Genomic DNA, 119,577 nt, shown 5'->3' on the forward strand with positions numbered 1-119,577 from the left:
ATTTCGCAATTTGGAGGAGAGGTCACCACGGTTGACTTGCTCTGCGCCCAAATGTCTTCATTTTAAGTGCGAATGCACTTCTTAAGCGAGCCTGAATCGTCCGCCGCCGTAGTCCGCATAGCAACAGCTGCGGGTGCGCGCGCTCCTCGTCTTCCCTAGCAACGGGGGGAGATGGGCGCGCGCTGCCTGGCCGCTGACATGGCACATACCCACGTGGGGGATTGGCCAGGAATCGGGCGTGAGAAGGGCTAATGCACCCGCTTAAAGGAGTACTGACACAAAATTTCAAAGCTGAGATCCGCTCTAGCAATCAAGTACAACGACAACACAAATAGGTGTCTGTGAATAAATGCATCTTTCTTTCTTTGTAGTTGTGTGTGTGTGTGTGATCTCTCTTTCGCGAACATTACCGAACCGCGCAAATTCAACTCGTGCATTCGCACTTTCACATTCTTCCCCTCGGGGAAATGCGGGGAATTTTTTTTTTTTGTTTTAGACGAGGAGAGGTACGCTCATATTCGCTATCATGCAATGATAATAAAACAAACGTTTAGCACTTTTCTCAAAATAAAGTTAGTACGAAATTTACAAGAGTGCCTGCTTGGTCTGTCCAAACGTGCTCCTATGAGGGAAACCGAACTGAAGCCTATAACTAAATAACAAATAGAAGCTGTGGGCAATATGTGTTTCATGGCGTTATGACAACACAACTCCAAACATAAGGGTAATGATAAACATCCACCGTTATGGTTTCAAGACGATACCCGCCGCCGTGGCTCTGTGGCTAAGGCGTTGTGCTGCTGTACCTACCTAATAACGTGGGTTCGATTCCCGACGGCTGCGGCCACATTTCCGACGACCCGTCAGCGGTCGGGTCAGCCGAGTAGTTTTGTCGGAGATTCCAGTCAGCGAGCCCTGCTTCCCGCTCAGTGAAACCGATTTGAAGAAAATCTGCGCGCCACAGAAAACGTCACCAAATTAGCAAAGAAGGTGAATAAAGAGAAACTCCGCTTTCTAGCTATTTTTTTTCTACTAAATAATACGTTCGCGTAACTGCACCCAGAGCAGCATGGCCTTGGGAATCTAGACTTTAATGTGCCCAAGTAATAGCTTAATGTTTACGAATGGCCTAAGGAATCAAGACTTTAATGTGCCCAAGTAATAGCTTAATGTTTACGAATTACTTTAGTGCCCCTTTAAGACGCAACAGAAGTTTATCTTAACATAGGTGTATTGAACACGTGACGTGATGCAGGCGTTTTATTGTATTGTGCTTTTTTCATAGAAGCTAATGTCTTTGATAGTGGAGTGCAAACAAGAATTCCTAATTGATTTCACAACAAGTGCTATTGGGAAGGCGTGAAGCTGACAAAGTTGCAGTGGTTTCAGTGGTTGCATTCCGCGCAATTCTCCTTAATATATACATCCCAATGGGCCCAGTAGCCAAGGGATGTGTATATAATTCACGCCCCACGAAGATGAAGTGGAGGGTTTAGTTTGCTAACATATTAGCCGTGTTAGTGACGGAGGTTGAAAAAGAAATGCCATATTTGCACAAACCTATAGATTCTTCGCGTTTAATCGACAACGTTCTCGATTCAATTCGATGGTTCTGAAACACTGAGCGTGGAGAGACAAATGCTTGCTGAGAAAATTCCGCGCCATTCGTTTATTGCGGGGAACAAGTTCGCTCCTATTAACGTTATGTCTACAGGAACCTTCCTTCGTCCTTCCCTGAAAGAAAATATGCAGTGTTTTTGTTGGTTAGATCCGACAGCACGCTGTGGCCCTATACCAAAAATTAAAGGTAATAATAACAAAGTCTTCGGCTAGCTTTTGAGGCAACGCACATGTTCTTGCAAATAGTGCACACTGCGCTTGTACGCCACCAGTGCGACACCAAAGTAATCGCGCGGATGACTAGACAATTTAATGCCGACAAACAGTGTAGGTGTCAACTGGGACTCCCCAGACAAAACATCTCCAGCCCAAGTGCGGTAGCGTAAGCCGTTGTTCGTCATCGGATGACCAGAACGGGCAGGAACCAAGCCGGACCCATGGAAGAGGCGGAGCTCGGTACGAAACAGGCGTTTATTTACTTGGCAGGTATATGAGATAGGTGAGACTATGCAGCCACGGTTACCCCGACTCCTGGGTTTGGATGCAGTCCAAGGCGTCCGCACCACACGCGGACGAGTTCGAGGCACCATGGCCGTGCATGTGCACACATCGAGTAAATGGAGCTTTCAATAGCTCCTCGGCACCACCTTAGTATAACCGGTTATACCCTATTGCAACAGTACAAAAAAGGGCCAACCGGCAAAGAGAATTTTGTCCACCCGAAGGTCGAGAGAAATTAACGGGAAAAGCTTTCTTGCGACCCACCGCCAGGGGGACGAGCCCGGGGGGACCCCCCTTGTCCCCCCTAGGAAAAAGCCGGATAGGGTGGGTTGCTGGGAACGGGAACTTGGACATCGGGAAGGGTTATGGGAAAAAGGGTGGGAATGGGGGGAGCAATTTTGCTCCAATTCTTTTGTCTGACTCTCTTCCAAGACTGATTGCTCAGCGAGGGCATCAGACAGTGCCAATTGCCAAATATGCGGTCCCTGCCACGGGTTACCGCTCACCCATAGGGTCCGATAACTGGGCCCCAACTGTCGGAGACAGGAAGTACCCTATTTAGTGGCGACGGTCGGGCCTCCCCCCCGACCCCCAGCTCTGCGGCCGATGCGTACTAACGTCCTCGATCAACTGTCCCGCACCAGGTACTCACGAATCACCAGTGAAGCTTTCCACTATACACGGGTACTTGCGCGCAAGTTATCCCACCATACACCGGTACCCCCAATCTAGAGTTAGATGAACTTTTTTCAATAGCCGAAATGGAAGCCGCAGTGCGTAACCTCACAAGAAACACCACCCCAGGAAAAGACAAAATTCCGAACAAACTACTTCGCAACCCCGACCCAATAGCACTCGAAAGCCTACTACAGTACATCAACAATCAATGGACATCTAGCTCCCTACCACCACAATGAAAACACGCAGAAATAACCCTCATACCTAAGCCGGGAAAACCTCTGAATACAAAAAATTTACGACCCATCTCATTAACCTCATGTGTTGGAAAACTCCTAGAACACATGGTCCACAACCGACTTTCACCCCACATAGAGGACAACGGTTACTTCCCGAATACGATGTATGGATTCCGCTCACATCTCTCAGCCCAAGATGTTCTACTTCAACTGAAAGAAGATATCATTGACAAACTTACCAATCACCACAAATTCTCGATCCTGGCTCTAGACATCAAAGGAGCATTTGACAACATCACTCATCAAGCAATCCTACAAGGTATCGCCTCTACTAACTGCGGCCAACGTCTCTACGACTACGTTGCCTCATTCTTAACCAATCGCACTGCAACAGTGGGAATCGGGCACCTCCGTTCCGACGTTTTCCAAACTATGGCTAAAGGAACCCCCCAAGGCTCAGTGATATCTCCATTACTGTTCAACATCGGCATGAAAGATCTACCTCCTCTGTTGACAACTATCCCCAACCTGCGACACGCCCTATACGCCGACGATCTGACATTCTGGACTCCTACGGGCTCCATAGGTGACCAACAAGACGCCCTCCAAAGTGCCATCCAAGTAGTACAACAATACCTGCAAGCCCGGGGTTTGGAATGTGCCCCCGAAAAATCCGCCTTACTTACACTGTGTAAACGAACACCTAAACAGCGCGCCAACTCTATACCGGATCCTGAACTCAGCATCAATAATCAACCCGTTCTTAACGTCCCCCACCTCCGATTTCTGGGACTCACTATTCCTAAAGACGGGTCGGGTGCCCAAACAATTTTGCCACTCCAACGTACTCTCTCACAATTAATGCATCTGATCCATCGAGTTTCTCACCGAAGATTTGGCCTCCAAGAATCAGATACTCTGCGCATAATCCAAGCCATCCTTATCAGCCGGATTGCATACAGTGCTCCTTACCTAGCCCTGAAACCCTCCGAACAAAACAAACTGAACACCGCGATACGGCAAGCCTACAAAACCGCACTAGGATTGCCCCCTAAAACGGCAACAAGCAAGTTATAACTACAACTGGGCGTCCACAATACGCGGGAAGAAATCCAAGAAGCGCACCGAATTTCTCAATTCACACGCCTCCAACTCACCACCACGGGAAGAGCGACCCTCCGCCGGCTAGGGTATTCGACCCCACAACAACAAGACGAGAAAACACGCATCCCCGGACCAATTCGACAACACATCAGAGTGGCTCCAATCCTACGTAACATGCATCCGACCTATAACAAGGCACGACGAGCAGCAAGAGCACGAGCAATCCATGTGCAGTATGACCACCTCCCCTTCAGTCGCTATGCAGACGCCTCTCCATACCCCCACAAATCTGCGCACGCTGCCAGTGTGACCGACGCCAACGGAAAAGAGTTAACCGCAGTCACGACCATTACAAAATCTATAGAAACAGCCGAAGAAGTTGCTATCGCCCTAGCTGCCACCACTTGCGAAAACTACACAGTAATACTGACAGACTCCCAAGCTGCATGCCGCAATTTCTTGATCGGACGAATATCCCTATATACCAGCATTGGCTATACTAAAACAAATTAAGCGACTTCCTGAACTACAGATTGTCTGGTCACCTGGCCACGAAACCCTCAAAGGAAATGAGTCGGCACACGCCGCCGCCCGCGCGCATACACACCGGGCCGTTTCCCGAGAGGGTGACAAACTTCAAGATGGCGACATCCTCAAGCCCACGCCCCTGAGAAAATACGCCGATATACTCGCCCACTACCGGCGCGGGCGCCAACAATACCCAGCACCCCACCCACACCTATCTAGAACCGAAGGTACAATACTCCGGCGACTACAAACAAACTCTTACCCCCACAATTCCCTACTCCATGCAATGTACCCCACCCTCTACCCCGCATCCTGCAAATACTGCCCCCATCCTGGCATCCTATACCATCTGGTATGGGGGTGTCAACAAACCCCGTCCCTTACTCCCAATCCCCAACCAACTTACGAGCAGTGGGTGGCACAACTGACCAGCTCCGACCTCTCCTCCCAGCGTAGCCTGGTAGAGAGGGCCCGGGTGGCCAGTGCAGGCCAGGGTATCCCGGACTAGAGCAAACCCCCCAACAGGCGGGTGCCCAGACAGCAGCACCTAAGGCTCGCATAAGTAAAGTTTATTCTTCCTCCTCATGGTCTCCGGACACCGGAAGTTTGTATGCGAACGTTAACTGAAATCCACGTTCGCCAGGCTCCCACGGGAGGGGTTGTGAGAACCCTGTACTTATGTCCTCCTCTGTGCCTACTCTTTCGCTCAATGGAACAAGAGTCTTTTGGCATTGCCGCGGGGTCAGCGGCTCAGCAGAGGAGATCGGTCCGGGCCTACTAGCCGTTACTAAGCAGGGAGAGTTTCCCCGGTCGGTGTACTCACCTCACCTTTCCTCGTTTTCCCCGTGCGGGACACCAAGTAGCTCGTGAAACTGCGCCCCATCGGCATTTTCGGGTGACGAGGTCGCCGTGACCTCAGCTAGAGAAGATCAGTCTATAGGCCTTTCGCAGCAAGGTTACAGGGGGGCGCGACCCCCCCCCCCCCCCGACCTCATACGGACTGTACAACATCTAGCCCCCGGTGACGTTCGGTTACAGGGGTTGGTCACTCCCCCCAGCTTTCTGCGATCAGGTCGCTGGCCCCGCCAAAGCTTGCGGTTACAAGGGTCGCCAGTCCCCCGGCCCGTAATGGTTTCCCGAATTTAATCGGTATTCCCAATACAAACGACTGTACGCTTGCGGCACTTGCTACTTTCGCAACTTGACTCGCCGGCCTCCTCCCACGCTGGATTACAGGGGTGCGTTACTTCCCCCGGCCAAAGAAAGTCATAGTTGGTAGATCTCGACCCGCTTTCCTGCTTCAATCGCATCGCCAAGTGCCGGGTTGACACCCGACCGCCCGACCTCCGCGTAGGACCTGATTCCAGTTGACCAGGAACCTCCGCAGTGGCGGCCGTTTTGCACGCTCCCTGGGCAGGGATTGTGCGGCCTCCCCGATTCCTCGAGGAGGTCCCGTGGAATTACCGTACTGCCACGCCCTGGCCCCTATGACATTAGGTTACAAGGGTTTGTCACAACCCCCGGCCTGCAGACCAGTTCGCAAGTTCAACAGAACGAGCCCCAAGCTATGGTTACAGGGGTGTGCACGCCCCCGGCTCGGTAGTGGTCTACCCATTGCTTCAGCAATGGTACGCCAACACTACGTGCGAAGTGTACCGCGGCGCGTGAGCGTAGTGATTACGTCGCAACATTGACCCGCTGGCTTCCTCTCACGCTGGATTACAGGGGTGCGTTACCACCCCCAGCCTTTGGCCTCCTCCCACACTGGATTACAGGGGCTCGCTACTTCCCCTAGCCAAGAGAGTCATAGTTGCTCCACAAATACCATCTTTCGGGATACAAGGGATCCTCTGAGGAACTCCCAGTGGCTCTGCACTCTGGCCCCCAAGACTGAAGGTTACAAGGGCTCATCAAGTTCCCTCGGTCAGCAGACCAGTTCGCATTAAAGGCCCCTTCCATGCTCCGGTTACAGAGGTTCGCTACACCCCCGGCCTCATTGTGTGTACCCATGCTTCAGCATGGCACGATAAAACGAACTGTACCGCATGTACCCCTATGACTTGGGTTACAAGGGCTCGTCACCTCCCTCGGCGAGCAGATCGGTTCGTGTTTATAGGCCCTTCCTAGCTGCGGTTACAGGGGCTCGCCACTCCCCCGGCCTCATAGTAGCGCTCACATTGCCTTAGCAACCGTGCGCCACTATAACACAAACTGTACCGCTTGGTGCAGTTGCACTTCGCAACATTGACCCCCCGGCCTCCACCACACTGGATTACAGGAGCGCGTTACCGCCCCCGGCCAAAGAGAGTCATAGTTGATCCACAGAAATTTGCGACCGCAAATTTTGATCGAATTACCCTTCCAAGCACCAACCTCAGTAGCCACCCAAGCTGTCCGGGCCTGCGTCCGCATCACGCATCGGTGTTCTTGGAAGGCACTTGCCCTCAGAGTGCCTGGGAGTTGCTCAGGCTCCCATGGGCGTTGAATACCCAATACAGTAGGCCTGGCACACCACTGACTCCTGCCATTGCGACGGACCAAAGCAGGACAGCCGAAACCGACCGACACAGCCCAGTCCGCCGGCAGGGGGGGCCACGTGCAGGCCGGCAGTAAGATTTCCCCCCCACATGTGCACACAGCAAGCACTCTAAAAGATTCCGCGAGTCTGCTTCCCCATAATGCACAGAGAAGGCCAATCACTGCGATTAAATCGGCAAAGTTGACCAATGACGGCACCCAGCATAATATAAGACTTGAAAAATAAGACCTGCGCTGTGAAATCGCTCAATACAATCACGGTGACTTGCATTGCGCGATGTCACAGCGCAGGTCACATTTTTAAGTCAAATTATACGTCGGATCTCTTCATTTGCCACATTCGTAAATGCGGACGCTCCTATTGGTACTTTCGGTGCATTGTGGCAAAACACACCTACGGAGATTTGCTTTTGTGTGTGTGCGTGTGTGTGAAGCGTGCGCCGGCGCTGCTCCTGTCGCGCTCCCAACGCAATGCCCCCCCCCCCCCCCCCCCGTGACGACAGGCAAAGAAGAGAAAGGGGCAAGCTCAGTCCGACGGGAGAGCCCTCCAAAGCTCACCCGGAACGGGTTGGCCGTAATTGGTTCACATCCCCGTTCTTCCGTAGCATCGCCATGCCGACGAAGCGGTCGGATGGGATGCACGACAGTCCGCGACTGCAGGCGTGAATTTTCGGCACGCACTCCGATGAGCGTGCGGTGCGTAATATTATGCTGCTCCGCCTACTGTAACCGCTCCACTGTTGCCTCCCTGCTTCGCCACGCTTCAGCCTATTTGGATACGTGCATCAGAAAGCTGAGGAAGAAAAGAAGACATTCACTGCCCTTCATATGTTTGCTAAATTTACGTGACAGTGAGAACATAATTTATGTGACAGTGAGAACATTTAGCAACAACAACTGCGCTGATCCGCGCCGTTCATGCCTATGGCAACAAGTGCCGCCCAGGTGTCTGCACCGCCTCTGTTCGCGTCTGCGCATTCTCCGTCTTCTGCGGCTGCTTCTGAGGGGCGCGGAAAATTGGGGTCCCCGCGAAGCTACACGCTCAGCAATGCGTCATTTCACCTACCTAGACAAACTACCTGCAAAAAAATGGCTCAAGGCTGTCTCTCTCTCTCTCTCTCTGTTTCTCTTATAGCAGAAAAAAGTCACTGTAGGTGCAGATGTATAAAACCAGTGGAAGGGACACTGCCCGCAGATGACACACACGGGCGGCTACTGTCCGTGTCTGTCTCACCTGTATGCCGCGTCCATTCCACTGGTTTGATGTGTCTCCTATATCATGACCAACTGGCCCAGCAATCCACGTTAGCCAACGCTGTTGGTACAAGTGCTGATAGCCCCTTCCTCTTCCGCAGGAGCGAGCGGCGGAGCGCGTACACCGACGCGCCGATTCACAGAATTCCTGACCAACACCTCCTTGTGGCAGTGCAAGAAGCTTTTGCAGTGACATCGTTGTGGCACTCGTGGTCTCATTAGCTTCCGCCGCGCGCTGGTCGCATGACTGCCCGAAATGCTTGCCTCACCGGTCGCACGTCGTGATATCTTATCCGAACGCCCTCACGACGGGTGCCACGTGGGACGCCGAATCGCGCGGATTCACGCCCGTGTGTTTCGCGCGGTATTGGCGTTGAGATGTTTGAGTGGCGTCCTCTGGCTCTGACGTCGGCTTAGGGACTCGCGCCGCTGTCGTCTGCTACTCTCCGCTTGTGAGGGGCAGCAGTGCCTGCGCTAGAAATCACCCGCTTTGATGGTTTAATGTATTAAAAAATCGTATTTTTAGTAATTCAGTTATTTGTGCCAGCTTCTGACACATATGAATAATTTCAAGCTCTATACACAAGTTTGCAACACACAAAAAGAGAGAGAACAAAAAGCATCGGTCAGAAGATCGTGTGTAACTCTTTTTTTCTAGCTTATTCACGAGGTACCGCGCTCAGAGTTTCTCGATAAGTATTCAAAATGCGTACGCTTCTTTCATTATTTCTGAGATGCTCTTACGAATACTAAGAGTCGAATGCTACTTGCCGAGCAGCGGGCCCGTACACGCGCAGCGCACAGCAGGAAATAAAGCGACAGTCTTCTATTTCATTCGTTGTTGTGGACTGATGCGATGAATGTTGTTTTTTTTTTTTTTTTTGTTCCCAACACATTATTTTTCTGCCCTGTCACAAACATCTTATTAGTAGGTTTGGGGATGTTTGGGAGGCTCACAAAGATATAATGTGGATATTTTCTTCAGGCTGTATGGCATACGTTGCCTTCTTCACAAATTGGCTTTCGTCATGGCTGCGTGCAAGACGGTGCCTGTCGGCAGCGTGCGTTGTTTATTCACATGCAAATACAAAAAGGTTTGTGCTACGCCACCGCGATCGCGCCCCAAACAACGTTGTCCAGCTAAGGTGGCTGTTGTGCTCCGTATTTCTATCGTAACCATCGTTACCGTAACGAACTGACTCTTAACCGAAACAATTATGACATCATTACGGTGTTGAAGCCTTGATATATTCGCTAACAAACGCAATAAACAGTATGCTTGCATATACTACAAGAAACGCAACCGATGAATATTTCAAGCAGCTCTCTATTGTTTTCCAACCGCGCGATCCGGGCGTAAAGAACACATCCTGGTCTACTCGGGATGGCGTTAAATGAATTAAAGAACATTACTCTTACTCTCTTGTCTTAGAGTGAGGACCCGGCCCACTAATCACCTCGACTTTTTTTCTCCTCTATTTTTTTCTCCTCCTGCTCCTCCTCCTGTTCCTACTCCTCCTGTTCAATGCAGTTTTCCTATAACGCATATCTGACTACTGGGGTGATATGGCTGTGAGAAATGAAACCGAAATATCACCCAGGTCTGAACAAACATAGAGTTACCGTATCTTTACCGTAGACGGGACTCGTTTTGCTCAATAAGCCTCCATACTGGCTAGAAGCCGGGTATAAAACGATCACGCACCTATGTACACAGTACGTTATTTAAAACTCAACCTAAATTTTTTTGCGCGCCATATACAGTGCATGTCGGCATACTGTCATGCCATGACAACGTAAATTGATGTGATATAATACTTTCTAGCATTCGGAAAGGTTGCCAAAACTTTTTTACCTTACAAATGATTACCGGGAATCGAAATGCCTTCTGCCAAATCCGACAGCCCCGAAGACCTGGAATTTGTTTTGGTCTTCTATTTTCGCTGTTGTCAATTACTATCAGTTGGCTGTTCACTTTGTTCGAAAGTTTGCTGAATACAGAAGCTGACGCCCAGCTCCGACTATTCACGCTTTGCACCGGACGGGCTTCGCAAGGAATGGGGTGACGCTGGCAATGTTTCTTCCGTAGCGGTATCCAAAACTATACTTCAATTTACGCCTTGAGCTAGTGTATGCGATTTTAAGTCTTATTATGATAAAAATTAAGCACTCGCGAAATCTGGTGCGGAGAAGCATCCGACATGAACCGAGCGCAAAGAAACAGCACGGAGAGCGAGCCCGACTGAAGCAGACGATAAATGCGAGAATCCCTAAGCTGAAGTCACGGAGGCGGGGACCTTAACGGAGGCGCGCTTCGCAGCGCCGCCCGTGGCAGCGCTCACCGCCAATAGGGAGCAGAGAAGGCACTCTGCCACGACTTCATACGTCAGCATCGAAAGTGAAGGATGCAGCGGCCACATTTCCCTGGGGTCAACGGCCCAGCGTAAAGACGACTTTCCATGGGGCGATCTCAACAGTCCGAATTCAAGCTCATTTTCGCTCGAGCTTTAGGAACCACGAATACTTTGGAAGTGCTTGGCTTATCTAAAAGAAAAACGACAGATTATCAGCGCATGCACTTTGACTCATGGTGGTGGAATCATGGTCATTGCGACTGTGAATAAAGCTGAAGCACAAATATTTTAAGTATAGCACAAACACCAAAAGCGATAAAGGATCGCCCTAAAAATGTGTTGAAACAGTCTTAGAAGGGTAGCCGTTAGCAATGAGGCGAGTGGAACAATGGCTGTAAGGCATTTTAACCCCATTAAAAAGAACTGAACCAACATAGGCATGTTGAAGCAAAGAAAACAAACCAATGGCACACATGATGGACCGCCTTCTCTGATGCATCGCAAGCAGCGAATGCGTGGCAAAACAGTGCTGTGACAGTGCGGGCATGATGCAAATATGTTTGCATTTGGCGTGCTTTCAACTCACGTGTATTAAGGGTGACAAATAAAGTAGACAGCGCACTCTGAAATATTTATTACACAAAGCTTTCGCAAAACTGTTATAATCCACATTTCCCCAGGCAAACGGCCAAGAGCTGAGTACCAAACATAGTTTATCCTAATGAGTGGTCTTGGGAATGAAAATAGTGCGCCTCCGGGTGAAAGGCTGGTGGACAGCTCTAGAGCCACTAGATCAGCGTAGCTTATTTAGTGGCTCTAGAGAGCTCCGAACTCACAACACCACACATAAACATTTTAAGGATCAGGCACAGCATAGACGTAGATTTTACGTAAAGCTGTGCAGAGATGCCATCGAGGTTAGGGGTTTTCGGTTTGACTGCGAGCTCAACCTCTTCAAAGGTAATGATTACGGAGGAATCATCCTCATCCGAGACACGTCAAACGGTCAGCAAGACGTCAAATGATCAGCATTGACCCGCAGGCACATTCAGCAACGACGCCTTGTAATTTCGATTACTTGGCTTTTTGTACTTGCGAATTCGGCGACAATTATGATGATTTGTATTTAGCTCCTTCGTCAATTCCCTACATCGGCGAAGACGGTGAAGACAACGGCGACCATTGTTTTCGCGTCAGCGTAGGATTGTTTGTCAAATCGGGGGACCCTACCTTTCTCTGCAAAATTAGGGATTAAGTTAGCATCTTCTAAGGCTATCATACACATCGTATTCTATACTAAAAACTTCACGTCGCGCGTCGAATCACATGTACGGAACCTAAGATGCATCGGACATTCTGTTGAATCGAACCCTAGGTACAGCGTCATAAAATCTGATAGTATATGCAACAAATGTACGTGTGTACGTAGTTCGGCATCTTCTGATGCTGTGGTTCAGGCTGTGGCAGCCCCGTAGATTTGGCAGCTGAAGAGTGCCGCGATGTCCATGTCCAGCTCGGTGGTTTGGATGCTGGCGAAGCCAGCTCCTTTCAGCAGGCTGCCGCTGTCCCTGTTCATGTGGCAGCCGAGGCTGAGCCACTTTGTCAACGGAGTGAAGAAGTCCTGGAAGGACCTGGCTACGGTGCCCTTGCGGTGTCCCACGTGCTCGCTGAACAGCAGGAGGCCTCCCTGCACGTCGACACATTGCGGGGACTCTGAGGCAATCTCATGAGGCCTTCTTAGCGCTCTGTGGAACGATAATTAGTCATACGCACTGTAAGCACATCACGCATTGCAAGCCCTTTTAGCAGACACCCCAAGAAGCCTCGTTCGCACCACCTTTGATTATAACTTCGAGCGTGACCTTGAACTATCTCCCTCGCTTGGGAAGAGCACATTATGCAACAAAAGGAGAGACGGGACTAAAAGTATATGAATACAGATAACGCGATGGGGGAGCGGTGATACAAAAAATTGGCCGCGTATCTGCTCCTTTCGTTGCAAATGTCGTCAAAAGACGGAAGTCTGTATACATTTGCCAAGGAAATGCCCCCCTTTGATTCCCGCTCACCTCTCATGCTGTTCCTGTACCGTCGCGCTTATTCCAAGGTAAACACACTAAAGGTTTGCGCAAGGCGGTTTGAATTTACCGCGTTCCACTGCTACAGGCCGGGTTCCTCGATGCCAGCGCTGCAGTACGGCGGAGACGCGCGTGAATGGAGGCGGCCGACTAGAAGGTTTATAGAGCCGCGTGGCCGTGCTCCACGTGCGTTCCAAGCAGAACGTGGAACCTAGCTAGTGGAACCTTTCGTTGCTGTTGCCGGGTGATTTTTAATGTGCCGCCAGGAGGCGGCGGTTTCCTGCAGTAGATGTAGAATATCATTTGCTATCGAAAAACCGAGCACTCATGAAATTTTAATAAAGGAACACTGTAAATATCCCTTGTGTACTAATTTCCTATCTTATATTTGCGTAATGCCTTGTTCTTGTTCAACAAAGTTGACAAGTATGAACATATAAACCGGGCTTAGACGTTTACACATGGCTGTGAGTATATAAGACTATTGCGCAATATCAATTTTACTTTGGCTGCGTGGCTGAATCGAGCCACAGACAGACAGACAGACATACAGACAGACCAAAATTTGTGGGTTTAAGTAGCCCAAGAAAGACTATCGTCTTTAAAAATCGGTGGCAATAAATGGATGCTGAAGCGCAGGATGGCAGCGGTTCGCGTGCCCCGGCGTGCCTTATTCGCCGATCTTTGAACGGAAGTGACGCCGGAGAGAGCGAAGCGCAGCAGAAAAGAATGGAAAATCGTAGTGGGCACACGGAGGGAGCGTCTGCACAAAACAAAATTGGCCGCGTATCTGCTCCTTTCGTTGCAAATGTCGTCAAAAGACGATAGTCTTTATCGGCTATTGCGAAGTAAATGCCTCCCTTCGCTTTTCCGCTCACCTCTCATGTTGTTCCTCTTGCGTCACGCTCCTCCCAAGGTAAAGACGCCAAAGGTTTGCTTAAATCATTTTAAATTTCCCGCGTTATACTGCTCCAAACCGGGTGTCTCGATGCGAACGCTGCTGTACGGCGGAGACGTGCGTTAATAGAGGCGCCCTACTTCAACGTTTATAGAACCGCGTTTCCCTACTCCACGTGCGTTGCAAGCAGAACGTGGAACCTATCTAGTGGAACCTTGCGTAACTGTTGCCGGTTGATTTCTTAAAATGGCGCAAGAAGCTATAGTGGCGCGGGCGACAATAGGCGACGGCGAAGTGAATTCTTTTTCTGCAGTTGATGAAGTATTTAATTTCGCAAAAGCAAGCATGTTTGATTTTTTTATAAAGGAACACTGCAAATATCACTTCTGTATTGATTTGCTGTCTCATATTTGCGTAATGTCTTGATCTTCTTCAACAATGTTGACAAGTATGAACCTTACACCGGACATAGACGGGTAGATTTAGCTGTGACTATATAAGACTAACGGGCAGGCATTGTTTTGCTTTGGCCGGGTGGCTGAATCGAGTCAGAGACAGACAGACGGACAGACATACAGACATACAGACAGACCAAAATTTCTGGGTTTAAGGAGCCCAAGAAAGACTATCGTCTTTAAAATTCCCCCGCATTTCCCCGAAGGGGAGTATGAGGAAGTGCGAAGCACGGGGTGATGCTATGAGGGGGAGTTTGTTGAAGTTTGGTGTCATTTTGCCCGTTAGTTACATTAACACCCCCTCGTGATCACGTTCGGCTTAACACGCCTCGTTTGTCCCTCTGCGGAAATCTTGGTGAATTAACGTGTATGTTCGAGAGATGTTCGAGAGGGAATGTAATCACGCACACACACACACACACACACGCAAAGTAAAGTGAAACGACAGTATTTATTTCAGCACTTGTTTGTGTTGTCGTTGTATGCGACGGTCATTACGACCGGAAAGCGCCGACCGGAGTGAAGGGAGAGGAGGCGCAGTCACGTGAGAGAATGCAGAACTAGCGGGTTTGTAGTATCACGTGTACACCACGCAGTTATCGAGCCGCTATAACGCCGCTGAGTCGCCAACGCACGCCGCTGACGACGTAGTTTGGATGCGTTAAAGATATAAGGCGCGTTACTAACACATATATCAGCGTCGCGACCGTGGCGGTTACCAAAAAAAAAAAAAAAAAAGTCGCGACCGTGGCTTAGTCGGTAGAGCGTCGCGCTGCGGCCGCAAAGTCCTCGGATCAAAACCTGGCGCCGGATGCTGTTTTTTTTATATATATAGTGTAGTGGCCTGGCTGGCGCGCCAAGAGAGGGTGTTGCGAGCTGGAGAGTAGTAAAGGGGCTTTAGGAGAGTAGGCGAGGGGGGAGAGGAGGCGCTATGCGAGCGCCCTCACGCGTCGGAAATCCGGCGCCGTTGCTAGGCACGGTAGCTAGCTCGGTTGCTAGGCTGCGGACGGAGGACGGCGGTGGAAGCAGGAGTAGGCCCGACTAAGAAGTGCTTCGCACTTAAAAGTTTCGTCAGCGCGTCTGCTGAGTATTCTTTCCTCCATGGAGCCAGGCATGCAATGCACTCCAGTATAAAATAATCAGTAATACGTGTTACAAGTAACAGTGTTACCGGAAACGCAGAACGTTTTTAGCTAATTTATTAACGTACTTGTTACATTTTAAAACTACTCACTCGTAACGGATACATACCTTAATATTTTCGGATGTCGCGTTACGCGTTATATTTGGGGAACCAAAGAAAAAACGCCCTAAGGTGTACCGCACCAACGCCGCCCCATCCCAACACAGCCACACGCCTGGCTTCTGTACGAAATAGCGCAAAACAAACGTGTCAGTGGACATAGCAATTTCATCAGCTCCGGGTCGGTCCACACGAGCTAACAGGAGGTGGGCGAAGAGGCGTCCATTGTCTTGGCAATGACGGCTTCCGCAAAAAAAAAAAAAAAAAAAAACGTGGTGAGCGTCTCAAAGTCTGCTATTATAAATTAAGCAAGGGGGCGCATCTGCCCAGAGGCGTCTGCAGTTCTCAGGACTGGACTTCACAACGGGCCTCTTCAATTTTCCACTTCTGGCTCCCCGCGGGCTGCCCGCGGGTAGTCCGAGGATTCCCCGAAGCCATAGGGATACACGGAAAAATCGAATGTTGGACTGCTTCTCGGGGAGTCCGCGGTGAGCCCGAGACTGTAAATCGAAGAGGCCCAATATTAGCCAGTCTGGCAAGATATATCTAATATGGGCACCTGCACAGTCTGGCCCGGCCGGGAACCAATGCGCGCACGGCGCCACACGAGGATTTTCAACCGAGCTGGTGACGAGCGCTCAGTCGTTTCATTGTTCGGGCAGGGATCGGCTCGTGTGCAACAGGGGCATCCATTATCACTGCTGGCTAGAGCCGGCCCGCTTCCCCCCTGCTCATCCTACTCTCAGTTAGAGGCCATCCATGGCTTGGCGACTTCAGCAAACGAACTTGTACCCGAACCCGATTGCGTACAGTAATCGATACCGCTGGAAGTATTCTGACAAGTGTCACCGCTGTAAGAACAGGGCAGACCTAGCACACAGGCTCTGAGCCTGTTTATAGGCGACAACATAAGGTCAAAACATTACTAGTGTAGAGACGTGTCAGACTGTTGCTCAGCTCGGACCCAGCAGATAAAGTCTGGGCCATTGAGCTGGCCGAAGACGCTACTAGAGCCCAAGAGCTCTTGACCGAATCGTGTGGCCGGTTCGGGTCTCTCTCTCTCTCTCTCTCTGGACTACACTAGAAAATACTTGGTCGACAACTCTGTTGTTGGCCCTGTCTGTCTTGCAATTTAGTGTAACACCAAAGGCCTGCTTCAGGCGCCGTAGCTTCTCGCCATCCGCATTCGTTGCGTATCAACGAAGTTCGGGGCCTGCAGGACGCCGTTTCCTTTCGAGGAGTTCGTGGTGCAGGTTTAAATCTTCGCACCACAGACAATCTGCCGCGAGGAGAGCACGTGCCCGCTCGGGGTGTTCGAATGAGCGTCACGTCTGTTCCGCTGAAATCGTTCAATGTCAACGAAACATCACCCAGGCTACTAAAACTTACTACCGGAAGTTTTTCCTAACGTCACCAGCTAGGAAGACGAGGATACCATCCGCATCCCCGTGAGTCCAAAATTCGAGTTTACAAGCATCTCAAGACGACAGACGCGCTAAGCATAACACTTCACCGGCGAAGAAACCACGCCGCCGGCTCCCTTGCTGGCGAGCATGGTGTTAGCGCGCACCCCCACCGACGATCCAAATGCAAGTTTGGCATCTCCCTCAAAACCACCCTAAGACATGATGACAAACCCACCTGAAGACCACCACAACCGAGGAAGAAATATCCAGCCCATGCGACATCCTCCTTCCCCGTCGAAACCTGCTCGTGAATCGCCGCCGACACCAGCGCTCCGCCATCGCCCGACGACGCGTCAACCAAGGCAACCACCTCTCCCGGCGGACGACTTAAAAATAGGCATCCGCCCAAGAAAAGGCCGCCAACTTTCCGGCGTGCAGACCTGATTTCTCTCACTGCTTCAATCGCTCCTGAGATCGGGCTCCCCACTACACCAGCACCTTTCCAGCTCCGCGTTGGTGCAGAGCAGAACGTCATAGTCGTCAGCACGCCTTCTCCAGCAGCTGCACGATCGCTCGAAAGCCTTCAGAAGATTGTGGTCTTCGGCAGCCGACACGAGGTCTCAGCTTACCCAATCACTCCAGACAACTCCTGCCATGGCATCACACACAATATCGCACCAGAGCATCCAGAAGAGTACGACAAGTCACTTATAACCGCTCCCGGCCACGAGGTTCTCACAGCTCGTCGCCTCGGAGAGTCCAAAGCATTCGTCATTACATTTCGAGGCAAGCGAGTGGCGTACTATGTTTACGTCAATCAAGCCCTACTACATTGCTAGCCTTATCGCCGCACGGTCGCCTTTTGCACTCTCTGTCATCAAACGGGCCACTGAGCGGACGTTCGCCCCTCGCCTTCCGCCACGCCCAAGTGCAAGGTATGCGGTACCTCCCTCAACGAGCCTCAGCACATCTGCACACCGCATTGTGGGCTTTGTAAAGGCCCACACACAACCGCATCTAAATACTAACCCAAGCGGTACCTGCCCACCCTGTACAAGGCCAAGAAAACTGCGAACAAGTGCACATCGGATGAGTCCTGCGGGTCGCACTCCCCGTCTCCTGGCTCACGACGCAACCGGGGACCTCATCGTTCGAGCTCAAGACCGAGCCTAGATCAGGCTCGCGGTCAATAACACGGCGGAACGCGCGCCCAGCCAGGAACGCAATCGAGATCAGACCCCAGGGACGCAACGCAAGCCACCCAGAGACCAACGCTCGACCAGCTGCTCAGTCAACAGGGGCTCCGCGCACCAAGAACCACGCCAGGAATGCTCCCCCAAGGTGAGCTGGGCAGGAGTAGCGGCCTCCAGAGCTGATGATAAGTATAGGGCACTCATAACTCAATTACAAGCTGAGAACGCGGCTCTCAGACAGGAACTTGTAGAACTGCGTGCGTCCTTAACAAAAACAGCAGCAGCAGCCCACCCCCCTGCACCCTCTCCGCAACAACTTTCTCCCGCTATCAAGCACCCCCGAACTTCCCTCACTCCAGGCAGTAGTACAACCCCCTCTTCCCAAAAACCTCCCCCCCATTTCTGGCCAGGCGATGCCAGCAAACCCCACGCCATTTATCACTCGAGACGAGATGGTGGGAATACGTTCTTTGCTACAGCAGCTCACCGCCTCGCAACAAACGATTACCGACCAACTCAATCAGACCATGCAAACCCTCAAAGATATGAATGCCAATTTCGAAGAACGACTTACGAAAATTGAAGCATCTCCTAGTCAGTGCACTCACGTCACTACCGCCCTTCCCCCTCCACCCAAAGATGCCATGGAAGAAGATGGGTCCTCCTAAAAAATATAGTCGGTGCCGCGGCGAAACAATAGTTTGGCAATGGAACGGCCGCGGTTTTCGCGAAAAACGCGAAGAACTGATCCAGTATATAACACATCAAGAAACACCTCCGCACGTTGTCGCATTACAAGAAAACAACACCCACACTTTGCTACCCGGCTATATCACCTTCCATGCGGATGGCAAGTGGGTGCTACACACGCTGGTATCCAGGTTAATCACCGCTATACAGCACTCCCTTCCATTAGCAGGAGCCCCAGGCGTACTACTAGAACTACTCCCCGCCAAGCCATCAAAGGTTTCTTTACCTGTCGTCCACCTTAATATATACTGCAGACCCAAATGTTTCCCACAGGACCTAAATGACACACTGGAACTGGCGCGAAAGAAACAGGGAGGCACCAAATCATTGTCAGTAGACTTCAATGCCGCGTATCCCCTTTGGGGTTACACTTACGCTAATCCAAGGGGCAACTACCTTCGCAAGTACGTAGACGAGAAGGCGTGGCTGATGCTCAACGAGCTCAATATACCCACTCGCACGGGCACAAGCGCCTCTCGCGCTACTACGCCATACCTCTCCCTTAGCAACCAGCAGGTGATGTGCTTATGGCGAAACAAGCAAGACGCACTGGGCAGAGATCGTCTTCTTATTGAATAAATCATTTCAGGCCCTGAGCTAGTCCGCACAGTGGGACGTGCCGCCCTGACAGACCGGCCCGGTTTTCTAAAAATGAGATCATCGCGCCTTACACAGGACACCGCAGATCCGACTGAGGAAGATCAATATCCTGCATGGATACCCCAACTTATTCATATTCAGGCTGCCTGTACTACTGTACTACCTGTACTGCCTGTACTACCAACTAGCCCACTTTCTGCCTTGTCTGTAATTGGTCTCTACATTTTGTTTTCCCGCCTGCGAACCAATTCCTAACGTATCTTAGTCGTACGACCACTTAATTTGGTCGGGTCCGGGTTACCCCGGACGTGTTGTAGAACAAGTTAATCAAGCCGTGCAAAGTAAGCGCGCAATGGACGTGAAGCTGCGCAAAAACAGGCCCAAGACCGTCGACAAAGCCGATGGAAGGGTCCCGCCGACGCGCCCGCCGGGGTGAACACGGTGAACGCTGGGTAATAGCGCCCTATCGCCGCGCCATTCTACATTGTGCTCCGTGAGTAAAAATCGCCCTCCTCCTCCCCCCAGCAGCGTTGGGAATTTCTTGTCCCGCACGCCACGAAATAACCGTTGGCTGGTAGAGGTAGAAAGCTTTGCTTTAAAAACTCTGCGTCCGCACTGCGCAGCTCACTGAAAAGGCGGCCAAATACGCACGCGAACTGTGCCGTGAGAGTTCGCTCTCCCGTTGTGACGGTATGGGCAACCACGTGGGCACGTCAAAAACTTGGAAAATTCTTGGTTACCTCCTGGACCCCTCCTCTTCGAAGGCAACGTCATCAAACTAACTACGCGCCCTCCTGCACAATCACTCAACCGACAGACTTTTGGCGAACCTCGAGGCAAAGTCCTTCCCGCCAGGTCCGCAACAGTTCCACACAGACTACAATGGATCGCCGAACCCCGCACTGGATCAAAACACGCTCATCTCGGAGGTACGAGCGGCACTGTTCCCCATACGGAGAACCACTGCGCCAGGTCCTGGTGAAATTTGCAGCAAGCTACTAGCCAACCTCGATGACGACTCCCTCGTGTCCCTCACCGCGTGTCTCAATAGAGTGTGGCGAGAGGGCAAGATCCCTGCAGAATGGAAGCTCGCTTACGTTCACCTCATTCCCAAGCCAAACAAGACCCCTTCCATTGACAACCCACGACCTACATCGCTAACGTCCTGCGTCGGTAAACTCATGGAGCATATCGTCCTCGCTCACCTAGACGATCGATACCTCATACCAACCTCTATGTTTGGATTCAGGCCCCACCTCTTCACCCAGGGCATTCTCCTTCAGATTAAAGAACAAGTCATGACCCCTGCCACCCGACACTCCCCAACGGCAATGCTGGCATTGCACTTCAAGGGGGCCTTTGACCATGTGTCCCACTCAGTGATTTTGGCCCTCCTGCGAGAGCTGCATTGCGGGGAACGCACGTACGCTTACGTGCGATACTTCCTCACTAACAGGCAAGCGGGACTCCACGTGGCGAAGCAAAGTCCCATCGCATTTACCTGGCGAGCAGAGGCACTCCGCAAGGAGCAGTTCTCTCCCCAATGCTATTTAATATTGCCCTAATCAAACTGCCACAACGCCTTGCAGCCCGTCCAAACATCAAACATGGGCTTTATGCCCACGATGTGACAGTTTTGACGGGCACAGGCTCGTGGGGGGACATGGAATCTCGCCTTCAAGAAGCGGCCTATGTGGTCACTGAGTACGCGAAATACTGTGAACTGTCGTGTGCCCCGCAAAAGTCTCACCTCCTCGTGGTCCAACCAGGAAGACCCAAGCGGGACCCACCTCCACCGGTCGAAATACACCTCGAGGACCACACTATCCGGCCCACTCCACAAATCAAGATGCTTGGGATGGTCTTCCCGCAAGATAAATGGAACTCCACCCTCATAACTCGGATAAAGCATACCACGGAGCAGGTGTCCCATATGTTGCGCCGAATCATCACCAAGAGGCGCGGCTCAGGGGAGAATGTGGCGCTACATCTCATGCACGCCTTCATTACTTCCCTCATCACGTACGCAGTCCCATATGCTATGCTCAACAAGCACGAAGAAGAAAGCGTCAATACAATAATCCAAAGATCATTTCAAGCGCGCACTCTGCCTTCCCAGAAACACATCCACCTTGCCACTCCTTCAACTCGGTATCCACAATACGTCGTCTGAACTAGTTGAAGGACACCTCTTACAACAATACCGACGGCTTTCTCTCACCAAGGCGGGCCGCCAGGTCCACTCAAGACTGGGAATAAATACACCGTGCTACAACTTCTCACTTCTAGAGCCCCTCCCCCGACCTACTCAATAACTCATTAAAGTACAACCCTTGCCGCGTAACGTGCACCCTGAACGCTGCAGTGGACGGCGTAAGGCTGGCGCGGAGGCCATCTCACGACAGTACAGTCAAGATGTTGTCACAGTCTACACAGACGCGGCATCATTCCCCTCCTATCCAGCGTTCGCCTTGGCAATTAGCCCCGCCCAAGAAGGACAGGCTATCACTGCCTCTGTCAAAACACTTTCGCCAGCTTAAGCTGAAGAGGCGGCATCGCACTTGCCATCTCCTCTGCCCAGGCTACTACTGTAGTGACGGACAGCTAACAGGCCTTCCAGCACTTCCAGGGCCGAACGGTTCACGCTGCGGCCCGCGCAATGCTACTCCGCCACCCCCCGCAGCGACAGATCCAGATCATATGGACTCCAGCCCATCTGGGAGTGAAAGGGAAGGAGACGGCGCACGACCCCGCGCAAAAAATGACACGCCGCACGAGGAGCGAAGAAACCGCCGCCTGGAGAGATTTGCTCCCCTTCTGACATACACGGAAATTACCCAACATGTACGTCTGGCCCGGCGCACCCTTCCCCCACCCAACCGACATCTATCTATCGAGCAGGCACACAACTACCGTGCCTTGCAAAGAAACACCTTTGCTCGCCCAAAAAGAGTCTGCACTACTCCGAACAAATTACGTCCCCTAGCTGCCCCTTTTGTGGAGCAGACTGCACTCTTTTTCACATGGTTGGTGGATGCCCCTCCCACCTTCTCCCCAAACGGAATCCGTTCAACTCTCCTGAGCTCTGGAGGCGCGCCCTGTCCAGCTCATGCCTGTCCGACCAGCTTCGGCTGGTGGAGCGGGCTGTACCGGCTGCCAAAGCATATGGGGTCCTGGGCTGAGGACTTCACCTCCTGAAGAGTCGACGCAAATTTTGCCAACAATAGAGATGTTTATCCTCCTCCTCCTGGCGCGAGCACATAGTTTGTATGCGTTCTCTGCCCCCTTGTAAAATGTTATGAAGCGCCCACCGCCGTTACTCTGTCCACACGCGGTGCAGGTTAATTCCCCTCCTTTTGTTAAGAGGCCAGCCAGACTTCGATATAAGTGGTTAAAGCATGCCCTATAGACACTACTTCGAGAACTTTTCCGGAGTGCACATATCAGTCAAAGCTCTGAAAATTCTGCGCATTCCCCTAAAAACGGCCGTGGAGGTCATCTGGAAACCTGCCACACCGGCTTAGGGGGTAACGAGGTGGCCCACGCAGCAGCTCGAGATCTTACTCCCGAGAAGGCCCTTCGGTCACCCCTAGCTACAGCGAGCAATCTACTCAAAAAAGCCTTATTACTAGAGAACGGGACTTTAGGGGCGAAAAATCAAGGTTTAGGCACCTATAATAGGCACTGAAAAGTGTCGTTTTAACATTTATGGGCACCAAATACTGTCGTTTAGGCACATATAGGCGAAATTCGTATTTACTTTAGGACGATATTTTGCAGCGAATTTTTAACGTGCACTAAATACAGCAGGGAAGTCTTGTGCTGTGGGAAAGTAATATTATTTCTTTCGTGAAAATTAGCCACAAAAGAGGTGTTATTTTAACAGATTTACGTGAAATGCAGGGATTCCACATCAAACGAAAGCTTAAATGCCACTACAAGCCAGACCCACCTCAATGATTTGCGGCTTGAATTTGTATCTCATTTCGGCCGATAATTGCGTGTGAAGAAAACAACACTTAACGTCCACTGAAGTTGGAGGAGCGTACTTGTACTTCAGGACGCTCCATGTCCTGAATCCATTCGCGGCACGCCCCAGGGATCTGTATTGCCTCCCATCCTGTTTAATATCGCATCCATTGGCCTTCCCGCTGCCCTAAAGCAAATACCTAACCTGACATGCCCTTTATGCGGATGATATCACCCTGTGGACAGGCACCTATTCTCTCGGGGGCATTCAAGAAACTCTGCAACGTGCTGCGGACACAGTGAGTGCGTATGACTAAGCCAATGGCTTCCGCTGTTCTCCTCAAAAGTTAGAATTGATCATAGTTCATTAACACAGCCTCAACTTCGACCCTGACAAAATCTCTATTACCGTCGACGGACACACTATCCAACCGGCTCTAGCCCTGAAGATCCAGGGTCTTAATTACTATTCATGCCAACACAAGAAATTAGCAAGCACTTTACAACCTCAATAAAGCGACTGATCCGGTAATACATATGATTCGTCACAGCACCAACCGGCAACAAGGCATAAAAGAAAAAGATACTCTTCGGCACGTTCAGGCCTTTGTCATCTCCCGCCTCACTTACGTCGCACAATATATTGCCCCAACTCGAACCGACACCGATAAACTCAATCGCCTCATCCAGTAAGCAACCAAACAAGGTTTTGGTCTCCCGATTAGTACGTCTACGGCCAAACTACTCAACATGGGGCTCCACAATACCATAGAGGAGCTCATCCATATAGGCCCCCCTTTCCAGTCTACACCTTCGTCTTGCCCACACAAAAGCAGGCCGTGCGGTTCTCCAAATTTTCAATGGTCGTTACCTCACCAGACTCACACCTTGTCACCACCCCAGACGCTTGGCGCCAGTCCATCTTCGTGCGCCCCCTTCCCTGAAATATGCACCCAGACCTCCGCCCTGGTCAGACAGAAGCCGGAAGCAAAGCCCAAGAAAATCTTTACAGCAGCCGCTCCAACGTAATCTACACAGATGCGGCCAGTTACCCTCATCACCAGCGCCTCAATCCGGACAACCTCCTCCCTGGACGCTAAAGAATTAGCTATTTCGCTCACCCTTACCCAAACCACCTCCAATCTTATACTGACCGATTCACAAGCCGCCTGATGCAGGTTCCTGTCGGGACGGGTGGCCCCGCCACACGGCGACTTTTGAAACAATATCTGCCTGCCCATCCATTGGGCATTGTGTGGACTCCTGCCCACTTTGCATTGACGGAAACAATTTTGCTCATCGACAGGATCGAGACCTCTCTCACGGAGCCACTGAGACCGGTGGTGTTTCCGTACCTCTTCTTACCTGCCAAAAAATCACCCAATACTATCGAACCACGAGACAGACCTTCCCCAGGGGCCTAATTCTCTAAAAAACGGGCGTCGCTTTGAAACGACTGGGTAGCGCCATTGAAATGTATGTGTTCTGGGGTTGGGGCCGCCGCTTTGAGGTGGGCAGCATGAAGCAGGAGCGTCAAGAAAAGCACTGTGGCAAGGACGTGAAGCAACAAGTGAAATGACGGAGGGCAGTGGGTGTCGCTTCGCGTGCTTGCCACAGTGCTTTTCTTGCAGCTCCTGCTTCATGCTGCCCACCTCAAAGCGGCGGCCCCAACCCCAGAACACATACATTTCAATGGCGCTACCCCGTCGTTTCAAAGCGACGGCCCGCCGTTTTGGAGAATTGGCCCCCTGTTCTCACTTCTTTGAACAAAATCCAAGTAATCACACTCAGACAAATTCAAGGAGGCACTTTTTCCCACCCAGTCCGTGTGTATTTACTCTTTACTACACAATACTCTGACACGTTCAAATTCTGCCAGGAACCTGGAACTCTCACACACATATTATTCAACTGCACAAAAAACTCGGAACTTCCAACCATGAACCCGTCCCCTTCCCTTGAGCAATGGGAGGTACTGCTGTCCAGCTGTCGACTTGAGGACCAGCTCCTGCTTGGGAGCAGGTATACAGCAGCCTGGACAATATATCAGCTCCTGGAATGAGGAACCACTCTAACTGTGAGTATAGGCCATCACAGTTGGGAAAACTGGACCACGCGCTGGCGCACGAAGACGTGAAGGAGGAAGAAAAAAGCTGCAGGTGTAACACGGTTCCGGCGGCAGCGCTGACGAGCGGACGAGGACCGGGGAGGACCCGCAGTTCCTGTGGGCCAGTTTAAGTACGAGTGGTTCGCGGCGTGGGAGTCGGGGCCCGCCAGCTTGTCCGGGACCCGCAGACGTACGGGGCGAGATCGTGCGAGCCTCGGCCAGCCAACGCTTGACCGCGACGGGGACTGGCGGTGACCCGCCATCGACTTCGCAGAACATCGACCGTCGTGGAGGCTGTGAGAACGTTTTTTTTCCCTCGAACTTTAGTTAGGGATATTGGACTCGTTTTTTTCCTTCCGGTTGTGCTTTACTGTGGTGCAGCTTTTCCATTGTCTCGTTTTCTGGTGGCGCTGTTAATATACTTTCTTCCCTCTTGCCCTCTCGAGTCCCATTTGTACGCGTCGTACACCTACAAGGCCAAACGAGTCCATCACAATCTGACGTCCGCGACAGGACTTTGCTCTTAAATCCACCTTCAAGAGTTAACAAAACTTGTTGCTGATCTAGTTGGTACATCCTTTAGGAATGAAGAGGGCAACGCAGCTTAGCTCGGTCATCCCAACCTACGACGACGAAGAAGATCTGTGGGTGCGCACTGCCTGCGCGGGCTCTGGCTTGGCCGCCATGTAAACAAGGTGTAAATACATCGTTCGACTGTCTCATCGTTCATGTCCTCTCTCCTGCCGCCGCGTAACATGTTTGGTCGAGGTGCGGGTGTATGTCTTACGTTGTTTTCTTCATCCACGTCTAGTTTGCGCCACGTTTTTTTTCTTCTTTCTTAAACCTTAAAGACCCTCGCCTTGTTACCGTGTGTGTGACGGACTAAAATGGATCTCGAGAAGTTGGTGAGCCTAGTGGAGAAATTTGGCCTTTCCGGTACTGAGTTGAAAGAGTTTGTTGACAGAGAGCGCGCCAGAATCAGGGAAGAACGCGCAGCGGAAAGGGAAGAGAATCGCGAAGCGGCGGCCCGCTTAGAAATGGAGCGGTCGGTTCTTGAACTCCAGTTACAAGTGCGACAGCAGCAACCCAATGCTATCGCAGAGTCAGGCTCGTCTGCAGCTACTAGCGTTGCCCATGGTTACAACAGCCCCCACAAGCTGATCCCGACATTCAATGAAGAGCGCGATGAACTTGACGATTACATCCAGCGTTTCGAACGCGTGGCAACGAACAAGAATTGGCTGCAGGACAAGTGGGCATTTTCATTGAACCTGTGCCTCACTGGTGAAGCTTTGAGTGTCGTCGGATGCATGGCTGCAGATGATGCGATGAATTATGCGAAGCTGAAGCAGACCCTGCTCCAGCGATTTCGCTACACTGAAGAGGGGTACCGCACCAAGTTTCGTGGAGCCAAACCAGAGAACTCTGAGACAGGTCGCTAGTTCACTGGTCGCTTCTTAGGGTATTTTGATAACTGGCAGGAACTGTCTAAGACCAGCAGAACCTACGAAGCTCTCCGTGACAAAATCGTCTCAGAGCAGTTTTTGCGCAAGTGTCACGACAAGCTGGCTATTTTCTTGAAGGAAAGGGGCTGTCGAACGCTAGACCAGTTAGCCGAGAATGCTGACAACTATCTCGAGGCCCAAGGTCTTACAAACCTAGGGAAACGCCGAGAGGAGAGAGTCTGCCAAGACGTCAGAGCCTCCAAGAGTGCTTGACCTCCAGGATGTCGAAGGAACGCCGCACTGCTTCCTTTGTAACAAGCGAGAGCAGAGGCCAGCCGACTGTTGGTGGAAGCCGACCAGGGAAGCCGACCAGGGCTTCCACTAGCCAAAAGACTGTTTCCTATTTTAAGTGCCGCAAAACCGACCACAAAGCGGAAACATGTCCTAACGTAGACTCTGCGAACAAAGCGTCATGTTCGCTGAGCCGTCCAACGGAGTGTCGCCATGGTCATGAGGACAAGATGTCAACCCTTCATGAACAAAAGAACTTGGCCCTCAGCCACAAAACTTCCCAGGCTTCCAAGGACCGAATGCCTACCGCTAACGGTTGTCTGGAAGGAAGGGGAGTAACCGTGTTACGCGACTCCGGCTGTAACACTGTAATCGTGAACCGATCTTTGGTTCCCGATTCGAAGCTTACAGGAGGAATGAGCACTGTGCACCTTCTTGACCGCACTGCTCTGTGCCTACCTGGAGCCGAAGTGTATGTTGACAGCCCATTCTTCACAGGCCACGTGACAGCGACCTGCATGGACAACCCTCTTTACGAGGTGATTTTGGGAAATGTCGCTGGCGTTCGTGATGCTGCAGCGCCGGACGTCAACTGGAGGGGTCAGGAACACCCTTGCATGTCTCCGAAAGGACATCCCCTTCCAAGCGGAAATCGAAGTCCAACAATGTTAACCGCCGTTCACGTAGGCGAAGCCAATTTGCGTCACCACCGTACGTCAAGGAGGCGGAGGAATGTGCAAGTGCGGCGAAACGCGCGGACCAGCTACCTGTAGCTGCGATCAGCCCACTCAAGATAAGCCCAACGGAGCTCGCTTCGATGCAGAAAGAACACCGCACGCTTCAGTCCTGCTTCGAATCAGTTGGCAGGAAAAAACCGTGAAGACAGCGGAAACTGTCTATGTCCTTGTGCACGGAATTCGTTTCCACCGATGTCGGCTCCCATCGAAGAAGGAGATGGAAGAATTAGTCGTTCCTAAAGGGTCATGGTTTGCGCCTGTTGGTGATGCATAATAGGAACTCAAAACGCAAATTAGACACAAAGAAAGGGGACAACAGGACGAGCGCTCGTCCTATTGTCTCCTTTATTTGTCTGTGTCTGATTTGTGCTTTCAGTTCCCATTAGTCGTTCCAAGTAGTCTCCGGAACTTCGTTCTAAAAATGGCCCACAAAGGGATTCTCTCCGGCCACCAAGACATCAAAAGGACCACGGATAGGGTGCTGGAGGAGTTTTATTGGCCAGGCGTGCGATCCGATACCACGCGCTTTGTAAGATCCTGTGATGTCTGCCAGAGAACCGTACCGTACTGGTGGGGCGCGTACCTCTTGGAAGTATGCCAGTCATCGAGACCCCGTTCCAGCGAGTAGCGATCGATATTATCGGTTCTCTCTCCCCAACCTCCCAGAAGGGGAAACGGTACGTCCTCACGATGGTAGACTTCGCAATACGTTATCCACACGCAGTTTCTCTACCGAGTATAGAGACGGAGAAGGTGGCCGAAGGATTGATGGAAATGTTTTCCTGCGTTGGTTTCCCACAAGAAATCGTTAGCGACCATGGAAAGTCATTTACATCAGGCCTGATGAAGGAGCTGAGCAGGCTTCTCTCCTTTACACAGTTGCCAACGACTCCATATCATCCCATGGCCAACGGGCTGGTAGAGCGGTTCAACGGCACGTTGAAGCAAATAGTTGGCCGCATGTGCCAGGGGAGCCCTAAAAACTGGGACAGCTACCTGGCGCCACTACTATTCGCTTACCGAGAAGTTCCCCAAGCTAGCCTAGGCTTCTCGCCTTTTTACCTTATCTATGGCCGATACGTGAGGGGCCCTATGGACGTCCTGAAAGAGTTATGGACAGGAGAAGGAATCGATCAGGACACGAAGACATCGTATGGTTACGTAGTCGATCTGAGACGGCGCTTGGAAGACTCTTGTCGCATTGCACACGAACAGCTTAGCAAAGCTAAGGTAGTGCAGAAACGCTACTACGACAGAAGGGCGAAAAGGCGCCAACTCAGCCCTGAGACCAAGTATTTCTCCTTCTCCCGTCCGACACGAGCAAGCGCATCCTAACGTGAAGGGGTCCTTCACTGTGCTGGAAAGAAGAAATGATGTCGACTACGCCATCGACTTGGGACCGCGAACCAGCTTGTTCCACATAAACATGTTGAAAAAGTTACAACAAAAGTTACAAAAATTACAACTCGAGTTTGAGGACGTGGACGAACCGCCGTGTCTGCCTGCACACCAGCTAGAAACGTTTCATGACGTTGCGGTTTCCCCGGACTTAAGCAAAGAACAAGAGGAACAAGTTACTGGCCTCCTAGAGACGCACAAAACGATTTTCTCATATGTCCCAGGCAGGGCCGATCTAGACCAGCGCAAGTTGCGTCTCACGTCGGAGACACCGATCCAGGTGCGCCAGTACCCAATCCCTTTCGCCATTCAGGAGCCGGTGAACAAAAAAATTCACCCGCATTTCCCCGAAGGGGAGCATGGGGAAGTGCGAATGCACGGGTGATGCGAAGGAACTCTTCTTGGCCAATCGCCCTAAGTGGGTATGTGGTGGGGTCGCTTTCGCACTTAAAAACTCTTCTTGGCCAATCGCCCTAAGTGGGTATGTGGTGCGGACGGACGGACGGCGGTGGACGCGTGATTCAGGGTCGCTTAAGATAATACTGATTGTGGAATTAAAAGCTATTTAATTCCACACTAGCCTGGTCAAAGTTTCAATGACTTGTGGGCTTGGCGCCTAGTGATCCCGATGTATGCTATAGGATTCAACCAGGGCTTCAATCCCATCTCGGTGAGGTATATTTGTGTACAGAGAAGTTACAGCTATAGTTACAAGGAAGGCGCCATCAGGGATTTTTATGTTGTTAATTTCCCGTAGGAAGTGGTTAGGGCACTCTTAATCTGGTTCCATATAAGTTCCAGTTAAAAAGGGTGATCCATATATTTTATGTGGATCCGAACGAAAGAATAACTGGAACGAGGCATATAGGTGGATCTTATCTGGAACCGTCAGCTTGTTTTCTTTATGTTCGCGGTTTTTATCTGGAACCGAAGAAATGGGGTCATGCGGTGTCGGCGGTTCCGGTTACTATTCCACTTATGTCCCAGTAAACGGTTGGGGAGAGTGCGTTTGTATATTTTTTGCTCGTGTCTTGTTCCACATAACTCGTGCACGGCAATGAAGTATGCACTCTTTCATGCATCAACTGGAACAATGAACCGCGTATATATTAAATGCGCTTTGACCCAAGATGCACGTGCGCGTTTATTAAACACGCGCACACCGCACATAAAATTTAATGAACTTCGCCGACATCTATGAAACTGCCTTGCAGCAGTTAACTTTCATAATACGGCTAAGCTGTAGTTTTAGTGATGTCCTTTGACAGAAAACGAAATCCCACTTTTTTGTCAGCAACGTACAAAGCATTAAAAATGTCGAGAGGAGGATATCTTAGGCAAAAGAAGAAAGTGCAGGAACCCATTTCCAGGTGTTCTGTGGCACCCAAACCGCTTTCGTGAACATCGTATTTTTCTAATTTGAGGCTTCAAGTACAAAATCACCAGTGACTTCAATTTGAGAAGGACTAAACGTCTTCCCTTTCCCCATATGCCGTTCGGGCAAAGCCATAGCTGCTATAGCGCTGAAGAATTCGTGGTGCTTTTGTGAACATCTTCATTACGAAATACTTGTTGAGGCCATTAAATTTTATGCATTCAGTTTACAAAGATTCGCGGAAACGGCAGTTTTTGTTCAACACTCAGTCATCATCTCGCTGTGGTGTAGTACGCGCTCAATGGTACTTAGTCCACGTTACTTATGTTGTGATGGGGTATATACATAATGGTAACCGACTGCGTCACATTTTACACCACACACATCATGCTACGAATGCAGTTATATGCTTAGAAGTTAGTTTTTGTATTTTGTCTCGTCCCGGCTAGTAATTTTCACAAGCAAAAACGAAAGCCTCTTTGCAGGAGGAGAATGACACAAAACCCGGAGAACTAAATCTACCCCGCGGCATCTGCCTTACATTCTATATATTTATACTGAAATGGCATTCTTATTTCAAATTATGCATTGCAGTATCGCGAAACTTCGCAGTGTTACCCTAATGCTGTTATTGGACGTAGTAATTCAAGTTCACCGAATGACCTGCCTTCTCCTGCTGGTCTCCTGCACTATTGGTGTCCATGAAGAAAAACTGCTGGAAAACGGGCAGATGTATTATTGCTCGCTAATTAGCGAGTAATCACACTGGATTAACTATGCGGAAGTAGTTTTCTATAACGTGGGTATCAAAGAGCGTCGCAGTATATATTATTGGTATTGGAAAGACTTGTTGTCAAGAGAACGCAGTCAATAAAGAAGCGTCGTTTTGTTTTCACTGCAAAGAACGAAATAAAGCTGTCATCAAACTTTATGCACACATACCGCACGCGCTCACGGCCCGCGGAGAGAAACAACTTTAGCCCAGCTAACGTGTTAAATTGGCGAATATCTGAGCTCCTTGTTCCAGCCTCAGAGCCGCGTAGACGTCCGCTTAGAGGCCTACTCCCATTTTCCAAAGCAAATATAAGCGATCAAGGGTGCCGAGCTTGTGATCTCTTCCGCGGACTGGTCACTGGCCACGGCGTGCATCGCCAAGGCACGGAGGAAGAAAAAAATTCTCCCGCATTTCCCCGAGGGGGAGAATGTGAAAGTGCGAATGCACGGTTGTCGGCCCGCTTGCGGCGCTTGCGCTCGGCCCCCGCAGCCCACCGCCTCGCCGCCTTCTCTTCCATCTCTTCCATCGGGTTTGTAGTATCACGTGTACACCACGCAGTTATCAAGCCGCTATAACGCCGCTGAGTCGCCAACGCACGCCGCTGACGACGTAGTTTGAATGCGTTAAAGATATAAGGCGCGTCACTAACACTGATATCAGCGTCGTGTCCGTGGCTTGGTCGGTAGAGCGTCGCGCTGCGGCCGCAAAGTCCTCGGATCGAAACCTGGCGCCGGATGCTGTTTCTTTTTTAAATATAGAGGAGCACTGCGGACGCCGCCGCCGCCGCCGCCGACGCCGCCGCCGCCGCCGGCGGTGGATGGTTTGGGGTCGCTTATAAAGTGCATTAAAAGTTGGCCGAAACGATTACGAAACGACCGCCACTTCAGTGCGGCATGCCGTGCGCATGCGTTGACAGCATGGAGGAAAGAATACAAGACAGCGCATGAGGCAGCGCCGCTTACGTTGATGCATGGTATAGTGGGACGGCAGCGGGTACAACGACGATGAGGGAAAAATGGCGCTGCGTGAACACTTTTAACGACAGCAGCGCCCCTACGTCTCAACGTTTCCGCAAGCTAGTGTTTGTTCATCCGCATGCAGCGCCACCAGTGGCCTTCTATAGCGGTTTTCTCGATTGCTCGCGTCATGCGCCTGATGTACTAAATGAACTGTCGGTCAGACTGGCGGGAACGGTTACCAGTTTGGTTGTGGCGTGAATGTCCTTGGGGTGTATTTACTGTTCGACGAAGTGAAGTTTTGCCGGGAGGCGCAAAAAAGGTCAGTGCTGCTTATTTATGTTCTGGTAACGGTTGTTGTTCTTTGACTTGTTCATCACTGCGTCCGATAAACGTGCCGCTCCGATGCCTGTTCGATGCTTGACATTTCTGACTGCGTACGTTAGCTAGTGTTATTTAGAAAGTGGCTGGTGCGCGCATTTCTCGAGTCTGCATGTCCCCTTATGGTGTTGTGTTGCTTAGTTGTATATTGACGGTTGCTGTACCTGTCAGCGGTACTGAATCTTCTCGGGTTAGTCGCACGCTATTGTCTTACGCGCACACACTGCACAACATGTTTGTCGGAGCGTCTGTATTTAGACTTATCGGTATTTTCAAACTTCCGTGTTAATTGCGTTGTGTTGGTCTTCTGAGAGCCATAAATTTACTGTGCTAATCACGCTATTCCGCCTAATGTTGATGTGCGTTCAAGGCGTTGGCGGCAGCACTGCTTACGTTTATCTGTACTGTGTGTGTAGTTGTTGTTTCTTCCAATGCCTTCGATGAATTCAGATGGTCTCTTTACACTAGTCAACGTTAGTTGGCTCCCTGACGTGTAGTGAAATGCAAGGGAAAGTGATTGTCTGAACAGTAGCGTAGTAACAAAACGTTCCTTTTGTGGAGGGGAAGGCAGGTGGAAACACGCAGAAAGTGTGGTGCCGTTTCTATGCTGTTAATGTCAGTGGTAACCGGAGACCTCATAATAATTACCCATAAAACTCACGTGTGGATTATTAGAAGTTTCAACGTCACAAAGTAAGTTTAAAAATAATCAATTCCTGCCATTTGATGCTATCAATGTCAGTGACAGCTCGAGAGTTGGAATAATTTTCAAAACGCTCGGGTGCAAAGTTGTTGCATCATGATGTGCACCAAACATTAATCCATTTCTGTTCTCCTTTGAACGTAGAAATTATACCGCATAAGCAGATTGCTACATTCTGTATTCATACTCTATGACCTGTTCAGAAACAGTCTATGGCTGACTGTGGAGACATTTGGCCCTGCACTAATACGTTTTGATAGATGTTTTTGTTCCTCTGCAAAAAAAAATGAAAACAAATTATTTCCTTTCTTTACATGCTCCTGCGAAGTCATGACTGTGGCATTCACGGGCTGAAGACATCTTTGGCATGCTGAAGGGTCGTCGGGGAGAGTGTGGCGGATTATGAATGACCTGTGGAGCTCATAAGCCACAAAAGAGTACTTTTTGAGTCGTGCATATTGTGCAGATATTCACCAGTTCGCATAGACCAAGGACAGGTGAGCTTAAAGTGTGTTCAAATATTTTCATGTCTCAAATTGTTCAGCAAGGAAAGATTATCAGGGCTTCTGCTGTAAAAAAGAATTCTACTTTAGTGGAACGAATCAGACATTGTTCAATATTTTCTCGTGCTCCCTGGGTAAAGCAAGGCATAAATTTATTCTCTGATATTTTTGTACTGTTTATTTTCTAGGCAATAGGGCGAAGGTAGACCTAAAGCAGTGGTACAAGGAATGCATATGGCCATTTTAATTGTATTTGGACCCCTTCTTGGAAGTGTATCATCAGAAGGCAACACATTGAAGCTCTTGCACGGGATGAATTCATTGCATTCTACAAGTAAGTACGCACTGCCATTTTTGGGTCTTTCATGGCGCGTTTTTAGGTAGTTTCTTTATAACTAATGGTTTGAAACTTTTTTCAGTGACCGCTTGGCCTGTGGCTCAAGGTGACAGTAGGAGCTTTTCGGAACACGATAGCGAAACGTTCCTGGAAGTGCACTTTGAGATGGCCCTGGCAGAAACACCCGGGTCTTAATTTTGGTTGGGTAAGCTGGCATTTTGTTTTTGCGAGACTCAATTTCTGGGTCTGTTCGTCCTAATAAAATCTCACTGTTAAGAAGTTATCGTGAACGCCATTATTGGCCTTTGTGTTCACATTCCGCCTATTACGGATGCTCCAACAGTGGCCAAAAATAACCACTATTTTGTATTTTAGTTTTGTAAATATTTAGCTTTTACACCTTGAGAGTTGTTGCTGTGATTTGCCAGCACCACGGACACGCCCAACGTGGTTGCTGCTACAACAATACGGTGGCAACTGACGATTTAAATTTCCCGCTTTTAATACGCCCGTAGCACCAATAATGCTTCCAAATACAGGCGTAGCTTGAGTAATGCTTGCATTGGATTTTGACAGGTGGTTAAATAAGGGGTAATTTTTTTAAGGGAATTGTTTAGAGCACAGAAAGTGACGTCTGCAAGAAAATGTGCTATAGTTGCGATTTATAAGAAAATTGTGCAACAGCCTAGTTCAGCATTAGTCAGCTCAACTTCTGCCTCTTACCACTACGAACCATGGAGGTAATACGTATCGAGAGGGAAATATTTTAGGTGGAACTAATTCCACAAAACGTTTCTGCCACAGTGCGATATTTATGATTTCCTATGACTGGCCATTTATTTCTTTGTGGTAGAAACATCGTTTAGCTGTAAGTTATAATAAGCCAGCCTCACTACAGCATTCTAGGGAGCACATTATACAGTACAGAGAACATTTTTTGCAGAGAGAAGGTGTGTAAAATATAATGTCGAAAGGTGATTATAGTAATTATTATTTGATTAATAAACGAAACCTCTCAAGGATAAAAAAACCTTATATTCAAGATACCGAGGTAGCAAAGTTGGATACTTTCCAGAATCAGAGCAATTTCAATGATTGTCTGTGGTGATATTGTTTAGCGCACTTTCACGTTTAGCAGCACTCCCAGAAAAAACCCAAGAAATCACTGATTTTATATCAATTACGGTGTTATGAAAGGGACTAAGCAACTCACTCATTTAAAGCAACCATGTAACAAAATTTTCTTGTTTCCTTGGAGGTACATGAGGTAAGCAGTAAGTCTTCTCGAGGCCCGGTTATTCTGAGAGAAGGGACTGGCGGCATCAATATTGCCCGCAAGAAACACATCACGGATTCGCCGCCTGCATTGTCACTTCAGGATGTGGTCATCCTCTTCGCCGCATATGTCATCTTTTTCATCGTGTCATCATGTTCATATGGTTGTGTGCCTTTGGAGAGTTCTTGGGACTTTTGCAGGGAGTTCTTGGAAAGCATGAGAAGTATGACAGTGGCCTGGTGTCATTTAAGTTGGAGTCTCTGTTGAAATACTTGAAGTGTTCAGCTCTACTTGGGATTTTAAATTATTGGTAGAGGTTAAATCATCTCTTGAAAGGCATGAAGGAGGTCAGATGAAAGGCATGAAGGGGGTGAAATCAGATGAAGAGGTTTAAGTTACTGGCACATGCAAGTTTCATGTCAACTGAACACTGAAGTCGTGCCTTATTTTTCATCATTGGCACAATGCGCAGGCTGCCTTTGAATCTATAGTGGGTGTTAATTTAGTTCATGGTACCGCATTGTAACGTCCTTATTATTCACGTGTAGCTCATGAGATTTTTTTTCGTGGCAGTGCTGCTGCTGATGCAAAAGTGACAGTGCTTATTTACGCAGATGGTTTCCGCCTTCATTGATAAATTTTAGTACCAGATGTGAGCTGACACCCATGACCTAGAAGAATTTAAAATGTGCGTATTTGGCTTGAACAAGTTTTCTTCTTTGAACAAAGCTGCATTTCTTGCTTGGCAGAAGCAGGGCTTTGGTCACAATTACAGTGATAGTAAGACGGGAGGGTTGTTATAGCACGCAACTGTGAATTTCACCTAAGGTAAAATGTTGAGGCTGGAAAAAATGCTTTCAAGTCTGTTTTGTAAAACTGGTCACCTGTATGATTCTACGCTGGCTTGTTTGCTTCTTAAGGATGTCTGACTTGTTCCCGCTTGAATTGATGACGTATATAATTAGTCCGCTTGTTAAATTTTAATATGTGTAACATGCTCCCAGCTACCTGGTGTGCAAAATTATATAAGATTCACGCTGGCTTTTGTGAGATTTCTTGGGATGAATTATTTTAAACTACAAATTGTTTGGGCAAGTAACGTGCCTTAAGTCAAAGGCCTTTTCAGGACGCTCATAAAGTCTATTTTGCCTACAAATAGCTTGATGTTACACTTACGTCTGGTGTCAGGAAACTACTATCTTTAACAATCATGTTTTAATGGTGGCATACTGCCACATGTGACCTCTCGTGTCAAAATGTTTTATCGTTAATCTTGGCTCGAGCCTTGTTTTCCTAAACTCTTGCACTGCACTGTTGTAGGTTTGTGATAATACAATCATGTATAGCTTGTTTTTAGGCCTTTCCCTACAATTTAATAGCAAACTGCATTTTCCCAAACAGTTATGCGTAAACATAGTATGGCAAGCGCAATGAGTCATTCCGCCTTTGAATTACCTTGGTTTATCTGATAAGACAGCATATTTGATGCTCACTCTTGTATAATGTCTGTGTCAGTGCCGCAGTAGACGCACACGTCTATTTATTTGTGAAGCAGTTGCCCCTAATACCGTCTTTATTAACCATGTTTTTGAGTAAAGGTGAATGCCACTTGGAGCCTAGTGTTATCGTTATGGTATTTATTTCTTGTACGTTGGTCATTTTCTGTGCAATTTAAAACAGACAGCTATTCAAATCTGAAATGTATCATACTAACACCCAATAAAGTTGTATAGTATGTTGAAAACCAGTGTATGAGTCATAATAGTTGGTTTCGTACGTATTTTAATGCACGTATATTGTTTCTTTTACATGCAGCTGAAACCCAGAACAGGATTCTGCGGGTGAAGCCAAAGACTGTGTGCCGCTCTAGGTGCCTCAGACCAACTTTTATATAGAACTGTGCTCGGACAGGCAACTGTTGGGAACTGTCAGGGACCACACTGCTGCGGTGGTTTCTGCTTTCAAATTGTTGGTATCACTGCGGGTCATATATCAAGGCTGTGTTAAAATGGTGCTTGCGGTTTCCTGCTTATACCAATGCATCCGCCAGCCTGGCATATGACCTCGGTGTATACCGACAGGAAAGCAGAAATATTGGAAAGGTGGAGTCCCATAGACATCTTCCCAATGTCTATAGGAACACCGTTTTATATAAACAGCTGGCCTGAAGGTACCTGGAACGGCGCACCGGATAAATTCCATAATCATTTTACATATATCAATGTTCCAGTAACTTAAACTTTCCTTTTATTTGGAACAGTGATCCGCATACTTTTATGTGGAACACTGATCCACATATTTTGTTGCAAAAATATGTGGTGCACTGTTCCACTTAATTTTCAGGATATGTGAAACACGGTTCCAAATATATAACTGGAACTTTTTTGCAAAAAAGTTCCAGTTACTAGTGGATCTTACGTGGAACCAGATTAAGAGTGTGTCACGAAGATATGCCGAATGGGCAGCGAAGAAACTCTTCTTGGCCAATCGCCCTAAGTGGGTATGTGGTGGGGTCGCTTTCGCACTTAAAAACTCTTCTTGGCCAATCGCCCTAAGTGGGTATGTGGTGCGGATGGGCGGACGGCGGTGGACGCGTGATTCAGGGTCGCTTAAGAAGTGCATTCGCACTTAAAAATTTCCCCGCATTTCCCCGAGGGGAAGAATGTGAAAGTGCGAATGCAGGAGTTGAATTTGCGCGGTCTGGTAATGTTCGCGAAAGAGAGATCACACACACCCACACTACAAAGAAAGAAAGATGCATTTATTCACAGACACCTATTTGTGTTGTCGTTGTACTTGATTGCTAGAGCGGATCTCAGCTTTGAAATTTCGTGTCAGTACTCCTTTAAGCGGGTGCATTAGCCCTTCTCACGCCCGATTCCTGGCCAATCCCCCACGTGGGTATGTGCCATGTCAGCGGCCAGGCAGCGCGCGCCCATCTCCCCCCGTTGCCAAGAAAGACTAGGAGATTCCTGGCCAATCCCCCACGTGGGTATGTGCCATGTCAGTGGCCAGGCTGCGCACGCCCATCTCCCCCCGTTGCCAAGGAAGACGAGGAGAGCGCGCACCCGCAGCTGTTGCTATGTGGACGGACGGCGGTCAACGGAATTCAGGGTCGCTTATAAAGTGCATTCGCACTTAAGAGATGCAGCAGATGCTACAGCTAGGTGTCATCGAGCCTTCGGAGTTCCCTTATCAGTCCCCATCTTGGCGGTGAAAAAAAGGATGGTACAATTAAGCTTCGTGTCGACTTCCGTCAACTGAATTCGATCCTCGCCTACGACAATGAACCCATCCCAAGAGTTGACATGATGTTCGCAAAACTAGGCAAATGCAGATACTTTTCCCAATTTTATTTTACGAAAGGTTATTGGCAGGTGCCTATGGACGAGGAGTCAAAACCAATGACAGCGTTCTCTTGCGCGCCTGGCCTGTACCAATTTCGGTTCATGCCGTTTGGCATTAAGACGGCACCTGCAGTATTCACGCGGCTAATGCGAAAACTAGTCGACGGCCTCCCAAACGTCTATCATTACTTCGATGACATTCTCATCGCGACAGAAACATGGCCGGAGCATCTAGACATTCTTCAGGCATTCTTCCGATCGGTCGGACAAGCCGGCCTGACCGTTCGACCAAAAAAAAGCGAGATCGGGTACTCCTCGGTCAAGTTCCTTGGTCACATGGTTGGTCATGGTCTCCTTCGGCCCCAGGTAGAGACGCTTGAAAAAACTCAGGCTGCGCAACGCCCCAAGACGAAGAAACAGATGCGCTCTTTCTTAGGCCTGACTGGGTACTACACAGATTTTGTACTTCGATATGCCGAAGCGTTGAGAGCACCGAATCAAGTCACCTGGGGTGACGCCGAGCAAGCGGCATTCAACACTGTAAAGCAGATGCTTTCGAAGGAGCCAATTCTCAAAGCTCCTGATTTTTCAGAACCATTCATACTTCGGACAGATGCCTCCTCAACCAGCATTGGCGCCGTACTCCTGCAGAAGCATGAAGGAATTGCGCACCCTGTTGCGTATGCGAGCCGATGTCTCCTACCTCGTTCGGCTGCGTACTTTATGATAGAAAGAGAAGGACTTGCCCTCTAATGGGCCGTGAAGAAGTGTCAAGTCTATTTATTTGGGAAACCCTTCATACTGCAAAGTGACCACCAGCCCCTAGCTTATATAAACTCGGCAAAGCACATCAACACTCGTGTGTTACAATGGAGCCTGGCTCTAATAGAATACGATTTTGTGGTGGAATACATCAAGGGTAGGAAGAACAATGGAGCTGATTACATGAGTCGACTGTCCGCACCCTGACTGTATCCATTTACCTTTCCTTGTTTTTTCCCCCACCGCTGCAATGAATTTTTCACTTGTGGCTAGAGTGATGTGTGGTTGTTGCTTGAACTTTATCTCCGCCTTCACTTTATCAACGGGTGCGTGTTTTTTGTACCCGTTAGTTTGAACTATCCTCGCGCGTGCGTGTGTGCGCGCTGTGAAAGACGCTTAACGCTCCGCATCATGGCCCACGGACGACATCCGAACCATCTAAGCAGGTTGTTTGAGCGCAACAACCTCTTGAAGTGGGGGGTGATTGTGAGGATTGGCCGTCACAGTTGGGAAAAGTGGACCACGCGCTGGCGCACGAAGACGTGAAGGAGGAAGAAAAAGGCTGGAGGTGGAACACGGTTCCGGCGGCAGCGCTGACGAGCGGACGAGGACCGGCCTCGGGCGGACCCGCAGTTCCTGTGGGCCAGTTCGAGTACGAGTGGTTCGAGGCGTGGGAGTCGGGGCCCGCCAACGAATGCGGGACCCGCAGACGTCCGGGGCGAGATCGTGCGAGCCTCGGCCAGCCAACGTTCGACCGCGACGGGGACTGGCGGTGACCCGCCATCGACTTCGCAGAACATCGACCGTCGTGGCGGCTTTGAGAACGTTTTTTTCCCTCGAACTTCAGTTAGGGATATTGGACTCGTTTTTTTCCTTCCGGTTGTGCTTTACTGTGGTGCCGCTTTTCAACTGTCTCGTTTTCTGGTGGCGCTGTTAATATACTTTCTTCCCTCTTGCCCTCTCGAGTCCCATTTGTACGCGTCGTACACCTACAAGGCCAAACGAGTCCATCAAACTCACATTATTGTCTAATAAAGTTCTCTCTCTCTCTCTCTCTCTCTCTCTCTCTCTCTCTCTCTAGTAATGCGTGGGGCTCAGGACCTTCGGCAGTTCTTTTAGGGATCCCAGGAAGTTTATGTCAGAAATAGCAGACTGTCAGACATGAAGGGCTGTACCAGCAACCGGTCCTTTGGGAATGGTGGCGGATCTGTACTGGACCTTCTAAATGAGCTCAGCAACAGAGTGGCGCCCAAGCTCTCAGGTGCTGAAATACTTTGTGCTAAGAGTGTGAAATGGGCACACGTATGTGCCAACTCACATTGAAGTGTAGCGTGGTGTAAATAATTTCGGCTGCGACGCTTTTGTAGTCTGCAACGCTGAAAAAAGCGCCGGCGAGTGCATTTGCAGTAGTTTTCCGCCCTTAGCCGAGTTTTTTTAAGAGGTAACAAAGGGCTCTGGTAGAAGCAGTTGCGGATAAACTGAGTCCTTTACCTTGATATCCGATCAACTGAGGATCCCCAACTGATAGATACGTATCTTCTGGCGGTTGAAACTGGTTTAGACGTTGGGAAATGACGTTAAACAGTTCAAAACAACCTCAAATGACCATAACCATTAAAAAGAATACGCTACAGCTTATCTACAAATAAATTAACCTAACCAAACAGGATACCCAGTGCAAATATCTAGGCCTTGTTATATCTATCTTGGTATGCCCACATCTCGAACATAGTCTGGGTGGCATCACGGTGGTTATGGTTCATAAAAAAGCGATTAAAACACTGCACTAGCAAGACAAACCTTGTATCCTACACACACCTGGTACGCCCGTTATTGGAATATGCTGACATCATCCGGGGCCAGAACACAAAACAATACACAGCCTGTATTCAGGGTGCTCAAAACAAAGCGCTCACGTTTATCTGTCCCACATACGGGAGGAGCGTTTCCATCACTGAAATCCACGCTCCCAACGCTTGAATCACGCCGCAAAGTTCACCGCCTCTAAACTCTTTTTAACATAGTCAATGGTCACACTAGACTAAACTATCATGACTATATAACACAGCGCGTGAGACGCGAAGGAAGTATGATAAGAGAATTCCGGTTGCCCGTAGCAAAAGAAACGCTCACCGTTTGTCTTTTTTCCCAAGGACTATAAGGGATTGGAACGTTCGTTCTAATGACGTGCCAAATGCGTCACCCTCGGATTCTTCTTTGTCGACGCTCGGATCTCATCTTTCAACTCAATCTGCATTTTTCACCTGAATCCCGCCAACTTCTGCGCACTGATTACGAACATCTGAGCGCTTTGAACCATACGTTCATATGAATTTAGATGTGTTGGCTGTTTCCTTGCTGCTTGCTCTGCTTTTGTATTTCCCCTTGTTCATGCATTTTTTTTGTGTTGTCGTCAATGAGGGCAGCTATGGCCTATGCATGGCTTTACTATCTTTTTTTCTTGTGAGTTAAAACTCATGTTCCGCCAGCCGTATGTTTTTTTTTCAGTGTTTACTTTCTCTTTTACATGCCCAATCATACTGTTACGAACTTGTCCTTCACACGTTACGGAATTCAGTGATATTTATTTCCTTTGTCATCACGGTTCCTTGAAAACCCCGTACATTTGTGTTATATGTCTAATTTATCTCTTGCTGCTCCTCTATGCCGAACAGTGCGGACGTGTTCCACGAGCGCTCTGTCCTTTTTCGCTAATTGCACCGGTTAATCAACCTGAATTCTAATGAGAGTGCATCGACCGTGTGTGTAAATTTACGTGAACCATCGGGATACCCAATTCCGACGTAGGCGATCCTTTTTTTGACAATTAGAGCCGATTTTGTGGCCAACGAGGAGCACCCGTCGCTAAGCGTAACGAAGACCCGGCCTCGGCCGTGGTAGGCGATAGGCCTAAGACCGCTCCACGGAGTCTCGCTCGCCAAATTATAGCTATTAACGACCCTGTCGCTAATCGGAAGAGCGGACACTGACCTAACATGTCGACCGTTATGAGAATCAAAGTCGACGGCGAAGAAATATCGCCAGAGCAAGTATCTAAAGCGCTGGGGTGGAAAATCGCTGGAGAGAAACTCAGGCGAAAAGGCGAATGAAAGCTAAGCCTAACGCCAGGCAAGCAGGCAGGCCAAGATGGCGCCGAACCCACCAACGGCGACAGCCGAAGTCGCGGAGCCCTCGGGGGCACCACCGGCAAAAGCCCACGTCACCGGAAGACGGGGAGCGTAAACAAGGGGAAGTTGCTGCGGGCCGCCCGCATGCCAGACCTTCCAACTTACGTATTTATCCCGCAATTCCCCCTTGAAATTGAGTTTTAGGGGCGAAGCCCCTTAGGGGCTCGTGGTGTCGGCGTCTCCTATCGGCGTCGTCTCATGTAGTCACGGTTCTAATACCCCTGTCACACGGCAGATCTAATGACATTTAGAGCAAATGTCATTCGCTCTAAATGTCATTAATTCGGCGCTACACGAGAATACCGAATGACATTTGAGGCGAATGACATTTAGCGGTTAACTGAGGTCCCGGACCTCAGTTAGTGGCCAAATGAGTAGCCTCGACAGCAGTAGCGCAGTCGCTAGAGAGGAAAATTCAGTAATAAACCAAGGAATACTGCTGCTAAAGACTGTCAGTAAACTTATATTTTCTTCTTTTTGTTCTTGTTCAAATAAAGAAAGACAAACAAGTACTAACAAAAAAGAAAATCTCTTCCCCAGTGCGCGTGCTGCCCTAATACGGACTTGTCTTCGCTTGTGATGTCTATTGATGCCACCTAAATCGGTGGTTTTCTTTTTTATATTAAAAAAAAATAATTGTTTTTTACGTTTTCTAAAAAACATTACGTGTGAAAACATTCTAGATGCACTTTAAATGTAATTTTGCGGTTTTGCGAGCTCGCTAATCGTCACCGCTATCACAATCCAATGACATTGCCAATGACATTTGTTTCGCCGTGTAGACCCGCACGGCCGAGCCGAATGTCATTAAAAGCTAATGACATTCAGTTTGAATGACATTAGATTTGCCGTGTGACAGGGGTATAAGACACCGGGACACTCGTTTTCCAGCGTCTTGCGCTAGAACGTAACGCGTACTAAAAGAAAGGCATTTCGACGTTGACGCAGTTTGTGCCTCCGAAACTGCGGCGTCTAGTTTTCCGGGTCACCATTGGAAGAACGACGGCGCATCGGGGAGAGTGAGCGGCGTCGTGGGGAAAGAGAACGACGGCTGACGAAGTCGCGGCAGTCGCGGTTATCAGACGGAGCAGTCGTCGGAAGCCGGCTCGGAGCGTGCTCCAGTGGCGGTGTTTGCGCGTAGGCTAAGAGCCACGATGCGTTGCGCGCGCCCGTCATGCCACGACGGCAGTAGCGGGCCACATGTCCGGCAACCCCACACGAATAGCATATAGGCCGATTATCCACCGTGCGCCAAGGATTCGCGAATGTAGACGCTGGATGCGGAGCGACCCGCATGGACCGGACGCGTTGAGCCCCGGCATGACTCACAGGGCTTGCAGCAGGAGCAAAGAAGGGTCCCGTCATGGTCCCAGTAAAAATCAAAACATCCCCCTCGCGAGGGGCACTATCAAATGCAGAGCATTTCCGCGGGGGGCGTGCCTGCAAGTCTTATGGATTACGTATTGGTTGTTTTTGTTGTAATTGTTGTCTTTCAGCGTAGACATTGTCGATGAAGTCGATGGTGAAACGTGAAACGTGCCGTGAACCCCCTGCCGCGGCTATTACGCAACGTGGAGAGGCTACGACGCAACGTGGCGCGGCTATGACGCAACACAATCCAACACAATCCACTTTAATCCAACCCAATCCAAATCCAATCCAAGCCAAGCCAAGCCAAGCCAATCCAATCCAATCCAATCGAATCCAATCCAATGCCCTTCGCGAGAGAGTGTTATAGCGCCGAAATCGCGCAACCACATGAACGCGAACCGAACGCGGCGAGAGAGGGTGTTGCGAGCGGAGAGATAGCGAGGAGGACGCGGGGGAGAGGGCGCACCTGTGGCCGACGGTTGAATGAGTCAAGGATATAAGGCGCGTGCGTAACCTTCCATTCTGTGTCGGCTCCGTGGAGCAGTCGGTAAAGTGCCGTGTACCTTGCGTTCCGCCCTGCAGAGTCGTGGGATCGAAACCTGGCGCCGGAAGGTATTATTTCTTTATATAGTGTAGGGTGCGGACTACGTAGTGATGCGGACTACGGACGCCAACGCGGGTGACATCGTGAGTTACTAAAATGCTCTGCATTTAAAAGAAGACATCAAGATTGTGACGAGACCCCGGGGCGGCCTCCAAGTAGGGCAAGTGTTCCGAGTGGAGATCAGCCGAGCCATCGCCTGGGCGGCGCAAGACGACAGGGCCGAGGCCAAGAACGGCTGCGTTTGCTCAAATCTTCAGCAGAACATCGTTGTTGTAAGCACACCGAAGAGGGTGAATGCCGACAAGTACGCCCAGGTGAAGCGAGTCGTCATCAACGGGACGGTCCACGAGGGGAGCGCGTATGAATCGGCGCCCCACGGTACAGTCAAGGGAGTCGTACGGGGCATCCCGCTAACGGACACCGCCCAAGGAATACAAGAGCTGGTGCTCCACGAGCACAACCCGACTGCCCTTCAGGCGAGTCGGATTGGCAAGACCAAGTCCATCGTCATCGCCTTCACGGAGCTCAAAGTCCCGAACTACGCTACGGGAACCTGCTGATCGGGTGCTCGTTACACCGCAAGCAGATAGACGTCTGCTACCAGTGCGGACGCATCGGTCATCGCATGGACGTGTGCCCCAGTCCCCAAAACCGCATCTGTCGGGGGTGCGGCATCGCCAACCCGGACGGAGAGCACACCTGCATCCCAAAGTGCTCCCTGTGCGGCGGCAAGCACCTCACCGCCGACCGAGCCTGCAAAGCACGATTCAAGAAACCGTACGTGGTACGACGCCGGCGCTGGGAGCGCCGCCGGCGGAAGACGAAAAGAACCCAAGAAACAGAGGTCCTACAGGGCGACCCCATCGTAGCAGCTCTTCGCGGAGCCGCTCGAGAACACCAGCCCGCAAGGGCAAACACCAGAGCCGCCAACGGTCCCGGTCCCGGGACACCCCGAAAGGGGCTGGCCGGACGCCATCAGCCGGCCCCCGGGGCCGCCGCTGGGAGACGGGGGCGAGAGGCGGAAGCCGGAACAGGAGCGGGTGACGGCAGGAGTGCCGTTCGAGATCCAGGTCCAGGTCGAAAGCCCGGGCCAAGCCGACGGAGGAACGCCGAGAAAAAGGTGGGCTGGACCGACAGGTCTCCCATCGCTCTCACTAACGAGAAGGAGTTTCCTCCTCTCAAGGCCCCTCCCTCCCCTCCTCCCGCAACCATCAATCAAAACGCCGAGACTCAAAAAGAGTGCGGCGAATGCGGATAACTCAAAAAAAGCTTATAGAAAAGCAAAACACTCAGATCCAACTGCAGAACATGCAAATCAGGGCACTGATGGAGAAATTGGATGCGCTAGCTAGCGGTAGGGCCGCGGCTCCAGCAGTCAAACCAAATGAAGCGTCCGGGGACGCTAACGCAAAGCACAAAGTGCCACGAAGGGACCCACCCTCGCCTAGTATCGCGCGAGGAGTGGTGAGCCCATCCACGTTGGCACAGCCGAACCAAGAGGAGATGGACGCCGAAACCTCGAGGCGCGAGGAGACGGCGACGCTGCAGCCCAGTCAGAAACAGCAACCGCCGCGAGGTGGCAACATGGCAGCGATCCTAGCGGCCATCAATCAAATCACAATACAGTACGACGTCACGCGAGCCGAACTGCAAGCTATGAAAACCCAGGTGAAGGGCATGTCAATCAAGCAAGAGCGGAAAGCCGCCAGGATGGCGGCAATGACCGCAAAGACCCTATTTGCGACCTTCAAAAAGGGGCGCACCAGTAAAATCAAGGAGACGGCTGCGAGCAGACGCGGCCGTGTAACGACTTCGGACGAAGATGAGCCCAAATTGCAAGACGAGATCCTGCGGGGGGAGGCAACGTTACTTTACCAATGGAACTGCAGGGGAATCCGCAACAAGGCTGCCGAACTTCAAATACACATTGACGGCCTCGACCAGAAGCCGGACGTGATTGCGTTACAAGAGACGCACGGTAGACCCACACTACCGGGATACGTGTCCTACACGGACCCGATGGAAAGGGGCAGGGCGATTCTGGTGCGCAACAACGTGGCAGCAACCCAGCATCTCACGGCGCAAGAGGGCTGCGAGCAAACCCTGGTTGAGATCCACACGAGAACCATCGGAAGCAGAGGAAACTTGTTCGTGATGACCACGTACTGCCGACCGTCACGCAGGAAGTACGACTTTGACAAGATGGTGAGCTGGCGAGATGGTGAGATGGCGGGAAAGAGGTCGCTCCTGATCCTCGGCGACCTCAACGACCCGCACACTTCATGGGGCTACAAATACCTCGAGAGGGCGATGGAAGACCAGGAGATGGCACTACTCAACGAGCCGGGCGTTTCGACTAGAAGGGGTAACAGCGCGAGCCGCGACCCCGTACCGGATCTGTCATGGTTGGCGGGATCCTTAGACGCCACCTGGCGCAATGAGGAGGTCGACCTCGGATCGGATCACAACAGCCTGAGCGTAACAATCAAGGGACACAGAATCCTGGCGGCCCTCGGCAAGGCCAGAATCACCGACTCGGACCGCATGCGCAAGTGGACGGAAAAAGCGGACGAGACTTCCGGAGAAGAAACCGAGGACATCAGCCAAAGGACGTACACGGAGTGTGCGAAAGAGCAAAAAACTGCGCTCGATAAGTTCACGCAGGAAGTGACCACAACGGCGCAGACGCCGTTCGTCGATGACAAGCTCACAAACATATAGGCGGCGCGACACTCCCTCACGCGGAGGTGGAAACGCCAGAGACGCAACAAGAAGCTGCTGAAACGCATAGCGCTGCTCAACAAGCAAATATCCGAAAATACGCCGCCCAGCTGTGCCGCAAAATTCGATGAGCACCTGCGACGGGCTGCAGGGCAAGCTGTCGGCGCAAAGGACCTGGTGCCTGATCAGACACCTGATCGACCCGCTGAGCAGCAAGTCTGCAACCAATCGCCACCTCACCAATAGGGTGTTGAGCTTCTACGGAGGAGACGGCCAGAGACTCATCGCGGACCTCAAAGCAAAGAGTCTGAAGACGGAAAAGGGACAGTTCCCGATACCTGAGGAGTACGGGGGACCGGAAAATCTGGAGATGGACGAACCCTTCCTTATCACGGAGCTGCTAACGGCAATTGACGAAAGCAACAAGAACAGCGCGCCCGGCACGGACGCCATAACATACAGATTACAGAACAACATGAGCTATGCGGCGGCTCACGAGCTCCTAAGGCACATCAACAGAACCTGGGGACGCTCGGAGCTGCCCGCAGAGTGGAAAGAAGCCGAGGTGAGGTTCATACCCAAACCGGGCAAGCCTCTGACGATCGAGAACATGCGACCGATCTGGCTAACGTCCTGGGTGCGCAAGGTCATGGAGCGCATGGTCCTCAGAAGACTCGAAGGATTCCTGGACGAGACGGGCCAGATGCCGGCGATCACGTACGGGTTTCGTCAGCGCCTGAGCACGCCGACGTCCTTGTCCAGCTGCACGAACTGGTGATCAAGAAGGCATCTAGACACGCACCGCGCGGAATACTGGCACTAGACCTTAAGGGGGCCTTCGACAACGTGTACCACTGCAGCGTGCTTGAGAACCTGTGCAAGACAGGCTGCGGCAGCAGAACGTACGGTTACGTCAAAGACTTCCTAACAAACAACGGCGACCACCCGGATAGGAGAGAAACGGTCGGAGCCAATAGAGCTCGGAGATAGAGGCACCCCTCAGGGATCGGTGTTGTCGCCTCTGCTCTTCAATCTGGCCCTCCTGCCCCTGCCCGAGTTACTAAACAAAATCGAAGGCGTCGACCACGCGTTCTACGCCGACGACATAATGGTGTGGACGAACCACGCGGGGTCCGATGCCTGGGTGGAGGAAGCCTTGCAGAGAGCGGAAACGACCATCCACGAGTACGCAAAAACATGCGACCTGAGCTGCGCCCCGCAAAAGTCGGAGCTACTCATGGTGCAACCCGGCAGACCGAAGAAAGCCGCCGCCGAACGTGGTACTCGGTGACAACTTAAGAACGGCACCGGAAGTTGCCGCTGTGCCTTATCACCGTAGCCGGATGTTTCCCAGCGCGGCGCAAGTAGGGCGTTACTGAGAATATTTTGAACATGGCGTGAGCCGTTCCCGTGATTTTTTGGACTTAATATGCTTATAAACGACTCCAGTTACGACAAACAAACTGCGTGAGACAAGGCAGACGATATCACGCATTCATAGCAAACCCCTTTCAAAACGCGCGCTCACTGAGGTCACGGGTCTGGCGCTTTGGCAGAGTGATACACTACATGAGGTGGTGCCGTTCTTGAGTTGTAACCGTATAGTCACCATGGAAGGCACAGAAATCAAGCCCAGGTAGCAGATCCGGATCCTAGGACTCCTGCTGAGAGACGACGGCAACGCGTACGCAGTTGTGAACAAGATCAAAACAACGTCCGAGCCAATCCTGAGCATGATCCACAGGGTCAGCAACAAGAACCGAGGCATCAAAGAAGACAACACCCAGCGCCTGGTCCAGGCGTTCATCGTGTCCCGCATCACGTACTCCGCCCCGTACCTCCAGCTAACGAAGGCGGGCCGAGAAACGCTGAACACGACGATCAGGAAATCATTCAAGCTCGCCATGGGCTTGCCCGTCCACTCGTCCACGCAAAAGTTGCTGGGCATGGGCAAGCACAATACGGCGGAAGAACTGGTGGAAGCCCACCTTTCCAACCAAAGAATATGGCTGAGCCTAACCGAGCACGGCCGGGCCGTACTGCGCAAGGTGGGATGGAAGATCCAACCGCAACCTACGACGGAAACGCTACCCCAGGAATGGAGGGATGCAATAAAGACCAAACCGCTCTCCAGGAACCTGCAGCCAGGGAGAAACGACGAGAGACGCTCCGCGAAGGCCAGAACACTAGCCCGGCAGCTGGAAGAGGACCCGAAGATGCTATACGCGGACGCCTCGCTCCCCGAACATGGAACCAGAGCGACAGCGGTCGTCACCACCATCGACACACTGGTCAACAGCGCGTCGATCAGAACGACGAACCCGTCCGAAGCCGAAGAACTGGCCGTGGACCTCGCCCTCGCACAGCCAGGAGCGAAGACCGTGGTCATGGACTCCAAGATGGCTGACGCAAGCTACCGCAAGGGAGGGGTCTCTACTGCCGCACTAGCGCTTCTGTCCAGACGCAGGCCCCCGGGACGAGCCATAGAGCTCATGTGGGTGCCGGCTCACTCGCAGGTGGAAGGCAACAAACTCACCGACCACTACACCCGAGAACTGACTAACCGGGCCGAGGACGAGCCGGGAATACCGCGCCCCGTCACGAGCTACAGAGACATTACCGAGCTATGCAGGGAAGGGATGGTGTAGGTTCCCCAGACCTCACCGGCACCTCAACAGGAACCAACAGACAATCGTACGCAGAGTACAGGCGGGGTCGCTGGCTCATCCCGTCCTCTTTCACAGAATGTACCCGGAGGAACACGATATCAAGTGCCCGTTCTGCAAGAGCGAGGAAGGCACCCTGGCACACGTCATAGCCGAGTGCACTCACCTCAAGAACCCCCCACCCCAACTTCCCCAACCCCAACCCCGGAGAGCGATGGGAGACCTTGTTGTCCAGCCCCGACCTGACGACCCAGCTCGCGCTGGCAGTCAGGGGCCAGGAGCTGCTGGATGCATATGAGACCCGCGAAGAAGGTTCCACCCCGTCTGGTGCCTGCGTGCAGTAACCATTTAATGGGCTCGATAAAAGTTGATTCTCGCTCTGTTCACTCCTGCCTTCGCAGCCAAAAGGCTACTGGCATTATTCGCCAAAAAATAAGAGGCACAATCGGTAACTGCTACTTGAAGACATAACTGGAGGCGGAAAAAAGATCTTAACTGCAGGTATTTATTCATTGACAGAGCATAATGACCTACTCTCCTCTTCACATCAACGACGAATCCCATAGATAGTACAGGGAAGTGCAATAATTCCGTGCAAAGTACTGAGCCGCTCAGAACTTCTGCAAAAGTAGATGACCAGGGAAGCTGTGAGAATAACACCACTGTGCACTACATACCGATTATCAGTATTAGACAGCACGCAACATTCTTTACAAGTAATTCCCTTATTGTTAGGTTACCAAATGCCCTTGAAGGTTACTCGGCAAGGCAAATGACGGCTGTCGCGACTATGACTATAGTATTTCGAAAGTGCCGATATGCTCATTCCTATAAGCTTCGTTTCTTGTTCCTTCTTCGTCCTACATGTGCTGCTTCCTGCCGTGCAGTGGTGCTCCCGTGATCGGCGGATGACTGTGCACGTGGTTGTGGCGTCAGCTTAAAACTTTGGTGTGTCAGATTTGCACGTGGTTTTCCCCTAGGAGGCGTCTTTGACCTTGAGTGGCATGTACGCGGCAGCTTCTCGTTCATTTTCTTCATTTTTTTGTTTTTTATTGCGTTAGCAATGGATAGCGCGCATCGGTAAAATATTTCGCCGGTGATTCGCGGACAGAGCGCGTCCGAAGGACATAGAACAAAACAGCTCGTGTGGACAAGGGTGACGTCGGTGAGGTTGGCTGCGGTGTCGCTGCGTAAGGGCCTCTGGCGGCTCGGCCGATGTGTCGAGGTCGATGTGGCGCTGGCTGGTGCACGGTTATCGTTTCTCGGCTTGTTTGGCACGGTTCGCGGATTTTTCTTGGAAACACCCCATTGCGGGCTTCTGGTGAGATTACAATCCTTGGAGACCATGAACTCGAAAATCCCCCCAAAAAATCCTTGTATACAACACAAAAAAGGGCTTCTTAGGCGCTAAAACGCCCATATAGGCCCATATAGTCAAAATAGGCAGAATAAACTATTGCTTAAAATGCTACTCATCCGTTAATTCATTCTTATATGTTAAAAAGGCTTGATAAGGACTCAAGAGAAAAATAGGGGGTTGCCTCAGGTTCCGGTCTCTACTTATAACGTGCACGGATATCACCTCTCACTACCGCCTCCTCCGTCAGAAATACCCTCCAGCCCCCCCCCCCCCCCCCCTTTCTACAACAAAACAACGCTTGCGGGGGCTCCTTCAAACTAGTACCCTAAGGTGTTGAACATGTGCGCACCTTCATCGCATCAACCCTGCTCAGTACCCATCGCCCCTATGACCGCTCTGCGGAGATTTGATTGATTGATAAGGGGTGTTTAACGCACCAACGCTTCACAGGCAATGAGGTGCGCCGTAGTGGAGGGCTCCGAATTAAGCAAGAAGAACGAGACATCTCAGCTGTCATCCGGAATGCTGCCAGATCTGCCAGAGTCTATCATCTACCCAAGAACATGGACCCGACTCACAACAAGGATAGAAGAATGGCCAGGGCAAAAGCCGTGTTAGAGCAGCATCTGAGCGTGACCGGCACCAGATTCGTAGATGCTGCAGAGTACAGCGACCGCCGATGCTTTGCAGCGGTAGTTATCGATGCAAAGACGGAAGAAATGGTGAACGCTGCTAGTATCGTTACACGAGAAGCGCAGTGTGCAGAAGAGTTGGCCATCGCCCTAGCCATCGTGGACCCAGAAACAACGACCGTGCTAAGTGACTCCAAAAGTGCAGTGAGTAACTTCGCCAAAGGCCGGATGTGCTGCGGAGCAGTGCGGTTGCTCGAATCGGTGAACACCGACGGGCGTAAGGCAGCAGTCAAGTGGTTCCCCGCTCACGCAGGGAACGATGTGTCAGAAGCGGTTTCCAACCACAACGAGACGGCGACTTCAGTGGTGCGAGGATTACCAGGCCGCGCGGCTGTAATAGATTCGTATGTAGAGTGGTGGACGGAGACAAAGAATAGGTATGATACCTGTCAATGTATCACTAAATATTACAGGAATAACAGGAGGGTGCTGGCACCACTTCACCCCGAGTTGACTAGAGAACAAGCATCCACGTTCAGACAACTACAGACGAATTCATTAATGATACCGGTCATTATGAACCATATCCAACCAGAACTCTACACGGACGGAACGTGTGTGTTGTGCAATAACTCCAGGGCAGCAACCGCCCACTTGTTATGGAATTGTGAAGTGCGACCAGGCGAAGCTTCAACCAGGACTGACCTTCCGCCGTGGTTACAAGACGCCATACGCAGTTACGACAAGGACATTCAACTCTCAGCCATCCAGCAAGTCCATAACGGCTCTCGAACGGGAGCACCGGAGAGAAAGCTGCGGGCCAACGCCCTCCCTTCGGGGGCAAGGGTGTCCAGTGAGTAGCAGCGAGTAGCGAAAGTGTTGCTTAGTAGAATGCCACCAGGATCGACTACGTCCGGGCGTAGTGGGGACACTACGTCTGTTGCCGGCGATCAATAAAGTCTCATTCAATTCAATGACCACCTGGGGATCTTTAACGTGCACCGAAATCTTGAACACACGGGCGTTTTTGCTTTTCGCCTCCATCAGAAAAGCGTCCACTGCGGCCGGGAATCGAACCCGCGTCCTTGGGCTCAGCAGCACAACGCCTTAGCCACTGAGCCACCGCGGCGGGTTCTGCGGAGATTTCTACCATCTGCCACACCATGTGGGCGTGCGCCCAAAGCCCATGTCCCATAATCCCCTTATTGATCAATGGGAGGCGGCGTTGGGCGGCCCTGATCCTCAGACCCAAAAAGCTCTGGTGGAACGTGCTGCCGAAGTCACCCAGTGGTCAGCACCCGCCCCTAAACTGAATAGTCCAAATGATGTTTATTCCTCCTCCTCCCGTACATACATGGATATATTTATCCGAGGGATTGGCCAACAATGCATATGTCAATTTGTTGCTGGACAAACTTGGAGGGCCACGGGTGTCACGTAAGGAAACTGCTCCAAGCCCGTACCCAGGTGGAAGACATTGGCAGTAGTTGGTAGCAGCACCCCACGCGCTAAGCTTGCCGATAGGTTTGCTTGCGCCTCCTGCTCGGTTGGAAGGTGTTTTGTATTTCATGCACTCGACGTCTTTGTCTAGAAATGATCAAATGCCTTTTTTTTTCTCAATACAGGAAACTCCGTCGGCTTTGCACACTTTGGTGTGATGCTGGGGTGGATGCACATTCTTACCTTCGTCAGCACACGCTTGATTTCACTCAGCAGCTTGCGACCGTCGATCGCGGAGCAGAGCACGTAGGTGAGGATGACCGCGTCGAAGTGGCCGTCAGGAAGCTCGGCCATGTCCTCGCCGTAACCGCAGATCGAGCGGACCAGTTCCACCTGAGAAGTGCCGATTTGCATACGAGCCTCGTAAACCACGTCCACTATAAACAACGCACGTACGGGAAACTTTAAATGCCGTGACTGTTTTATCTTATTTACGGCATCTTCAAGGCCGGGTTGGTTTGCTTGCAAACTTATGGATCTCAAAATAGCGGAAAGGGAACGAAACAGACGGCGCTCGTGCTGTGTGCTTTCTCGTCCGTGTCCTCGGCGCTGCTCCAAGGATGATGAAATTTTAATCTTGTCTGGAGGTCTTTGTCTGCGAAGAAACTTGCCAAAGGAAGGTGAATACTTGGGCCGAAACGCAGCAGGCTTTATACAGCAGGTGCCCACAACTAACAAACAGTCAGTTGTTGGTATGCACTTCGACCCATGTATTCGTATTTCTTGGTCCAGTTTTGGTTTATACCCAGTGCTTCAAACAAGATTTGTTGCCAACTTTTCTTAAAATTTCGAAAAACATTTGCCTAAGTGCAAAAATGAGTTAACTTATTAAATAACCAATTTAGACTACGATAAACGGTTTCAGGTTTCAATTGAATTATTTGAATTGAATTATAGTTAAAATATTCTACTTCAAATAACTACCGCTTAGAAAAAAATACAAACGGGAAGATGGAAATGTTCTTGCAAACAGCGAAGCCACATATTCGATCGGACCATTTTAGGTAGTGTTAGAAACTGCTTCGGGCATAAAAGGAAGGCCACGTGGTCAGTTATAAGTAGTGACAAAAGGGGAAGACAAAAACGGCCGCTAAAAGCACCCAGCTTTTAGAAATCACCCCCACAAGATCCGTTTACTCTGAACGTGGTTCCGTACGTCAATCATTTCCGGGAAGCTTTTCTACCTCACTAAAAACAAACTAAAGGACAACAGTGTTAAAAGATTAATCGAAGATCCATTGGTGTATCTTCAGCAATGCGTTAGCATCGCAGTCCTTAAGGATCATGTTTGCACCAGAGGGAAGTTTTATTATGTTTTCTTTTGCCATTGGGACGTAATGAGGATCGGCCCGATACGCACGACCCGCCTTCATGTCCGAAGCTGAAACTCGTTGGTCGCACGGAGTTCGCGAACCAAATCCTAATAGGTTCCACGCACGGCTTGGAACGCACGCGGAGTAGGGAAACGCGATTCTTTAAACGTTGCAGTAAGGCGCCCCGATTCATGCACGCCTTGTTGGGAATGAGCATCCCACCATTGCCTCCAAGATTGGGAATGACCTTCCCAGCGCTGCTCCCAGGTTGTGACTCGCATTCAGCTCGACACCGATGTTGGGAATCAGCCATCCCGACGCTGTCTCCGCCTGTTGGGACTGGCCCCACTCACCGCAGCCACCACTGTTGCGACTGGCCATCCGAGCGCAGCCACCGGTGTAGCGGCGTTGCCTTGCCCCGTCCGCTATCGACGCGGCGCAGAGCAGAGCGATGAAGTTCTCCAGCCGACCAAAAGTTGAACGAACATTTATATACCGTATGTACGAGGGTAAGCAAACGTGACATGGCTCGCAAAAGGCGACAGCCCCTCTCCACTCGGTGCCTCCGAAGAGACTGGTACCGAAGAATGCCGCCGGAGAATGCCGACGATACGTTATCCGGGCGGGTTTTTGTTATCCGGGCGGAAGGTCGTTGGAGCCCCTAGAAGTTTGAATCGCTAAAATCAGGACTCTCGCTGGCTGAAGTTTGAAATCCGACGAATGGTAGCGAAGTGGGGAGTCGGCCGAGCCGCCTCGATGGGGAAGGGGAGGGCGACGCACACGCCGTCTCCGCGACCTCGCTTCCAGGCGAGTAGCGACAGGCCTGTGGCGGGTCATTCACACGAGGCAGGATTCGGCCGCGCCGCCGCGACTGAAAACGAGAGGCGACGCTGCGGCGGGACAAGTCTGGGCAAGTTTTTGGACGAGGCGTGAGTCAGCCCCGCTGTCGGCGCGTCGCCCCGTGCAACGAATTTGGGCCGGCCACTCTGGCACAACAGCACCCCCGCCGCCAGACAATGCGCCATAAAGACGAGCTGCCTCCACGTGGCTCGGATGCTGGGCGCGCTCGTTCGCTAGGCTCATCCAGGTTCACCACCAGTGCTCCAGGAAAAGGGCGGCTCCACCCCGCTCCTTTCTCGAACAGGTACCACCTTCCCGGTCCGGATCACAGGTACTTCGCCGTGCTGCCCAGGTGTCTCGACCAACTTCGCGCGGCACTTCCGGTCTGGTTTCTCAACACCGGCAGCTCCTCGTTCTGCAGCTTGCAAAGAACCGACCGACAACAGGCAACACCCAGCGCAAGTAAGCACCCTCTGTCCTCCGTCAGAACACCAGACTCCAAAAAAACGTGATCATGTCTCCTAGCTAGGTGTCTATCCCCAATTTGGGCCCTCTACACCAAGAGACCCATGCGGGATGCAAAACTCTTAGAAGAAGAACTCACACTATGTGTGAAAGATAACACACGATCAGAAATGATGATACCTAAAGTTGATTACACGAAATCACGCGGTGCGGAAATAATCAACTGAGGCAGCAAATTAGGGCAATAATTTTTCTCCCATATTCCTGCTACGCTAAAAGGGCAAGTTTTAATGCGGTTGTTTTTCTTTGCCTGAACTTGGACCCCAATATCGGTTTTTCTTATTACAGGGCGGAAAGTACCACGAGCCTCGAAGCATTGTACCTCCGGCAAGGTCGTCCCGTTCCGGCCAAAATCATTCCGGCGGGCGGAACGCTTGGCGGATGGCGGAAGGGGTTTATACGGTCTCTCCAGCACACCGAGCACTCCGGCGCCATCTTGTTGGCTGGCGGGTCCAATGACGTGCGTGCAATGCTTTTACTTTTTTTTATTAATGCGTGCTCGATTTGAAGACGTTGTGTGCTTTTGGCTTTGAGAGGCCGCGATATGGACTTACACGGACTTCAGCAGTGTGAGACCAGTCTGGAAAAAATTGGGCTATCGAGGTTTATGGTGAAACCCTGTGCATGGATCGTTTCACCTAGACGTGGCTGCAGGTACCACACTTGCTTCAGACGATGAGCCTCAAGCGTAGGCTTACATTTCACTAGAAGCGGACGACTATGCTCAAATGAACTCTCAATGTCCCAATGAGAAAACGTCGACTTGAGTTCTTGATATGTGTTTAAACCTTGACAACGCCCAGACGGTGCGAGCAGAGGGAGGCGGATGAAGCGACGCTTTCGAGTCGCTTTGTTACAAGAGCAACAAATACTCGTCTGAACCAATTTTGCGCTTGTTTCAAATGCTTAAAGTAGCAATGAAGACAAATTACATCGTTGGCTCATTAAAAAAAACTAACTAACTAACTAACTAACTGACTGACTGACTGACTGACTGACTGACTGACTGACTGACTGACTGACTGACTGACTGCTACGGCTTACTTGCACGAATGCTTTCCTCTGTGGACAGCCAATGCACTCGCCATTTGTACAAGTGCGGCACGCACACACACAGCTGGCTGGCGCCGCATCTTTTCAAAGTGCTACGAGTTGTGCCGCACCTCCGCCAGATGGCGCCACGGGTCCCGCGACCGAGAGAAGACGCAGTGAAACATCGCCCTCGCGAGGGGCATGATCAAATGCAGAGCATTTCCGGGGGCGCACGACGTTAAGTAGTTTGCCTTACGTTAATGTTGTTGCACTTGTGGCAACTGCTGACGAGAGAGCGCTCGTCAGCAGTAATTTGAATGAGCCAACGATATAAGGCGCGTTCGTAGTGTCCCATTCTGTGTCGGCCTTGTGGCGCAGTGGGTAGAGCACCATGTACATTGCGTTCCGCCCGCAGGGTCGAGGGATCGAAACCGGGCGCCGGATAGTATTTTTTTTTATAGTAGGGACAACGACGGTGCGGACTACGGACGTCAACGCGGGTGACATCGTGAGTTACTGAAATGCTCTGCATTTAAAAGCTGCTCTCGAAGAGGCGAAACGCAAGACACTGGAACACCCGGCACCCAATACCGGGTGTCCCGGCATTGGGTGCTGCAAGACACCCGACACCCAATACCATCAGGTATTGGAGGGCATATAAACCCCGGGCCTACCACCAACGCTTCCTCCTCTTACCAGCAGTGGGTGGCCTGCTTGAAAAGTCCGGATCCTGGGACCCAGCGCATACTGGCGAACAGGGTCTGGACTTCCAGCTAAGGCGAGAGCATCCCGGACTAGGGACGCCCCCCCATCGGGCGGGTGCCCTGAAATGAACATTTATTCCTCCTCCTCCGTGAGCCCTCCCCTACGGCGCGCCTCATAGCCCACGTTGAACCCGTATAATTTGTATTTTCATCGAGTTATTCTTAAGCAAAGACTTCTTGGTGTCACCGATGGCGATGTCGTAACCAAAACGCACTGCAGGAAAGTCAACTTTATACAATGGGAGGATGCGTGAAGAAAAGAAGAAGAAGAAGAAATAAACAAATCCTTCCCGTTGTCAAAATAGAACCTGAGTCCCTCGTGTTATGAAGCTGACGTCTATCGGACTGCTTCATTATCAAATTCTGGTCGCTCAGCGTTTCCTTTGGGTTTTTTGCGCGGGCGTCGGCTTTGGACTTTGGCAGTTTAGACTTTGGACGAGAACGATGGTGTAACGACTACTATGGGGGGGAGCGCTCAGCTTTCTCGTGAGGATTCGTTTGCTGTCGTCTGAGTTTGGACTTTGACTCACAGGCTGCTTGCACTCTGATCTTTGACAGTTTGACATTGACTGCAGCGGCTCTGACTTAAGCACTTCGCCATTTGATTTGCGCACGCAAGAAACCATCGTCGTCGTTTGACGGAGGATAAATCCTGCCAGTACGCACTGGGTTCCCACCAAATGGAAGTTACGGGTAGGCATACACGCTCTAAATGGTTAACAACACGCCGTCGCAAACATGTTTTTCGTCATCGCTCGCAACACAACACAGAGTTCAGCACGCACCGACGGCACAGGCAGCATTCTAAGGCCGCTAGGGCCGTGAGGAGCGCTGAAGAAGGTAGATTTACTATAACTGACAATGGTATTCATGCACCGCACTCTCATCCAGGTTAATTCCCGCGATTTATGGCTCCTGCTAGCCCTTGCCCAGTGAACTTAGTTTTCTACGCGTCGTTCTGCACGTCACTTACCGCTAATACCTCACTGCCCGCTGCGTAACGACCCTCTTGCGTAGCAAGGCAACAACGCGCTCAGTGTTTGTAGTCACCGGGTGGCAGAGGACTTTAAAACATTGCCCCAATTCATGGTATCAGCGTGCTTGGACGCCTCAGCCATTGTAGCCACTACGACCAGGTTTTGCAAAGACAGACAAAAAGGGAGAGAAGGAAAGTTGCCGGGAAAACTACGCACGTTCGGGTTTTCCTTGAGGCTCGCCTGAAAGGCGTCATCGAAGTGCGCATTGGGCTCCACTTTCCAATACTGGACTGCACGGCGTACGAATGGAAGGTTGGGTCCATACGCGGCGCCGACCTCCAGGACACGTAGCGAGCGCCGCTCCCTGAGTGAGGCGTCGTGCGAGACGAGGTCGTCAAGCTGCAGCAACAGGGTGCGTCGCACTTCGTCGAAGTCTCTCTTCCAGAGGTGTTGGCACAGCGAGTAGAAGAAGACGAAGTGTGCCTCCCGGAGTGTTCGGCTAACCAGCATCAAAGGCAGGATCAGAAGGCCGGACAGGCCACCCGTCACCAGGATGCTGTAGCCCAGCAAGGATCGCACCCACGTGGACATCGCCCCACCTGTCGCAACACGGGAATGTCAGTTTCGCGGCATTAAGCGCAGCCAGTGACACTATAAGATAACACATTTTCATCCTCGGAAAGCGAGAAGGCCTCTTCGAGGGAAAAGGGAGGGGAAAAACATTTTTATTCCCCTTTACTACATAACTACTGCTTAAATAACACTAGGCCAAGGATCGGCTGCTTCCATTACATTTGATTACGAAGTGGCATTGTATCCTGCAATATTAATTCCATGACATAGGTAAAAAAGACTGCAAGAGCAGTGAATGTCGGCGCATTTTTAACAAAATTAGGCTGCAAACACACTTATTTAGCGATCTTTTATAATGCCTGAGAAAAGCATCTCAACCGTGAAACCAGGCCACGCATTTAAATTTTGCTAGCATTCGAAAAAAGTATTGTTTAACTTTGTCGTTTTTAAAGACATACGATGGGGGAAAATAATTCACCAAAGAAGTTCATGCTGTTTGTTTCGCATGCTTGAAATTATATTTTTCGCGTGATCAACCTTCTTTCAGAATTGATCCCTCTGATCACACATCTTCACACGCGTATTTCTGTCCACTGCAGAGCGAACGCCTTTCCATGGACTTCCTACCCCTACGGTCCTGCTCTGTTTGACTCCATTCTTTGCGCACCGTTTTATTATTTTATGCCTCCATCGAAATATCAGTCTTCTAGGTCCTACTTCTACTCTCGTCTCTCGATCGCCGTTCTGTTGCCCTGATGGACCACCGGTTGTCAGTTGTACACATTACATTTCCAGCCCAGCTCCATTTCTTTCCCCAAATTTCACTTAGGAACGTCTTCCACCTGAGTTTGGTCGCTAACCCAAGACGCACGTGTACAACCCTAAGTGTTACTCCAATCATTCTTCTTCTAAGGCTCACTGGGTTCACCTATCTTTCGTCGGGTTCAGTAAGTTTTCATGTTTGTGCCCCGTAAGTCATCCCCAGAACATACGCATTGGTTGTATACCTCTCTTTTTAGTGATAGAGGTAGCGTATACTGTTCATTACGCATGAATGCCTGCGGCATGCATCCTAAGCTATACTAATCCTACGCCTTATTTGTTTCTTGTGGTTTCGAACAGTACTGACAACTTGTCGAAGATTGCCGTTTGTTCATCAACCTAATCTATCTACGCTGAAGAGGAGGCTCTCTGCATGCCGGTTTAATATTACTTTCTATTTCTTCACATTTCTTAAGCAGGCTATTACTGAACTTTCTGTGTACGTTTCCCGAAGCTCAAGACTCAATGAACAAGAAAACGTCGTCCGCAAACGTCGAGTGACTCAAATATTCTAAATTTAAGCTCTTATCCCTGACACATTCCAGTCAAGCTAGCTTTCTGACCTCTGAAGAGGATGGAAATAATTTCCAAGGGATGGTGCCTCCTTATCTGACGCCCTTGCTGATCGGGAACTCCTCTTGTTAAAGACGATAGCCTTTCTTGGGCTACTTAAACGCAGATCATCATCATCGTCCTCGGCTTGGAAAGACGGCGCAACACCGAGCTGCAGAATCTACGCTCTTCTTACCAGGCCATCGACGCTGTGACCTGAACAGTCCAATTCACGCTATTCGGCAAGTCTCGTGGATCATTTTCGACCCCCGATTGTCGTATTTGACCGCTTTTACAGTGTAAACCGGCCTTCTAAAGACAGCAGTCATGCCCGACGCCTGCCAAGCCTAACAACGGAGTTCCAATTTGCTGCCATGGCAACGGCGCGATCGCCGCCGCCACCGCCACGTGCCGCCGATGCATCTCCAGCCGAAGCACGCGCTCTCTTCGCTGAAGAACCCGCTCATGTCATTGAAGACATCGACGCGAGTGACTGGGCGATCGTTACGAGGAAAGGCAAGCCAAAGATTTCCACAGCACCAATCGCAACACTGAAGACCGTCGTCATCAGAACGTCATCAGAACGCCAAAGTCCCGGCAGCTCGCTCCAAAGCAAACATCGACTGCTTGGCTGTTGTCATCTGGTCGCACCAACCAGAAGCGTGTGCAGCTCCAACAAACTCCCAACCGTGATGACTTCCCCCCACTACCCCCAGCCCAACAGAAGGCTGCAAGACCTCCTCGACCCAATCCCTGGCATCTGGAAGTTCAGGAGAAGTCAGCCCCACCACGTCCACTTCTCAAGCCGGCTACGCTTCTACCAGCGGGTGAGCCGAGCCCGTCCCTTCCCCCTCCCCCGTCCATCCCTATCTCTTACACATCTCCAAATCCCACACCAGTCATCACATCTGACAATTATTTGCAGCACATAAAATACCGGAATGACCCGATACTTTGGTATCTCGCCGAAGAAATTTCTGCCATTCGCCAAGCATTCGAGCTCATGTACACTCTCCTTAGTAATAGTATACAGGATGACGAACGCATGGAATTCCTCACCTATTCACTCAAACGTCCCCGTCCACGTACATCCACCGAAGAAGCTGCTGCATCCTCTTCCAACCCTCCCGAGAAGCGGGCTAACGTAGCTTAACGATGGCAGACAACAATAACACCCACATTGTACAGTGTAACTGTAGAAACCTTAACACCAATCGAACCCTCTTAATCCAATGGCTCTTGACTTTGCCTTCGCAGCCTCACGTCATTCTCATACAGGAATCGTGTGCTCTTAAAGGTATTCCTGGCTACCGTACCCTACATGCGGCCTACGGCAGCGATAGTGCCCCATTAGTTAGCCCATACAATCGCCGGGATCTTCGATTTGAGGTCATAGATGTCCCCTCCCGTCTTGAGCGGTATCTCACTGCGTTTACTATGTACCCTGAACACTCTCGCCCGTTGTCTATCCTAAATTTTTATAATCCCCCTAAGGAGTACACACTTTTCAAACCACTTATTCACTTTAGTTCAAGGTTGTATCGCGACTGCGACTTCATTACAGGTGGGGACTTTAATGCCCTACACGTTATTTGGGGTTACCCACGCACCTTACGACCTGGCCGCATACTCAACGACACCTTAAACGAAGCTCAAATAACAGTTTATAACAACTCCGATTCCATTACTAGCGAGTGTCACAAACATCAACAGTCGACCATGCCAGACCTCACGGCAGGCCGGTGAGCACGAGATATCACCTGGAACGTTACAGATGTAAGACTACTAAGCGATCACTACATTATTCAAATCACTATCCCTACCTGTATGCGATCGCCTAAACGTAAAATTTTACTCACAAACTGGAAAATCTTCCGCGATATTCGCGACAGCTGTCAATGAATGGGAATCTCAAGAACTGGACTAAGGCAATCAAACAGGCCCATAAACAAGCCACGCACGATTGTTTCACTTCAGCCCCATCAGACAACCCAGACCCTTATCTTGTCCGGATCTGGAAGAGAAGAACACGACTCTTGCGCGCCCGTCGCACCTGACCAAATAATAGTCGGCTAGCCGAGTGCATCTCTGAATAAACGGAACATGCTAAAGAGCATTGTGCTACACTGGCCAGGAATCAATGGAATGAAATTTGTAACGCCATCAACGGCAGCCTAAATCAGAAAAAACCTCGCAAAGAAAGAGCGAAATTGCAAACATCCCCCTCGCGAGGGGCACGATCAAATGCAGAGCATTTCTGCGGGGGGGGGGGGGGCGCCTGCAAGTCGTATGGATTACGTATTGGTTGTTGTTGTTGTAATTGTTGTCTTCCAGCGTAGACATTGTCGATGAAGTCGATGGTGAAACGTGCCGTGAACCCCCTGCCGCGGCTATGACGCAACGTGGAGCGGCTATGACGCAACTTGGCGCGGCTATGACGGAACACAATCCAACACAATCCACTTTAATCTAATCCAATCCAAATCCAAGCCAATCCAATCGAATCCAATCCAATGCCCCTCGCGAGAGAGTGTTATAGCGCCGAAATCGCCACCACGCGGACGCGTGATGCTGACGTCACGATCACGCCACAGATGTTAGCGACCGCAGCGCGCTTAAACGACATATGTGGTTTAAGCGCGAACCGACCGCGGCGAGAGAGCGCGATGCGAGCGCCCCACCTGTTCTTGCGCGCGAACCTAACGCGGCGAGAGAGGGTGTTGCGCACGTCCCTACCTGTTGTGCGCCCGAACCGAACGCGGCGAGAGAGGGCGTTGCGAGCGGAGAGAAGGCGAGGAGGACGCGGGGGAGAGGGCGCACCTCTGGCCGACGGTTGAATGAGTCAAGGATATAAGGCACGTTCGTAACCTTCCGTTCTGTGTCGGCTTTGTGGCTCAGTTGGTAGAGTACCGTGCACCTTGCGTTCCGCCCGCAGAGTCGTAGGATCGAAACCTGGCGCCGGCAAGTATTTATATAGTGTAGGGGCACGGCCGCTCGTTTCCATCGAGCGGCCGTGGTAGGGGGAGCGATGCGGACGCGGACTACGGACGCCAACGCGGGTGACATCGTGAGTTACTGAAATGCTCTGCATTTAAAAGAACCTGGCACCTACTTAGAAAGCTCCTTGGGCCTCCTCCGGCTCCTGTTCCCACTCTCGAGTAGCATCATTCCCTGCTGGGATCGGACGCCTTGGCAAACCAGCTCCGCGACCTTTATATTCCTCCACCCCTACCTAGCCTTTATCCTCCCTACTTGGGCGCCTCCAATGCAGAACTCGATGAGCCGTTCACGCTTTGGGATCTCGAGTGGGCGTTAGAACAAATAAAGCGGAAGTCGGCCCCAGGTGAGGATCAGATTACGTATACACTTATACTAAACCTATCCGACAAGGACAAGGAACACCTTCTGGACATTAAAAACTCCCACTGTGAAGAAGGCACTCTCCCGTCATCTTGGAAGCAGTCCCTTATAACGCTACTATTTAATTAAACCAGGCAAAAAATCTTGTGCCCTTGAAAATCTCCGGCCAATCTCTCTAACCACTTGCCTGGGAAAGACCATGGAAAGGATGGTTCTCAATCGACTTGAGGCCTAGTTTGAGTCCACGGATTTCTTTCCCTCTCAACAAATTGGTATCCGCAAGGGTGTGTCTACCCAAGACCTCTTTTTCCTCCTAGCTCACGATTTTGACCCTCCTCCTCCTTCCCAGATACAGGCCATAGTCACCCTGAATGTCCGCATAGCCTCGATAACCTTGCCCGTGATAGTCTTCTAAATATACTTGCCTCTACCGGCTGTGGGCTACGGTTACATCGCTGCATTTCGGCGCGACCGCACGGCCAAGTTCCGCCTTCCTGATTCGGTCTCCGATCCTTTTCCTATCACTCGTGGTACTACACAGGGTGCTATTCTATCATCCACCCCGTTTAACGTCGGAATGGCGCCCCTGTCTCGTATTCTAGCATTGATCCCGAACCTCAAACATACATTCTACGCGGACGACCTTACTCTTTGGTGCTCATCTGGGTCCCCTGGGTCAGTGCAGGACACCTTGCAGCAAAGTATTGATGCAGTCACTAGGTATCTCGACACAGTAGGCCTGTCTCCCGCACCTAAAAAGTCCTAATTGCTGCTCATTGCGAAAAATCGCTATTAGCGCCGACACAACCACCTCATCAGTCTCACAATGGTAGGTCACCCCATCCCTCGCGTAATATCCTGCCGAATTCTCGGACTTCACATCCATGAGTCATCTAATCAGGCTAATGTGGCTACAACAGTTAAATTTTGCCACCAGCTTACGCATCTAGTGCGCAGCATTGTCAACAAGCACGTGGGGCTACATGAGGGTCAAGTTAGGCAGCTCGTACATGCATTAGCTCTAAGTAAGATTCTTTATAAAATTACATATCTCTCTCTGACTTGTCACTAAAGACATCAGATTGAGGTTGCGCTTCATATACTGTATACGACCGCCCTCAACGTACCCGTTAATACGTCCACTCAGCGCCTATACTTTACGGGGCTGTTCTTGCCCCTGGGAGATCTTATACAACAACATAAAGACCGGCAAATGGCGCGTCTTTCTAGCAAAACAAGGACACTGGATCCTTCACCAAGCTGCCCTCAAACCTATTGACCTCCCTATCATCACCCCTCCCGCACCACTCCCAGATAACCTCAGGATAGCTCCCATCCCAAAAAACGTTGCAGCTGATACCAATCCAGGGAGACGATGTGCTCGCGTTGTCAATCATGTCCATCCGATTGATTCTACGATCGTCTACACGGATGCATCACGGACGCATGTCGGAGCAGCCGCCTATTCCATCGCAAGTGACAATGAAGTAGTCACACACACCCTTGGTCCTTTCGCTAATCCCCCACTTATAGCGACTCTAGAGACCCTCCCAATAATCACCAGTATTCAGGACCTCTCCTTAGCACCCCCTAACCCCTCAGGGTATACCATATACACTGATTCGACGCAAGCTATTCGCGTCATTCACATGGGTAGGATTCCTGAAGAATTAAAGTATGATCTACGCAAAGCCTTAACAAAGCTACGTTCACCCGCCGCGGTGGCTCAGTGGCTAAGGCGTTGCGCTGCTGAGCACAAGGTCGCGGGTTCGATTCCCGGCCGCGGCGGCCGCTTTTCTGATGGAGGCGAAAAGCAAAAACGCCCGTGTGTGCGAGATTTCGGCGCACGTTAAAGATCCCCAGGTGGTCAAAATTAATCCGGAGCCCTCCACTACGGCGCGCCTCATCGCCTGCGTTGCGTCGGCGCGTTAACCCCTACAATCAATCAAAACAAAGCTACGTTCCCACACTGTCCCACTGAGGTGGATTCCTGGTCACGCTGGAATCCCAGGCAATGAGGTAGGGCATAGCCTCGCCCCCGAACTTCTGCACCGGGCGCCTGGGATTCCCTGGCCTTATCCACCGACGTGGGACACTACTCTCCACTACAAACAAGAAATAAAGCTTCACTACAAGAACATCAGAGAACCTCTTCGTACACTTCCTGTTCCAGACAAAAATCTCTAACCACCCCGCAACTACGCATTCTTCGACGCATACAGTTAAATACCCTCCTTACACCTGCTCGTTCCTTTCTTTGCCGTCTCCGACACTCACCAGCATGTCCCAATTGTCCCGAACCTTACGCTAATCTAGAACACTACATTTTATCCTGCCCCATTGCAATTCAATCCCCACATTTTCCCCACCCTCCTCCTTCAACGTGGCGGACTTGGCTAGCCTCGGACCAGATCACGGACCAGTTGGCGTTGGTGAACCTGGCCCGGGACATTCTCGACACTTAATGTTGCGTTTGAATAAAGTTTTTTCCTCCTCCTCCTCCTTAAGCACAGAAATTTTGTTCTGTCTGTTTGTCTGTATGTATGTCTGTCTGTCTGCCTGCCTGCCTGCCTGCCTGCCTGCCTGTGACTCGATGCAGCCACCCAGTCAAAGTGAAACAAAATCTGCGAATACTCTTATATACTCACAGCCAAATCAAAACGTCTACGTCCGGTGTCAATTTTCATACTTGTCAACATTGTTTAACAAGGAGGAGACATTACGCAAACATAAGGCGGAGCATCAATACATTAGCGGTATTTGCAGTGTTCCTTTAATAAAACATTCATGGATGCTTGGTTTTTCGATAGCAAATAATATTCTACATCTACTGCAGAAAACCGTTGCCTGGTGTGGCCCGCGCTCCTGGCGGCATTTGAAAAATCACACGGCAACAGCAATGGAAGGTTCCACAAGATAGGTTTCACGTTCTGCTTGGAACGCACGTGGAGTAGGGCAATGCGGTTCTATAAACGTTGAAGTATGGGCCTCTTTTCACGCTCGTATACGCGGTACTGCAGCGCTGGCATCGAGGAACCCGGCCTGTAGCAGTAGAACGCGGTAAATTTAAATGGACTTTAGCTTTTTTACCTTGGGAGATCGCGACGGGAGAGGAACAGCATGAGAGGTGAGCGGGAAAACAAATGGAGGCATTTACTTGGCAAATGTCGACAAAAGACGATAGTCTTTGTCCACATTTGCAACGAAAGGAGTAGATACGCGGCCAATTTTTCTTATGAAGGATTGTCGTGCCCATACATCCAATCCTCCACTCCCTGGTGATTCGATTCTTCCATCTTTGCGGAGTTATCCACTGAACCAAATTCCTTTTCGTAATCTATAAATACCAGCGACGAAGGCTTATTGTATTCCGCGTATTTCTTGATTACCTGGTGGATAGCGTGAATACAGTCCATTGTTGAGCAACCTTTCCTAAGCCAGCTTCTTCTTTCGGTTCTTCAAATCTAAGGTGTCGTTTATGCGGTAATAAATCATAGCTGGTCTAATAGGTGCGAAAGTACGGATCCGTTTTTGGAGTTACGCTGAGATACCTTGATTTTCTTATGATGCTTCTTCTTGCTCCGCTGAGACACCTTTGTTTGCTTTTTATTTTATTTTATTTTATTTTATTTTATTTTATTTTATTTTATTTTATTTATTATCCTCACCGACTCCTAAACTGTTATTGACGAGTTCAATAATGCTTTCTCTGACCATTCTACTGTCCACCAGATTCAAGCTATGGTCAACATACCCGCTCAGAACGGCACTAAGACTCGCCTGGCGTGGATACCGGGACACATGATGAAGGGTCGTGGCAACCAGACCGCACACTCCGCGGCTGGGCAGAGCCTCCTTGTAACCCTTCCGCTAGATGTCCAATCCCTTGCTGCTGTCTCGCCCACCTCCTTTCGCCTGCAACTAGACCACGCTCGCCACGCGCGCCGATGCCGCCTAGCAACAAGCACCCCGCTTGGCTACCTCACCGGCGTCCCTTCTCAACCAAGCCCAGCCGAAGTTTTCATTATTCAGACTCTTGCCAACGATGCTCTCACTCCTCATATATCGAAATGTATTCACCCTGGGAATTAAGTCACCACCCCCACAATTGTCCGCACTGTTCAGCGACCTCTATCGCGGACCTTAACCATTTAATCTGGCACTGCGCTGCATTCTCAGACCTTCGATATATTCTCGAAAGTTCACTCTCCACTGGTTCTTCATCAGATAATCCCCCATACCATCACCCCCAATTCCTCGCCGCATCAGGCGCTTTTTCCTGAGAGCGGTCTGGCTCGAGTAGTGTGAGCCGGGGCCTACAACCCACTCGGTACCTCAAACTGGACAAGTAGATCCTCAATTGGAAGCTTGCTTCACGACCCTTGAAGATTCATAAGGGTTATTCCTCCGTCCCTGCTATTCCCATTTTCCCCCTCTGGCCAACCGGCCTTCCCTTCCCAATAAAGGACTTGACTACTACTACTTTTTATTTGCATTCGCCCAACGCGCGGACACGAGGACCGACGCTGGCCACGCCACGCCAGCCACGCGGCGTTATCCTTTTGCACACTACGCGCTTCCGCTGCGTGGCGCGTGCGTGCTCCGAAGCCCTAGCCGGCTTCAGTGTTTTCACCCGCCCCGAGAAACAGACCAGCCGGTCTGAACAAGCTTCTATGATTACGCAAGCACGTAAAATTTTCTCGACAGGTCATTAGGGCCGCACAGGCCAAAAATAATAGAAAGCTGTACGTTTAGACTTGGAAGAACACTGGTTTCCAGCAAGCTGTTTTACTTGTCATCCTGCACATGTCCTTAGTTACGCAATAATCATATCTCTCTTAGTGCCGGCCTTCAATAAAAGGCGTACTTTGATGCCCACTTTCGCTGCGACCTTCCATGTTCAGGTTGTAGCAATGCTATTTACAACCAATTCTCTGCACTTATAGGATGTTTACCTTACTTTCCTATTTTGCGAAACGCGCCACAGGGACTTCCTGTGCGGGACGGACGGGCAGAATACGCTCTGACCACGGATACAATTAGCTTCGCATTGGCATCATCGTTTCGCTTCTGTACTTTGGTTAGATCTGCGTAACTTAGTTCCATCTTGTCCCCTTTGCTTAGACAGGCTAATTTATGTTCATGATGATGTGAATTTTTTTTGTGCATAAACATGACTCGTACTACCATCATTTTTTTATTTGCTCGTAGTGTTATTTTTTTCTGCTTTTGCCTTTCTTTCCCTTCCTGAAACCCTCCTGACCTTCTAGCGCGTACTTTTAGCCCCGGAGGAAACTAAAAACAAATTTGCAATGCTTAAGCTAAGGAGCTTCAAACTGATTGTAGGGTTTAACGCGGCGACGCAACGCAGGTGATGAGGCGCGCCGTAGTGGAGGGCTCCGGATTAATTTAGACCACCTGGGGATCTTTAACGTGCGTCGAAATCTCGTACACACGGGCGTTTTTGTCTTTCACCTCCATCAGAAAAGCGGCCGCCGCGGCCGGGAATCGAACCCGCAACCTCGTGCTCATCAGCTCAACGCCTTAGCCACTGAGCCACCGCGGCGGGTCAAAGAGCTTCAAACAGCCAGCATTAAGGCCTGGTGGTGGGTATTAAATCAATGTGCACAACACAAAGTATTTTAGTCTGGTAATCAAGGAGGATAACGTACAATGATGCCACTACATGGCGCTGCACAGAGACCCCGCCATTGCACGATTCGTAGCTTTTACCGTGCTGCATCCATTTTGTGAGATGCAGTCTGGAAGATAATATGATGACGCAGATAACTGGTTTATATCATGCCGGCTAGCAGAATTTCAAGGCATGTCGTATCTTCTGTGCGACAACCCGTTAAATTTCGAACGCTCGTTCCGGGTTTCCTTTAACGCAGTGCATAACGTTAAGCCCGACGGAACCCGAAATGTAAATTAGTTACGTCCGGAGTAACTCCGATGTCTCGATTCACGTCTGACGTAACCTCAACTAAAAATTTTCAGTTACGTCCGACGTTGACGAAAGTAAAAAAATTAACATTGCGTCTGACGGAACCGGAAAGAAAAACTAAAGGTAAGTACGTCCTAGGTAACCCACGCAACCTTATTGGAATGTTCCGCGTCACGGCCGATACAGTACGTCAATACAAAAATAAGACGAATTATTGCTGTCACGGCCAATGCAGAATTGGTACACTGTTTGAAATAGCGTTTTTACCTCTATAGGGACTATCAAGACAAAATACATTTGGTGCAAAAAAAAGATGGCGGTGTCAGAATTGCAATCACGCCCACTTTTACGCAAACTACACAAACTAAACTAGCTAACAGAAAACGGATTAAATAGAGGCGACTAATTAGGACACTTTCTCGCACTACCCCTCTGACATCACGGAGTCTAGTTTGTGCGATTGTAACCGGGCCTCTAGCTCCGTTTGATCACAGCACTTAAATCATAACATGGAGTTCCTACACTGATTACCCGGCTTTGGAATTTCCGCAATGGCGTAACTTGCAAGGTTGTGAGCCAAAATTGAAACTTTACGAACATATGCAACTTTTTCTAAGAACAACATACGTCGAGGCCGGAATGTAGTTAAACGAGTTACCAAAGTCTAGTTCTTCTAAATAAAACACGGATATACTATGTTGCCTCTACGGTCCATCCACTGTGGTGGCTGAGCGGCTCAGGCGTTGTGTTTCTGAGCCCGAAGACCCGGGTTCGATCCCAGACGCGGCGGCCGTTTTTCTGATGGTAGCTTAACCGCATACGCCTTCGTTTCAAGCAATCGGCGCACATTAAAGATCCTCAGATCGTCTAAATGAATCCTAGCCCTCCACTACTGTGCGCCTGCTAGCCGAGGCGTAGCTTCGGCGCGATGAGCCCCGAAATTTGAAATTCTGAATATATTGCCTTCGGGGTCCTTGAGCATAAACTAACCAGTAGGATATCGGATTCATACGTTATGATGCTAATATACAACTTTGTGTTAACACCTGCGTAATCTGCACCGATCAGCTAGTGGTGGCAAATTCGCAAGTCCCCTTCCATTCATCATAGCCTCAAATAATTACAATCAAGGTTCTACCGACATTCCTTACAAAGACTGACACGTGCCAAACTATTTGTTTAGGAAGTGCAACTCTCTGTCCTCTATCGCACCGCATTTCGTAAAGCTACTCAGCCATGGAAATTAAATTGCAGGCGTTTGTAAAAAATTAAGCATCTACAGGATTTCCCGCTCAATATAATCCAAACGCCAGTGAATATAATCCAAGTGTCAACCAATATAATCCAGGTGCCAACCAATATAATCCAGGCGCCAAACAATATAATCCAGGACCCACGCAGTGCAGAACACATGCCAGCGCTTTGTCATTTAGTTGGCAACCACTACATATATGGGCGCAGTGTATTTTCAGCAAAGTTAGATGAACTAGGTTACGTGACCAGCTTAAGTAGACGACCAAAGAACTCCGCAATAAAACAGTCACGCGACAATCCAGCACTCTCGCCTAATTACTATACTGAATCGGAGTATGGTGTTATGGGTATGAATGATCGCATTTAAATTGCTCACTTATTCGAAATTTTAGTGGAAACTGCCAGAATGCCTAACTCTCGAAACCCAATACGGGCCCGAACGTAGGACAGGGGGCGCTGCTGGCGTCGTTCAACAGCGCCACTAACGGAATGAAATCGCGAAAATGATTGGGACATGCATTTGGTGTACGCGTGGAGAACGCGTGTTTCCGTGTTCTTTAAAGGGGCAACCTCCCGTTACCGTGATGACGTTAGTCATACGAAACTCACATTTTTTTGTCAGAAATAAGGTCCGGGCAAAACGCGTTCGGTTAAATTAATTACCTAATATAGGTACTTGATTCATTATTCGTTAGTCAATGATATGGTTAAAAGTCAAATTGATGTAACCAGGGCCTGTGAGGTATCAAATAAAACTTCTCGTTAACGGGAATCACATGGGAGAAATCAAACATTGCTTCCTGCTTATCCTCCTCAGTCCCAAGAATGCGCAAATGCAAAAATCTTTTGTAACACAGTTTTATTCGATTCATTATCTATAGAAATAAACTCAAAAAAATTACAATAGAAAAAAAGCAAACGAAAGTAATAGAATTTGATGGTACCCATTTGGGTACTCTGGGTTTCAGTGCGTGTGGAATGCAAGGACCAGTATTTTCAAAATTCTACAATGCTTCAAAAATGCTACAAAAATGCTACAACACACTTTTATTTGGTTCATTATCCATAGAAATAAGTGCAAAAAAAATTACAATAGCAAAAAAGCAAACGAAAGTAATGATATTTGATGGTACCGTTTTGGGTACTCTGTCTTCTTACCCTGTGGACGCATTGGAGCGCTCGCGTCGTTAAAAGCCGACTTTGCCGCCTGCCTCTTCAGAAATGACTTGACATATCGCCCCACCTGGGGGGACTTAGTGAAAGCAAGACATGCTTTTTGCGGGGAAACAACTTCGGCGCGGGAATTTCGAATGGGGGAAAGCTTTTTCCTTTATGGTTATGGTACCCATTTGGGTACCGCGGGACCGAGGAGGTTATAGTCATGCGATAGTCACGTGAGTCATAGATTGGGTTAAATGTCAAATTAATACCACCAGGGCTTGTGAGGTATCAGATTAAAGGTCTCGATAAGTGGAATCATGTGGGGCGAAAAAATAGCTTCCCGGTTGTAGTCATGAGAAGTCACGTGAGTCATTGATTACGTTAAAAGTCAACGTGATGCCGCTAGGGCTTGTGAGGTATCAAATTAAAGGCCTCGATGAGGGGAATCATGTTTAACAATTTAAAAATTGCTTCCTAGTTATAGTCATGGGATATTCACTTGAGTCAGAGATTGAGTTAAAAGTCAACGTGATGCCGCTAGGGCTTGTGAGGTACCAAATTAAAGGTCTCGATGAGGAGAGTCATATTTAACAATTTAAAAATTGCTTCCTAGTTATAGAAAGAGCTGGTCACGTGAGTCATAGATTACGTTACGAGTTAATGTGATGCCACTAGGGCTTCTGAGCTATCAAAATAAAGGGCTCAATGAGGGGAATCACGTGGGACAAATTAAAAATTGCTTCCTAGTTGTAGTCATGAGATATTCACTTGAGTCAGAGATTGAGTTAAAACTCAACGTGATGCCGCTAGGGCTTCTGAGGTATCAAATTAAAGGTCTCGATGAAGGCAATCCCAAGGGACAATTTAAAAATTGCTTCTTGGTTCTAGTCAGGAGATAGTCATGTGATTCGCAAATTGGGTTAAAAGTCAAAGTGACACCAATAGGGCTTGTGAGGTATCAAATTAAAGGTCTCGATGAGGGGAATCACATAGTACAAATTAAAAATTGCTAGCTTGTTATAGTATTGAGATAGTCACGTGATTCACCAATCGGGTTAAAAGTCATATTGACGCCACTAGGGCTTGTGAGGAATCAAATTAAAGGTCTCGACGAGGGGAGTCACGTGGGACAAACTAAAAATTGCTTGCTGGTTATAGTCATGAGATAGTCACGTGAGTCACAAATTGGGTTAAAAGAAGTGATGCCACTAGGGCATTTGTGGTATCAAATTAAAGGTCTCGATGAGGGGAATGATGTAGGACAAATTAAGAATTGCTTCCTGGTTATAAGCCTGAGATAGTTACGGGAGCCATAAATTGGGTTAAAAGTCAAAGTCATGCCCTAGTGCTTGTTACCGCCCGCCCGAATGTAAAAAGAAAGTTCACATGCGGGAAAGAGGCTGATGGTGTGCTGAAAAATTGTTAATTGGATTTCTTATGATGTCGCGTGACTCCTACGGATGATTAATCAGTCACGTGATTTACCATGACGTTTATTTTTCACGAGTAATAGCATCATAGGTATTAAATGATCGGGATTCATTTGCTTGTTGCGGTATGTGCAAAAGAATTTGCAAAAGACCTTTAATTTGATACCTCACAAGCCCTAGTGCCATCACTTTGACTTTTAACCCAATCTAGGGCTCACGTGACTATGTCATGACTACAACCGGGAAGCTATTGTTTATTTTCCCCACGTGATTCCACTTATCGAGACCTTTAATCTGATAGCTCACAAGCCTTGGTGGCATTACTTTGACATTTACCCCATCTTTGACTCACGTGACTATCGCATGACTATAAGAAGGAAGCAATTTTTGATTTCTCCCACGTGATTCCCTTATCGAGACGTTTAATTTGGTACCTCACAAGCCCTGGTTACATCACTTTGACTTTTTACCAAATCAATGACTAACGAATAATGAATGAAGTACCAATATTAGGTAGTTAATTAAACCGAACGGGTGTCGCCCGGACCTCATTTCTGGCAAAAAAAATGTGTTTCGTATGAGTAACATCATCACGGTAACGAGAGGTTGCCCCTTTAAACAACACGGAAACTTCCGCTAGTGGCGCTGTTGAACGGCGCCAGCAGCACCACCTGTCCCACGTTCGTGCCCGTATTGGGTTTAGAGAGTTAGGCAGTCTGGCAGTTTGCCCTAAAATTTCGAATAATTGAGCAATTGAAAGCGATCATTCATACCCATGACACCATCCTCGGATTCAGTATAGTAATTAGGCGAGAGTGCTGGATAGTCACGTGACTGTTTTATTGCGAAGTTCTTAGGTCGTCTACTTAAAGCTGGTTACGTAACCTAGTTCATCTAACTTTGCTGAAAATACACTGCGCCCATATATGTAGAGGTTGCCAACTAAATTACAAAGCGCTGGCATGTGTTCTGCACTGCGTGGGTCCTGGATTATATTGGTTGGCGCCTGGATTATATTGGTTGGCACCTGGATTATATTGGTTGACACTTGGATTATATTCACTGACGTGGCGCTGGGATTATACAGGCTGGCGTTTGGATTATATTGAGCGGGAAATCCTGTACAAGCTAGTTCGGGCATGTTAACTTCTACAAGCGTAAACCGCCGTAACCGTCATCTCCGTCCCCATCGTCAGCATAATAACTTGATCATTACTTATTTTTTCTTTAAAAGCTCCTCTCACGAATTGCGTCTCGGACGCAGGCGAGTTCAGCAATGAAGTTGAGCATACATGGTTATATAATAAAACACACGTGATTTAGAAATAGCGGAACAAAAGATGCACTTCCAGAATCGAAAGAGTGTTTTCTACACACAAGATATGAAAGGAAAAACTGCAGGGCAGTGAAAATAAAATGCATTATGATATTTAAATCAGCATGTTAGAAATCAAAATCGTTGAGCGACAATAATGAATGGATTTCATACAACGCGAGTGTTATATCCATCTCACTCATTCGTTGTATTTCTATGTCTGCTTGGGCTGACTTCCCAAGTTTCCAAAACAACACTGTAGTAGTGATATCAATCCATTGTAATTTCCTAAAGTTTTAAGCAAGACTATTCATTGTAATTATAGTTATAAAGGTTGGGCAGCCCACATGCTGACCTGAAATCATGAAAATATATGATTTACGAAGGTTGCATGCTGCGTGTAAACATGCAGTGTTGTTCGTGTTATTGGAACCACACTCCTACCTGAATGAGTAGCTATACGTGTTCTCCAGTGTTTCCAAAGTCTAGTGTCTTTATGTATGGCAGTTCGTTTAAGCTTCATTGCAATAACAGTTTTTGCATGAAGTTCGCAACAATGGCAGAAATTGTGGGCACGGTTCTTACGGCGACCTGGCAAGACTGTCGGCTGGTAGCCGTAATTCTAGCTCTGCTCGACTGCATGGCGCCGTTGCAGAAAACAGCCAGAAACGCCCAACATTCAGACGTCCCCTACACTGCGCTAGATTAACGCAAACGCCAACTGTCCAGGCAAGAAAAGTGGCTCAAGAAGCGCACAACGAAGTCAAACGGGAGCAAAGGCACGTACCTCCACTCCGGTGGCCGGCTCGTGTCAAAAAAAAATTGGCCGCGTATCTGCTCCTTTCGCTGCAAATGTGGACGCAAGACGATAGTCGACTTGCGCCCCTGGCAAATCAATGCATTCGTTCTCTTTCCCGCTCACCTCTCATTCTGCTTCTCTCCCGTACCGCTTCTTCCAAGATAACACGCTAGAGGTTTGCTCAAGTCAATTTAATTTACCGCGTTCTACGGCTCCCAGTCGGGTGCCTCGATGCCAGCGCTGCAGTACGGCGGAGACGCGCGTGAATCGAAGCACGCTACTAAACATTTATGGAACCACGTTGTCCCGCTCCACGAACGTTCCAAGCGGAACGCGAACCTACCTAGCGGAACCTTTTGTTGCTGTTGCCGTTTTATTTTTTTAGGATTCCGCCAGGTAGTGCGAGCAACAGCAGGCGACGTTTTCTGCAGTTGATGTATTTTATTTGCTATCGCAAAAAGCAAGCATCCGTAATTTTTTTAACAAAGGAACACTGCAAATATCACTCATGTATTGATTTTCGGGCTTATATTTGCGTAATGTCTTGTTCTTGTTCAACAATGTTGACAAGTAGGAACATTAACACCGGACTTAGATCTTAGACTATTGCACAGATAGTATTTAGCTTTGGCCGGCTGTCTGAATCGAGTGGCAGACATACAGACAGATAGGCAGACAGACAGACCAAAATTTTCCCGTTCAAGTAACCCAAGAAAAATTATCGTCTTTAGAACTTTCTCTATCCGAGCTGCCGGACCAGCTATTCGGTCATTCCTGTCACGTGCAGGCATGCGGCTCAGGCCCCGCGGCCGCTGAAAGAGCTTCTCCCCCCCCCCCCACCCCTCTCGCCTCAGCGGCGCGTTGAGGAACAGAAGGACCTATTCTTGCTTCATCATGAAGGCCATCAAGAGCTTCCTGGAACGAAGCGGCTCTTATGCCTCCCCCCCCCCCCCCTTTAACCCTTTCCTGTGGCAATCGAAATAAAGTACTCTCTTTCTCTCTCTCTCTCTCTTTTAGGAGTATGCAGAACGATTGCGGATTTCCACGATTCCCGTAGAATCGAACGAGGTTTGATTGTAAAGAAACTGATCCCGCGTGGCGCCATCATTAAGTAGTCACGTCTTTCGCGCCTCTCTGGATTTTTTTTTTTTTCCTTTTTGACGTATGCAACAAGTTCCTAGCATCGGCCACATGATAAAACTCACGAGAAAAATAACAAAGAAAAGTGACTGTTTTATGCATAACTGCGCTGATTTAAGTCGAGCATGGCGAATGAGTGAATCGGTGACATCGGTACGCTCCGCGGTTATCAGGCATACGACTTCGCTGCCCTTATGCGTCATACAAGAGATGGTCGCGACCTTCTTTTTCTGTGATCTCGCCATAAACTAGTAACATGGCAGCAGACGATAGCGTGGCGGCGGTGGCGGCCGGGAAGGGGATAACGCAACCAAGCTTGCATTGAAGCAGAGAGCTCAACTGTGTTACTAAAAGCGATTCAAAAGAAATAATTAGATACGGTAAAAAATGATTGTGGGATGTTCTTTAGCTTAACATCCCCTTTCTCTCGCTTTTGGATCAACGTTACTCGATCGCCTTGTGGTGTTGACGCCAGTTTTGACCTTCAGAAATCGGTTGCCCTTGCCAGCCTCAGCTGCCGTCTTAATTTTTATAATACATGCCAAAAGTTTTTATTTTCAATGCGCAATATTTGATACCTAGTTTGTGATCTTTATAAGTGAAGCGTCAAATTACACTGCATGTCGTCATGGCTATACGTTCGTCCGTCACTGATTGCTTATGTTGTGCTTACGCAAATAACATGGCGAATTCACTGTGAATTTGTGCAGTCGAGAATAGGGCCCCGTCTGTGTCATCATGGGCCGCCATTATAACATGTGCTCACCTTAGTTTCGTCATTGGCTTGGGCTGAAACGCTTTAGTGGCCGTATATTCGAACACAGTGCAACAAAAACGCAAAGAATGGTGTGTTTTTATATAAGTGGAATATAAAACAGGCTGTTTTAAAGCTAAGCAAAAATGAAATAAAGCGTATTTTTGCCAGAACGGTTGTGCCTACTATTCTGCCAGCGAAGCTGGTAGTTAACAACAATGTTAATATTTTAGGGGGAACTCATTAGAGACTCTTATCTCATTTTTAACATTATTTCAAATAGGTTGCTTGAATAGTTTGGATGTGTTTTTGACCGTGCCTATGAAAACGTCGCCTTCGTGGTGAACCGGTGCACCAACCGTCAGCTACAGTTTAACAAAACTTGTTGCTGAGCGAATTAGTTCCTACTTGACGAAAAAAGAAAACGTGGAGTTTAATCTTCGTGGACGAAGACATGATGGGATGGATGCAGGCGTCCGTATGTGCCGTACCTTGTGTTCGTCGATGCACGTTTGGTTACTTTTTTTTTTTTTTTTCGTCAGCTAGAACTTTCGCGGCGGCATATTCCCCTGTCAGTCATACGTTCCTTCGACTCCGGCATGACCAACGTTAGAAACGATCACACACTGCCTGTTCTTTCACCGAACACCAGTTGCCATGGCTCACGCCTACCACAGAGCAGAGAGGATTTCGGCTACCTCGTAGCTCGTAGACGTGTTAATGCATAGTGAAGAAAGCAAGTCCCACAAATTGCTTAAGAACCCAATGGTCATGCCAAGCCCAAGCCAGGAGTGGTGGTCTTCCCATCACCCCTCACGGCGACATGGATTCCCAGGTGCAGTTTTCTCTCTAGTGTACTTACTAAGAAACTCTATAATACTATTCACATTTCAATTGGTGTTGCGTGTATTCCAAATTCAGGCAAGCCTTCGCATCTGCCTTTCACAGTCGTATCTTACGGTTGGCAGCGATGACGTATTTCAGTGGACGCTTGATGAGCACGGCTGATAGTGGACGAGTAACAGCCAAGGGAAAATAAAAAAATGAGACTAATAACGCCATCGCGTTAAAGAATACGAAAATAGTACAACAATGTCTTATATGGTTGGGAGCATTAGTGACGACGCGTTTGAGGGCAGACATATATTAGGCGGCAATGCGTTAGTGCCATGCGTGTGAGCTTCGCTACGTTATCGACCTAATTTTGTGTATACTGCGCACTCGATGCGGTCACTAAGCAAGAAGACGTGCCACAAAATTTCCCCCTAAGCTGGCCCTTTGAGGCCTGCATATATCTTGTACCGTAGCAGACCAATGCCCGATACTCGATCAAAGGATCGCCCAATTAGAACGAGATAATAATTAGCCGATCCTTTGAGTGGTCATTGGCCACGGTGTAACTTGGAAATAAGGTTCCGCGTAATAATAACTGGAATGCGTTGTGGAGGAACTTTAAAAGCAATTATAAAGAGAGGGACGAAAATGAAACGAAACAAAACGAAGGAAATGACAAGAATAGAGTGAAGAATAAAGGAATTAAACACTTCCAAGAATAATATTGATGCGGAGAAGGAAGAAGAAGGCTGGTGTATTTAGCAAGAATCTACTCTGTGCGTCCTCACCCTGCTCCGGCGGACGTGTCTTCATCGAGCTCCTGCTTCTTCAATGAATTTCGGTGGTTATTATGCCAACGAAACGCTGAAAACCTCACCAACGCAAGGAGAAGCCTGTCCGATCACCACCACTGCAAACGTTTCTTCGGTGAGTGGTTTTGACGGCACTTTTTCTGAAAACCACGCCACCGCTTGGCTAGTCCTAACCGGCTATGCCAAGCTGCGCAGCGGCAGAGGCGGCTATTGACATGCCAGTAACCTGCGGCAACATGGAAATTGTTGAAGGAGAGAAAATTTCCGAAGAGGAGGCCCGCCTCCCGGGATGGAAGCAGCAAACGCGTAAAAAGAAGTGCGAGTTTGAAGAAAATGGCAGAGCGGCTTCTACAATGAGCTCCGGCAGGGACCCGCCGCGCCGCAACGGCAACCCCACAGGCACTCTCAAACGCCTAACGAGCGAAGCCAGGCTCCCGAAACTACCTGCGGACCATTTTCGGGCCATCGTCCGCCCGAGGGATGGAATCGATGTAAAGAAAATGGATAAAATGACCTTCATGAAGGCGACCGCTAAGGCCACCGGCGTATCACACGAGCAAGGAAAGCACGACATGCTCTGCCCGAATTACGGGCAGAACATTTACATCATATCGACACCAAGGATGGAGAACGCCAAGGCGTACGTGCAGCTAAAGCAACTTCAGATTGGGGGAAAGACTTACAGAGCGGCGGCATACCTGGCCGCCCAGGAAAATACATGCAAAGGAGTCGTGCGAGAAGTGGGCCTAATGCACACGGACGAAGACCTTGAGAAAATGTTCGTAAACGAGAGGAACCCCACGATACTGGATGCGAAAAGAATCAAGAACTCGAAGACGGTGGTCCTGCTCTTCAACGGAATGAAGGTGCCACGATATGTATTAATGGGCAACTGCCTGGTGCAATGCTCGCTATTCCGTAGACAACACGATGTGTGCTACGCGTGCGGGAAGGCGGGCCATCGGGCCGATGTGTGCATCAACCCCATTGGTAATGCCTGCAAGCACTGCGGTACGCAAAACCCTCAGGAAGACCACCAATGCACACCGACATGTAGTCTATGCGGAGGGGCGCACGCCACCTGAGACAAAAGGTGCAAGAAGAGATTCCAAGTCCCCTACATTGTGCGACAACGCCGCAGGCAGCGCAGCTGGGAGCGGCGCCACCAGATAGATACACGTGACCAGGTGTTCAAAGGCGTAACAAAACAAACAAGAGACCGCTCCGAGACGCCGCATAGCCACAGGCGCCGCAGCTCCCAACGCAGTCCCAACCGTGGCCTCCGCGATTTGCTGCCGGCGGTAGCCGATCGCGGAGGCCACGTCCCAGCGCGAGCGCCGCAGCTGGCCCTCGAAGAGGGCGCTCGCAGTCGCGCCAAGGTCACCGCGTCGAAGCCCCGCACCCAAGGAAGAGCTGCTCGCGATCCAAGCGCCGCCGCAGCTCCGTGCGGTGGAGGAGCCCAGGGAACCCTGCCGACTGGCCGCGAGGAGTACTGGTGAGGCGAGGCCGCTCAAGGATCCCGCCCGGGAGAACGAGAGCAGGGACAACAGGACCTGGGCCGACAGAGCAGCGGATGCGAGAGCGGACAAACCACCCATGGACAGGGAAGAGAAACAGGTAACGCATGCGGCTTTGCCAGAGCATGTAACAGCACAAATCAAAGGCATAGAGACAATGCTCCAAACGCTAATGAGACAAATTGAGGAACTTAAGCAGGACAACAGAGAAATTAGAGCGGAGATCGCAGAAATGAAACGTAAACAAACCGAAGAACCAAGAGATTACAGTAAAGACAGGAAAGTCCCTAGACGCCGATTAAACAATGGCGAGACGGAAGAGAAAGAGGAGGAATCATTCACGGAAATCCTAGCAGCAATTAACAGACGACTTGACAAAATTGAGGAAAACATTACGAAACAAGGGGAGGAGATTCCAGCACTTCACAGACGTCAATCAGCAATAGAGGGCGCTATGGCAAATTACAACCTCAGAATCAGAGAGAAATCTAGACATACTGAACATAGGGGCATCACCGATCACACGTACAATGGCACCCAAAACTAAGGAGTTCATTATACGGCAGTGGAATTGTGCGAGCTTTAAGCAAAGAAAAGAAGTCCTTAAGCAATACATACAAGCACACAAGAAGAAACCGCAGGTGACCCTGCTCCAGGAAACACTAGCAGAAAAATGCGATTTCCCGGGATACAGAACGGCCAGCAGACGTGAGCAAGATCATCGAGGTATAGCTACGCTAATCAGCAAGCAATGTTCCTACGTTGAACATCAGATCCAACTGAGAAGCAAAAAATTAGAAGCCCTATTAATTGAAATCATCCCAAATCGAGAATGGAACGCAAGAATATACGTACTCAACGTATACAGCCCACCCTCGGACTACCAGCAGACCTTCGCGGAGGTCCTACACAAGGTAGTGGCAGTTTCCAAACACGCCCCGCTGATCGTCGCCGGCGACTTCAACGCGAAGCACGAAGCCTGGGGCTATTCGAGACAGGCCAACACAAGGAAGGGAACCGGACTACTACAAGCCACAATCAACCACTCACTAACTCTAATTACTGACCCCAACTTCCCGACTAGGCTAGGTAACTCGGTAGAGTGCAACACCACCCCGGACTTAACATTTGTCCGGAATAGCCGGAATGCCACATGGGTTAACCTGCAGGAGAATCTGGGCAGTGACCACATAATACTCCAAACAAAGATAGAAGCAGAAACTGCCAACCCCGGTACCAGGAAGCACAAAATCATAGACTGGGACGCCTTCAGAAAAAGACGCAAAGATGACAAGCGGGAGGTCAATACCTTCACCGAATTCATCAGGATCATAAAAGACGATGTCAAAGCGGTCACTAAAGAAATTGAAGCACCGGCGGAGTACGAGGCGATGGACAATAAATTAGCGCACCTGCTAGAAGCCAAAAACGCGCTCAGAAAGAGGTGGGAAACGCAGAAGCTCAATAGGAGACTTCGCAAGAAAATCGCGCTCCTCAACAAACAAATAGAAAAGTATGCCAGGGAACTTAACCAGCAGAAGTGGAATGAAATATGCACATAACTGGACGGCCGTATGAGAGCGGGGGGGAGATGGAATCTCCTCAAACTTCTCATCGACGGTACGCAAACCAAGAGCAATCAACAGATATCGATCGACAGGATACTACATCAACAGCGCGAGAAAGGTCTGTAAGGGTTGCAGGCGCCAGCGACGCTGCAAAGTCGAAAGCGTGGGAAGCGGCGATTCCCTGAAGGGCGCCTGAAGGGCTTTCTGGTAGCCAGCCTCTCAACAGCAGGCGGCCTTTGGATCATGCCGCCTGCGTGGAGACGAATTGTCTTGAGCCTCAGCTGTGCTGTGGCGTTGTTTTGAGCGGCGAGTCGCAAAGCACAGTACGAGCGTGGGAAACCGCGGGTCGGATGCTCGATGAGCTTTTGCGTGGACGCGGTGGCGGTCGCTTCGGGGGCCGCCTGCGCGCGCGTTTAGCCAGAGGGACGGTTGTAAAACAAAGTGGCCCGACGCGCTTCTGATAACGGGGAGCAAGGGGCTGTCAACCGTGCTTTGTCGGCGGCCGATTGGGGCCGTGGTTGGGTCTTAGTTGGCCCGCGCGCACACTAAGGAGGTGCGAAGATGTTTCGTTGGGAATGCGACGCCGCGGGGTCCGCGCGCCCCATATGGTTTCTGCCGAGGATCGCCCGTCAATGGCGGGGAGCCTCGAGAGGCGCGCTGCGTTCGTTAAGAGAAACGGATACGGGTCACCCCACGTTTGTGTTCTCGGTCCAGCTTTGGACAAGGCGTTATACGCGTAAAGTGCGGGCGTGGGAACGGGCAGGGGAGGCGGCGTGCGTAGAAGCTTGCCCCGGGCGCTTGCACGTGTTTCCTCGGATGTTTGAGTGTTTGTTGTATTTGCTTGGTTCGCTTTTGATCTCTTCCTTGTTTTTCTGGTGGGAGAGAGTGACCAGCGTTTGAGGATTGCGGGGGGCGTTGCCTACCGCGGTTTAGGCTCGGATTTGGTGATACATCCAATCAGGTCGCCGGGAGATTCTGATTGGCCTGTGTGTCGGGGGTGGAGCCTAAGTAACCCATCAAAATCACGAGACACGAGGTCTCGAGGTCGAATCCTCACGGTTTAATGTGCTATGCACGGCCGGCGTATTGCCGGGCTAGCCAGGTCAGGCTAGGGAGGATCTCACCACTTGGGTAGTTTTAAGGTCAGGGTCCGTCGCTGACGGGGGTGCCGCGTGCACAAAGGTTTAGCTGACCTAGAACCCCATTTTATTTCTTACTTTGTTAACTCTATCTTCAGTTTGTCAATATTCTGTATATATGTTCTGTGTAAATATACAGTTTTGAAAAACCCTCCATCAACCATCGTCGTCGTGTCGTCAAGTGCCGCCACCATCAGGCACCAACGCAGATCATCATCATCTTCAAGGAACAACAACGAACCTATTGACATTTACTGGCGCAGTCGGCAAGGATCTGCGAGGCGCGACGACAAGGAGGGCGACGACTGAAGAGCAACAAGTAAGGGGCGCATCTGCAACCGGGGGAAGACATCGTCTACCGGAAGCCCGTAGCAGACAGCGGGACGGCAAGTTGATTGCGGCTTGCCGGGGACCAGCAGGAGCAACGAAGGCATCGACACAGCGTCGGCGTCGGAGCGACTACTGGGGAAGCAGCGCATCAGGTGTGTGACTGCGGACACTGACTGAACGCCGTGATCGCGCGGTGAGGAGCAGCAGGGAAGAGAGGCCACCGGGAAGACGGCGGCGTCTGTCACAGCGCGTCGTGTGGTGAGTCCCTTTGCCTTCACCCGTGCGCGATCACTGCCGTTAAGTCAGGGCATGAATTAGCGTAAACTACGATTTAGTCCGTATAGCTAATCATGGCGAGTAAGAATCGCTCAGTCGAAGCGATGGAAGCAGAGCTCAGGGCTGTTCGGGAAAACATTAGGCATTTAGAGCGGGAGCTCGAGCTAATGGAACAGCGCGAAAGAGCCCGGCAGTTGCCGCGGCGGGGAGCGGTGGAACAAAAGCTGTGTGAGGCGACGCCGCATTGTCAGCCGAGCACCGATGAGGCGGCCGTGTCAGAGGCGGGGGGACGCGCGTGGGTCGCACCCGTTGCGGCCGCCGCAGGTGCTCACGAGCCGCCGCCCGACCCCGCCGCGGGGTGGTCAGCTTATTCAGACCGCGAAAAGGATAGAGAGACCGCACGCGAGTGTCTGGTCTCACGCCGGTGCGGGATTGCGATCCCGGGAGCGGAGCCTTCAGGGCAGTTGGCGAATGCTCAGGAGCCAGGGCCGGCCGACGAGGCCGTAACCATGAAGGGTGAGGCGACGCAGCATTGCCTGCCGAGTGCCAACGGAGCAGCAGCTGTTGCTGTCCCAGCGGCAGAGGTGGGATGCGAATGCGTCGCAGTTGGTGCAGTTGCACGACGGCTTCAGGAGTCGCCGCCCGATGCTGGCTCGGACCGGTCAGTAAATCCAGACCACGGGCAATCTCAGGAGTACGCAAGCGAGGGTGTAGACATACACCACCGTGAGGCTGTAATCCAGGTAATCGAGCAGAAGGGGCAGACTAACGGCGCGGTCGCCGTATCTGAGGCCGCGAAGCGTAGTGATCGCCATCACCGCTCGCAGAGCGACGCGGTTGGCAGGCGGTGTGCTTCGGTAGCGCTCCGCCCGCGAGATGATCTCGACGACAGGGAGTGTCGGGAGGAGCCAGCTGTCGCGGTTCCGCGAGAGAAGCAGAGCGACAGGGTCGAGCAGGACGCGCGGGTATGTCCAAAATGCCCCTCGGGCATGGTTCTGCAGCAAGCAGACGAGAGGTGCGTACAGGGCTCGGCGGAGCAAGGGCACAAGCCGCTTGAAATTGAGCATCGTGTCACGCCGGTAAGATCGCGTGAACGGGCAAGCGAGCTGAGGTGTTCTTGCAGTAAAGGAGAGATCGAAACCTTCAGTGCGGGCAAGCGTTTGTTCGCTTGCAAGGGCCTTCCAGGCGAGGTTTCGCGTTGTCGAGCAAGGGGTAGCTTCATACACAGGCGCGGAGAGTTTTCTCCGGCGCAGGTTGAATACCCACCGGATGTCAGGCGCTCATTTTGGGTGGCCTGGGGTTATTTTGGTCAGGTGTGGCTTTTTGGTGGCCAGGTTGAGCTCGAGGTAGAGTTGCGCGAAGGGGCAGCTCTAGGCGAGGACGGAAGGGTGTCCATTTTTCTGCGGTGTTCCTAAGGGAGCGGCAGTGTTCGCATGCGGGTGCATGGCGGGGGAACCCTCCTGTGTAATCGAGAACTTTGTGTCGCAACAATGACTGCTCGTGCTGCCGAAGAAGACAGCGACACGAGACGTTGCGGACTGGCACCGGGTGTGTTTGTGTTTCGCTAGCGGAGCACAGCGAACTGTACGCTGTGCAGCGACCGTGGTGCTACACCGGACATTTTTTTTTCTTCGTTTGGAACTCTTATTATTTTGGGAGTGTCCTTGTTCGAAGGGTTTGTGTGCATGCATGCTCGTGTGAGCGTGTTTTCGGTACACGAGTGTTTTCATTGTCGCTTTGCACGCCTGCATTTAGTTTGTGTTATTCACGTAGTGACCAGTGGGCCCCTACGTGAATCTTGTGACGGGCGTGTAAGGGTTGCAGGCGCCAGCGACGCTGCAAAGTCGAAAGCGTGGGAAGCGGCGATTCCCTGAAGGGCGCCTGAAGGGCTTTCTGGTAGCCAGCCTCTCAACAGCAGGCGGCCTTTGGATCATGCCGCCTGCGTGGAGACGAATTGTCTTGAGCCTCAGCTGTGCTGTGGCGTTGTTTTGAGCGGCGAGTCGCAAAGCACAGTACGAGCGTGGGAAACCGCGGGTCGGATGCTCGATGAGCTTTTGCGTGGACGCGGTGGCGGTCGCTTCGGGGGCCGCCTGCGCGCGCGTTTAGCCAGAGGGACGGTTGTAAAACAAAGTGGCCCGACGCGCTTCTGATAACGGGGAGCAAGGGGCTGTCAACCGTGCTTTGTCGGCGGCCGATTGGGGCCGTGGTTGGGTCTTTGTTGGCCCGCGCGCACACTAAGGAGGTGCGAAGATGTTTCGTTGGGAATGCGACGCCGCGGGGTCCGCGCGCCCCATATGGTTTCTGCCGAGGATCGCCCGTCAATGGCGGGGAGCCTCGAGAGGCGCGCTGCGTTCGTTAAGAGAAACGGATACGGGTCACCCCACGTTTGTGTTCTCGGTCCAGCTTTGGACAAGGCGTTATACGCGTAAAGTGCGGGCGTGGGAACGGGCAGGGGAGGCGGCGTGCGTAGAAGCTTGCCCCGGGCGCTTGCACGTGTTTCCTCGGATGTTTGAGTGTTTGTTGTATTTGCTTGGTTCGCTTTTGATCTCTTCCTTGTTTTTCTGGTGGGAGAGAGTGACCAGCGTTTGAGGGTTGCGGGGGGCGTTGCCTACCGCGGTTTAGGCCCGGATTTGGTGATACATCCAATCAGGTCGCCGGGAGATTCTGATTGGCCTGTGTGTCGGGGGTGGAGCCTAAGTAACCCATCAAAATCACGAGACACGAGGTCTCGAGGTCGAATCCTCACGGTTTAATGTGCTATGCACGGCCGGCGTATTGCCGGGCTAGCCAGGTCAGGCTAGGGAGGATCTCACCACTTGGGTAGTTTTAAGGTCAGGGTCCGTCGCTGACGGGGGTGCCGCGTGCACAAAGTTGTAGCTGACCTAGGAACCCATTTTATTTCTTACTTTGTTAACTCTATCTTTAGTCTGTCAATCTTCTGTATATGTCTTCGGTGTAAATATACAGTTTTGAAAAACCCTCCACCAACCATCGTCGTCGTGTCATCAGTGCCGTCACCATCAGGCACCAACGCAGATCATCATCATCATCGTCAAGGAACAACATCGAACCTGACATTTACTAGGTCTAACAGACGACGACATCCTAGAAGAACTACGAATACCTACCTCCCCCTTGGGACAAGCGGAGAAGAAGACTACCCGGAGTACAAGGGCGAAGCGAACCCCGGTCTGGACGAGCCGATCTCGGAACAAGAGGTCTGGGAAGCCCTGCAAAACCTAAACTGCAGATCGGCCCCGGGACCCGATGGGATCACCAACACGCTCCTCCACAACCTGGGTGCTAAGTCAGTAAGAACGCTGACGAATGCGGCCAACCAGGCCTGGGAAACTGGACAAGTTCCTGATGAGTGGAAAACGGCATCAGTAATACTGATCCCCAAACCCGGCAAACCTCTGGGCCCCACAACATGCGACCCATATCGCTTACTTCCTGCATTGGAAAGGTACTCGAGCACGCCGTACAAAACAGAGTATCGGACTACATCGAGAAACACAATGTCTTCAAGCACAACATCGTGGGTTTCCGGCCTGGGTTATCGACCCAGGACGTGATGCTAATGCTGCGCCACCAGATACTGAACAACTACTCCAAAGACGTGAGAGGCGTCCTAGCACTCCACGTAACCAAGGCATTCGACACTGTTAAGCACAAATTCATACTTGAAGCCATTTCCAAAGACAACCTGGGGGCGAAATTCCATTCGTACATTAAGTCGTTCCTCAGAGACCGGAAAGCAACGATCAAGATCGGACTCCTCCAATCACGAGAATTCAAGCTGGGGCCGCAAGGAATACCCCAAGGAGCCGTCTTGTCTCCCTTGCTATTTAACCTCACCATGAAAGGACTGTCAGACAGATTAAGTACAATTAAAGGAATCAACCACGCCGTCTATGCAGACGACATCACGGTATGGAGTCTTGGAGGATCGGAAGCAGAAACCGAACACGCCCTGCAGACTGCGCTCGAGACAACGGAGAGCTACATCCGTGACTCGGGTCTCCAGCTGTCGCCGTCGAAATCGGAACTGCTCCTGTACAGGTCTAACAGGAAGGGCGGTAGAGGTCAACCACCCCCTAACCAAACGAACATAAGAATCGAAATACAATACGGGCAAACCATCCCCATAGTAGACACACTGAGGGTCCTCGGGCTAATGATACAATCCCGAGGACAGAATACGAGAACTATAGAAAAGCTCGCCAAGAAATCGGAAGACACAATCCGACTCATCGCACGAGTATCGAACATACGAGGGGGCTTAACGGAAGACAACCTCCTAAGACTTTACAACGCCTTCCTAATGAGTCACGTACACTACGTCGCAGCAGCGGTAGACTGGGCCAAAACCGAGGTAGTCAAAGTCGACACGCTCATTAGGAAATGCGTCAAGAGGGTACTTGGTCTCCCTATCAGTGCCAGCACTGAAAAGGTTGAAAGACTGGGTGTACACAACAAACTAACAGAGATCATCGAGGCACAAAGGGAAGCCCAAAAGCAAAGACTCTTAACTACGAGAGCAGGGAGGGCCATACTCCTCACCACGGGGCACATCCCCGAAGATTTTGAAGCATACCAAGTAAAACTCGATGGGAAAACCAGGGAGACCTTCGAAACCAGGCCCATCCCTCGCAACATACACCCGCAATTCAACGAAGGCAGGGGGGCGGCCAGGGCCAAGGCGCTACTGAAAATTGCACAAGAAGGGCGGCGAACGTCGACGTTCGTGGATGCAGCACGATACGGCCGTTCCAGCAAATACGTGGCGGTCGTGACCGACCCTGTTGGCAAACTGCTGAACGCAACATCCGTCGTTACCCACAAACCCGCTATCGCAGAACAAGTGGCGATTGCCCTGGCTATGGCCGACCCTTCGAGACCGAACATCTACTCGGACTCAAGGGCAGCAGTCCGTGCGTTCCTCAAAGGAACGATAGCCAAGGAAGCAGCGCGAATCATTAGCAACAGAAGCGAGGACTGCTATCACTGCATTACGTGGTTTCCTGCCCACATGGGACATGAAATACATCAGAAAATTCCCAACGCCAACGAGATGGCCCACGACTGCGCGCGTGAAATCACCCGCCGCGGCAGCGTAGGACGCTCGACGAACAGCGACTGGGAAGAGTATAGAGATCCGCTACAAACTTTCAACGAGATCACGGCACACTACAAGCTCGAGAGAAAGAAACATCCAGCCCCGCACACCAAGCTTCAGCGATCACAATCCACTGCCTTTAGAATGCTCCAAACGGGTACATTCCCCTCGAGAAGCGTATTTAGCCACTTCGCACACGACATCCAACCGCACTGCACAAAATGTAGTAGCACCACATGCTCGTTAAACCACATGCTCTGGCAATGCCCTGCGTTACCGCGCGGTGACTTTATAACAGAATAAGAGTGGGAAGAAGCCCTGCAAAGTGAAGAGTACATGACTCAACTCCGGGCTGTCCAGGTTGCTTGCGAGAGAGCGGAGGAACAAGGACTTCCGCCCCCTGCGCAAGTGCGGCCCGCATCCGCAGGACGCAGTCACTAAGACTGCCACGGATTTTCTGGACCTCAATAAAGTTCTCTGTCTGTCTATCTGTCTGGGCAGCTCGAGGGGGTGGTGGTGCTGCTGCCAGACGAAATGGCTCATACCAACTCAGGGTGATTGGCCAGGACAGGGGCGTTCACCGAGAGAAACTATATACTCAGTACGTAAAGAAATACATTTAACGAATGAAATTAAAATAGGCGCTTAGGGGGGAAATATAAACAAAAAAACTGACCGAACATGAAATGTAGCACCAGAAAGAGTTGAAACCAGTATAACTCAGATCTAAAAAAATACAGACAAAAAACATGAGAAAAATAAATAAAACAAGAAGAGAAGTTCGTGAAGGAGAAGCAGTGGGCGGGAAGGCACTGATCTCAGAGATCATAAACGATGGGACGTTTTTGAAGGAAGCCCGGCATAACCGTCTGGAGGCTAGCACCGGTGACTGCCAGATTTCGAAATGAATTAAGTGTACGGCGGAGCAAAGATCTGCGCGGGTTAAAACCAGGCAGCTTGGCCCCGAAGGATAATATCAGAGGAACAGACAATGGGAGGGCCAATTGATAAAAGCTGTTTTCCAAGTATCTTTTTCATATGGAGGAGTACCGTCGGCAGGAGAGGATAAAAATGTTCTGTAGTCTCTAATTCATTACAAAATCCACAGAGTGGTGAAGGAACCAGATTGCAGCGGTACAAGTAATAATTTAAATTTGGGACACCACAGCGAAAGCTGGTGAGGGTAACTTCACAAGCCCATGAGTAAGACGGAAGCTCGCGATTCTCAGCCAGGCACCGAGCCTCGTCTTTCTCTATGTTCCCTAGGGCACCGCCAGACATGATGGCCATTCCCTTCATCGTCTTGATTTCCCATTGGTTATGCAGCAGCTGCCTCTTTGAATATACAAGCTGTAAAAGCTTCTTACGACAATATAAAGCAATTATTGTGGAAATTTACTCGAATTCTGAATGCAAACCAGGTGTGCAAGAACATACATCCCAGCGGAAGGACTTCGGCCTTATACACGGAATGAAATGTGCTCAGGTCTTTGGTGGGAATATCGAAGCCGGGGTATAACAAAATTATCGCAAATTCGCCCTTATTCCAGTAACTACACAAAGCTGATTGCACCACAGTTAAGGCTTGATAAGGCACATGATTAAATTGGGTGCCGGGAACTAAACAGACAAGGGCCGAACCTCAACGTGGCATGAGGCGCACCGTCTAGATCTTCAGGCAAACCTTGAGGAGTAGAAATCCGTGGAAGATGATGAAGCCTAAAATATCCTTTCTAAATTATTCTCGTCGTTGTCGTCATCGTCATCATCCCTATATTGGGCTGGCCAATCTTGCGTGGCGGCGCGTGCTTTGGCGTTGCGTGCACTGAGCAGAACGTTCTTGGTCCGTGCGCTCGTCCGTGTCCCCTTCGTCCTTTGTCTTGCCTACTGCGCTCTACGGTGTTTAGATGGTAGTCACGCGACTGGTACACCGTAGACGGCGCCTCAGGGACATTCAAGCCTTCTTAACTCAAGGGCGATTCAGTGCCCTATCCACACTGTAGTTACTTGACCCTGAAGTGCGAGTCTTTCAGAATTATTTTTTTCCAGCGTTGATGATGATGATGATGATGTCCTCAAATATTTTGGCACGTACCCACAAGGGGGGATTGGCCAGGGCTAAACCGGTTAAATACGTGGGGACTTCCAAATACTTATTTCCGGAAAGAAGCTGTAAAAGGAAACTTAGTTGTGAATGAAACCCGAATTACACATTAATCAGCACCGTTTAGCAATTCAAACGACCTGAGGCAGAAAGAAAATTTTGAATGCAATTATATATATCCCTTTTTGGAAACCCCAGCTTTGATGCGCCAGTAGATAATACAAGTGTTATCGATAAGGTCAACCCCATCCGCTCAATCAGGTCCTTCAAAAACAGTTGTCTAGGTGTTGCGAAACGGCGACAGTCAAGAAAAAAATGTTCGATTGTTTCGGGGACCTGGCACCGCACACATAGTTCTGTAGGTGAAAGTTATGATCTGAACAGATAGAAATTAAGCCTTGGAACCCTGCAGCGCAGCTCGGTGAAGGTCACCTCGCATTGCCGAGAGCCACAAAAATGAACATTCCACCCGAACTTTAAATGTTGGAACTCTTCAAATGATAAAAGTGAATCGGAACGGGTGGCGTCTAAATGCCAATATCGTCTTAATCTCGCAAATGCAAATAGAGCCAGATTAGGAATTCCGAATTGAATGGGAGCTGTGGCAGCGAGATTAGCTAAATGGTCCGCTTGCTCGTTGCCCCTGATGTCCCTATGGCCAGGTACCCAAGACAAGCGTACCTCCTTCACGTGCCTGGGAACAAAAAATAATAGTGTGCGGTACAATGGAGAGTCCGAAGAGGAAGTTAATGCCGATATAACTGCCATCGAATCAGATAATATGATGATTTTTGATACATGCTGCGGTACTTTGCATAGGGCGAGAGCTATTGCTAAAAATTCGGCCATAAAAATGGGTGTGTAATCCGGGATTCGCAGCGAATAACTCCAGTCTAAAGATTGTGAAAAAATACCGATTCCAGCTTTCTCGCCATTTTGAGATGCATCAGTATAAATCACAGAAGCAGGATACTTGGATAAATATTCATTTAAAATAGCGGCTAATAGCGAGCGTGTTAGAAGTTTTGCAGCGGAAGGGAAGGGATTTTGAAAGTAAAACTCAGTTTCTCGCTCGATTGTGGATACCGGAATAACCTCATATAACTTAACAGAAATACAATCCAGGCATGATTGAACGAATAGCACTTGGGGGGAGATACGTTTAGGCCGCGGAGATGTAAAAAATATACTCGGATCACAAATACATACAGGCTTGGCAGCCCCAGAGGGGGCTTCGTACATGCGGAGGTAAGTTTGCACCGTCAGCAAGAGAAAACGGACCCTAAGTTCAGGAACGCGTGCCTCTAAGTACAGAACTCGGTTCGAGACTAACCGGGGAAGGCCAAGACAAAATCGAAGAATGCGCCTCTCCAACAGGTATAACGGACGCAGTTTGTAGATAGGACAACTGCAAAACAAGACGCACCCAAACTCCATGACTGGCCGGACGTAGGCTCGGTACAACAGCAAAAGTGTGTCCCGGCGCATTCGTGCTCGTTTCCCACATAGTATTTTCATGCGACCAAATGCTCTCTCCGCTTTTGTGACTGATGCGTTAATATGTACCTGCCAATCAAGAGTAGGCGTATATGTAACACCAAGATATTTCAGCGAATCCACCTGCGGAATGACTTGATTTTTGTAAGCGAAAGAAATTGAAATTGTTCCTGCAACCGGGAAGACACGTAAAGCACTCTTCGACACATTTAACGTTAAATAAATGCTATCAAGCCATGTCTCCAAGACAGATAAATAGGCCTGCAAACGGTCATATAGCGAATGAATGTCGACTGCGGCCGCAAAAAAAACGCTATATCATCCGCATAAACGTAGGTTGTTACATCTGGGAATATAGGAATATCACTCATAAGGATGTTAAAAAGTAAAGGCGATAAAACCGATCCTTGAGGAACACCTCTAGTTTGTGGAAATCTTCCTGAAGATAGCCTTTCGTTTGTACAAAAAAATTCCCGATCAGCCAAAAACTCCCTAATTCAAGCAAAAAGGTATGTAGGCAAGTTTATACGCGCTAGTTTGTCAAGTAAGATACCATGTTCGACACTGTCATAAGCTTTAGCTGCATCTAAGGTCACTAGTGCCGACACCAGCTTCCCTTGCCTGGAGGACAACGATGCTCAACGTCGTCAACGTCGTTCTCAATCTTTTTACTCGGGTTTCAAGCTGAATTCCCACAAGCTTGTTTGCACAATAAACCCCGTCTATAAATAAAGCTTTTAAAACGGTAAAAAATTCGAGTACGGTAGCTTGTTGGTGACACCAGTCATGCGGCGCTTGGTGCCGTTCACGCTGTTTATACTAGAAAGTAAAGTTTCACGCGATGTCGAGATCTGCCAAGATTTCGTTGGAGTGCATTCGGGGATGTTTAGATAAGCATTTGTCAGTTCAAAGTGTCGGGTGGGGATGTCAGTCGGAATAGTTGCTTTCGGATGGCCGAGCAGCGTGCGTTTCTTTGCGTCGGACCATACGATATTCGCGTTCTCCCCTTCGTTTCTGTGAAAATGTTGTTCCGGATTTTGTGAGCAAGCAAGGGTTCCCAACCTGCGACGGGACGGGACCATGCTTGCGGTGACGTACACTGATGCACATTCTGCGTCACATGATCCTAGGAAGGAATGGGGCCTGCTCAGTGCCCGGAAACTATAGCAGGAACAAGGCTTTCTTAGTATTATCAAAACGAGTGTGCCGTATCCAATTTGTTTAGAGAAGTACCGCATATATTTGTACACTGTTTGTCCAAGAAACCTTAGTTTTTTTTAGACTTGTTCTCTTGAGCGCGCTATTTGATATCCCGAGGTCCAGAAAAGTCCTTGGAAAAAATTTTCGCGCCACATCGCCACACGTACGTTGCGGCTTAACTCATGTTCCGCCATCGCCCACATCAGTGTCCCAGTAGTAGTTGTGGGTCGGTAGTTGTTAGTGTGGATGTCTGCCTATTTGAAGCTAGTTTGGAATCTTTAAAGGTCCCGCCTGCATTGAACGTCCCTCAATTCAAAAACACAGATGTTGACTGCAGCAGTCACTCCCATCATGGGGCGGTAAACACACCCTCGCCTGTTCTGTACTTTATTTCTGTACTTTCTGTACTGTTTATTTCTTTCGCAGCGGACATGTGGAGGAAGCCCTTTATATTTCACAGCTTCGACATGTCGAACGAACGAAGGTTCAGGAAGAACTCTTTGTGCCTTCACTGGAAGAAACTGTTGGCGAACCATTGCTGCTGGAAGCACCTCTTAGCCGCTTCGGGTATCTAAGCAACCTCTAATGTGTCCGGTGAATGTTGTGGAGACTGGGTTACTTTTCTCCATTAAAAATGAGCACGAGGAAGCAACTACGGCGCTTTAGGACTCAGATCAACGTAAGAGCCCGGAATTTACAACTTCCTTCGTTTCACACAGGGCAGTCGTTACCTGGTTATAAATGCACGTCTATGAGGCTTCCCAATCGTCCTTTTAGCTGTTGCAATCAGGCACTCTCACTGTCATACCCACCTTGATGCGGTTTCAACCCAGAATTTCCCCGTTGTACTTGGTGAGACAAATAACTTGCAGTTGGCTATGACATTAACAAAAATGCTAGAAACTTATTTTCTTGCTTGCTTGAATGCACGGGTTATCCGAGCACACAACCTCAGGCCCACCACTCCTTGCAACAAATCGCTTTAGGATGCTGTGCTCAGGACGTGCTAACTGTGCGTGATTAGCTCTGATCACTCCGAATTCCAGTAACCAAATATACTGTCCTTTGTACCTGTTTGTTCAATATAAATATAGGCGGCCAGCTGAGTCTAAGCCTGAATTTAAAGGGACTTCACACACTGGTACGGTAGGCAGATAACAGTGCGATGACGTCAGAAGCGAGTAGCTGACAGTATCGCCTTGACGTTGAACAATGAACGACTTCCTGACTATACGGCGAGCTGTGGGCGCTCAAAATTGCTCCCAAATTTCTGTCATGATCTCGGAGACTCTCCCACGATGAAGTCTGACTTGATCAGCAGAGAACATACCAAGTCTTAGTGTTCGTTTTTACGTGGCAATACACTGGAAAGCACACCCCGTCAGAGGCAGCAAGTTGATCCGGGCTATATAGCGGCATGTCTTCGCACACCTTGTGTCGGTGATAGGTCAGGCACCATGAATCAGGGTATATCGTACTCCTTTAGTGAAAGCCCGTGCATTGGCAGCAGAATAAAGTTATACCACGTTTGACTCAGTTTTCCGACGGATTCACATGCCATAGTGCCGGCAGCGTTACAACGCTTAGCACTGCGATATAAACGCTTTTTAGCGAGTTGCTTTCATCCAGAGTGTTTTGTTATACTACGTGGATCACCGTGCTCCAGTTCATCTAAGGAGTAAAGGCAGTTTTCTTGCACAATTGGTATTTGGAAGATTTTAAAATATCAACACAATTATTAAAATTAATTCAATAAAATTAATTAGGGAATCAAGTAAAAATCAACTAAGACAGATAACGACGTAATGTTGCGGGAGCGCAACGAAGCAGAGCGGTGGGGGAGTCAGTGCGTCTATATCTGTTAAAAGTGAAGAGGACAGCCTTCCGCTGTATTCTCTCCAAAATAGTAATGTTTTAGATGCAACGCATCTCTTTAACTCGCCTTGTCCTGCGTCGTTGTCGCGGCGTAGTCCGCATCCCTCCCCCATTCTCCTCGCCTCGGCAGCTGCGTGCTCCGCCGCTCTCACCGCAGCGCCATCTGTGCGTCAGCGCGGTCAGCGCGCAGCTTGCACTCGGCTGCGCTCGCTCCCGGCGCCGTGCCAGCTGTGCGTTAGCGCGCAGCTTGCGCTCGGTTAAAAATTTACACCATGTTCCCGCGAGGGGAACCATGGGGTAGATGCGACGCACCGGGGGTGAACATGCTGCGTAAATAGGATACACAACAAAAGCAATCCACACGCTGACACCGCTAACATAACGGAAACGCAACGGCAACCCCCGGTGCGTCGCATCTGCCCCATGGTTCTCCTCGCGGGAAGAAGGGGTAAATTTTTGTTTGTATGGGGGAACCACACTATGTTCGCATACTCAAGCATCGGCCTGATAAGCGTGATGCATGCGAGTAGTTTTGTGTCGAGGTCGCGTGGTTGAGGGTGAGTTTTAGGTAACACAGCTTGTTGAATGCCTTTTTTGTTACATTTTGTATGTGTGCAGTCCAGGTAAGGTCAGAGGAAATAGTTGATTGATTGTGGGGTTTAACGCGCCGACGCAACGCAGGCGATGAGGCGCGCCGTAGTGGAGGGCTCCGGATTAATTTTGACCACCTGGGGATCTTTAACGTGCGCCGAAATCTCGTACACACGGGCGTTTTCGCTTTTCGCCTCCATCAGAAAAGCGGCCGCCGCGGCCGGGAATTGAACCCGTGACCTCGTGCTCAGCAGCGCAACGCCTTAGCCACTGAGCCACCGCGGCGGGTAGAGGAAATAGTAATCCTCAAGTATTTGTACTCTGTAACATTTTTCAAGAGGATGTTATCGAACCCGCATGGAAAACTAAGAATCGACTTCTTTTTTGATACTGACATTGATATGGTTTTGTCTGGGTTAATCATCATTGACCAGTCCCGACACCACTGTGCAGTGGGATTCAGTGCATTGTTCAATTTAATTTGGTCATCAACCGTTTTTATCTCTTGGTAGAACATGCAGTCGTCTGCAAACAGCCTAACTTTCACGTCAACAACGTTTGTGAAATCATTTATATAAAGTAAAAATAATAACGGAGCTAAAACAGAACCCTGTGGAACCCCTGACGTGACGGGAACTATATTAGAAGCACAGTCGCCGAATTGAACAAATTGATGCCGATCTGACAATACAGTCGATCCCGGATATATCGAACCCCGATATATCGAATTATTGCATATATCGAACAGTCCAAATATCCCTTTAGAAATCCTATGCAAAAGTATAGCACTTTCGTACGCGGGTATCGAACTCTCGTTCACCGTCACATTTCATATATCGAACCCCGCGCCGCGAGTGCCACTGCAACTGTGCTTCTCCTGATGGAGTTGTGGGCGATGGCGATGACGTATTGCGCGTCACGTCGCTTTGGGGGCCTTCAGCACTTACAAAGTAACTCTATGCCTTCAACACCTGCTCCACCAGCTCGACACACTAGCATGGGACACCCTCATGACAACGAGGACGCAGGGTGTGGTTGGATGCGAAAGCGGAAGGTGACACCGAACGTAGGCTTGTGACCCATACAGAGAAACTCTATGTTGTGACCCAGCGGCGGCTCTGCTGGCATGGAGACCGGTGCGGCGTGGTGCGCGTTTGTTTTGTTCTCGGTGGAGTGTCTCCTGAGACAAGGTCACGAAAAGAACATACGAATTTGGATTTTGGGATGAAGGCGGACATCATTATACGGGTGGAGGCAAGTGAAAACTAGTCGTCGGTTGCAAAGGCATTCGAAATTCGAAATTCCTCGCAGTACGTTTTGGCACAAAACTGCGCAGCAAGCTGACGTAAGGCGAATGCAGCACAGCTAGGCCGTCCTGGAGCGTCTCGGGTGCGTGTTCTTGCAGTTGGTTCAGCAAAGCGGCTTCCTTGCGGCTGCAGGCGAGATGCGTTCGTATACAAAAGACAACGGCATTGAGCGCTTCGGGAGTGACTTTGGGAGCTGTCAGTATTCCCATGCGAAATTCCGGGTGTCGCAACAGCATGTAAGTTCGTAACAGCTGGCGACGACGTGCAAGCTGTGGTGGATCGCGACAATGAGGCGATCGCGGCGAGGATCGCCGTTACCGAAGAAGCGGACATTACTACAGCGACCCTGACGACGTTCCCAACCGCCAACCGCCGCCGAGCAAGCCTTGCTCATTTGAATGGCGTTGGTAAGCTTGAAGATAGCTTGGTGAACTTCATGACGAGAAGATAAAGCCAGCGAAGCTCACGGACTTTCTCCTGCTGAATAAAGTTCGGTGGTCGTCGCGCTGTGTTTCGTATTTTCCGTGCTTCGAAGAACAGATCGGGGAGCTACCGCTTGACGGTGTCTCTCAAAGCTCTCAGTGATGTGCGGAGGTTTCAGACAAGCTCCAGACGGACATATTTTATATTTCCAATTATCGATATATCGAACTTTTTCGCGATCCTTTTGGAGTTCGATATATTCGGGATCGACTGTAGTTATCTATCCATTAGAGGATAGGTCCGTCACCCAGTATTTCTTTGAGCTTTACAAGTAATTTTACGTGCAAGACGCGATCGAACGCCTTCGGATAGTCTATAAATATTACGTCAATCTGAGAATGGTCATTAATGCACTACGCGAGGTCATGCACTGTTTCAACAAGCTGTGTTAGCGTGGATAGTCCACTACGGAATCCGTGCTGACTGGGATTGAGAATGTCATTGCGTTCGACAAATTCATATATATGTTTCAAAATAATATGTTCTAGTAATTTACTACAAGTACTGGTTAATTAAATCGGCCTAAAATTTTCGGGGGAACTCGTATCACCTGCTTTGTGCACGGGAATATCTTTGACAAGTTTCCATTCTGCTGGTAAACGGCAATCTTGAATCGATTTATTGAAAATAACACGTAGGTATTTGCTAAATATTTCTGCATATCTCCTCAAAAAAAAACTGTTCGCTATTCCGTCGGGACCACAATTCTTTTTTTCATCTAAGTTTAGAAGTAGCGATAGCACGCCACTTTTTGTGACAGTAGGGGTACTTAACAATTTGCCTTGACAGTACGGAGCTTGAAAGCCACGAGATAATGTACAGTCGTCTGTGAAGACAGACTTAAAGTACGTGCTCTTGCTTTCTCTTGTGGTAGGAGCGTAAGCGCCGGTGTTTTTTGTTTAGAGCTTACGTAGTGCCCAAATTTCCGAGGAGAGTTCTGTTTAAAACTTTGTAATGTATTGCTACAAAAAATTCTTTGGCAGTATGTATTTTGTTTTACACTACCTTCGTTAAATTGTTCATTTTTCAATGAAACTGAGGAATATAAGATCGTTTGTTGGACTTTCTGAGTCTTTTTATGTTACGTTTTATATGAGTGATCTCCCGCGTAATCCATGGGTTTCGTTTTTTTGTTACCTTTGCAACAGTGGGAACTAATGTTTTCATGCAGTAAATAACATGTTCTTTAAATTTTAGCCAGGCATCGTCGATAGTGCAATGTTCTTCCGAGCAGAAATCGTAGGAGTCTAAAAGCTCATGGGTAAGGTAGGTGCTTATAGCTGCATCATTAGCCCTATTGAAGGCGGGTACGAGCTTAGTAGGGCTTTGCACACGGCTAGGCGGTGGTACAGGGAGACTGGAGACGACTATTTTGTGGTGAGACAACCCTTCAAGTACATGAATGGTGGCGTCGTTCTCCGGAAAGTGGTCACTGGTAAAGATGAGATCTAAGACTGAATTATACCCGTCATGCACTCTGGTGGGAGTGGTGAAATGTTGGGTAAGGTTAAACGTAAACAGGATGTAGATCAATAAGTTATTGATAGCCCTAACCGTGTTCAACGAGCTCCAATATCGGGTAGGTTAGTCTCACGCCAGCAGTATCATGTAACCAGCCATGCGCTGGTGCATATATTCAAACAACGCTTCTAGGTATTCCAATTCGGCGGGAGGCGGCCTGTACACACACCCAACAAAAGCGCATCTATCTTTCAGGTGAATCTTGACCCACAAAGCTTTGACATTTGGCACATCAGGCATAACCGAGAAAGCCATGTCTTTTTTAAGAACAAGTGCTACGCCCCCGCCCTTAGATTGCCTATCTTTACGCACAATCACATAACCCCGTGGAACGATTTCACTGTCGTGGATGTTACTATGCAACCACGTTTCCGTAATAGCGGCGATGTCGGGAGAGAGTGATAACAACAAAGCTTCAAGTTGTTCAACTTTATTTACGATGCTGCGCGCATTGATATTGAGGAGGGTTACGGACGCCAGCGCCTGGTCACGCGCGTTGCGATATCGTCCTGGCTTTCGTTTTTTGACAGTTCAACTACATCGTTACGGCTTTCATTCCAAGCAAACAGCCGGTTATTTATGCGTACCTTGTCATACGTCAAGTACACCTTGTCTTTGTGGTCTCGATTGTCTTTAGTTCGTGTCCATAGCTTTTTTCGAATGTCGCGGACAGTTTTTGAGTAGTCCTCACTAATAGAATATTCTGAGCCTTTAAGCTTTCTACACTGTCTGAGGATAGCGGTTTTATCACGACAGTTAAGCAATTTTAAAATTATGGGCCGGCGTTTGGCTTCTTCCTGCTGGTGTACTCGGCCGAGGCGGCGGATACGTTCAATGCATGATGTATTCACTTTCAAGATATCCTGCAAGATTTATTTTGCGACTTTTTCACGCAAAATGTCTTCACACTCCTTTTCCTCTTCTTTTACGCCATAGATAATAAGGTTAGATCGTCGGCTTCTATTGTCTAGATCGTCGACTTTTCTAGTCATCCCCGAGAGTTTGTGTTTCAATTCAGCTATTTTCTGCACGCAGTCGGTCACCTTTTTTTCGAGACTAGCATTTTTTCTAGGTTCTTGTCAATCGCAATTAGCTTTGCATTAGTTACACATTTTTCTTTCTTGGTTTCATTTATGTCCCCCGAAATATTTTTTTAGCTCTTGCATGATTTGGTCGTTATCGGGGCCCGGGTTGGCCTCAACATCTCCGCTAAGCTCAAAAGTTTTTAGGGACTACAAAAGAGCCGACTATGTTTCAATTAATAATGAGCTTCAGGTTTTCCTAAATGATAGCCTTTCGCATTTTCTGGAAAGATCCGTGGAACAAAACTGGAATTTGTTTAAGCAGAAGGTAGCAGAACTTGCCAATCGTTATATTCCACTCCGCAGAATTAGGCAAAACGCAAAGTCCCCTTGGTTCACGCTTACACTAAAACGACCACTCAATAAAAAGAAACGAATTTTCTGAAGGGCAAAGCTAACTAACAACACGGAAAGGTGGTCCGCTTATCTTCACGCAGCTGACGAGTACGCTCGTGCATTATCCGTCGCAAAAGAAAATTATTATCAACAAACGCTTCCCTCCCTGCTTGCAACAACCCACAGAAATTTTGGCAGATGATTAGCGGAAATTAAAAAAAGGCGATAGAATTAATCCATGATGATAACAGCCGTGTACCAAAAGAAGCGTGCTGTGTCATTTTAAGCTCTGTGTTTTCATCGTGTTTTGTTAAATCTGCAGCCCTTTCTTTTCCCGGCACCCCCACCCACTACTTTGTTCCGATGGAACCACTTTTATTTGACTGTGTTGGCATAGAAAAATTGACCGAAAACATGAAATTAGCCAGTGCTCCAGGTGAAGACGGTATCTGTGCAAAGTTTTTGCATAATACCTCTGTTTACTCATCTGTAATTTTATGTAAGCTTTTCACACAGTCTTTGGAATGTCATTCCCTTCCGGGCGACTGGAAAGCGGGAAAGGTGGTTCCTCTTCAGAAATCAGGTGACGTTCATAACCCCCGTAATTACAGGCCCATATCGTTAACAAGTATACCGTGTAAGCTCATGAAACACGTCATCTATTCCCACATAATCACTTTTCTATAAAACAACTCCTTCCTTAGTGATCACCAGCATGGATTGCGGAAACAGTACTCCTGTGAGACCCAACTTCTCTGCTTTACTAATGACCTATTTCTTACCATTGACGCTTCTCCCCTTGTTGACTGTATTTTCCTCGACTTTGCTAAAGCTTTTGACACTGTATGCCATAAACTGCTACTGCTAAAACTAAGCAAACTTAATCTTGATGCTAACATATTAAAATGGATTGAATGCTTTCTAACAGACCGCTCCCAATTTGTAACTGCTAATGAATCCAACTCCCCCCTCTCACCCGTAACCTCTGGCGTCCCCCAAGGATCCGTTCTTGGCCCACTACTCTTCCTAATTTACATTAACGACTTGCCACATAACATCTCTTCTTCTATAAAGCTTTTCGCCGATGATTGTGTTATTTACCGCGAAATTAAAACCCCTTCGACCACCTTGCCCTTTGGCGTGACTTAGACAATGACTTAGACAATCTTGGTGCGATACTTGGCTAATGAACCTTAATGTTACTAAATGCAAGATAATGCGAGTTTCACGTCGAACATGTAATATATCTACTAACTACGTACTTAATAATTCCCCTCTTACTAAAGTTAGCTCTTACAAGTACCTTGCCGTTACAATTTCTGACAAACTTTCCTGGCAGACTCACATTGACCTTATTAAAAACAATGCTAACCGCACTCTTGGTTATTTACGCCGTAACTTCTCCCTTGCCCCGATGCAACTGAAACTTCTCTATAAAACATTAGTGCGACCTAAGCTCGAATATTCATCATCTGTATGGGATCCACGCGTAAACATTCATATCAGTAGCCTCGAAGCAATTCAAAATCGCGCCGTTCGCTTCATTTTGTCCAACTATTCCCGTACAGCAAGCGTAACTCATATGAAGTCAACTTTAAATCTACCTAGCCTATCACTTCGCCGCAAAATCTCACGCCTGTGCCTCTTCCACAAGTGGTACCATACCATGCACTCACTGAGTAACTCGCTTTTTTTTGCCGCCATCCTACATTTCATCCCGCAGCGATCACCACTTCAAAGTTGGAATTCCAAGCAGCTGTACAAATCTTCATTTCAATTCATTCGTGCCCACAACAAGCTCGGACTGGAATCACCTTCCCGCTTCCATCGCACCAATCACTGACCCTGCCAACTTCAAGAGTACCATAAACGCATACCCTTTTTAAACATGCTCCATCTGTTTGTACAGATTGTTATTTATTTTTCCACCACTCCTCTCTGTAACGCCTTGTGCATTGAGAGTAAATAAATGAAATTAAATTAAATGAAGTAGTAACAAGAACCGCAACGAAATACGTAGGCTACAAAGCAGCTCAGCGAAAGGCCGTTGGCAGACGCGGCCTTTCAGCAGTGATGTCTTCGTGTTGTAATTCCGCCGTAATTAGATGTTCTATCGCGTAAATAGCCTCAGCTCCGCATTCGAAGACGCCAAGTGGTCAAACAAGGACTGCAGACTCACAGTATCGTCGGTACGCGTGCAGATAATGTCGGTGAACAGCTTTGCGTCCTGCGCCTGCCTTCTTTGGGGACTTCTTAGTGTCTTTTTTGGGGTCATGCAGAATACTTTTCTCGAATAATGTTTTTCGCTGCACTCAATTAAGCAGTCATTAACACCGGTCACCAAAAAATTTATTTTGAAATACGTACAGAAATTGACACTCTACCTGTTAGCGCACGTTTTTTTTTTACTTTTTTTTTTAAGTTTCACTATACCGAAGGTTTTGGGCCGGCATGCTGTACTGCCATTCCATGCCTTGAGTTAGACATTCCAGCTGGTATCAAACGACTGTCTTGTCTAGTAATTTGTTTTTCTCTCTTGTACTTCCGTGTCTTTATTTCTCGTGCCGAAGCCAGTGCTTGTCGTGCCAAGTTTGCCTCGCAACCTTCTTTTTTTTTTCTATCTCTATCTCTCCAAGGCTTCGCCGCCGCCGTACAGCCGCCGAGCGAACGGGCGGCGGTCGCAGAGAAGCGCCACAGGCAAGGCGCGGGACGTTGCTATGCATCACCACTAGCAAGTGGTCGGCTGTCTACGGGTGAGCATCTTCCTATTCGGAAGCGAAGAAGTGGGAATGACGCCCGTCAATCCAATGGGCTTTCTTACCACAGCAATTGTCTCACATCCCTTAAGAGGGTTCAGCAGTGCCGGCCTCCCGTAGACAATACATGGACACTTTCAGAAGCCATAGCGCGCCTAATATTTGGCCTAACCCTATGGGGTTAGTATCAACTTTTTCCGCTTTCAAAAACGGGGGGAATGTTGCGGACAGATTTTTAAACTGGGATCTCGTTTTTTTACAAACGAGTAAGAAATATGAGCGAAAACATGGGTTTTCGGGGTGCCTGTGTTTCTGCGCGCCGCATTGAAACAAATCTCCCAATATCGAAATTCTGTTCGCAACATTCCCTCCCTTTGGCTCTTCTGATTGCATACATGCCGGTAGAATTCTTCTGAGGCGAATGGTTTTAGCGCTAGGCTTTCTGAAAGTTCCGCAGCTCGAGAACGCTCGCAATCAAATTTCCCACTCTAGTTGGTGGCTCCGTCTTTCGTAATCAGGAGGAAACATTATTAGGCTCTACCACTCACCACGTACACGCTGCGGTCTTGGTATGTTACTGCGCGGATAGCCGGACTTTTGGGCTTATGCGGCATGCGCGCGAAAGAGCGAAGAAAAGTTTGCCGTCACTCTTGCGAGTGGCACCACCGCTTTGATTGCAACTATGCATTGCAGCGTCATCACTTGCGAGCCGGGTTCCACGCTTATCAGCGCGCGGGGAAGAGCACGGTTAGACCGATGGCGTTGGTCGAAGCGGTGAATATTTTGCTTTTTCACCGAACGACGGCTTGATTCCACAGTAATGCTGTTTAGTTTTTTTATTATTGAACTCTGAGCCAAGACGAAGCGCTTGCTAAAAGTGACGCGACCTCAAATCTAGCCGGTAAAGCTGTTGCTTGTGTCCATTGGGTCATTCCATGCCAAACGTCCCAGCCGTAAAATCGACCATCACGGATTTGCTCAGTAAAAATTGTGGGTGATCCTCGCATGGCCCACAATGCTCCCTGAAAGTGTTTTTGTCCAAAAAAATTTTGTTCTGTTTCTAGCGGCACTTTTATCTCCAGGGTTTCAAGCAAACTTACGTCTGTGAAAAAATTTATGAAAAAGTAAATTCTCTTACAATGGCCACCATTTTTTAGTGAACATCATGTCGAGGCCCTGGGCTGCTGTATGCCGAATTTTTAAAATATTTTTCCTTTTCTTTGCTGTGATTACGCCATTCAGAAAATACACGATGTCGAGCATTTTCAAACATTTTTTAGCAAACACAAGCACATTCTTTCAGCCAATGAAGCATTTGTACCTGTATCTCAGCATTGTGGAAAATTGGTAAAAACTATATTTACACTGAAAAAAGGTGAAGTGTGCGAGAAAACGTTTGTCAAACTTGGGAAAATCTCCCTTATGGCCAATATTCACCTTGAAATTGCGAATTGTTGTGCTCGTAGTAAAAATATCAAATGCGAGCTATTCACGAGTACCAATGATCACAGTTTATTTCAGAAAGTTTAATCAGAACAGTTTTTGTTTTAGCAGAGAAAAAAAAATTTCAATTTGTAAAGCGACACTACCTCACCCCGTTGTTCCACAGAGCGTCTTCTCTGCACGGCATACACCTGCTGTATGAAAGAGCCGCGAGCCAGCGGGTTTGCGCTAGAAGAATACCTTTCGCCGCAATGGTAGTTCGTAGCGTCAGTACAGGAAAAAGGAATAATTCGCGTGTTAGTGGCGGTGTCACGGTGCAAAAATGCAGGAATAATATTTTTCTTGTACAATGGGGGAAGAGGGCAACGGGGTGGTTTCGCACTTGAGCGGCTAAAAAAACTTTAGTGGGGCTTCCTGAACGGAAAACGCCACCTGACTTCTTTATTCTTCTGTTTGCTGCTTAAAACATTTTGCCTCCTCTTTCTGCTCCTCCTGCTCCTCCTTCTCTCTCTCTCTCTCTCTCTCTCTCTCTCTCTCTCTCTCTCTCTCTCTCTCTCTCTCTCTCTCTCTCTCTCTCTCTCTCTCTCTCTCTCTCCTTCGCGTAGCATGAGCAATATACATTTAGGAGCACCCGTTTTTCAGATTACAGGGACAGCTTTTTCTTTATCTTCAACTTCGGCATTCCGCGAACGGAGACTTAGCTTATGCAGCCACTAGCATCTGCGTACGCGTGCGTTAGCGGAGTAATGCGTAAACCCGCTGACTCGTGCGCTAATATGAAGCAGGTGTACCACATTATTGTATTGTTCAATTAGCGTAGCAGTCTTCCTAAATGTCAGGGCGCCTTTATAAAAATCGTAAAATGCAACGTTTTTATTACTTGATTCCTTGTTTATATCCATTCAAGGCGGAAATTGTTGAAAGTTGCAGACGGAGGTAACTGTGCGAGCGCACAGAATGTTCACCTTACTTGAAATTAAGTATATTAAATCAAAAGTGTAATTCTCCTTGTACTGCAATTAATGGAAATTCTTCATGCTGACCAATGAGTTATTTTTACTGTCGGCATGAAGGTTAATTTTTCTGCAGTTTAAATGTGCCCTTCCAAAATTACTTCCAAAATCCTCCTTCACACCGTTCGATTTTCAGTCCCCAAGGCAAAGAAATGCACGGTGTGCTGTAAGATGCACTGATACAGCGTAGAGGTAAGAAACCCATGCTCGGAAGTTTAGCTTAGTCTTCGAAAGAACGAAATTTCAATTTTCTGTTTTTTTTTTTGTTTCTTTCTTTCATCGTATTTTCCATCCCTGCTAGCGCGGTCTTTGTTTAATAGTGACTGTTTTTATTCCCGTTCTTTTTATTACGTTTAGGGTTCATCGCTCATTTTGAACCCTTTAAAGCATGGATAAACGATTGGTCGTCAATGACCGTTCACCGGTGTTCGCCTTCCTTTATTTTTTTAAATTTTTTTTGTGTCAGTCCACACACATACATCTTTTATTTATTCTCGCAGTCTGGTCAGTTTGTGTACAAATGAGACACGAACGTTACAATGTGTTTTCTAGTATAAGCGCATAATACGTATTTTAAAGTGAAGGTGCCACTTGTATGTAATTGTAACTTGTATCAACCTGTTGAAGCGCAGCACAAGACGAAGGACAAAAACGCAGAAGACGCAGATCGCACAGTCTTCTCAGTGTTCTTTTTCCTCGTCTTGTGCTGCGCTTCCACACGTCGTTATGTACCAACTCGTCAAAACCACTTCTCTGCTGTAACTCGTATGCATTCATGTGTCTAGTGGGTTGGCTACAACAGCACTTGCCTTGTTTATGCGGCACTTTTGTCGTCAAACCGATCAACGGCCTTATGATTTTAACCGCCCCGCCCCCAACATCGAGAATTGCTGTTGTTGATGCTCAAATAAAGATTTGGGTGATTTGTATTTCTTAAAATGCTTTTTGGCGGGCACTTGGTTCATTTTCTTTCATTTATATTCCATTGGAGCATGCTGGGCGCATTTTTGTTACAGACGACCGATCTTGACCAACCACCGGCAGGCCACGACGGTGGTCTTGGTCTTGTCTTGATCTTGTCCCCTCCATCATGCTGGCGCCATGGCTTGTAATAATTCAGCGAGGTTCTGCCCTTTTACAGCTACATAAATGATACCACCGTAGTCTTAACACTTTTATCAGATAAATCCTTAAATTGTATTTTGGATGAAACAAGTTGGAGCTATTTCATATTATATTCCCCTTTTTCCCTTTTTTAAATCTATTTCTGGTCCCACACATGGATGTGTAATTTACGCTGTATGTTAACCTAGGGATTTGGGAAGCCAGGCATGTCCTGCTCAGAGAGATGATTTCGCCTTCACGTAAAATAAGTGGATTTGTTTGTTTCTTTTCGAGATATCACACATTGCTTCTTATTTTGTGTGTGCCCCCATGCACAGCTTTTTGATATTTTTTTTTATCGCTTACTCTCCGCATTCATCCGCACTTGGGGCGGCGAGATTCAGTGACAGTAATCATTCAGATTTTTTAGCCCATTTCAATAACTCCGCCCACAGTAAATACATTTGTAAATACATTTGTACCACACACGTGAATCTGACAACACCCAGTTTACAGGGCGCGCCTGTACCTGATAATGCTACGATGACACATCCAGATTCTGGTGGCACGCTTCACAATTATCGCTCACACACGCTCACGCTCACGCTCACACACACACACACACACACACACACACACACACACACACACACACACACACACACACACGCACACACACACGCACGCACGCACGCACACGCACGCGCACGCACGCACGCACGCAAGCACATCAACACTAAGGCACACGTAGGTCCAAGCCACAGCTCTTTGATGTCACTTGATGTTCTCTGAGTTACTTTGATACAAAGTAACTCGGGGTGCAAGCATGCCAGGAAAATTTGACGCCAAAGTAGCATCGCGATTTCATGCAATTACTTATCTTGCATTGTATTTTATGCAGATTCTTCACACTTTTCTTTTAGAATTGCGAAATCAGTTTACCATGTCCATATAACTCACGAATAACTGTTGCTGTCCGGAATAAATCAGAGTGCTACTCAAAGATTCTTTATCAATCAGATAACAAATTCCGTGCTTGCCTGTACCTTGAAATACTTCATAGAAAGATACGCAGCACGCCCGTCCCACGTCGGGGAACTATACGAATACAGTGTGGCTAAGGCGCACCACCCGTGTGTACAGGAATAGCGACGTCCCTTGCTCAGTGGAACACCGCCGTGATTTCAGGGTTGCGGGCAGCAAAAACACAACTACCCAGGCTACAGTCATCACACAACGGCAACGCGAAATTTAGTAATTTACCCGCCGTGGTGGCTCAGTGGCTAAGGCGTTGCGCTGCTGAGCACGAGGTCGCGGGCTCGATTCCCGACCGCGGCGGCCGCGGCGGCCGCTTTTCTGATGGAGGCGAAAAGCAAAAACGCCAGTGTTAAAGATCGGTTTCGGCGCACGTTAAAGATCCCCAGGTAATCTAGATTAATTCGGAGCCCTCCACTACGGCGCGCCTCTCACCTGCGTTGCGTCGGCGCGATAAAACCCTACCATCAATCAAAATTTACTGATTTAAAAAAGCGAAAAGCAAGCACTCGGGAAGGTTCCCATAGCAACCCTGCAGTACCCGTGCACAACCGGACAGCCTAAACCAATACGTCCAGATACCCGTCACTGCGTGGCTGCGACAAAAGCGCAGCGAAGATGCGGGTGCCATCCAGTGTTGCACGGAACGGCGTTACAAGGAACGCCGTTCCTGGAACTAGTTCCTCTTTGGAGGAACGGAGGAACGCCACCGTTCCATTAAGGGTCGGTGGAACTGTAACGGTAACTCGTTACGTTTTTGAAGGAACGGCAGGAACGGCGTTCCTGCCGTTACATCGCTAGGATTTGGCAATTTTTGATGCCAAGGCTCGAGTACAAAAATCCACAAGTCGCTACTGCGTTTCTCTTCCTATAAGCTGGTCAATTTGCCCGCCCATCAGCCGTAGGTGCTTCCTCTTCCTCGAAGGTCAAAGGCAGAAGAATAACCACGCAGCATGCCGCAGCTTCTGCTTTCATGCTGGTGGAACATAGCGTAGCCGCGGGAATGCTTTTCACCTTTCATGGTTTGTCTGGGGAGGCCAGGATGCGCGTTCTGGCCGATAGAATTGGTCCCTGCGGGGAAAGATTGCCTAATACGGGATCCGGAGATTTCGGTGTCGGACATTTAGCTGCAGCACGTCTTGGTGCGGACGTTTCTGTGCACGGGCATTTGGTGCATGACGTCTTGGCCCAGACATTTTGAGTCACGGGATGTCCCAGGCATTCTTTGAACATTTTTAGCTTTTAAATTGTAGTTTCGTGACTTGATAGGATTTTACGTTCGGGGCTTGTGCTTGCGGCGCTGTTTGTGGAAATGAACGCTGAACCCTAGCGGAGCATTGCCACGTAAAACCCATTTTCTGTAGTAGATGGTAAAAATTAACGTTGTTGATTTGCGTCCGTTCAACATTTTATTTTATTTTAGCATTCGTGTGAACAACCCTACTACTTTAGGTGTTACCAAAGCGCTTTGCTTTCACTTAACCCAACAGTGAGAGACGCTGCTGCTTTTAGTCTATCCCTCTGCCCCCCCCCCACAGCAAAACATCCGCGAAAAAAACAGAAAAACGAGGTAGATTAAGCGCGTGTTCATTCCGTTTTAATTATTTTCTCAATCAATCTCGTATTCGTTGCATTTGGTGTCAGTTCCACTTAAAACTAACCAACCAACGATCGCACTTACGGTGGCGTTACTCAAGGGAGGGGAAGGCTGAGCCCCGCCGGCTACCAGCCCCCTTGGGAAGAGAGAGAGGAGTGTCACTTGTGGTACACCATTGCGTCAACTGGACTTCGAAAACTTGAAGACGACTGTTGCCGCTCTCTTCACACTAGCCTATTCATTTTTTTTTGCTCCTGATAATGGGAGAAAGGGATATATGCCTGGGGTGTCCATGATATGCGCGACTTGAAGGCGAAGAAAGAGCGATTCCTGGAGTGGGGGCGCCATCGGTATGACCGCGACGCGCGGAAGGGCGTAGCCAGCAAACGATAGTGGCCATTGTGTTCTCAGCGGCTTTTTGGGTGGCTTTTTGTTGCACACATGAGCTCCTGGTGATTGTAAAGCTTTTTCCTGTATCGCTGCGGTGAGGCTTCGGAGACCGTGAACTCCGCCACGCCTGTAGGATTTTCAGGGGAAACCTAAAATATTATGACTGAAAAAGAAATCTGGTGGAGATTCCAGCGTGCAGGCGGAGTTGGGGGGGGGGGGGGGGGGGGGGGGGGGGGGGGGGGGGCTTGAACAAAGAATTAAAATGTGGTGAATGTAGGCAGGTAAACATAAAACGAAGGTTGGTTTTCCGAACAGGATGGGTGCAATTTGTCCCGTTCTTCCTCCACGACAATATTCTAGACGATTGTTCACAAATTCATTTTAGCAAGACAGCCCAGCCTACATAATACCCTTCATAAGGTTTTTCTGCATTCTGGGGGGCTAGCTAATGTTTTCTTACGTTTTGGATATTGAGAGCATGCATGTAATTTATGTAATTTGAGGTTGTGTAATTTAAAAAATACAAAAAAGGCGTCGGACCATCATAAACACCGGTTAATTGTCTTAGCTAAAAAAGGGCGAATATAAATTAACAACCTGTCGTAAATGAACAAAAAAGGTGTGCTAAATAATTCAATCGGCTGCATAACAGGTGTCCCCAGGAATAGGTATTAAACAAAATATATAAATGTAGAATTTCTAAAAAATAAAAAAAATGAATGCACTGCTCCAGATTGTTATTCATAACCCACATTAAGCAGAAATAAAAATATAAGGGCTGTCACAAACAGGCAAGCACTGAATAATTTGGTCGCCGAAAAGTTTGTGCACCGAAATGTCCGTACACCGATATGTCCATGCACCGAAATTTTCGCACCGAAACATCCTGCACCGAAATGTCCTAGAGCCGTCTGGAGTTTGTCCGGTGCTCCCTGAAAAAATTTGCCTAGGAAATTTTCTTTTGATTATTTTTATCTCCAGGTAATCTGCCGCCGGCGGTGTTAATATTCGTATAATATACGTAGTTCGATTTGAGTTTTAAATGTCTCACTTAATTTCACCCAAGGATTATCCGACACTATATTTTAATTTAAAAAGAGAAATGTAACGCTAATGTAATGACACGTTCCAATTTCGGAAGTGGAACTGGAACGCGTTCCTTTCGCAATAAAGAAACTTGTAACGGGAACTCGTTTCAAATTGGGAAGGAACGAGGAACGAGCTTTCGTTCCAATTTTAGAGGAACTGGTACAACACTGGTGCCATCCCGGCCGCTCTTCAGATGGAGGCGAGAAGGAACAACGTCCCCGTGTCGAGATTTCGCATAACGATCTTGAGGTGGTTGTAATTCATCCGGAGCCCCCCACTATCGCGCGCTTATATCCCAGGTGTGGCTGCAGCGTGTTACAGTCCCAAATTTTTCAATTTTTGTAAAGCGCACCGAGCGCAGTCCCAGGCCGAGTTGACCTCATGCCCGTACATGGTATATCGGAAGTCGCCTTGTAGTCACAGCGGCAGCAGGCGCATATTCGTTATCTCTCGCCGCTGCTTCAGCTCGCTGCGACACGCGTCTGTCGCAGCCACGTGAACGCTGCGACTATTGATAACGCTGGGTCATGTAGTCTTGCACAATGCGTGAGACTGCCCACTTCGCGTTATCTGTTACAGTAAACGGTCTACTTTTTTTCTTTAAACGTTGTTAACGGAACGTTAAAAGGTAGTTTCAGGAAGTGACAGAAATCTTGTGTTCGTAGCAGGCATTCAATTAATCTGCATGGGTCATTCCATAATTCGAAAGAAAGCAAGAGCGCATCAGACAGGATGGAAAGAGAAGTATAAAAAACACTTGCGCAAGTGTTTGTCAAGTTCTCTTGGTGTTCCGCCTGATGCTGTGGTTTCTTTCAAACTTGTGTATTGATCAGCCCAACTTTTCACTCTTGTATTTGGCGTTATTTTCTGGTAGTTTACTGGGGTCATTGCTGGAGGTTAATTTTTACCAATTGCTTTAAAAGTTTTTCGGACGTGTCGATTTCGAATAGTGCACAATTGAGTATTCATTGTTCTTTACGTTGTATGTTCATATTAACATTGAAGCTCCTCTTTCACAGCAGAAAAAGTGCCCAAAAATATTCATAAATGATCATACATACGTGCAAAATCTAAAAGTGAACTAAGGGAAGGAATGTTTAGGGCCAAAACGGATAACCGTTGGACCACCGTGGTAACGGAATGACTACCCTGAAATGAGAATAGAAAGAGCAGAAGACCGCTAGCGCTATGAAAGAATGAAATAAAGAAATTAAGCGTAAATGAGTTTTTCGGAGAGAGCAAAATCAAAGCAGTTGGACTTCCACGGGCAACGCCCTTGACAGGCTGATCATTCATTCATACATACATACATACATACATACATACATACATACATACATACATACATACATACATACATACATACATACATACATACATACATACATACATACATACATAAATACATACATACATACATACATACATACATCATACATACATACATACCAGCGTATGCACATACGTACGTACGTACACTACTCAATTTACGCAGTGTGGACGTATTATGAAAAAATTGAGCAAAAACGTGCGATAATTTAACTAAACCGGCATCACATTTCGTTCAATGCATCATATATGACTTTAGCGTTACGGTAACATTTACCTAAGCTGTGACCTACGCATTGCACTTGTTACATGCGCTTTCGTCGCTCCGTAATATTTATGGTCCCAATAATTTGTTATATTTCTTTACAAAAACAAACAATACAACAAAACGCCTCAAATAAGTGCGCTGCGTAGGATTTAAAGCCGTCAAAATAGAACATCTTGGTACACCAAACACATTTCGCAGAAAAGAACGAATAGAAACGAGCTAAGAGAGAAATCACCATTGTTACGTAGAGCAAGAACAGGTCATAAAAGAGCGTTCTAAGCAGAGCTATGGCTGGATCACATCCGCAACACCCCGTGTCCCGTTTCGTTTCTCATGCTAAAAACACCGGGCAGCTAGCCAAATTGAATTGTCCAAGAACTCACAAGTCGTCGCAGCAATGGCCACAATTACTACCGTTCGAACCACTATGTGCGTAGCTTAGGTTGGGCCTTAACCGCTTGCATAATAGTGTGATCGGGAAAGTGATAGTTCTTCGTGTTTGGTGATTTTTTGTGACGAAATGTATCTCGCCGATACTACGTACAATCGTGTACTATTACTTCAAATCCCATGTCGCATTGTACGAAACTTTTCAAAATTAATACAGCAGTAATAAATTCCAACTAAGCTGTTTCACTATTCGAGAAATGTTATAAATGATGTTATAAATGAGAGTACAAATATGTTTGCATCTTAAAAGCGAAGCGGGTGACAACTTTAGGCACCCTTCTTCACCTAGAAGGGCTGATAAAGCTGTAGTTATCGCCGGCACAACGCCGCACACCGTGATTTGCTCGCCCGCAAGAGATGTGTTTCAGTTTCTGCTCTGACATTGGTGCGATTTTCTTCATGCGTAACACTCGCAATCGTTACTGCAGTAATTTAACACGCATAAGTGGGATAGAATTCTCCTTGAAAAGTCACGTTTCGTGGCTTCCACAGAAGCGCAGCGAACCAAGCTTCTATCCCGCAAACGGCAGGATTGACAACGAATGCTGAGGGAAGCCTGCAGCCCAGTAGGTCCACACACACCCCTTGCCGCTTCCGTAGCTCACTGCAATGCTCTTCTGTCGTCGGATCCATGTAACCGCCGCCGTTTATGCTGGCGCGGAAGTGAATTGTGTATACGCGCTGTCGCATTTCTGTGTTCTTACCTGTGCGCGTAGATTGAAACCAACGGTTTAGAAAACGTGTAAATAGATTTTCTGTCGCCTTCTTAGACGCAGTGGCCTTATCAGGGGGTCGCAGGAAATGAATGTATCTTTTTGTGGCAGCCGCCCTCGCTCGCCAACGGCCAGAAAGTGCAACCTCCGGGGGGAGCGGGAGTAGGCCACGGCACGGGGTAGACTGCTACGACGTCGTGGCTGCGTCTTCATAACTGCAGGCTCTCAATAAAGTTGTTCTCTCTCTCTCTCTCTTCATTCGCACCACGAGAAGCACCCTCCTCGCCCTCTTTGCAAGTCGCCGACTTCGTGTTCTCCAGAAAAAACAACAGCATGCAAAAACGCAAAAAGAAACATCTGGGCCAAGTCATGCCGGTATTCATCCCGTACTGATATCTGACATTCTTGGCCACGATCTTCGGTCCGTACCAGGGAACGCTCGTGTCATCGCACGACCGATGCATGCCGGCATCGGAGCTATTTCCTTTCGTGCGGCGGAATAAAGCGTGCTTCGGTGTCCTGGTTGTTTTTATACTGCTAGATTGCAACTACCTGACGCAGCTTTTTGGGGGCGGTGCCTGATGCCATCTATGAAGCGAAAAAGTGCGAATCTGAGTTGGCGCCGAACTGCTGAATGCAACACTTCGGATAAGCTCTTTCACTCTTTCCTACGTGTCTGGAAGCACTGCGAAAGCTATAGTTATCGTCATCGCGGAGCGGCAATGCGTGATTTGCTCGTTGCAGCAGATACGCCTTCCCTTTGTGTTTTACTTTTACTGCAAAGCAGTATATGTCTCACCCCCCCCCCCCCCCCCCTTCCCCATTGGTTTTCATTCCGGTGAAGCAGATTTACTCGGCGCCGCTCCGGGGCTCTTCCTCGCCATCGCCGACCCCTCTTTTACGATGGTTATCACAACGATTATTCCCCACGCACCACTGATGCCTCTTTCAGAAGTTGCGCAGTCGGCTGACAGCGGCCGTAGCGCCGTTATCAGATGATTTCGGAGAATCAACACCAGCGCGAACGGGTGTAAAAACGCCCGAAAGTCGCCGCCACCTTCGCTGCCGAGAATGTAGATGCGGGCGTGGCCGCATTTTTTTTATTTCTCTATGTTGCCTCTTCAAATTCCACCTCGTCCATGAGCTGCGCGCCCCTTCCGGTTGAAAGCAACTTGCCCCGTTGGAACGCTGGCGTGAGCACATTCTTCTTCTTTAGCTTGAAAGCCATTTCACGCAACATTGTGATTGTCGCGTCGGCGGGCCTCGTTGAGCAGCTGGCCCTAGTTCTTCTGGCGGAAGAATAATAGTATTTCGCTCTCTATTCACCAGCGCATTCATCACCTAATTTGGCCCCTAACCCCCGTTGCCGGTTTAGGCGTGCACGGTAGGGGTTTGAGGGAGGGGGCATGCACGCACAGCAGGGCTTAATGCCTTTGCCGATGACATACTGTAGTGGTGGTGGGAGAATTAAACGTGGCAGTCTCGTGGCTCAGTGCGCCAAGTCAGCTGTCCTCCACAATCGAGTGGTTTGGGTCTGGGTTGGTGTGTTGCACAGACAATGAGATGCCGACTACCGGGCAGCGAAAGGGACACCCACGTGTGTGTGCACTAGTATAGAGGTCGAAGCCCTCGAGGTGTTAACTCGCTATGGGACGGACGCATGTCGCTCGCTTGGAGGAACAAGAGGGGAAACTTAAGCGTCAGTGCGAACAGAAGCGTGAATGGGGGCGAAAACCACGAAAAGCCGCTGCCGCCGCCGTTGCCACCTCAAGTTCCAGCCGGTCATGTAGCTGCGAATCCCTCCCGGATGAGCAGCAACTGGCCCGCTTGGAACGACGACGTGGGTAAATATCACTAGTTCAGCTTAAAGGGCTTTCAGGGTGACATGTTCGACAGTATATATCCCTTCTAAGCACCAGCTCATGACCGGTTGCCGGTTTATACGTGCACGGGTTCGGAGAGGAGGGCAACAGGGGGGAAGGGGGGGCGGGGAGGGGGGGGGCACGCGCAGATATAGGTTTCATACCCTTACTGATTACATGTCCGTTGTGTTGGCGTGAGGTTCAACATGGCAATCAAACAGCCCAATGTGACCGGTCTGGTGTCATCTGTGGTACAGTGGATTGAATTGGCCTGATACACGAACAATAAGATGCCTACGACGCGGGAGGGAAACAGGCAGCTCTACGTTTGTCCGCGAGGATAAAGCTCAGGTCTTGTCCAAATTTCATTCAAGTAATTGGCTAGGAAGTATGCTCAGTCGTAAATTACGAACAAAAGTGTTTTGTTTTGTGCTCTCCGTGGAAGGCGTGCTCCTTCGCAGGTCATCCTTCTTCACAGAGTAAAAGGGCACTAAATGTTTATGGCTTTCCTTTTAAAGTGGCTATCGAATGCGTTCATTGCTGCAACTAAAGGAAAGCCGGCCAATAGCCGCTACACCGCTGCAATGACGTACATTCCAGCGGTCGAAGGACGGCAAGACCCCGAAACAAACAATTTTGAGCAAGTTTCTAAGTTATCTGGTAGGCCTAAAGAAGTAATTTTTTGCTCAGGTACTTTGCGACCCCCCAATCTAAGTACTGGATGTGTTGGTTGACTACGTTCTGCAAGCATTTATAACTTCCAAGAAACTTGAAGACGTGCTGCACGGTTCATTTAAAGTCCCAACCACATGCACGCGTAAAATCGGCGTACTCGCGCAACGACGTACGCCTGCGGCGACATACCGCGCCGACCGACGACGTCGGAGAGGGCGAGTAAACACATATCGCCGCAACGCGCGCGTAAGCCAATGCACCGCGCAGAGTGGCTCGACTACCCCGGACTCAGCTTTGTGGCGACCAGTTCAACTACATTTTAACTCAAATAAAACAAATAATGCCTATTCTCACAAAAGTGCGCATATTTAATACAAAAACAACTAAAGCAGTTCTTGGCTAAAGGATTAGTATGCATACTTGGCAGGCACAAAACCCTCCGCTACATTTGGCGTAAACTGCCTTGCTCCCATAGTTGCTCGTTGCTTCCCGTGTTTTGTCCAATTGTTCGCTCTCCGTGTTTCACAAATTACTTCATTTTACCGCATAATTAATAGTAAAGTTAGCATATTTATCAATTTGGTGTTTTGTTATGTGACCTGGCCGCCAGATAATATCACCGCCAGAGGTCTACGTCAACACCGTGCGCCCGAAAGTTTGCGTCGATGTCTGGCGGGCTCTGACTTGGGCGTAACAAGCGCGTAGCAATGCATTAGGCGTACGCCGGTGTACGCCAGTTCCTTACGCGCTTACGCCGGTTTGCGTAGTTGCGCGAGTACGTCGGTTTTACGCGTGCATGTGGTTGGGCCTTAAGACAACACTGGTTGCGCAGACGATGTCTCTAATAAATCCTCTGTTATGAGTATACCACTATAATGGAAATGGATTCTGGAGCCAGAAACAAGTCGATCCTTGTCGATCGTGTAAACTACGTGGACTACGGATGTGCCTAGGCTACTACATTTTTCTCTTTTTTTCGTTTTTGTTCGAAGCGTATCTCAGCGCTTTCCTACGTTACCGCGTTTTCAAGATACATGGCTTTTGCATCGAGCTTCGAAGGGAAAATCACGATTATAATATTCAACTTGGCGGTCCTAAGCAGGTGCCCTTATTGCACTACAATCAACAAGTAGTGCGTGTTTCCTGGCATGCGCAATTTTTAACCATACCGAATGTGACCGTCTATCGTAGCTTCTCGATTAAGTTAACGTGATTCCTTAAAAGGTTTCTTTTAATCCCTTGTGGTAGCGTGTTATTACGATAACCAGCTATGGGCTTTGTTGTAACAGGCATATATATGCTGCAGTAACGAGTCATCGCAGCCATTTTATAGCCACGTCAAATTTCATGTGATACGGTCAAATAGTAAATTTATCGCAATAGAAAGGCAATTGCTATTTTGCGTCCGCGCTTCCCCAACCGCCGCTGTGCTGTCGTCGCCGGCGGCGTATGACGTTGTGAAGGCGTTGTGGCTTCATTTACGTAACAATATTCCCGGTACGACATCAAAAAAAAAAAAAGCTATCTGTAAGCCGGCATCTCAGGTTTTACCTGATTTTGTACTTGTAATATTCGCGCACGCTTGATCAGCTCATGGAAGAAAGGTTTGAAGACAAGGGCAGGCGATAACTGGAGGAGCACTACGCCAGCAAAGTTAATGCTCTCGGGCGACGGAACTGTGCAAACAGCGAACTGCAAAGAGAAAGCTAGAAATGAGAAGAAAATTAAATGCTGATCTCTCAAACAGCAACCTTGGTTATTGACCCGTTGACGTATCCTATACATCATCTCAACCTACCTGGCAATATCATGCCTTCAAATTTACCTCATCCTTTAGGCGCAAAAACACTTTTAAATATGT

At 49.2% G+C, this 119,577-nt stretch overlaps 1 protein-coding gene across 1 annotated transcript; it reads right to left on the reverse strand.

Moving 5' to 3' along the window:
- Positions 1–11,340: 11,340 nt before the first annotated feature.
- LOC144171448 (thiol S-methyltransferase TMT1B-like) lies at positions 11,341–76,570 on the reverse strand. Its single transcript, XM_077700977.1, has 4 exons — positions 76,496–76,570; positions 59,511–59,893; positions 54,027–54,176; positions 11,341–12,503 (listed from the first exon to the last, which is right to left on the reverse strand). Exons 2-4 carry the CDS (start codon positions 59,883–59,885, stop codon positions 12,270–12,272), a joined length of 759 nt encoding a protein of 252 aa, XP_077557103.1. The 5' UTR covers positions 59,886–59,893; positions 76,496–76,570; the 3' UTR covers positions 11,341–12,269.
- Between the last annotated feature and the right edge of the window lie 43,007 nt (positions 76,571–119,577).

This window comes from Haemaphysalis longicornis, unplaced genomic scaffold, assembly GCF_048455015.1.
Source record: "Haemaphysalis longicornis isolate Haplotype H1 unplaced genomic scaffold, Haemaphysalis longicornis Haplotype H1 scaffold_1, whole genome shotgun sequence".
In the NCBI taxonomy this organism is placed as follows: domain Eukaryota; kingdom Metazoa; phylum Arthropoda; class Arachnida; order Ixodida; family Ixodidae; genus Haemaphysalis; species Haemaphysalis longicornis.

What these genes read in the sequence shown, in the direction of transcription:
- LOC144171448 (XM_077700977.1), bottom strand. Translation starts at nt 59,885, where the DNA reads ATGTCCACGTGGGTGCGATCCTTGCTGGGCTACAGCATCCTGGTGACG. An exon ending in GCCTCAAGGAAAACCCGAAC is followed by an intron (nt 54,177 to 59,510) that starts GTGCGTAGTTTT and finishes GGCACTTCTCAG; the next exon opens with GTGGAACTGGTCCGCTCGAT. An exon ending in TCAAGCGTGTGCTGACGAAG is followed by an intron (nt 12,504 to 54,026) that starts GTAAGAATGTGC and finishes GTCGACGTGCAG; the next exon opens with GGAGGCCTCCTGCTGTTCAG.